Here is a 144,179-nt window from a genome sequence, read left to right on the forward strand (position 1 = left end):
ATAATATTGACATACTTTTTTTGACCGGTTGCACTGTTTGAAAATGTTCACTCCCCATCCTTACATGCGGATTAAAACATGATATTTAATATTTAAAAATAACTTTAGGTTCCCTCCTCATTTGATTGAAATTTGTAGAGCTCAGCAGGAGACAAAATGCTCATCCATAACAGCTTTTTTACATTATTTTGAATTATATAACTATGTCATTTTACATTTGTAATGGACATGCCTGTAAAGTGGCATAAAAAGGCATAATCCATGATTAGCATAGGTATAAACATGGATTAGGGTTCTTGTTACAGGTTATGAACTTGATTCTGATCTAATTTACACCCATTTGAACTGCATTGGACCACATCCTCGGCTGGTGTAAATCAGCATATCTACACTGACTTTGGCCCCTTGGCTCTCCTGGAATTAGTCCTGATTTAGTAACAGTTAATAGTTACTGATTAACATAGACTCGGACTCTATACATTTATTTTATAGGGAAGGGGCCCTGCTTAACACACACCCATATTCTGCTTGCATCTCTGCCTGGGAGCTGGTCATGAAACCTGATGGCAGCTAGCCATTCTTCGGTTTTGGAATGTCCTCTCTTTTCTCAGCACTGATCTGCTGGATTTCTTTGCCTGAAGTTCTTTTTGTTTGAAGTTCATTGGTGATATGACACCTAAATAAAAACCTCCTAAGAAATCCATCCAGAGAGAGCCTGAAGTCCAGGCCTAACGAACAGCGGGAGGCAGCTGTAAGTAGCAAGACTCCCACAACAGCTGTGCATTTTCTTTGTGCTCTGAAATAACCTCAGAGGAATCAGGTGCTGTAGCATTTTCTGAAGAAGTCTCATTAAAAACAATTTTACTGACCATAACTGCTATGGAAAAAAAGCTGAAGGCCAATTTTGATGCCTACAAGCAGCCAGGTTTTGAAACTGGAGACATCCACGCACTCAGTAGAGGAGAATTTCTAACCTGTGAGTAATTCACAAGAGGAATTAAAAGCTGAAATGGTTGCTTTCACACTGATTTAATCTACATTAACACACTGTTATCTAGGAAACTGGAGACTTCAGAGAACAGTTTACAATAAACTTCAGTAATTGGGCATTAAAGAAATAAATCCCGTACTAGAACCTATGGACAGTTGTGATGGGGTGTATAGACCCTCACGGATGAGGAAGTGCCAGACCCTTCCGGCCCTGTCAATCATGTATGATGAAGGAGGCCTTTAAAAGGGAGGAAGCTATAGTCGGGGCAGATGAGCAGGATTGCCCTAAGAAGCAGACTGCAGGAGTGACTCCTGAAGCTGCAGAGGGAAATCCCAGCCAGGACTTTCACCCCAATCCTGAGGAGAGTACAGCTGACTCCAGGGTAAGAGCTACAGACAGAGCCTGACTCACTATGCTGACACTAGACTATTGGCATCCTGTAGACTCATCGCCTCCTCCCCTTTCAGGGGCCACAGGGAGGGAATATTCTCAAACGCATTGGGGTTTGTGACTTTCATTTCAAATCCCAATCCAGAGAGACTTAAGAAGGCCCACAAAGTGCAGGGCCCCCTTGCAAGTAGTAAGGAAGTGGGGCCTGTGCTGGAACCCTCCAGTGTCGATAATTGGGCATGGTCAGGTTCTCCCACCCTTTGAGGGAGGAACCCCAGGGGACTCTGTTACCACAGTATTTTCAAATTATTATTAGAAATCAAAGTTTGATTCACCTCTGCAGCTATACAGTATATCCTTCCTCCCCAGGACAGTTTCACTGATGCTGTTGCAACTGCTTCTTGAGAGTGTTTTCCATGCTCTTAATTATGCTTCTCATGAACGTGCTGTTTCATGATGTCTACCAGAGAGTACTTCTGCTGGGAGTCAGAACAGGGTCCAGATTCAGTGGTGAATGTAATAACAATGGAAGAGCAGTCTGTGGAGAGAAATGGCAGGTAGAATGGTGCTGTTGGCCACAGTGATCAAGAAGGGAGGTGTGAGGAATGTTTGGAAGAAAGATTAAGAGCCATGTTTTAGCCACATTGAACTTGAACCCAACAGCTAAACATCCATACGGAGATGTCAGAGAGACCGGCTGAGATTTTAGTTTGGGCAGAAGGAGACAGAGTCAGAAGAAGAGAAGAGGACCAGTGACACATGTCTGTGGAATACCCACAAAAAGCTGGAGGGGGGAACAGAAGGATCCTCAGGAGGACACGCTAAAGGAGTGATTAGCGAGATAGGACAACCAGGGGAGGGCAGAGTCACAGAAGGCAAGGTGAGGAAAAGATTTCAAGAAGAGGTGCATGGTCAGCTGTGACAAAGACAGTTGACAGGTAAAGGAGGATGAGGATGGATTACTTGTTCTGAGGTTTGGGTAAGAAGTAGTCATTGGAGATTTTGGCAAGAGTGTTTTCAGATGAATGCAAGGGGCAGAAGTCAATAGAAGAGGGTCTAAGATGGAACTGGAGGAGAGGAACTCTAGACAGTGATTGTAAAAGTCATGTTCAATTAACTTAGACTCAGAGATTAAAGGGAAATTTATTGAATTGGAGAAGGAACTCATCATAAAAGTATTCCCCTGTCTGAATGGAAGAAAATGTTTTGGTTTTCAAATGCACTTCTAACTTAGGTTATGTCTACACTGGAGACCTTACAGCCGGAGGAGCTCTCACACTGACATAATTAAACCACCCCCAACAAGCGGTAGCACCTATGTCGGTGGGAGATGCTCTCCTGAAGACAAAGCACTGTGCACACTACCACTTATCCCGGCGAAACTTATGTCACCCAGGGGTGTGATTTTTTCACATCTCTGGGTGACGTAAGTTTTGCCGACATAAGTGGTAGTGTAGACATGGCATTAGATACCCAAGTCACCAGAGAGGTGTCTGCAGTTGTACAAAATTTGAAGCCTCTTGACTATCACTCTAATATGGACCATTCTATGAAGTCAATAAGTTTAGAGAAAGCTAAATTGTTATTTAGTTCCTGTGAGGAATGCTTGTAATACTGCCACTAAGCAATCAGCACCTACTGTATAATAAAAATGCCTTTCCAACCAGTTACTAGGCTAAATAATAGAAGTATTAGGAATAGACTTCAGTGTAAAAGGAACTAAACATATAATTTGAACAAGCTATTTATCAGGACATCTTTGAAAGAAAAGGTTTTACTCATCTCTTTAATGAGGAGCATTTGCTCTGTCGGAAAGACTCAGGTGTTTCAGAGGTGTTAAGGCCAGACAGAACCACAGGATAACCTAGCCTGATCCCCTGCATAACACAGGCCATAGAATTTCATCCATAATTCGCACACTGAATTCATCAATTTGTGGTTGAACTGGGCAGATGTTTCAAAAAGACGAGTCTTGATTTAAAGGCTTCCAGGTGATAAAAAAATTGACCACATCTCTGTGTAAATTGTGCCAATGGTTAATGAGCCTCACTGTTTTATTTCTGTGAATGGTTTTCCCCTAACTGTGGGCTTCCAGGTCTGTAGTTTGGCATTGCAGACGTATGCACAGTATATGGGATAAAAACTGGACTGGGCAAATATCAGGAATATTCATATTTAAGAGGATGGTTATTCTACTCTTGCCAGGAATCACAGCCTGCAGCAAAGCTAGTCTCATCAGTACAGCTGGCCTGCATCAGCTGCCTGATTAGCCACGCAACCTGCTTGGCTGCTGAGGCAAGCAGGCTGGCTCTTAAGCCAGCACAGGCAGCAGCAAGTTGGCTTCTCAGTGCTCATGCCCACCACTGTGCCTGCTCCTGCATTACCTTGTTCCTGCTGCTCCTGCCTTGCACCCAGTCTTGCCTCTGTCTGTTTCCTGCCTTGAGCGCCTCTTTCCCTGATATCCTGCTCACTCAAGTTCCTGACCTCTGGCTTTGACCTGTGGCTCTGGCTTTGGCTCCTGACTACAAACTCTGGCTCGACTGCCTGGCTCTAGTATCCAGTTCCTGACCTCCAGTTTTGACCCCTGGCTTTGGCAACTGACTACAGCTCTGACTCCGGCCATTAGGCCTGCTGCCCACTCCAGCCACTAGGCTAGACCGCCCTCATCCCGGTCGTCTGACAGCTATGGTGCTTGAGGATGTTACTTAGTTAAACAGGGATAATGGTCTCCAAGAACATTTTGTCAGAATTAAGGCAGAGGACAGATTATGGGACAGATCCCCACCAAGTGTAAATCTGCATAGCTCCATTCATTTCTGTTCACCTACATCAGCGAACATTATGGCCCTATGCGTATAAATGTTTTTCATATTTTCCAACACAAAATCAGGAATTGGAGACTTTCTACAATGTCAGAAACAATAAATCAGGAACTTTTGAGTAGGCAAAACACGTTAACATTTTTCCTTCTGTTTTGTCAAATTGGCTAGATGGGTCTACTTATCAGGGTTCTAAATTCAATTATATGTTGCATTTCATTACCAGATAAACACACTATCTTGGAATATTGCTGGTTTTGAGTTTTCTTTCTGAAGTCTTATGCCATAGACTTAGTCCTGAAAACTTGGATGATGTGATTACACATAGTAACTCAACTATTAAAAATAACTTTAAATGTGGGCCCTCAGGAAAAGGGAATAGCCATCTGTTGTGTATTGATTTGGATCTATATGTTAAGATGATTTCAGACACCCTAATATACATTATGAGCCAAAAATCCAAATAGTGGAGTTATATATTTTTGTTAATGCTAAAGCTGGAAGAAGAAAGTTGTCCCACATTTTATCTCACTTAGAAGTGGCTCGAGTTCATAATAATTTTCTGGTCTGTGAGATTCTGATTACCATAACAAGAAAAGAGATGACCAAGTCTGAGGACAGTCAAGGACTTTTTTGGACTGATACAACTTCTTCCTCTTTTCCTTCTTCTCAAAGCATCTTTGCAGACATGGGGAGAAATGCAGCATCACCATTTATTCCATGGCTTATCCATGGGTTGTTCGTCCATTAAACCCAGCCTGGTCATGTTCCAGCATACACTGTCCTGCCATCCAGTTTGTGGTCAGCCTCTAGGTCTGACTGACCTTCCTTCTGTTTGCATTATTTTCTTTGGCAACCTATCGTCTGTCTTCTAGAATGTCCCCACCATTGTAATATTTCGATTGCAGCCAATCCATACCCTGACTTTGCATACTACTCTCCTTCTAATTTCTTCATTTGTCTTAAAATCATTCTGCTTTACATCTGCTGTCTTCTGAAGAACTCTCATCTCTACTGCTTCCAGCCTTCTCATGTCAATTTCATTTGATACAGCTATTTCCAGACCATAGAGTAATACTGTTAGTACACTGGTTTGATAAATTTTCACATTGGCACCAAACATAATGTTTTTGATCAGCCCATAATTTCATTCGACAATTGACCACATCCACTCAGTTCGGCAGCTCATGGAAAAATGCAAGGAATACAAAGTACTATTGTGTATTTCATTTGTTGACTACAAAAAAGGCATTCAACTTGGTGGAGATTAATGCTGTACTCCATGCACTCAACAAAATCGGAATCGACCCAAGGTACGCTGACCTGCTGGAAGAAATTAACTGCAATTGTTCAACAGAGAACATTATTCAATGTCCTGTGCATTAATACTATACATAGAGGAGTCAGACAAGGCGACACAATCTCACTGAAGCTGTTTGCAGCAGTACTGGAGTCACTGTTTTCAAGAAATTGAACTGGGAAGAGGGAATCAGAATTTGCAGAGAACAGTTAATGCATATTCTCTTCGCCGATGACTGTGTAATATTGGCAAAGGACATAGCAGAACTGAAGAACAAATTGCAGCAACTGCAAACACTTTTGCAAGATATCGGGTTGGAAGTGAACATGTTGAAGACTAAGTGGATGCGGAATGAGCATTGTGCAGCAGGAATCATCACTGTAAATGTGAAAGTAATCAAGGAGGTTGACAAATATATTTATTTGGGTCAGCAGCTGAACAGAGACAACTTATTTGAAGGGGAATGCAGTAGGAGGAGAAAGGCAGGGTGGGCAAGTTTCAGCAAAATAAAGACATCTCTAATGGATGATGAACTGCCTATGAAGAAAAGGAAAGAACTTTTTAACTCCACTGTTCTGCCAGAAATGATATATGGAGTGGAAAGCTGGTCAGCAATGAAAGTGGAAGAAGAAAAATTCACTGTCACCCAGAGAGCAATGGAAAGGTGAATGTGCAAGATATCACCCAGTGATCATATACTGAATGAGAATATCAGAAGGCATACAGAGGTGACAGATGTAGTGCAGGCAATGTACGATGCAGAGATGGGCAGGCCGTCTAGTCCGCAGGCAAGAAAATAGGTGGACAACCCGCATCAGTGACTGGATCCCCAGAGACCCCAAGCGACCGCTGGGCAGACCGAAAATGCAATGGGCTGATCCCATGACAAAACTCTTTGGACATAAATGGAAAGAACATGCTTCCAACAAAACAGAATGGTGGGCATCAACTTGCGTTCATGGAGGGATGGACGAGGACAAGCAGGAAAAAGGTGATAATTTCAGTGCAACACTCGTAGCTAAAGTACAGCTCCTTTTAACCTTATCCTTGATGGAACCATCAATCTTCCTACGTACACATAAGATTTTACTTCTTCTACAAGTTCACCATTGTTGCATTTCAACACTTTATCTGTTGTCCCTTTTCAAAGATGCAAACACTTTGTCTTCTTGACATTTATTGTAAGTTCAAGTCGACTACACCAATTTTCCAAGATCATGAAGAGTACCATCATTAATTCAAACTTGTCTGCCAGTTGTACAATGCCATCTACATCAGCTAAAGAGCTTAACTTTAGATCACCCAATGTCACACTCTCCAACTCAATCTACCATTCTTAAAGTCCAATTTAAAAACATAATGAAAAGCTATGGTGATTCCATGCTCCTTCGTCTTACACCAGATTTTGACTTGCACCAGTTGCTTAATTTTCCACCAATTTTTACGGCACTCCAGGAGTCTTTGTAAATAAGTTTTATAATTGCAGTTATCTGGAACTCCATAGGATTTTATTACTTTCCATAATGCTTCCCTCCAAACTGAATCAAATGCCTTCATGAAGTTGATGAAAACAGCTAACATATTTAATAGTAATTCATTTACTCTGAAACCCATATTTAATCCCGATTCTTGCTTTTTTTCGTCAGCTGTTGGAGGTGAATATCTAACCAGTGCAACTTTGGCCTGGTCTGAAGCCGCACTTTCCCTCACCCACTACTTCCTCTAAATCTGTTGACAATTACTTTCATCATGATTTTTCCCCAGTACTGATAACACGCTATATCTCTATAATTATTCAGATTGGCTAAAGGCAACAGTTGTACCAATCCTGAAGAAAGGAGATTTTGCCAATCATCTTGTACCTCATCTTGACCCCATATCTTCTTATATATCTTTCCTAATGCTATGATAGCACTTACCTTGCCAGCTTTTCGCAGCTCAGCTGTTATATATTGTCTATTCCTGCAGCTTTCCCATTTTAACTGCTTCACCACTCTTTCTATTTCTTCTTCTGATGGTGGTTCAGTGCTGATACCTCATTCTGCCTTACAGGCTGCCCTGTCCATCTGCACATTTAGAGTGTTTGCATTTGGATAAATTACAGGTTCCAGCATTTTGTCAAAATGCTCTTTTCATACTTACAGCCCTTCTTTGGCATTTGTTGCTGGTTAATCTGTAGCCTTTCTTGCTGCTTACATTGTTATTCTGAATGTGCCATACAACTTAATCTTTTTGTGTTTTGTTTTGATATCTTGTTTTCTTGATGCCTCTTCTAGTTGTTCAACCTCTTCTATCCAGAACTTTTTCCTGGCCAGTCTTTGTGATCTCTTCAGTGCTTTGTGCAATACTTTTACTTTTTCAGCTTTCCCAGCAGTCTTGGCTTGTTTACACTTTACAAGAAAAGTTCTTGTTTCTTTCTTTGTCCGGCTTTTCCTTGTTTGCTTATGCCTTCCAATAACTTTCTTCACTGTATTTTGTATTATTTCTTTGAATATTTCTCAGCCAGTCTGTATTGAGATTTCTTCATCATTGCAAATTAATGGCCTGAAATGCCTGCCAAGAATCACTTTGTATTCCTCCATCACAGAGCTATCCTTTACTGAGATGAAATTTGGCTCCAGTTGCACTCATCTTTGTCATGGACCTTAACTTAATCTTCCCAATTAGTAGTTCATGACCAATGCCACACATGGCACTTCTATAGACTTGAACATCCAACAGTGACCTTCTGTGCCTTTTACTGATAATAATATGGTGAATCTGGTCTTTGGTTTGACACACTGGTGAACTTCAAGTAACTTTATGCATATCTTTGTGAGGAAACCAAGTACCACCAATAATCAGATTGTACATCTCACAGCAAGTTCTTAACTTTACCTCATTGTCGTTTGCTGCCCCAGTACAGTGTGGTCCAGCTCTATTCATTTGCCTACCATATTTGCTACCCACCTTTCCATTCATATTTCCAATTATCAAAATCATATCATGATAAGTAACTCTGTCTACAATGCTATCCAGCTGTTGATAAAGTCCATCCTTCTCTTCCTCTTTTGCTGCTTCTGATGGTGCATAATAGCAGATCACAGCTATGCATAATTTATTATAGGCAGTAGTAAATCTTGCTATGACAATCTGCTCAGACATTGGCTTCAAGCTCTTCATTGAAATAACTGTTCTCTTGTCCACAGCTAGAGCAACCCCATCTCTATGCCTCACTTGTCCATTTCAATATCTGGAATGAAGGAAAGTATAATTTTCAACTGTGAACTCTTCTATACTCAGCCAATGTGTCTCCTGTATAGCAGCAAAGGAAACTTGTAATTTCCTTAACTCCTCCGCTACTAGCTCAGTCTGACCTGGAGTAAATAGAGTTTACACGTATTGCAGCTCGCAATACGTGTAATATGTTCAGCCGTTATCTGAAAAGCATGACCAATTCCATTTGCTAGGCTTGATAGGGCTAAATCCACGTAAGTCAGTCTGGTTTGCTGTATTGTTTCTATATCAAGTTTTGGATATAATGACTCATTAGGCCAATCTACCCAATGCAGCTCATAACATAGTAGGCTGCTAGGAACAGGTATCAGCAGTTCCACCCTAGTCCACTTGCCTTCTAAGGCAAATGAGTTTGCACTGGTTGGACTCGAAATTAGTGTTTTCTTTCTCTTAAACAGACTTGCCTAAAGAGGCTAAGTGAGCCCTGTCTGCCCTGGCTTGAAATCTGAGTTTCCCTTCTAGATTCAGTTAGTTCATAGCATCTTATTCCATAATATTCAGTGCAACCCTTCTGGGACTCTTCAAGACAGAGTACTCTCATCAACCACACAGGAGATTTGCCCCTACAGTGTTGTATCCCACTGATACATCTACTATTTTTTAATTGATCTAGGTTGTTGCAATCGTGAAGTGTGCACTCTCTAAGAGTCCTGAATGTTATAACTGCCACTGACCAATGTGTTGACTACATTTTTCATTCTTTTGGACAAAACATTATTGATCATATCATAATTTAGCCACAGAATGGAGAGCGACAAAGTTCCAATAGTAACTTGTAGAACATTTAGTAAACAGCTGGTAAACAAAGCCCTGAAGCAGAATGTAGCTTCATGAGAAAGACCAATGCAAGATAATATAGAATCTAAAATGGGTGATCACAGTAAAAAAGACTTCCAGCATCCTGATCTCTTGAAAGTTAGGCCAGAAATATTAAATACTTCAGGTCAAGTTAATTCCTGATGAAACTCCACTGACTTCAGATTAAAGTTCTTTGTTATTCTAAGGGTCTGAATTTATCCTGTTGCTTCTTTGAGTATAACTTGAAAAAAATTAGTAGTTATAAATAGTTGAGAGCACAGCTTTCTAAGTCCAGCTCTTGGCAAAATCACAAAGATCAGAGTAAAGATAAAACTATGCAATCTGTAGGAGGAGCTTGAAGACTCTGTTACAAATAAGGGCACAAGCTTTTAAACGAGCCTTATTTGTTTTTCAAGGTCAAGCTGATTTCACAATCGTCATCTGCAAAGCTGGGTTCTTGGCCATAAGTATTTGCTTGCTGTTCACTTCAGTTCAAAATAGAGTCCTGGCCAGAACCCTAGGATTACCTCTTTCTACAACTAGAGCATTACTCAGACAGGGAACAAATTAAAAATATCAGCTTTGTTTAGCCTTTGTTCATTAAGATATTGGATAATATGTCTGAAGATATGCTGTCAGTAAAACATTATCAAAAAAAGTGTTATAGTTAAAACCTATAAATCACTCATTATTTTGATTTGATCTTAGGCAAATTTGGGAAGAACCTTTTTTTTAACAGTGTCAGTATCTAGGTCAAATCATTACCAAAACGTTCAGATATTTTGACAGACAAGAGGATTAAGCTAGGATTGGAGCATCCTTTTGTGTCCCTTATTTTCTATTTTCTTCCATCTAGAGAAAGCTATGAGTCAAATTCTATGATGTTTCAATTCCACTGAAGTGAAGGGATTCCAGAGGGGTATAAAAAGTGCAGGTTGGTCTGTTAATTAATTAAATGGCAGCAAGAGCAGAGCTCCTGTGGATTTCTTGCTGAATTTATTGGGGAGGCAGGAGGTTTGCACCCATTTTGTCTGATATTTAATGATCTATCTTACTTTTGCATTTATTACTGTAAATTGATATACAGTTATAACAAATGCAGGGGATGTTGCGAAGGCCAAAAGTATAACTGGGTTAAAAAGAGAATTAGAAAAGTTCATGGAGGATAGGTCCAGGATTGGCTATTAACCAAGATGGTCAAGGATGTAACCCCCATGCTCTGCGGGTCCCTAAGCCTCTGACTTTCAGAAGCTGAGATGACATCAGGGAATGGATCACTCAATAATTGCCCTATTATGTTCATTCCTTCTGAAGCATCTGGCACCAGCCATTGTTGTAAGACAGGATGCTGGGCTAGATGGACCATTGGTCTGACCCAGTATGGCCGTTCTTATGTTCTTATGATTATTTATGGTTATTTATGAAGTCAGTGAACAGGTACAACAGCATGTGACCGAATGACTGAAAAGGTATCACAACTCCTGCTGCACAAACTTTTTACCTTCTTTTACTGCAGAGAAAACACTGCAATCTAAAGACTGGATTCAAATCCCACTGAAGTCAATGGAAGTCTTTCCCTTGACTTGAGTGGACTTTGGATTAGGCCCAAATATGGAAGAACAAATTCAACATACATTTATACTGCCAAATTTAGATACCTTTATTCACAATGAAGACAATCCCATGGAGAGTTTTCTGAGTAGAGACTGAGTAAAAAAAGAAGACCTTATATTTTGGCCCATTGAGGCTTTCAAGTTGTTCCAAAATAAAGAGTTTAATAAAATGAGGTAGAAGCAAATGATGCGAAGTTGGGGTTCTCAGGTACACAATATTCCCAGTTGCCACTAAAGCCATAGGCAGAGGTTTGGTTCTTTAAAACACTACTTTCCTGAATAGGCACTGAGATCTAATGCTTTATATTGACACACTGCAGTGCATGGGTGGTATTTCTTGATGGAGTTTAATATTTGTACCTTTACATTAATGATGCTAAAAAAAATAAAATCAGAAGACAAACTGGCTGGCAGCAGATGAAATTAAGAGAAAACCGATTATTATGAAGACTGGGTTGTTAAAAACTATTTTTTGCCTAATTTTTATATTTGAATGTCTCTCTCCAATTATTGTTACAGCCTGCATTGGTAATGGCGGTACTCAGCTTTGCTCAAGTTAATGTAATTGTTCTAGTATGACAGAAATATGGACAATGTGAGATACATGGTCATAGTCCACTCCAAATTATTTCCTTTGCCTAGGGAATGTAAAAGTCTGCAAGCTGTTGCAAGGGACAAAAAAATGCATTAAAAATAAAAGTTCAGACTGTAAACAACCACCCGAGAGACTCAAGCCCAGCATACAGAAGGCAGTGGGTGGAGGCAAGTGGAGCAGTCTACTACCAAATATAGGCAAAGGGAGGGTACTGAGAAAGTCACAAAATGGCTTGAATTAGAGTGGTCCAAGTAAACCTGGACAGGGGGAGAACAATCAAATATCAGTATCCAGGCTGCAGCAGCTGTGAACCTATGGCCATGATTTGTGGACAGACTTTCTGCTAGTCCAGTGAGCAATGGTGCATCACAAGAATAGAGAAGAAGCCACAGTACAAATGCATTTTCATATAACTTTAGTCCCACAGTTACAGTTGAAGATGAAACCCAGGGAACACTGCCCTTCTGATTTAAGGTCCTTCTGATTTATTGCGAGCACCACACAGTAACTAGAAAGAGAAAGAGAGGGTGGCATTAAAAGTGATGTTAGATATAAAAGAAGGAAGGAACTTTGTAAGCTGATGTTGGTGTGGTGAGTTCACCCTCACTGATCATACACACAACAGAAAGCTGGAATACTTACACAAACCCAGACTGAAACCAGCATTCAGTTACAGACTCACGCACCACTGAACCCACAAAGAAACTGCAGAATCCCTTGTGTAACAGAGACCTGGACCAGCCATGTCGAAAGGACTCTCCACACAATCGAGGGTTAAGTGGATGAGAAGTGGTGGAATTTCATTTCAAAGATCGTTTTTCCGCTTCTGTTTTTTAACATAAATAACCAAAGGTTCTCTTGATTAAGTCTCCACGCTCTAGTGAGACATCAGGTAGCCATATTTTAGATTTTAGCTAATGCATGCTCTCCTTCGTAAGTCGTAGAAAACTGGCCTAAGAGAGATTTAAAATAAGTTTAAGCAATTGATTTTGATATTCTAAACTTGTCCCTTTGGGACCAATCCATTCAAGTAGCAGGGATAACACACTTAAAAGTGCCTTAAGGGCAAGTGCATCCTTTCAAGTGTGATAAATATATTAGATACTAAAGAATTGAGTCTCTCAGTCTCTGCCTGTGGCACATAATAGTCTAGTCTAGTCTCCTGCGGGCTGTAATACTTTAGCCTGATTGCAGTTGTTGGGTTTAGTGAGCAAGTGCTGAATGGTGTTGGAGGCATGTGATATGGAGGAGGTCAGACCTGATGATCTGGTGGTTCCATTCTCGCCTTATCACTAAGGTTTTATGGCTCTCTGACCATGAAGCTTCCAGACACAGTCACTACACACGTATGTGCATTCACTGATACAGCCGTAATGGGAACATGTACAAAATACCATGTGCGAGCAAGAGGAAAATACATTAGCCCTGCTACCATGCTGAGGAAGACAGGACAATAAAAAGTTGGGAAATACCTTCTCTTTCTACTTCCCCTGGTAAATGCAACTATGTGACACAGTCAATATGTGCACAATCACTGCAGTCTTCTCCAGACGTAGAGAGGTTCAAAAACACCAGCTGCCAATGCGGTGTGTGTTGTACAAGTGATCGTCACAGAATGCCCAGCCAACTACCCAACTGTGGTGCATGCATAGAAATACCCATCTAATTACTACTACCAGATACAGTCCTATACAAATGCCAACCAGCAGGGTAGACACAACATCAGCCTATTTAGAAGGAACTGACCTCAGAGAAAAATCATTCAGTGAGCTGTGCTGCTCATCATCAGGCCCAAATAAATTTGCTGGCTCTTCATAGCCATCCAGAGGTTAGGGTGCCCCTAACAGCAATGCCTCCTGGAGTGGAATGTTGCATAGCACTGCAACATTTTGTGTAATTCCAACAATGAGAGCACACAGTAGAAAAATTAATAAGCGGGGGGGGGCGGAATCTAAACTTGAGGGAGGTGAGTTTGCCACAAGAAGAGAAGATTAATTGACTCAGTAAATAACATTGCCATGGGAAGGGATCCCATCTGTAAATAGTTTAGAAGGCACAGTGCCTGTGATAGAGCTTTGTTCATTTTTAAAGCATAATAAGATCAATAGAATTTTTCGCTAATGTCTATCAACATAAGAGCCTGGCAGTTCTTCAAATTCTTACGCTTCCCTGTCGTTCTGTGTGGCCTATTTTGCATCTTTGTTCTACAGTGTTTGTTATACAATCAGTGTCTGCCATTGATCCTCGTATTGTGTAACACATAGTTGCTGCAATCATCATGGTATTTCTGTTAAACCCCAGATAATATGTATTTTCAAATCATTCATGTCCACAGCAAAGCAATTTTATTCAGTTAGCAGAGGGAATAGACCTTCACTTGAAAGCAGCTCTTAATGTGGGCTGAGAATGGGAAGGTTAATATTTATTTACACAGATTTTTTTCCCCATACACTTTAAAGACATTGATGTTATTGCTAAGCTTTTCATTTAGAATGAGTCATGGCTGTGGCTTGATATTACAGAAGGGATTCCTATCTGGACTCCTTACAAAGCAAACATTTTTTTATTTATATTTGAATCAGATGCAGGAAGAGCTTAGCAACTTCATTTCATTAACTGTAAACAACCCAGCTCCTCCCAAGCTGAAATTTAGTACAGATTTACAAATAACATTCTGTGGTTTGTTCTAAAGAATAAGGTAACTATTCCTGAAAAACAAACTGTTGATTCAGCACAGGGGATTATTACTGCAAAAGTCAAGAGGAAATCCCAGAAATGAGAATGAGTCTGTAATGACATGAAATAGGTCAAACAGGCAAAAGGTGCTGGGTGTGTTTAATTTTTCTTCTTTGGATACAAAGAAACAAATGTAAAGTCAACAGTACAGGCTTTGACTGGAATGAGCATCCCATTAAAAATAACATTTTGTAAAAATATTACCCTTTAAACTCTGTTCACTGCGCTCATACTTATAATAATCTGGAATAACACAGGTCAACAGAATGTTAATTGAATTTGCAGATGATACTAAACTGGGTGTGCTATGAGCACAGGGACCTAGAAAGAAAAGTGGGCAGGAAATGATTCAGTGTGGAATAATATAAACTAGTATAATGAGGGTGAAATTATCCAAGGGAGGAGAAATGTTTGGAAAGCAGAAGAGCTGAAAAAGACAAGGGGCTTGATCTTCTAATCTGGCTGAATGGCACTCAGCACAATACCTAGTTTTGGGAGCAAAGGTGGCTTTAAACCTTTTTTATGCTTATCTGATCATGGGACCAGCTGGTACCAATTTGATGTCCAGAATAATGTTGAGCAGCCTAACAGTCAACGACAGTTTTGGATGCCCAAGTCATGTAGAACAAGGCCCTTGTTAGGTGAGCCCCACTATTAAAAAGTGATCTTCTGAAACAGATGAGTGTTGTTGCTTGCATAGATGTTTTACTTAACGAAATGTTCACTTTAAATATGAACTTCTAGTGTTGTATAGATATTAAAGTAAAATCACAGATGCTTTGATCTTTTTTCCCTCTTAGTAAATCTCACAAAATACTGTAGTTATTCAAGGCCTGATTTTGATCTCACTGACAATGATGTAAATCAGCAGTGACTCCACTAAAGTCAACACCAATGTAAAACTTCTATAAATAAGATTAGAATAAGTCTGTTATAAGTTGTTCTCTGTAAAATATGTGTTTATCTGTGACAGCCAAGCAAGCATTGCTCATGAAACCAGTGAAGAGGAAAAAGAGATCTTCCAAAACAATTTTATTTGAAAAGGCTCCAAGTTATACATTCCAGCAGTTTAAACAAGGGTCCCTTAACCGGAATGGATTTATATGTCTCTGCATGATGGGCTCAACATTCAATTTCACTGAGTTTACCATTCAATCCTTCCTACTCTTTATGAACTTTTTTGTAAGCATCAATATTTACAATGCAGATATTGGGTTCATTTGACGTAGTGAAGGACTGGAACTAAAATAATGAAGGCCTTATTCAGCAAGTTGGGGAGGGTCATAGTGTGAAGACATTTGACAGGGATAATTCTCTAAATACACTTGGGGTTGAGGGCTGCCAGAAGGTCATGTTTTCCTTCTGGAGAATTTTAGATTATTTCCATCTTAGAAGAAAAAGGGGGTAAGGAAGGACGAGCTATTAATTAAGGGACTGGACTGGGGTTAAGGAAATCAGGGTCCAGTTCCTTGTTCTTCTGGAGACTTGTGTGACATATGGCATGTCTCTTAATTTCTCTGTGCCTCCATTCTCCCTCTGGGATATTTCCCTGCCTCATAGGGGTGTTACATTAAAGCTGGTGATGACCTCAGATACTGTGGTGAGGAAGATCAGAGAATTCCCAAATAGAAAATAACCTAAACTGTGTGCAGTATGTAGAAGTACCTCCAGTGGCCTTTGAGACTGTCTGAGGTCACTGGAAAAAATCATCCTTTGAAAAGTGTTGTTCCCGGAATCCCCTTCTGCCTCAGGGCTTTCCCTATCCCTATAGGCTTCCCCATCTCTTCCTCCTCATTACTGCTTCTGCTTCCTTCTCTCTCCCACTCAAAGCTGCTTCCCCTTCCTGTCCCCTTTTCTTCCTCCCATCAGGACTACTTCACTCCTTGCTTCTTCTCAGGGACTGACCTCTCTATCCCATGCAGCTCCCTATAACAGAGACACTCCAATTTCATTCTTCTAGCTGTGCACAGCTGCAAGGAGGCTGCAAGAGGCTGGAGCTGGCTGCTGCTTTGAAGAAAGAGGTGAGGCTTCAGAAGGCAAGGGAGGAAAGGACCGCTGGCAGAGTATGGAGCACCTCAGTTTTGAAAAGCTCTCTCTGATTTTCTTCTTTAAAATGTGTTATTTCCTTGAAGGTGTTGGTTGGAACATTCAGAATTAAGTAGCAAACTTTAGTGTTACAAAGCAGAAAGCATTGAGTCCTCAGATCTTCAAGGAGTTCTTACTTCTCATGTCTGCAAAGTAGAGCCACATGTCAGAAGCTCAGACAGTCCCAACATCCCAGCGATTTTAGCTTCACGTTGACCAAGTCCTTAGATCTGCACCTCTAGATGATACTGAAAGTGATTGCAGATGGGGTTATGTTGTTATCTCTAACCTTCAACATTTGCCCTGAGCTTCTCCAGCTGAACTGCCATTTTTTGCTCAGGCAATGGTTGAAACTTAAACTGAAGTGCTATGCTGCCTGGCTGCTTCATTTTTATAATTGGTATGGCCAATACTCTGAATATAATGTCTCAGAATATGGGAGGCATACAGAGTATATACTCGGGAAACAAATAATGCTAATTTATACATTCACATATAAATCTCTTGTTTGCAGGAGGCATGTATCACCAGCCGAGAGAACTGGAAGTTCAAACATGATTGATTCAGCTGCATTTTTTGTCTTTTTTAATTTCGGAGTGATCCTGCACTATTAAAGTCAAGGAGAGTTTTGCTATTGACCTCAATGAGAAGAGGTGTGAGCCCTTATCTCTCAGCTACAGTACCAATTTCTGTACACAAAGATCTTCCCTTTCATACTTACACCTTCTGTTTCTGACACTGATGTTTCGGTTATTCTTCACTGGAAATCACAAACCATATTCTCAGATTTTAAGTGAGCAAGATTTGCCTTATTGTCTTTTTTACATGAATTTTGCTTTGGTTTCAGGAGACTAATTTTTGTGCTACAATGAGGCGGTTTTAATTTTGTTTTTGCTCTGGATTCAAGTGAGTCTGGGAAGTCATTATAGCAGTTGCAGTATTGTGTTCTAAGTAGCCATTGCCCATGACTACCATGCCCATCTGAAAAGGACATATTTATCTAACATTCATCATACTTGTTTACATACTTACTCTGATTTTACAGTACCAGTTCAGTGTTTTTACTGTAAATATTTGGGTTATTCTGTTTAAAGAATATTTTGCGAAGTTCTATGTGTTTTATAGGTACCTTTGCTGACGCCGGATTCTTCCCCACCTCGCTGTGCACCCTGTTGTTTCAGAATAGCCTGTTTAAGGACACCCACATGAGTAGCAGAAATAGGTTTTAGATTCTGTTAATCATCTTGGTGTAAACATGGTGTTCTCTTGGGAGACGGCTAAACTTTTTCACATTCAGATGGCTCAAAGAATGCCAGACCTCCATTCCACCTATACCGTCCTTTTCCCACCTCCTTCTGGGGGGGCAGATTTTGTTTGTTTTTTATGGTTTTGTTCTACAAACAGAAAAAGGTTGATGGTAGAGTCCAGCCCAACTGGAACTTGAGCAGGAATAGATACTTGAAGACATCTCTGAAACAAAATGTTCAAAATTCTGCCATGCAAATGGAAGCTGACAAATCTGCCTACATTAATCGTATTCATCAATGAGTTGCTTGTGTGCACTATACTCATATTTGGAATGTATAAGCTTCGCATTGCTATGTTTATACTAGAGACCTTACAGGAGCACAGCCGTTGTAAGATCTCCTGTGTGGCCACTCTATGCCGACGGGAGAGAGCTCTCCTGCCAGCATAATTAAACCATCCCCAACAAGTGGCTGTAGCTATGTCAGTGAGAGAGCATCTCCTGCGGACATAGCGCTGTCCACACCGGCCCTTCTGTCAGTGTAACTTATGTTGCTCAAGGGTGTGGGTTTTTTCACACCTCTGAGCAACATAAATTGTACAGACAAAAGTGCCAGTGTAGACATAGCCTAAAGCAAAATTCTGCTAATTAAATCAAATGCAGAAGATGTTCCTTGCTCTACTGGTTGAGGAGTAAAGGGGGCATCTCACACAACCAACTTCTCTTTGACTATTTTAAACATATAATTTATATTTTAGAAGCTATTACAAGAATGATTCATTATTGACAAATAATTGGCAAAATACAAGTATGACTGAAAAATAAGATCAAAATAAAGGTAACATATACATTTGGATAAATAATGTTGAGAGGGCTCAAAGGATGCCAGATCTCCATTCCATTTACTCCTTCCTCTTTTTCCCTCCCTTCTGGTCTCTTGCTTCCCTCCTCTCCCTATTCATGTATGTCTTCTCCTATTTTATTGCTGGTTTCAGAGTAGCAGCCGTGTTAGTCTGTATCCGCAAAAAGAACAGGAGTACTTGTGGCACCTTAGAGACTAACACATTTATTTGAGCATAAGCTTTCATGAGCTACAGCCCACTTCATCCAATGCATAGAATGGAACATATAGTAAGAAAATATATATACACATACAGAGAAGGTGGAAGTTGCCATACAAACTGTAAGAGGCTAATTAATTAAGATGAGCTATTATCAGCAGGAGAAAAAAACTTTTGTAGTGATGATCAAGATGGCCCATTTAGACAGTTGACAAGAAGGTGTGAGGATACTTAACTTAGGGAAATATATTCAATATGTGTAATGACCCAGCCACTCCCAGTCTCTGTTCAGACCCAAGTCAATGGTAACTAGTTTGCATATTAATTCAAGCTCAGCAGTTTCTCATTGGAGTCTGTTTTTGAAGCTTTTCTGTTGCAAAATTTCTACCCTTAAATCTTTTACTGAGTGGCCAGAGAGGTTGAAGTGTTCTCCTACTGGTTTTTTAATGTTATGATTCCTTATGTCAGATTTGTGTCCATTTATTCTTTTGCATAGAGACTGTCCAGTTTGGCCAGTGTACATGTCAGAGGGACATTGCTGGCACATGATGGCATATATCACATTGGTAGATGTGCAGGTGAATGAGCCCTTGATGGCGTGGCTGATGTGATTAGGTCCCATGATGGTGTCACTTGAATAAATATGTGGACAGAGTTGGCATCGGGCTTTATTGCAAGGATAGGTTCCTGGGTTAGTGTTTTTGTTGTGTGGTGTGTGGTTGCTGGAGAGTATTTGCTTCAGGTTGGGGGGGCTGTCTGTAAGTGGGGACTGGGCTATCTCCCAAGATCTCTGAGAGCGAGGGATCATTTTTCAGGATAGGTTGTAAATCTGTGATGATGCACTAATATGTTATGTCTACGTAGCATTGGCTGGTCTTGTAACTTTGACAAGGTATAAAATTACCTAGTTGCATAGGAAACTGAAGTGTTTTAAGAATTCTACAAAAAATGTCAATAAAAAGACAACTATGGGTATGATTTTGCAAATGTTTAATCATATGTTTAACCATGTCCATAGTATTCATCCCAATGAATGAAATTTGAACTATTCACACGCATATAGTTAAGCATGTGCAGAACTAGGGCCTAAAAATGCATTCACACCACACTAACATATATTGTTTCATTGGTTAATAGGAGTAATACTGGAACCCATCCCCCATGAGTTTGTGCAGATTTTACTCTCAGTACTGTCTTTTTATTTACTTGTTAGTATCATTATTATTGTTGGGTTTTTTTCTATTATTTTCTATGGAATCCGGACCTTGACCTTGACCAAGAAATTTGACAAAAAAATAATGATTATCCCTGTCCTGGATCTTTTCAATCCAGGAAGGCACCTTGGGACACAATCTCCCATCTCATGAACTAGTTTTAGGATGGTGTAACTTTTAAATTTTACCTGTGTAAAACCAGTGCGAAGGAGTTAAGACTCAAGTGCTTTATTTACTGATAATCACTTAAATTCTGACCTCCCCATAGATTTTTTTTTTATCTGACTAAAAGTAGGTGGGGAGTTTAGCATGGAGTTTAACCTGGAGTTTACCAACATTCTAGATTAAAGACTACTCTTAGTTGCATAAGAACAAAAAAGATCATCGGGCAAGACATTCAAAAGCTAATTGGCCTTTAATGGTTATTGCCTTTTTTTAAAAGTAGTATTAAATCTCATTTGATATTAAATTTACAAGGTCAGTGAAAATGAAATAATTATTACCAGTAGTTTCCTTTTCCAGTGTTTATAACCTAGAAGCATGCAAACTCTTCTAAAGATTGTTATCATAGAATCATAGAATATCAGGGTTGGAAGGGACCTCAGGAGGTCATCTAGTCCAACCCCCTGCTCAAAGCAGGACCAATCCCCAACTAAATCATCCCAGCCAGGGCTTTGTCAAGCCTGACCTTAAAAATATATATCTTATTGCGCTGGGCTTTACAGATTGCCATATTTCATAACAAGCAAGTGATTAGACGTGTAGAGCACTGACTCACTGTTGCTGGTCTATTTCCCTCTGTAACGTAATAAAACATGTCTTAATGTGTTAGGACAGGGAACAGCCGAGAGAATGTGCTAGAAGCAAAGGACTTAATCCTGCACCAATGAAGTTGTTGGGTGTTTTGCTACTGATTTCACTGAGAGCAGGACTGGGATCAAGTTGAGTACGTTGGAACCTACATCTGTGAAATCCATTTGTTCATGCTCTGAAGCCATATAGCTCCCAGTAAGACTTTTTGTCCTTTATCCTTACCATAAAGTTTTGTTTAAGTCAACGGCCTATACTGATTTAGTGACGAGGCATGAATTGTGTACAGAACATTGAATTTTTAATAAATAAAACAGAATGAATTGTTCCCAATGAGTGATCTCTGATAAAATGTCTGCATGCTAGGGGCACTTTTATATTTGTGATTGGAAAGTATTCCTCTTTTCACAGCTGTTACCTGGCTAAAAAACAATACATTAGCACAGCCAAGAAGTGGGAGTTGAAAGGAGCTATTAATTTCCTTCGTATGAGACAAGGTGTTTTCAGGATTATGGACTATAAAGTTTCCTGTTTTTCAGACAGTTCTCAAAAGCAGACCTTGGGTGACCAAATTCAGCTTTCAGTTACACTGAACTGGGAATAACTCCCAATTAAGTTACTCCTGATTTACACCAATGTGACTCAGAGTCCTTTGTATTTTATGGATATATCTTGTTTTATGGATATATCTTCCTTAAATCTGAGCAAAAATCACTCATCTGTACTTCATCCTCTCCATGTTCTATTAATTAAATTAAATTAGTAATTATTAGTAATTATTATTTATTTATACTTCAGTAGCACTTTGGAGCCCAGTCATGGCCAGGACCCCATTGTGTTAGGCACTGTCTGAACAATTAATCAAAAGATGGTCCGTGCCCCAAAAAGTATACTGGGGCATGACACTGTATATTTCTTATTCCAGCACTCCGAATATTGAGAAAATGGAGACTCATTGCTTGCTGGAGTTGTTTACTTCATATAATAATCTAATCAAAACCTGCTGTTTTGGAAGGTAAATTTTAAATTTATATAGTGTGGGTTCTGGCCAAATATTCATTAGCTTCAGATCTTCCAAAATTCATTGGAACCACAAACAACAGCAGTGTCTTGCTACCATTTCCTACCCCTTCCACACTTTCAAAATTGCAGTAAACAGTGAAGCAGGTTAAATTAAACAATAAAAGATTAATAATGGTAAGTCAGATTCTAGTCTCATCAAAACTGGATAAGTCTCTTTCCTGTGAGCCTTACCGGTAGCTTTGTTTGGTTGTTTTGTTTGGAACATTGACAGTTGCCTTTTGTCTAAAAACCATTCAAAACAGTTTGTCTATGAAATAGATTAACATTTGCCCTGGAATGTAGATCAATTAAGGCCAAATAGAGTGCTCTATTAGTAGGTAATATTTTTAAAGAGAGAATGCAAATTAAAGATGATCAGGAAAGAAGAATGGGGTTGCTATTTTTTATTCTGGAAACCAGAAAAAATTAATTATTTGTTTCTGTATTAGATATTCAGGTTTTATCTACCCTGGAAGACCCTATGGTGACTGGAGAACTAGTAAAATTATGAGATGGCAAAAATCCAAAGAATAAAAGTAGACCAATTGACAGAAGACTAGATTTATAATCAGTCTGTTTAAAATGCTTTGGTTTTTTGCTTGTTTTTATTGATACCTGTTTAACTTCAATGTTCAATGAACATTTTGGGCAAATGATGTCTCTGTGAAAGGTTCACTTCTCCTACTTCATCAATTTAAAGAGTGGAAGTACACAATACACATCTCTGAGAACCCAATTATCAGAAGCAATGGCAGCCCAAGCTACATTCATGGCATAATGTATTTCTATAAGAAAATGGAATTATTTTAATGGAATCAGGTCAAGAGTTGTTTTATTTTCATATTACTATATCAAAGCTACAGTGAAAAATGACTCTACATTACATACACTGAGGAAATGATAGCACTTCCTGTTCTCTCACATCTGGAACATTAGCCATCTGAACCTCCAAAAAAATGAAGCTAAATAATTTACCACACTGTTTATTTCAAAGAGCTCCTTCCAGAATCAAAGGAAATCTACGTGCTTGTTTCTAAAGGCATTGTTCCTTCAGCCTGTGATGTTCATCATTATGTTTTGCTGCTTTTGTAACCTAAATATAGTTCAGTGGTTCAGAATTCCATGGTTATCCCAGTTGATTCCTTTCCTATTGTGTAAGGATGAACAATAGGAAGCAAAGAATAACTAATGACCATAAGGTGTTGGAAACAGGTAAAAATTTCTACATTCATATTTGCTTCTTTTTTGGAATCCAATAAATCCCTGTGATTAGATTGATTCTATATCTATCATGACTGGATATATATTGTGCTTTTTACATTGATCACATCCACATTTTTCTTTGTCTTGCCAATCTGTTATAGGATACCCTGTTGAAAGAATGTAAGGGAAGAAATAACCAACCAAAAATGGCAACAGAAGATTGAATGCAAAGGAAATCCCAAAAGACCCTGTGCCAAAGAATAAATTGTAATATATCACCATAATCTATTGAAATTCTGTTAAACCTGAGAGAATTCTGCAGTACACTTAGAATTTCAGTGAAATAAGCATTTAACAGATTCCATTATATAAACACTCCCTGTCAAAGGTGTCCCAGTTCAGGGCAACTGCAACAGTATTCTCCCTCTGGGGTCCACCCACTCTAAGCTTCTGGCTCTTCAGTCATCATATGTCTCTCTCCCTCTTGACTAGGGTATTTCCAAGCTCAGACTGCTCCATTCCCTTCCTATACTTTGAATTCCTCAGATTGCCTCGGCTGGCCTGTTTTGCCTTCTTAGAGGCTATAAACAATGTAACAAGTTACCACACAGCTCTTTCTAAGCCAGCAGATTTATTCTTAAGACAAAAGCATAACAGAAAAAACATATTAAAAACAATAAAAGAACATACACACATGCTAATAAACTTACCAGAGATTACCCCAATTCCAACAAGGGCTCTCGTAGGAGTCAGTCCTTCAAATCCCACCTATGCGTTCATAACAGCAGTTAGTTCCAAACAAACATCCCCATGAATGTTCAAGTCACTCCTTTATACAGTTTGGATCTCTGATCGTGTCCTCTTGTAACAGGTGACCAGCAGACAAAGCTTCAAAAAGCTGAGTCCTTGCATACCTTAAGGAGGTGCAATGGTTCAAATAGTCCTTTGAAGCTCAAAACACCAGAATTTACATAAGTCATGTTCTCCCCCTCCCTGAGACATTACATACAATCCCACAATAATACAAACACATTTGCGTTTGTACTACAATGATATTTAAACTTAATTCAAATAAGGTTTAACTTAATTGAACGAGATTTGTCCAGGATATTGCAGGAAATTGCCATATCTGTCACAAAAGGTTTATATAGCTAAAATTTAAAGTCTAGGAAGGTCTGTCTACAGGGCTTCAAAGTTGCCTCGTAGTGACCACATGGAGCTCTGGTGAAGTAATTGGTGCTCTGTGAAAAATCACATGGATCACCAGTGAGAGCTTTGCTACCAAATCCAGTGGGACCAGGTTTGCACTCTATCAGCTATTTCTAAATATATGTAACCATTGGAATTGTTTTGCCCCCAAGGGCCTCATCACCTCTGAAAATCAGATTCAGGAGATCTATAAGATCTTGACTTGTCACTGTTTTGTGCACCCTGAGAACTGCTGCCCAGAAGACAGTGTCTTTATCCAGAGACATGTGAGTGGAATCCACCTCAGAGACACATCACTCAATATTTGTCTCTAATGAGATTTTTTATTCCAATATCCCCACTCAAAATGATAGAAATGAAATGTAGTGGTCATTTGGTCTATAGTGCTCGAATAAGATGGAAATTCTGAGTTGCTGAATTATAACCTGCTCTTGATTACTGTCATGATAATAAAAAGAAAAGGAGTACTTGTGGCACCTTAGAGACTAACAAATTTATTTGAGCATAAGCTTTCATGAGCTACAGCTCACTTCGTCGGATGCTTATGCTCAAATAAATTTGTTAGTCTCTAAGGTGCCACAAGTACTCCTTTTCTTTTTGCAAATACAGACTAACATGGCTGCTACTCTGAAACCTGTCATGATAATGAAAATGAGTATATGTGTATTAGCAGGGGAGGGTGAAGATATTTAGGGAAAGTTTGGAAGATAGACGGGCAATTCTGAATTGGATTTAGGGCTGGCCAGAAGGCCAGTGAAAGTGACTGAGGATGAGAGTGGGAAGTTTCCGTTTCCTTGAGTAGGAAAGTGATTTAGCCTGTGTACTTTGGACACTTAAAAGCTGAGAGAGTAGGGCTTTAGGGGGATCATAAAAGAGGGAAATGGAACAGTCAAGATGGGATATGACCAAGTATGAACAATGTAAGGCTGGAAAGTGCTACTATATGGCACTGGGAAATAAAGATTACATTGTAAGTATCAAAGTGTCATATCTTTTTGCTACTGACTGAATTGGGCTCAGGGAAGGGTGTTCAGAAATGCACAATTACTGAAAATGAAATATTTGTCTTAACTAGTGGATAATGTTTGAGTAAGGTAATACTGCCTTATGCACCCCCTTGTGAATGCATAAGTGGTATAGGCAATCTTATGCAGCCATGCGTCAATATCACATACTTTATATAATCATATTAATTTATGCAAACAGATTTTCCCACTGCACAGTAGAGCTGTTGCCTAGGTGATGCATAAAAACCATGAGACACCACAGGGTCTTAGCAACATCACTTGAGATCAAAGAAATACATCAAAATTTTGCTAGCAGGACAGCAATACAAAATATATATATCCCAAGAGGAACTTTCTCAAGACTTTGTGCAATCCAAAACTTTGAGACACTTTTTGATTAGAGACTGAGCAATCTGTTGACCAACTGTCTTTCAAGGACATGCTGTTAGTAAATAAATCTGTACCAAAGGTACTGCAGATGTTCAGCAATGAAGCAAGTCAATTTCTGTTGCTCACTGAGGCAAAGGAGAAATTCCAGATGAAAGCAGAATTTAAGATTGGGCTTTCGAAAGAGCCTAAGGAAGTTAAACACCCAACTCCCACTGAATTTCCCAGCCTAAAACTATTTCTGACAAGCCATTACAAAAATTATCATAGATACATATTTATTAATAATGCTAAAATACTGTCAGCACTCAATAATTAATATTTTTCTAGTTAAAAGACTGAGATAAAGATATGATTGTAGGGAACATAAGTGAGGTGGTCCCTTCCACCATTCTCCAGAAGTCTGCAAAAACTTGTGTTTCACTCACCCACACAAAATTCAAAACCCCAAATAAATCACTTCCATTTTATCACAGTAACTTCATTTGGTTACGCAGCTCATCATGCTCTGGTGCCCATCAGTTCAATATTTCAACACCAAAGCCTGTCACTTAACTGTATATCTTGGTTCACTCAGGGCTCTTCCAGAAGCATTGTTGGTGGCTGTATTTAGCTATTTAGTCTTCTAAAGATCTGATACAATACTCTCTCTACCAGCAAGCTCCCCATTGTGAAAATGGAGAACATGCTCAGGAAGGATGATCTTTAAATGTATTAATGTGTCTGTGCATTGACTTGTCTGTACCAAACTCCATCTTGTGAGGACATCCTGGTCTTGGCTTTAACTTTAGCTTCAGGAGTAGTATTACTTGACAGCAAATCTATCTTTCATAGAAACAGTCTCTTCCAGCTAACTCCTAAATTCAACACTGGCACTTTCTTCTCTGCTAGCGGCAGATGGGGCAAGATCAGAGTTCATGTTTCTCCAGACCTGAATAGGGCTAGACTGTACCATTTAGGCATAGCAAGCGATGCAGAGACACCCCACCCAAGCAGCCACCTCTGGTCTGCCTTTGCCTATTTTGAGGGGTCATGATGAGCGTCCAGTGAAATAGCTAGGGAGCAGTCCTTGTGCTCATCTGAGCGCGAGGAATGTAATTCAACTCAGCCATTATGCAGACTGCACAAGGTGGCAGGGGAGCCGCCTTAGTTTCTCTCCCAACTATACACACCCAGTAAGGTCCAGACTGCATCTGGCTCATAAGGAATATGGGACTGGGCTTTTCTGTTCTGCTCCTGCTGTCACTGACCTGAATGGCAAAACTCCCCATGACTTCAGTGGTGCAGGATCTGGACCACAGTGGGTGGAGGAAAAAGAAAACCTGAATCAAAACATACTTTGCCATAAATCATTAAACATTCTCACATCATGCTCATGTTTGTCTGAGTGAGAATTAAGGAGGGTCAAGTGACCTAATCACAAATAACTATATGGTTGCTTGCTACATTCATGCATTGATTTTAACTGATAGGTGCATTTTGTTCAAAGGTGAAGTTGTTAGTTTAATACTGTACTACTAACAGAACTCTTAACCTGAATAAACAGGAATTTATGTTTAGATGATACAGAGACTTGTTGCAGAGAATTCTTATATTTAGAACAGTAAACCAAATCCAGTCTTCTTGGAGCCCAGAAGCCAAAGAAAAGCAGGTTGCTATCTTATCCTAGAGGACACAGCGTGGTTTAAAAAGCACCAACATGCCAGTGGTATTATAAACAAAAAACAGGAGAATGAAATCTAGTAACAATATTTAGCAAGTTTGAGACCTGGAAAGATCCTTTTGTTTTTCCATGATGCTGTTTCAGATTAAGAACATTTAAAAGCAGGGCCAGATTCAGTTTTAAAAACTGTCCTGATTATACCTTGGGACTACAAAATCCTATCCCAAAATTGCAGGCAAATTGGAAGGAAATGTGTACTGTTTCTTTATATCTGAAGCAGGAAATGAGGCAGGGAGGGGGCTGGAGAAAGTTCTAGGCAGAAGCTCTCCAGTGAAACAGAGAGTGCAATGTTAGGCACAATATCGGTTTTTCTCATTCTAATAAAGTGTTAAAAGTGAGCAATTCTTCCTGTGATTATTTATCCTTCTCACATGACATATGCCAAGTGTACTGGCTACAGATCTATTATACCAGATAGTAGGGAGTTTTGCCTGAATATGAGTGGCATGACTGGGCCCCTGAATTTAGAAGTCACAGTATTGCCAATCCCAGGTGTCCCAAATTTGTGTCTCAGACCCCAGGAAATCATGAGATTGGCTCACAAATAACAAGATGTTTCAAAAATTAATAAATTAGGCATTCTTTTTATCTGTGTTTTAGTTTCTGGTGTACTCAGATCATGCTTTCCAGTTTTTCTCTGCAACCATGAGTACTAGAAATCACCTTTTTTTTTAAAAAAAAGTGAAGGCTGAGATTCTCATTTAATCACAAGATTTCAGGAGTTGGGGCTTTAAGAAGAACACCAAATATCATGAGACAATAGAATTGTGAGACCTGACAACACTGGTTGTAGCACACACTGCAAAAGACTATCTTCTCACGTACACAGTGTAAGTATGGTACATTGAATAAAGATATGTCAGTCATATAATAATGGAGGTATTAGATGTTGATAAGAATTCCTTGTAATATCCTGAAATAACGGAAGATTCTGAATTATCTCATAATAGCGATCAGCAATTAATTTTAAAGGAAAGCATAAAATATGGAATATATGAAAAATAAATGTACATACAGTCAGCATCATCTCTGCATATGAATAGTTAATCATCAGCAAAAACTGCAGGGCATTGATCAGTGTTCACGTCACGGTCCCCGCCACTACCCAGCCCAAGCCAGGGAAGCTAATGATCCAATCAGTGGACCAAATTTGGTGATGAATCCTGGTCACATGTCACCTGAGGCACGTTGCACATACGCTAAGAAGAAGATCAGAAAAAAATGGATTTCTTTTGCAATATTTTAAACTTTTTCCCCAAGAGAGCAGATTTATAAACCCAGGGGGTAATCCAATTCACATTAGGAATCCCATTGAGCTCAATGGGACTATTCACGTATATAAGGGTTACCCTGTGAGTCAGAGTTGTGGGACCGGGCCAATAGACATGTAAAGTGATTTTCAAAGGCACTGTACTGAGGTATGCCCAGTACCTTTATGAATAGCTGTGAATCACTGAATATTATGCATGTGTTATAACATTTCTTTGATTGATGATCTGTTACAGCATGTGCTGTTCTTTCACCTAAACCACTTTTTCTGCTGTTTGTAGGTTTTGGAGGCTAATCTGAGATCGTGAATGCTCTAGAAAGGATGAATGTTTGCTGGGGAAAATGTAAAATAGAACAATAGAGCTGGTTGATAAATAGGGGCAAAATGTTGGCAAAAGTGTTTGCAAAAACTGAAACTGCAGAGTAATTTTTAAATGAAAGTGTGTGAGAACATGGGAAATTAAGACAGAGCAGGCAAACTATTAAAGGCTACTACACAGACTTGTGGTAAGTTTTACATAAATATAAGTGACTGCCCCTACCTTCCATTGCCTAAAAAGAAACTTTTGCCTCTCCACTCTCTGCTTCTGATTCTAAAAGGCAAACCAAGACAAAGAAACACCATCTGGTTTTATGCAAGCTCAGAGGAAGGCAGGAGCCCATGACAGAACTATTGCTACAGACGGTCATAAAGATACAGATTACATTAAAGCACTACAGTCTTGAAGGCTAATCTGGTGGATGAGAAAGATGGCCAGATATATTAAGAGCTGGCCCCTTCAAAATGCTCTGGAATTTTATTTGTGCTGGAGACAACTGATATATTTGTCCCAGGAAAGACAGAGGAAGATGGAGGAACGAGCCTAGCAAAGAATTTTCTCCAGCTCCTAAAGTTAGTGACAGCCCCTTTATTTACACAAGAATTTAGATTCATAGATTCATAAATATTAAGGTCAGAAGGGACCATTATGATCATCTAGTCTGACCTCCTGCACAATGCAGGCCACAGAATCTCACCCACCCACTCCTGCGATAAACTTCTCACCTATGTCTGAGCTATTCAAGTCCTCAAATCATAGTTTAAAGACTTCAAGGTGCAGAGAATCCTCCAGCAAGTGACCCATGCCCCATGCTACAGAGGAAGACGAAAAACCCCGAGGGCCTCTTCCAATCTGCCCTGGAGGAAAATTCCTTCCCAACCCCAAATATGGCGATCAGCTGAACACTGAGCATATGGGCAAGATTCACTAGCCAGATACCCAGGAAAGAATTCTCTGCAGTAACTCAGATCCCACCCCATCTAACATCCCATCACAGGCCATTGGGCCTACTTACCATGAATATTTAGAAATCAATTAATTGCCAAAATCATGTTATCCCATCATACCATCTCCTCCATAAACTTATCGAGTTTAATCATAAACCAGATAGGTCTTTTGCCCCCACTGCTTCCCTCGGAAGGCTGTTCCAGAACTTCATTTAGATATTATTGTTTAGTAGTAGTAGTAGTAGTAGTAGTAGTATTGATCCCAATCATTGATCAGGACCCCATTGTGCTAGGCGCTGTACAAACACAGAAAAACAGTTGGACTCTGTCCCAAAGAGCTTACAATCTAAGCAGAAAGAAATTAAGACATGAAAAGTGTATTTGTCATAGGCCAGAGATGTAGATCTCTCTTAGCATGACTGGAGATGCTATTTTTTGTCATTACATTAAACTTGTCCATCTGTTTCAGTAGGTGGATTATCCACCAGTGTTGCTGAAGCAGGCAGTATCATGGGAGTACTTTTTGTTTAATTTCATTTAAAAATATTATTTATTTAGGCCTGGGCCTATGAAGGGCTGAGCAGGATTAATGTCTCCAGTGATTGAGGTGCTGCCCTTTTATTTGGAAGCTAGTAGATCTCACTGACAAGAAATGTTTTAACTATCTCAATAAGCTGCCACGTACTGTATAGTAGGCTATCCCTCTAAGTAGAAGTTATGTGTATGTGCTTGACTAACTTGTGCCTTGTTCATTAATTAAATCCCAATTGTGTCTATGACAGTGTTAATACCATCAATGCCATCAGTGTAATGGAAATCCAACAAATGGGTCATAAGGCATGGATGAATTAGGCTTTTGTACTTGGTGTTCCAAATCTTGGACTGTGCTGGCAGCTGGGAAAAGGAATCCATCCACGAGCAGAGAAGATTCCTACAGTTCCACACCTACATTCCAGCCTCAGTGCTGAAGTAGCCTTTGCAGCACTTGCTCCCCTTTCACTGAAGAACTGGTCAGTATAGCTGTCTGTCTAGGTTTTTATATTGAACCCATCACCAGGGAATCTATGGAGCAGCTGATCTACTGTCTCCATTCTTGTCCCTCCTCTGTCACATCCCCAAATCCTTGCTGCATAGTGAGATGCAGAGAGGCCCCCCAGGGCTGAGTTCTCTGAATGCTGATCTCCATGTTAAATAGAACTGCACCAGTTCAACAGCCAGGACCCTCTTGGCCCACACAATAGGTAGAATGATTTGTCACATGTGAATACTATGCCTTTTCTGTGCCCTTCCCCCAACAAACCCCAATCCAATCATGATAATAGCTATTATTTCCAGTATCCTGTTTTAAAATTAATCTAATCTGAGGATTAATCTTCATGTTCTAACCATACGTCTGAGTCATTAAACATTACTCTAAAACTTTTAGAAACTCATTTCAACTAATCCTAAAACACCCTGCTCCCAAATCATCCATTTGTTGACTCCAATGAAGATACACCAGGGATGAATCCAGACAAATGATGACGTTAAGCGGGATAACAATACAAACAAACAATTTCCAGAACAATCACATTCGGCTTGATTTAATTTTTATCATAACTTCCTTGAAAGATTAGGAATATCTGACTCTCTGGTAGATTCAGTGTGATGCTTTGCTTAACACATGGCAAATATACTTATGATGAAGGGATGAATGGCAAATAGGACATTCTGCTACTGATTTATACCCTCTAATCTTGGAAGTTTATTTATTTAGTGGAGAGGAAGTTGTGTTTAAGATTGGATGAGTGACTTTTGGAGCAGAATTAGGCCAATGCTGAGTGCTTTGGAGAATCTCACCCTGACTGTGCGATTTGAGAGATTCCTTCCCTCATTCAATACTGAGATGTTGACTCCCTCCTCCAGTCAGCCCATGATGGAAGCCTCCATTGCTCACCTGTTAAATTTTCAAACAAGGACCTTTATGCTTTCTTCCAGGCTGCCCCTGATGGTTGGGAGGAGCTCCCAATAAACATCCACAAAGCTACCTCATTATCCACCTTCAAAACCCTCTACAAAATTCTCCTTTCTCATGATGCTTGTGAATAACTTGACAATGGCTATGCTGCTGGGGCGCAGAGACCACTGTCTATACTGCTGACAAATATTGTTTCCTTGTACACCCCATCTATCTGTCTCTATCCGTGTATCATCTCGTCTTAGACTGAAAGCCCGTTGGGGCAAGGATCATCTTTTTGTTGTGTGTTTGTACAGAGGCTAGCACAATGATAACTTGGGGCTTTTGGTGGTACGGTAAAACAAATAATAATATTAATATTCATAGGTATTCCAATAGCCACTAAATATTGGCAAAAATGTTCACAAACTACAGATGTTTCACAGCTTTTAGCATGATGGAGTCTATGGGTTAAGTTTAGAGACGAGAGCAACAAGGGTGGTGTTGTGGTGGGCGTCTGCTATAGACCAACAGACCAGGAGGATGAGGTAGATGAGGCTTTCTTTGGACAGCTAAGAGAAATTTCCAGATCACAGGCCCTGGTTCTCATGGGGGACTTCAATCACCCTGACATCTGCTGGGAAAGCAATACAGCAGTGCACAGACAATCCAGGAAGCTTTTGGAGAGTGTTGGGGACAACTTCCTGGTGCAAGTGCTGGAGGAACCAACTAGGCGCCATGCTCCTCTTGACCTGCTGCTTACAAACAGGGAAGAATTGGTAGGGAAAATAGAAGTGGGTGGCACCTGGACAGCAGCGTTCATAAGATGGTCGAGTTCAGGATCCTGACAAAAGGAAGAAAGGAGAGAAGCGGAATACAGAACCTGGACTTCAGAAAAGCAGACTTTGACTCCCTCAGGGAGCTGATGGGCAGGATCCCCTGGGAGGCTAATATGAGGGGGAAAGGCATGCAGGAGAGCGGGCTGTATTTTAAAGAAGCTTTATTGAGGGCGCAGGAACAAACCATCCTGATGTGCAGAAAGAATAGCAAATATGGCAGGTGGCCAGCTTGTCTTAACAGAGAAATCTTCGTTGAGCTTAAACACATAAAGGAAGCTTACAAGAAGTGGAAACTTGGACAGATGACTAGGGAGGAGTATTAAAATATTGCTCGAGCATGCAGGGGTGTAATGCAGGAAGGCCAAAGCACAACTGGAGTTGGAGTTGCAACTAGCAAGGGATGAGAAGGGTAACATGAGGAGTTTCTACAGGTATGTTAGCAACAAGAAGAAGGTCAGGGAAAGTGTGGGACCCTTACTGAATGCGGGAAGCAACCTAGTAATAGAAGATGTGGAAAAAGCTGAAGTACTCAATGCTTTTTTTGCCTTGGTCTTCACAGACGAGGTCAGGTCCCAGACTGCTGCACTGGGCAGCACAGTATGGGGAGGAGGTGAGCAGCCCTCAGTGGTCAAATAACAGGTTAAGCACTATTTAAAAAGCTGGGCATGTTCTAGTAGCCCATGAGGCCAGATGCAATGCATCTGCGTGTGCTGAGGGAGTTGGCTGATGTGATTGCAGAGCCATTGGCCATTATCTTTGAAAACTCGTGGTGATCAGGGGATGTCCCTGATGATTGGATAAAGGCAAATATAGTGCCCATCTTTTAAAAAAGGGAAAAAGGAGAAGCCAGGGTGGGCGTCAGACCGGTCAGCCTCACTTCAGTCCCCGGAAAAATCATGGAGCAGGTCCTCAAGGAATACATTTTGAAGCACTTGGAGGAGAGGAAGATGATCAGGAACAGCCAACATGGATTCACCAAGAGCAAGTCATGCCTGACTAACCTGATTACCTTCTATGATAAGATAACTGGCTCTGTAGATACAGGGAAAGCAGTGGACATGATATACCTTGACTTTAGCAAAGCTTTTGATATGGTCTCCACAATATTCTTGCCAGCAAGTTTTAAAAGTATGGATTGGATGAATGGACTATAAGGTAGATAGAAAACTGGCTAGATCGTTGGGCTCAACCGGCAGTGATCAACGGCTCCATGTCTAGTTGGCAGCTGGTACCAGAAGGAGTGCCCCAGGGGTCAGTCCTGGGGCCAGTTTTGTTCAACATCTTCATTAATGATTTGGATGATGGGATGGATTGCACCCTCAGTAAATTTGTGGATGACACTAAGCTGGGAGGAGAGGTAGATATGCTGGAGGGTAGGGAAGAGTCCAGAGTGACCTAGACAAATTGGAAGGTTGGGCCAAAAGAAATCTGATGAGGTTCAACAAGGACAAGTGCAGAGTCCTGCACTTAGGATGGAAGAATCCCATGCACCGCTACAGACTATGGACCGAATGGCTAGGCAGCAGTCCTGTAGAAAAGGACCTGGGGATTACAGTGGACAAGCAGATGGCTACGAGTCAACAGTGTGTCCTTGTTGCCAAGAAGCCCAATGACATATTGGGCTGCATTAGTAGGAGCATTGCCAGCAGATCGAGGGAAGTGATTTTTCCCCTCTATTCGGCACTGGTGAAGCCACATCTGGAATACTGTGTCCAATTCTGGGCCTCCCACTGCAGAAAGGATGTGGACAAATTGGAGAGAGTCCAGCGGAGGGCAACGAAAATGATTAGGGGGCTGGGGCACATGACTTATGAGGAGAGGCTGAGGGAACTGGGCTTATTTAGTCTGCAGAAGAAAAGAGTGAGGGGGGATTTGATAACAGCCTTTAACTACCTGAACGGGGGTTTCAAAGAGGATGGAGCTAGGCTGTTCTCAGTGCTGGCAGATGAGAGAACAAGGAGGAATGGTCTCCAGTTGCAGTGGGGGAGGTCTAAGTTGGATATTAGGAAAAACTATTTCACTGGGAGGATGGTAAAGCACTGGAATGTGTTACCTAGGGATGTGGCGGAATCTCCATCCTTAGAGGTTTTTAAGGCCCGTCTTGACAAAGCCCTGGCTGGGATGATTCAGTTGGGGTTAGTCCTGCTTTGAGCATGGGGTTGGCCTAGATGTTCTCCAGAGGTCTCTTCCAACCCTAATCTTCTATGTTTCTGTGATTCAGTCAGGGAAAAGAAACAGTACCATTTCTCTTTTATTGGCCAGGCATACAACAGTAAAGATAAAGAGTGAAGAGTTGAATCAAATTTTCATGTAAAAAGGGCTCATCTCCAAGACAAGTATAAAGAATGTACATTTTTTCAAGTGAAAATGGCTCTGTGTAGAAAATGAAAGCAGCAGCCTTTTACACCCTGTTACAGGGTACTCCACTCATTGCTGGGCTAGCGCCTTCTCCTGTCACTCTCGGGGTTAGCTCTCAAGGCCGATGCCCCCATCTGCGGTTTGCACACCATCACTCTGACTTTTTCTGGTCTGCAGCTCCTTTCACGCCAGGACTTCTTCATGATTTAGCCTTGGAGCTAAATCACTCAGCGTTCCTCCTTCAGGGGTAGTCTATCTTCCCATTCACTGCCTCAGTTCTATACTATGCCCTTGGTGGCTGGTAGGGGAACCCGGGCCCATCCTCTTCTCCAGTTTCCAGGGACTGGAAGTTCTGGACTTTCAGCAGTTCTGGACTTTCTTCTCTCTGTCCTCACTGCTCCTTCCCACCACTCTGATTTCCCTTCTCTCTCTGGATGTACCAGCTCCAAGAACCCTCCTTCCCCTTCCCAGGAAGTGACTGCTGCCTGCCTTCCTGCAGCCTTTCCCAGCAGCCCAGTCTGTAGCCCGCTACCTGGCTTTATAGGTCCTGCCTGTTCCTGCACAGGTGAGCCTCTCTCTAATTAGCAGCCTCCCGCCTAAATAGCTGATTGGGCCCAACTCAGCTCTTCCAGGGTTAGTGTGTGGAGCACATCCAATCACACACCCCAAAATGCACAAATTGTCCTTACTGTGAAAAAAGCCATTTTGTCAAAGCTTCACAGAAAGCAAAATTTGCAGTGGGGTGGGTCAATGTCACAAAATCCTGTGCGAAAAAAAGTTTTGAAGTTCTCATGAATTCCATCAAACTAAAATGGTACTTTGTCCATTATGGAGCCTACCCCACTGGGGGAAGTTAGAATAGGCCCCTTACTACTCTAGCTTCCACCATGGCTGAGCAATTGAGGATCAGGGAGCCACAACTGGCTCCCTGTGGGTGCCACTCTTGCTTGGGCATGGTAGAGAATCAGGGTTTAAAGCCACTGAAACCAATAAAGTTAATGCAGCTTTACAGAAGTGTTACAGAGCAAAACTTGGTCTACTTTAGTCAAACAGAATCTATAGGTTTTTCATCTGGTCATAAATGTAATACTTGCTATTTTCAGGCTTCAAAAGAATCTTGGTAAATAATGTATCTAAAAGTAATTATTAGTTTGGAATAACCACACACTGTGCATTGTTAAGGGCATAAAAGTGCTTCTATTATGTCATGGAATGTGTAGTGATACACAAAGTTGGTATTTGCAGACTGGCCTTTTCGGATTGTGAATCCAGAAGTCCCCAGAGTCTGGCGCAATGAATGGAATTTAAATATTTAAACAGCCACCAGGCAGATATTAGTGTGATTGTCATCAAACAAGAACTGTTTCTGGAGCTTTTTGAAAACAACAAAAGGAGTACTTGTAGCACCTTACAGACTAACCAATTTATTTGAGCATAAGCTTTCATGATGCATCCGATGAAGTGAGCTGCAGCTCACGAAAGCTTATGCTCAAATAAATTGGTTTGTCTCTAAGGTGCCACAAGTACTCCTTTTCTTTTTGCGAATACAGACTAACACGGCTGCTACTTTGAAAACAATGTGTATTCTTTTGAACAAGAAGAATTTCCTAAAGGTGAACTGGAGTTCAATAATTTATTAAATTACAAAGTTCAGTTGTCAGAGTAACAGCCGTGTTAGTCTGTATTCGCAAAAAGAAAAGGAGGACTTGTGGCACCTTAGAGACTAACCAATTTATTTGAGCATGAGCTTTCGTGAGCTACAGCTCACTTCATCAGATGCATGCCGTGGAAACTGCAGCAGACTTTATTTATACACAGAGAATATGAAAAAATACCTCCTCCCACCCCACTGTCCTGCTGGTAATAGCTTATCTAAAGTGATCATCAGGTGGGCCATTTCCAGCACAAATCCAGGTTTTCTCACCCTCCACCCCCCCACACACAAATTCACTCTCCTGCTGGTGATAGCCCATCCAAAGTGACAACTCTTTACACAATGTGCATGATAATAAAGTTGGGCCATTTCCTGCACAAATCCAGGTTCTCTCACCCCCTCACCCCTCTCCCAAAAACCACACACACAAACTCACTATCCTGCTGGTAATAGCTCATCCAAAGTGACCATTCTCCCTACAATGTGCATGATAATCAAGGTGGGCCATTTCCAGCACAAATCCAGGTTTTCTCACATCCCCCCCACCCCCATACACACACAAACTCACTCTCCTGCTGGTAATAGCTCATCCAAACTGACCACTCTCCAAGTTTAAATCCAAGTTAAACCAGAGCATCTGGCGGGGGGGTAGGAAAAAACAAGAGGAAATAGGCTACCTTGCATAATGACTTAGCCACTCCCAGTCTCTATTTAAGCCTAAATTAATAGTATCCAATTTGCAAATGAATTCCAATTCAGCAGTTCAGTTCAGTTGCTGGATCATTAACAGAATATGGGCAGACTTCAATGAATATACTGTAGAACAAAACGACTGAAAATCATTTCTCCCTTTATTTACCTGCCAAGACCTGAGTTCAGGGTTCAATATTTCCTTTGCAACAGTTGAGAACATCACTATACGTCCTGACGCTTCAAGGTCCTGAACACCCTCAGCTCAATGGTAGTTGAGCATGTTGAGCGCCTTGCAGGATCAGGCCGTTCTGATATTGTCAGTCATTACAAGTAAAATGCAGAACTTAGAGTTCAAAGCTTGGTAGGTAGGATGTTTGCTTTTAAATGTAAAAGCCTGAGGGAGTGAAAGAGTCTCACAATCTTCCTTCCTCCCTCTAGATTTCCTTCCCCTTCTCTCTCTTCTTCCTCTTCTATAAGAACAGACATTCTGGTACGCTGAGCACTTGCTTAGGTACCATAGTGGGAACTTCAGAAACTGTAGACATGCATTTCTGTTTAACATTATAGTCCCACTTTAGCTGGTTAGTGCCACCGGCATGGTGAGTAGCACAGAACTGCTTGAAGCATCTAGTGCACGTGATCAATATATTGATTCTATTACTACCATTGCTGGCCGCCCGCTACCCTCGTTTAAGTGAAAAGGAGGCCGAGTGCATACGTCCTCCCTGCTGGCACCTAGCCTTTCCACAGGCAAGACCCTTGCAGCGCCTCCTGAGTGGTACCAACCAGTAACTGAGTCCTTGCATGCCCAGGCAAATTCTGCAAGGGCTTGCAGAGCAGCATGGGCCCCAGAGGTAAAGTGAACAGGTCCACTGGTGTGTGGAAAAACACACTGACACTCACTATCCCATACCCCTAGCAGCCAGGTCGGTAGCGAAGACCTTAACAATTTCTATGGTGGGCATGAGTGTTACATTCTACAACAGCATTGCAAGCAAATGCAGGCATAGTAGCTGCCCAGAGGCGCCAACTTCCCCAATTCCCAGAGGGGGGGGCTCGACCCCTATGCCACCCCATGCCCTGCCCCCATTCCACCTCTTCCCCCAACCCTCACCCCCACCCCACCTCTTCCTGGCTCCACCCTGCCTCTTCACACCCCTGCCCTACCCCATCCTGTCTCTTCCTGCCCCTGCTCTGCCCCACTCTGCCTCTTTCCACCCTGTTCTACCCTCTCCCCCAAACACATCCCACCCTTGCTCCGTCCCCTCCCCTCCGCGCCTCCTGAACACCACTGAACAGCTGATTGCGGCGGGCAGGAGGCGCTGGGAGGCAGGGGAAGGAGCTGACTGGGGGGGCCCTCTGGCGGGTGGAAGGACTGGAGGGGAGAGGGAGGAGCTGATCCAAGGGGCTGCCTGTGGATTGAGCACCCACTATTTTTTTCCATGGATGCTCCAGCCCCGGAGCACCCACAGAGTCTGCACCTATGCAGCTGTCTACTAGTACCCGTATACAGGGTCTACTAGTACACAGGGTGCATGGAGAGATTCCACATAGATGGCCGCAGAATGTACCTTAACACCTGCCAGTTGTTTTGTTAACGCATGCCACTGGAGCACAGGTGAATGGGCGAGCGAGTGTGGATGGCGTGATGCAAACCATCATTGCTAAAACCAATTCAGGCATGGTGTTCTGATGATGGAGGAAAATTTTACAGAGAGGGGCGAGTGGGGAAATGATGGGTGTGGTGATGCTGGTGGTCATAACTGTAGATCTGCATGTAGGTGGCTCATGACATCAATTCCAGTAATTTAGTGGAATGTTAGAACTTCATGTGTCACCCCTACCACAAGCCAACCTGAGAGGCACAGCACTTGTTGCAAAAGAACGGGCCAGGTATAGGGTTGACATGGACTCACACAGTGAAACCAGACTCACTGCTGAAAGGCAGAGATTGGTGCAGGGTATGCATTCTACTGGCAAGGTCACCCATCCCCAGAGCCATGACAGTTGGGTGTTGGCTTTGACATGAGCAACTCCACTGCTTCCAAGCTTGAAAGTCTATCTAAGGGCACAAGTGAGCCTCTTATGATTCTATGGTTGCCATTGAAACATAAGCAGTATGTTACCATCATCAGCGCTTATGCTCTTACTGTGACAAATGCTGACAACGAGAAAGAAAAGTTCTGTGGTGACTTAGACAAACTCATCGTATCTACGTCAGTGTCAGATGAACTGGTTATCATGGGGGACTTTAATGCAAAGATTGGAAGTTATGTAGTAATCTGGTGGCCTGCCATTGGGAAGCATGGGAAAGAGAATAGTAATGGAACAAGGCTACCTAGTGAGTGTGTCAAGCAGCAATTAGCAATCTTGAATACCTTTTTCCACCTACCAGACAAAAAGAAGATGTCATGGATGCACCCAAGATCCACAAGACGGTATCTTATCAACAACAGCAGTGAGAGCTGCAGTATGTAATCATGCACAGGGCAGACTGCTAGACAGACCATTGCATGATCCGCTCCAAACTGATATTGGTAAATCAACCAGTGTGTCACAAGTCATCATCTAAACCAATCAGACAACTCAATGTAAAATGATTATAAGATAAAGCCATATGAACACAGTTCTGTAATAACATTACAGCAGCTTCGTCTGACCCTGCTGGCTTGTCTACTAGTGTTAATGTAAACAGTGGGTAGGTGACTTTTCGCAACATGGTATATCAAGCTGCTCTTGCCACCTTGGGTACAGAAAAATGATGTAATCAAGATTAGTTTGACAAGAATGGTCCAGAAATTCAACAGCTACTCACTAAAAAACATGAGAGGCATTGTCAAATTCTTGTATCCCAAATGCCTCTAGGCACAGTTATAACATACAGGAATCTGTGTTGTGACATCCAATTTAAGCTTAGAGACATGTGGGATCAATGGAGGAATGTCAGGCAGATGAAATCCAGGGCTATGCCGTCCGCCCTAAGACCAAAAACTTCTATGCTGCTTTGAAAGATGTATATGGTCCCACACATACTACTACAGTGCCTTTGAAGAGTGCAGACAGCCTAACACTGATCACCGATGAAGGAGAAATCTTTCAGAGGTGAGAGTATTTCAGTAATCTTTTGAACACACCATCCAGCATCACAGATGAGGCTTTAATAAAAGTAGATCAGCCAGTATGTAATGACAACATGGATGCAGCCCCATCCCTTGACAAAGTCAGCATGGCAATCAGTGCATGAAGAACGGCAGGGCTCCTGGATCTGACGGCATTCCTGCAGACATATTCAAGTATGGAGATGAGATCCTGCTGAGGTGACTGCATAGACTGCTTCTAAATAGATGGAGTACTGAAGACTGCAGGACTTCAAAGACAAAACCATCACTGTAACCATACACAAGAGGAAAAGTGAAAAGTCCAACTGTGATAACTATCACAGTATCTCGTTACTCTCCATTGCCAGACTGACTAGAGTACTCTTTGATCAGCTGCTACACAACATCACTACTTGTGCGCTACTGGAGTTGCAATGCAGAATTAGGCTAACGCAGGGAATGGCAGACTGGATATTTGTAGCATGTCAGATGCAGGAGAAATGCAGAGAATAGCAACAGGACCTTTATACTGTCTCTACTGACCTCGCTAAAGCATTTGACACTGTCAGTAGACCTGGGCTTTGGCAATTATTATGTAAGTTTGGTTGTCCAGAAAAATTCACCAACATTCTGAGACTATTTCATGATGGACTGTTTGGACAAGTCGGAGTAGATGGCCTTCTATCTGATCCATTTCCTATTACTAATGGTATTAAGCAAGGCTGAGTAATCGGTCCATTCTTGTTTAATCTTTTCTATGCAGCCATATCAATGATGCTACAAGAGACCTGAATGATGGTATCATGATATGTTTCCAATCTTCTGGAAAATTATTTAATCTGAACAAGCTGCAATCTTCCATGAAGGTCTTTAAGGCATTTGTTCATGAGCAGCTGTATGTCACTGCCTCCTCTAGAAGCACACAGTCTAAAACATATACAACTGATTTCAGACTGATTTGCAGAGTCTGCAGAAAGGGACGGGCTGACAATCAATCTGAAAAAGACAGAGGTCGTGTACCACATGCACCAGCAAAACCCTACACAAAACCAAAAGTCAACATTAGCAACACACAACTGAATGCTATTACAGACTTCTGCTATCTTGGTAGTACATTGTCAAATTATGTTACTATAGACAAGGAGTTGACAAGTCACATCAACAAGGGCAGTTCATCATTTGGCAGACTGTCAGGCAGAGTCAGCAGCAACATAGTATTAAGCTTCAAAAGTGGTCGCGCTGTCCAACTTGTTGTATAGCTGTTAGACCTGGATCTCTTACAGCATCACATTAAGCTTCTAGGTAAGTTCCATTTATGACATCTGCATGCCATACTCTTCATCAAATGGCAGGATATAGTTACCAATAATGAGGTTCTGGAACGTAGCCACTCCATGGGTATTGAAGCCATGCTTATTGCATTACAGTCATGTGGGGCTGTTCATGCGTTGAGGATGGACGACACCAGTATGGCAAACTGAACGTGGGGAACCGCATATGAGGCAGCCAGAAGAAACACTTCAAGGCACAGGTGCCGGCTTCTAATTTTCCCCAGGGGTGCTCAACTCCCCACTCCACCCCTTCCCACCCCCACCCCACCTCTTCCCGCCCTTGCCGCTTCCCCTCCTCTTTCTGCCCCCTCCCCTGAGCACACCCTATCCCCGCTCCTCCCCCAGCTGATCTGCGGTGCATGGGAGGCGCTGGGAGGGAGGGGGAGGAGTTGATCAGCAGAGGCTGCCCGTGGGCAGGAGTTGGGGGATGAGAGGGGAGGTGGGCTGTTGGTGGGTGCTAAGCATCTGCTAATTTTTTTCTGTGGGTGCTCCAGCCCTGGAACACCCATGGAGTCGGCGCCTATGCTTCAAGACCACATTGAAGCATAACTTGAAATAGTTGTGACATTGACGTTGACACATGGGAGTTGTCAGCAATGGATAGATCATGCTGGCAAGCAGTAATCAATGATGGGGTTACCCAGTTCGAGATTAACCACCATAAAGATCTTGAGGCACAGAGGCTGAGTTGTAAGCAGCAGCGGACTCAGTAGGCACCCTTCCTCTGCACTGAGCTACTGTGCACTTCACGCAGAAAGGACTGCCACACATCCATTTGTCTTTTTAGCCACAACTATAAGATGTAAAACCGTTCTCAAGGTCATGTTCGGTCACTAAGGACAACAGTAATATTCCCACAGACAGCCTTGATTCATATCCTTCTACTTTGGTCAAGCAAATTCTTTGGTCATGAATATGGCAACAAAAATAATTTTCATTATACACTCCCAGGAATTACTTAGTATGAGTTATAAATTACAGCGGTCTTATTCCAATGGGAGTCATTACAATATGAATTCCTAGTTTCCATTCCTTTCAGGCACCCATCACAGAAGAGCTCCAATTGCTATTGTTATTGCATAGCTCTTGTTCTCTGCTGGAGCCACTAACTGCAAAGTTAATAGTCTGTCTGACATAGTATACAGTGTAGGTAGGCGCTCTTGGCCTCTCAAACTCTACATGACTTTGAGGTGAATTAGTTGATACTTGGCAAACACTTAAGATGAAGGCCATTAATAACACAAATACACATTACACCCTCCACTCCACAGACTTTTTACATTTGGCGCAAGGTCCTCAGCTGGGGTAAATTGCCTTAGCGCTGTTCAAGTCAACAGAACTCCACTGATTTACACCAGCGGAGATTCTGGCTCATAAAGTTTGGTATGAGAGTAAATAAGTTCTCAGTGCTGAATCCAACTTTGCTTTGTCTGGGCTTGAGTCGGCTTAAAATATTTGGCCAAGTTCTACAGGGACTTCAAAGGCCAACCCTCTCCTCTCTTTGCCAGACATTCTTAGATAACAAACACAGATAAGATTTCTCATTCCATTAACTTGTATACTTGAAACAAAAACAAAACTTATGCACTATGCTTGCTTGCTTTGGGGACTTGCATGCTGGATTTGGTAGACACGGAACATAACATAGGGCAAAATTCACCTTTTCTGAGTCCTCCTACATGAAAGCACTTTATTCAGGCTACTAATGGAGATGAGAATAATTTCTAAAAGGACAAGTTAATTTTGCCATGCTATCTGTATCTTTGTCTTGTCCAGGCCCTTTGTTTTTTACACTGCTGATGCAGAATCTTGCTAAGTAGCTCAGGAAAGATCAGCCCTACCCAACTGTGATCCTGCAGTGGTATATAGCAGATATAAGGACACAAGTCCCCCACTCCCCTTGCTGTTGGTGTAGGTGATGTCATTACCAAAGGGACATGTGGCTTGACATGAGCACACTATGCTACGCTGTTCCTGGGTTAGTGCTTTGTGGATGTTGCAGGCCGACGTCACTCAGAGCATGCCACACAGCACATGGTTGGAACCATGAAGAGAAGCATCAGGACTAGGGCAACGTACCTGGGAGCCCTATGCCAGCTTTGCTCACTACCCAACTGAGTTCCCTTCTATGTATTTTGTGAGAGCCAGGGGACTTGGGCCATCACTTTGCTCTGAGGAATTCTTGATAACTAGAAAATGTGCTTTCTGTTAAACATACAGACAAAAGCCCTGGCCCTGCTTTTCTAATTACATTTCTACTCTTTGTCCATGTCCGAAAGCATCCATCTCTGCTCTTTGTGAATTCTGAGTAAAATGTTCACATTGCCGGCCATGAGTTTTTCTCGACACTGGTTGATTTTTGAACAATTGGCTGAACAAACATGCCTTTACTGGATGGGAACAATGATGCAGTTATGAGATGGGATAGAGTTTATATGGTACCTTCCTTCAGAAATGATTGCTGCAAGCAACGATTTGTCAGAAACACTTATTTTAATGTTTCTGTAAAGACAAGTTGTATCATGCCACAACTGCCCGTGGATAACGTTTCCTAACCATAAAACAAAAACCCAACTGGTGTTCACTCCCAGGTCTCAGCCTTTATTAAAGCACTATGTATAAACCACTAAAAGGACAGACTGAAGCATGTCCTGTGTGACTGACTTCTCATTCCAAGGTGAGTCCTGACTATCTGAATTCTACCTCCCAGTCCTCTGACACCCATTATATGGGAGGTCGGATTGCTCAGCTCATGTTTTCTGTTGCAACCACGGATTCGTTTCTTGAAAACTCAGATATCAATCTTTATTTAGAAGAACATTATCAGCAAAGCCATTGGCAGTAGGAGTGCCCAAGTTGTACGGGTCACAGCCGCGCACTCTGAAATGTATTTCTTTCTGCCTGAAGAATTCATTACACTGAGCTGCATATTTATAAAATAAACTATACGTTGGTTGGAATGCATTTCAGTGGGCACAGATATAAGGTGAGCCTGTGACTGTCCCTGTGCACTCATAACATGGGAGCAAGGGAGCATGAAATGACCCTTTACTTCCCTGCTGGCCTCCCTGTATTGGCTGGGCTCATCACAGGTTACAGCACTGAAGGGAAAACACCACTGCTCTTCCTTCCATGAGGATGGACTGGGAATGGGCAGACAAGGGAGTGGGTGGTATCTTCACTCTAACCTCACCTACATGCTGGCCAGCACAGCTGAGAATATGCAGAGGGAAAAGTAATGTGCACCACATAAAGAACTGTCACAGATTATACCCTCTCTGGAGCAAGGGTGGAGTCATGGATAAGACTCTGGTGGTGCCCCTTACTCAGGGCTAGTGGTAACTCCACAACTGAGCCCTTAGTGTATTTTCAAAGTTACTGTTGTGTACATTAACTTGCATTCTCCATTCATTTCCCCACATACAACGTGTATCTTACTCTATTTGAAACAATTTTCACATTCCTGATGTGACAATTTCCAAAACTCTGAACAGTACATTACCTTCATTACAACATATTTAAAGAATCACAGCACTGGGGTGTCATAATAGGGTGCAATTCAAGTGACTATAATGGGATTTAATGTATTGTTGCTGGAGGCCAAGGTAGCTGTACAATGGCATAAGGGAGTGTACTGGAAGATTGAGACATAAGATAAAAGTGGATTGCCACAGTATTTTCATTTTCATGACACAGCCTGATAATTACAGTAACTATACAAACCAGGATGTATTATATACAGGATAGGTTACACAAAGAGCTGTTAAACCAAGTAGGCACCAAACCGAGGCAGACGCAAAAGTACAAAAAAAATCCTAATTATGTATTGCAAGGAATGTTTGTTTAATAAAATACCATGTTTTGTTTTTCATTTAATGAATGGGGAAGCTGCAGCACAAAGAGGTCAGGTGACTTGCCCAATGTAAGGCAGAGGCAGGAATAAAATTCAGGTGTCATGAGTCCCTAGTTTAGTGCCCTGTGCACTGGCCCATTCGTACATTACTCACGTTCATGTGATGGGGTCCTCAAAGCTTGCATGCCTTCTGCCTTTTGCCTCACTTTTACTAACAAATCTGAAGCAGAACAGAAAGCTCACAATGAAGAGAGCTTTAAAATAATCTCAAAAAACTGAGTTATGGTGCCCCAGCAAAATTAAAACTGCTCTATCTAGCCAGAGTTGCCGCTGAAATGGAAAATACCATAGGTGAGAACTCAAGACACACCTCAGGATTCCACTGCCTTTTGGTATAAGATTGTATTATTAACTAATGCTCCTGTTTCAAAATGCTCATGGTCTCCAAGGTATTTTTTTTAAAAGTCATCTACATTGGAAAGCAATGTGGAATGGGAACACTAGCGTATATGCCATCGTGTGCCAGCAATGCCCCTCTGCCATGTACATTGGCCAAACTGGACAGTCTCTACGTAAAAGAATAAATGGACACAAATCAGACGTCAAGAATTATAACATTCAAAAACCAGTTGGAGAACACTTCAATCTCTTTTGTCACTTGATTACAGACCTAAAAGTAGCAATTCTTCAACAAAAAACTTCAAAAACAGACTCCAACGAGAGACTGCTGAATTGGAATAAATTTGCAAACTGGATACAATTAACTTAGGCTTGAATAAAGACTGGGAGTGGATGGGTCATTACACAAAGTAAAACTATTTCCCCTTGTTTATTTCCCCTCCTACTGTTCTTGTAAAGTGCTGAAAATGGCCCACCTTGATTATCACTACAAAAGGTCCCCCACCCCGCTCTCCTGCTGGTAATAGCTCACCTTTCCTGATCATTCTTGTTACAGTCTGTATGGTAACACCCATTTTTTCATGTTCTCTGTGTATATAAAATCCCCCCACTATATTTTCCACTGTATGCATCCAATGAAGTGAGCTATAGCTCACGAAAGTTTATGCTGTAATAAATTTGTTAGTCTCGAAGGTGCCACAAGTACTCTTTTTCTTTTTATGGATACAGACTAACACGGCTGCTACTCTGAAACCTGGATGTAATTTGTGTCTAGTGTGTCCAGTGTGTGCATCAGTGACACAGACAGAGTAGTACTGAGAACTCAACAGCCTTTCAGCCTTTGATCTTGCAACTCGTATACACTGTGCTGCACTCCAGCACAAAGGTGAGAGGAGGTACACGTGAGCACAAGCAAGGCTAAGCTATCTGCCTAGGCACTCTAAGTATTAGCCTGTTTGCACCCACTCCCTTACTCCCAAGGGTTCAGTTAGAAAAGGGGCAAGGTGTGGTGGAGAAAAAGCTTAAATCAGGACTTAAATTTGAGAGAAAGGATCTAGATTATGATCTGTGCAGTCTGGAGGGAGAAATCCAAGGAGCAACCAAGCCTGCATTCAAACTGAATTTTATGTTACTGTGTTTATTTCTGTGCTAATAAAACTAAACCCCATTGAAGGGGTGAATTGGACTCTATCTCATGTGTGTCCTGTGTTTGAGGGTAGGTTGGAAAGACACCTGTTTACACCCCATTGCTTGAAACTTTTAAATGTAAACTGAACAAAAGCATGCACAAATATATATGGCATGGAACGATCCTGCGTAAGCAGGCAACAGTGGAGACCGGTTACATCTGATAGTGAGTAGGCAGAACTGACACACAAAAATGTGATCCAAGCCAATGTACAAGAGTGAGGAGAAATTAGGTGGTATATGAATCAAAACAGGGCACGCAAAACCTCACCTGCCTATCCTGAAGAATATTCAAAGGGGGACTCAATGACCGAACAGGTTTTTTCCTTCTCTAATTCATTTGAATCCATATATTTCAGAATGGAGGGAACATTCAAGAGATCTCCAACCAATTCAGAACAATGACTACAGTTGAATTCTAACATATATACTATTCATATGCATCAACACAGCTTTGACTGGATTTTTTTCATTGCTGAGTATCATTTTCTTTTGACCATACCACTTGGCTTTTTGTACCCTGCTCCTTCATAATCTTGCAGGAGTTTTCAAACCTAGCAATTTGAGTTATATGCCCTTTAGACAATTTGCATTCTGCAATTCTACTATTTCCAAATAAAGTAGCATCCTGTTTTATCAACACGAGATTCTTTTACTGCTAATATTATTTGATGACTTGTTTATCCCAAGAACCCAAATGTCAACCAACGGCACCAGTTTTCCACATCTTCCACTCAAAAAACATAAACCAAAAATATGCATTAGTGAGTGTGATTGCTTTGAGAAGACACAGCTGTGCAAGTAACGGTTTGCAATTATTAGCACTATTATAAACTCTAAACGTATGGGCTATCCAATGCTATGAAAAGGAAAAACTGATTATTCTGTACATTGCTGCACAATAATTATTTCTGACTTTCTGGTTAAGTCAATGTAAAACTAGAATCCTGCAATACAAATGTGGATGTTCGAGAAATGTTTGTACATTTTAATGAAACGTTTTGTTGTTTCTCGTGGGTTGGGATTACTAAACTCAGAATGTCCTCAGTTCTGGGGCAGATTTCTGATTCATTAACACACTGCAAACATGCTCCAAATTTGCTGTTCAGATAAGCAAAGTTTATCAGATTGTTTAGTGTCTTTGGTGAGGCAGTAGATGTGCACAAGTGAATGACCTCATTCAGGCACAGCATGCTCAGCATTTCCCTTTCACATCCAGAGTGCGGAAGGAGCAGCAAGGTGTGGAAAGATCAGAGAAACAGACACAGGAAGTCATTAAATAGTAAATTGCAAGGATCCTTGGAAAACCTTTGTGATAATAAACCACAGAAGTGTGGATACAAAATATGGGCTAAATCCATCTCACCTAAATCACATGATTAGTTCCATTAAAGTCAGATTTCAGGGAGACAATGTGCATGAGTAGGGCAGACCAGGACTTGACCCAGTTGTTGAACAGAGTAGAAAACCCCAGCTAGTGAGTCAAAGAATGTGCTTGCAACTTGAGAGAGGAGCCAGAGCATCCATGTTTATTTAATTTACATAGCACCTATGGCTATGGCAGCTTCAGTGTTAATGACATTTTTAAAAGACTTTAATTCCATGTAAAGTAAATAACCCTCAAATGATAGCACTCATGCTGGCACTCTTCTAACCACCACCTGCCTGCCTCAGGACCCTAAGGCTAGTCCCAAAGAACCCAACATTGTTGATCAAAAGAAACATAAAATAAGCACGGAGACAGTCATAACTAATTAAAAACATACAGCAACTGCTGAAAGAATCATCAACCCCCAGCAGCCTGAGATGAAGAACACACCCCTGCCCCACAGCAGAAAGCCCCCAGTATGCTTGAAAATCCACTGCCATGCTTACATTATGCACCACTGAGGGACGTATAGCTGCCAACCACAGTTACTCCTGCTTGTGATATTTCCCATCGTAATTTATCATTTATTTCCAGGATAATCATGCACAATACCTTGGCTTTACCTGACCCTTCTCACCCACAGACCACACCCCCTACTAATGTTGTTGGCAAATGAACTGTGCAATAACATTTTTGTATTTTAATTAATGGGCCATATTCCAACTGGGAATTTTTGACCAGTGCTCAGGATTTGTGGTATATTAAACTATTACACTTTTCTTCACTCAACGGGATGACACTAAGGCTACATCTGCACTATGAGCTAGCGGTGTGTTTCCCTGGCTCACGGACACATTCTGACATTTACAACACACACTTTGCTTCTCTACAAAAGAAAAAAGACACTAAACTTTCTAAACAACTACATGCCACAAGGGGCCACAGCAATGGTTCCCTCAACCCACCCAGCAATATTGTTAACCTATCCAACTATACTCTTAGCCCAGCAGAAGCAGCTGTCCTATCTCGGGGCCTCTCCTTCTGCCCCTCCACCCCCACGAACATGATACAGTTCTGTGGTGACCTAGAATCCTATTTTTGACGTCTCTGACTCAAGGAATATTTCCAACACACCTCTGAACAACATACTAATCCACAGAGACCTACCTACCAACACTACAAAAAGAAGGATTCTAGGTGGACTCCTCCTGAAGGTCGAGACAGCAGACTGGACTTCTACATAGAGTGCTTCTGCCGACGTGCGCAGGCTGAAATTGTGGAAAAGCAACATCACTTGCCCCATAACCTCAGCCGTGCAGAACACAATGCCATCCACAGCCTCAGAAACAACTCTGATATCATAATCAAAAAGGCTGACAAAGGAGGTGCTGTTGTCATCATGAATAGGTCGGAATATGAACAAGAGGCTGCTCGGCAGCTCTCCAACACGAGTTTCTACAAGCCATTACCCTCTGATCCCACTGAGAGTTACCAAAAGAAACTACAGCATTTGCTCAAGAAACTCCCTGAAAAAGCACAAGATCAAATCCGCACAGACACACCCCTGGAACCCCGACCTGGGATATTCTATCTACTACCCAAGATCCATAAACCTGGAAATCCTGGGCGCCCCATCATCTGAGGCATTGGCACCCTGACAGCAGGATTGTCTGGCTATGTAGACTCCCTCCTCAGGCTCTACACTACCAGCACTCCCAGCTACCTTCGAGACACCACTGACTTTCTGAGGAAACTACAATCCATCGGTGATCTTCCTGATAACACCATCCTGGCCACTATGGATGTAGAAGCCCTCTACACCAACATTCCACACAAAGATGGACTACAAGCCGTCAAGAACACTATCCCCGATAATGTCACGGCTAACCTGGTGGTTGAACTTTGTGACTTTGTCCTTACCCATAACTATTTTACATTTGGGAACAACGTATACCTTCAAATCAGCGGCACTGCTATGGGTACCCATATGGCCCCACAGTATGCCAACATTTTTATGGCTGACTTAGAACAACGCTTCCTCAGCTCTCGTCCCCCAATGCCCCTACTCTACTCGCGCTATATTGATGACATCTTCATCATCTGGACCCATGGAAAAGAAGGCCTTGAGGAATTCCACCATGATTTCAACAATTTCCATCCCACCACCAACCTCAGCCTGGTCCAGTTCACACAAGAGATCCACTTCCTGGACACTACAGTGCTAATAAACAATGGTCACATAAACACCACCCTATACCGGAAACCTACTGACCGCTATTCCTACCTGCATGCCTCCAGCTTTCACCCTGACCACACCACACGATCCATCGTCTACAGTCAAGCTCTGCGATACAACCGCATTTGCTCCAACCCCTCAGACAGAGACAAACACCTACAAGATCTCTGTCAAGCTTTCTTACAACTACAATACCCACCTGCAGAAGTAAAGAAACAGATTGATAGAGCCAGAAGAGTTCCCAGAAGTTACCTACTACAGGACAGACCTAACAAAGAAAATAACAGAACGCCACTAGCCGTCACCTTCAGCCCCAACTAAAACCCCTCCAACGCATTATTAAGGATCTACAACCTATCCTAAAGGATGACCCAACACTCTCACAAATCTTGGGAGACAGGCCAGTCCTTGCCTACAGACAGCCCCGCAACCTGAAGCAAATACTCACCAACAACCACATACCACACAACAGAACCACTAACCCAGGAACTTATCCTTGCAACAAAGCCCATTGCCAATTGTGCCCACATATCTATTCAGGGGACACCATCACAGGGCCTAATAACATCAGCCACACTATCAGAGGCTCGTTCACCTGCACATCCACCAATGTGATATATGCCATCATGTGCCAGCAATGCCCCTCTGCCATGTACATTGGTCAAACTGGACAGTCTCTACGTAAAAGAATAAATGGACACAAATCAGATGTCAAGAATTATAACATTCATAAACCAGTCGGAGAACACTTCAATCTCCCTGGTCACACAATCACAGACATGAAGGTCGCTATCTTAAAACAAAAAAACTTCAAATCCAGACTCCAGCGAGAAACTGCTGAATTGGAATTCATTTGCAAATTGGATACTATTAATTTAGGCTTAAATAGAGACTGGGAGTGGCTAAGTCATTATGCAAGGTAGCCTGTTTCCTCTTGTTTTTTCCTACCCCCCCCCCCTCAGATGTTCTGGTTTAACTTGGATTTAAACTTGAAGAGTGGTCAGTTTGGATGAGCTATTACCAGCAGGAGAGTGAGTTTGTGTGTGTATGGGGGTGGGGGGATGTGAGAAAACCTGGATTTGTGCAGGAAATAGCCCAAGTTGATTGTCATGCACACTGTGTAAAGAGTTGTCACTTTGGATGGGCTATCACCAGCAGGAGAGTGAATTTGTGGGGGGGGGTGGAGGGTGAGAAAACCTGGATTTGTGCTGGAAATGGCCCACCTGATGATCACTTTAGATAAGCTATTACCAGCAAGACAGTGGGGTGGGAGGAGGTATTGTTTCATATTCTCTGTGTATATATAAAGTCTGCTGCAGTTTCCACGATATGCATCTGATGAAGTGAGCTGTAGCTCACGAAAGCTTATGCTCTAATAAATTGGTTAGTCTCTAAGGTGCCACAAGTCCTCCTTTTCTTATTGTAAGGAAAGTCATCACTTTAGATAAGCTATCACCAACAGGAGAGTGAGTTTGTGTGTGTGTTGGGGGTGGGTGGGGAGAAAACCTGGATTTGTTCTGGAAATGGCCCACCTTGGTTATCATACACATTGTAAGGAGAGTGATCACTTTACATAAGCTATTACCAGCAGGAGAGTGGGGTGGGGGGAGAGAAAACCTTTTGTAGTGATAATCACCCAATTTTTTCATGGTTTGTGTGTATAAAAAGATCTTCTGTACTTTCCACAGTATGCATCCGATGAAGTGAGCTGTAGCTCACGAAAGCTTATGCTCAAATAAATTGGTTAGTCTCTAAGGTGCCACAAGTACTCCTTTTCTTTTTGCAAAGACAGACTAACACGGCTGTTACTCTGAAACCTGATTCTGACATTAGCGTTCATCCAGGAGTGGGAGTATAAATAGCAGTGTAGATGAGGCATGGCTTAGCCATGTCAAATACATACTCCCCGATTTCAGGCAGGTACTTACTCAGCACAGTTAAGCAGAGCCTGTGCTGCCAGTACGCATGCTACTGCAATTACACTGCTAGTTATACTCAATGAGAGCTAGCGTGAGTATATGTTCAAAAGCAGGGGAATCACACCTGTAACCTGTAGCCTAGATGTAGCCTTAGTTTCTTTTCTTATACTTCATAGCCTGCAGCCATCTAACTTGAACAGCATCTATCCATCCCAGCCATCCCACTTACACAGCATCTGTCCATCACAGGTTGTTATCCAGCTTCCATTACTATAGTGTCTGAGCACCCTGCAATCGTTAAAGTATTCACCCTCACAGGAAAATATGATTATCCCCATTTTACAGATGTGGAACTGAAGCGCAGATCACAGATGAAGCTGTGGAGGAACAGAGAATTGTACCCCCACCTCCTAAATCCGAGGCTAATACCCTAGCCACTGTATCATCCTTCTTCTTGTGGGTCAAATCCAAGTCCCAGTGAAGTCACTGGGAGTTTTACACCACTGAGCTATCATGCCAGGTTGATAGTAACTATGCCGATACTACCTATGTACTGCAGTTCAACATACACAATAAATAGACAAATGTGGAAACATGTTGGAAACTTTTCCCAAATTTTTACTGAAAGAAAAAAAATAACAACCTAAAAATACCTCAACCCAACCCCTTGGCTACTACCCAAGCTCTCCATGTGTTCAGTGGGAACTGGATTCCCAACGCTAGTATTTAACAGCAAACTCTCCCACCCCCACACTTGATAGATGACTTGAGTGTTGAACTGGTGGACCACCAAAATAGTAATTTAGAAGGCACCCAGAGGATTCATTCTTTCTCCCTTTCTCATCTCCGAATTCAGAGACTAAACTGAAAGCTGCTACAAATAGCTCGATTATTTTTGTCACGGTTCTGTGGAAAGGGAGCCAGACGCTCCTTAATTCTAATCCCAGCTCTGCCACTGATTTGAATCCTAGCCTTAGGCAGGTATTTAACCTCTCTGAGTCAAATTCAGCCTCCATAAATAAATGTAGTTTCCACAGAAGTCTCTCGTTCAAATCCAACAATGCCACAAATAGTGATATAAATTACACATTGAGGGCAAGCTGGTCAGAAAAGGGGTGTAAATGGGAAAGTGGAGTTGCCAGCCTTTGCATTCATAGATTCATAGATTCATATATATTAAGGTCAGAAGGGACCATTATGATCATCTAGTCTGACCTCCTGCACAACGCAGGCCACAGAATCTCACCCACCCACTCCTGTGATAAACCTCTCATAGAATCATAGAATATCAGGGTTGGAAGAGACCTCAGGAGGTCATCTAGTCCAACCCCCTGCTCAAAGCAGGACCAATCCCCAACTAAATCATCCCAGCCAGGGCTTTGTCAAGCCTGACCTTAAAAACTTCTAAGGAAGGAGATTTCACCACCTCCCTAGGTAACCCATTCCAGTGTTTCACCACCCTCCTAGTGAAAAAGTTTTTCCTAATATCCAACCTAAATCTCCCCCACTGCAACTTGAGACCATTACTCCTTGTTCTGCCATCTGCTACCACTGAGAACAGCCTAGAACCTCTTTGGAACCCCCTTTCAGGTAGTTGAAAGCAGCTATCAAACCCACCCTCATTCTTCTCTTCTGTAGACTACACATCCCCAGTTCCCTCAGCCTCTCCTCATAACTCATGTGTTTCAGTCCCCTAATCATTTTTGTTGCCCTCCGCTGGACTCTTTCCAATTTTTCCACATCCTTCTTGTAGTGTGGGGCCCAAAACTGGACACACTACTCCAGATGAGGCCTCACCAGTGTCGAATAGAGGGGAATGATCACGTCCCTCGATCTGCTGGCAATACCCCTACTTATACATCCCAAAATGCCATTGGCCTTCTTGGCAACAAGGGCACACTGTTGACTCATATCCAGTTTCTCGTTCACTGTAACCCCTAGGTCCTTTTCTGCAGAACTGCTGCCGAGCCATTCGGTCCCTAGTCTGTAGCGGTACATGGGATTTTTCCATCCTAAGTTCAGGACTCTGCACTTGTCCTTGTTGAACCTCATCAGATTTCTTTTGGCCCAATCCTCGAATTTGTCTAGGTCCCTCTGTATCCTATCCCTCACTGATCAGGTACAATAGTGTAACTTAGGCCTGGTTTTCACTTAAAATTTAGATGGATATAGTTATGTTGCTCAGAGGAGTAAAATATTCACACGCCTGAGCACCATAGCTATGCTGACCTAACCCTGAGTGTAGATGCGACTAGAATGCTTCTGTCAGCCTAATTACTGCTGCTTGGGGAGGCAGATTATCTACAGTGATGAAAACACTTCCCATCACTGTAGGAAGTGTCTACATTATGGTGATACATCAACATAGCTACAGCGTTTGAGCTGTGCCACTGTACTGCCCATAGTGTAGACGTGGCCTTACACTCAGAATGGCAGAAGGGAAGTTAGTGTAGCAGGAAAAAGCACCTGACAGGACAAGAGTGTCAGATAAAAGCAGGGCCAATCAGAGTGGGGGGCCAGGAGGGCCATTTAGCCTGGGCCTCAAGCTCAAAGGGGGCCTCAAATTTACACACTTGTTAATTTTTTGGCATTTGATAAGTTTCGCAACTAGTTTTTATGAGCATCCCTATCAGACCAAAATGTGACACACTCTTTGATCTTAGAGCTGCAATTAAGAGAAATATTCAGATTATGTCTCACTCTTTTTTGGGTGCCTTATTTTATTTTCATGTGTCGTCATTTTTTATTTTTAATATGGCTAGGGATCTCAAAAGATGGAAGTGGCCTGGGCCTCTCTGGATCTCTGAAAGGGCCTGGATAAAAGAAAGACCTAACCCCTTCACACACAAAAATAGAATGTGATTCTCCTTTTCCCTTACATTAATACAATCAGAAATCAATGGAGTTAAATTGGTGTAAAACAGGTGCACATGCTTTTTCCTATATCCTCTCATAAGTAGCTTTTCTTGCTACCACTGCAGCAAGTAAGTTACATTTGTTTATATGGATGTGGCTGAACCAAAACAATAGATCTGGGTTTGCAGCTCAAATCTGTCTGTATATATAATGTGCCAAATCTGAACTCCAAATCTAGTCACCCTGAACACTGGGAAAGTTTAGATTCAGATCCAGAACTTGACTCTCCAAATTCAGGAGTGCTCAATTCTGGAGTGATTTCCTTTTTTTGTCTTAAAATGTTTTGTATATCCATTGAATGCCATGAGGGTGAAAGTTGCACTATTTTACACCCATTTACACTTGTTTTCTTTAGTTCAACTTACACCAAATTTGTAATTACACCATCAATCACATCAACTCTGGTATTCTGTGTCTCAGTATTCCATCTGTAAAAGGGAAATAATTAAACTTACCCAGCTACACAAAGTGGGAGTATGAGGCTTCTTTCAGTAAGTGACCAAGAGTGACCTGGCCCCACTGAAATCAATGGGAGGTTTTCCCATTAACTTCCAGGAAGCAAGGATTTTACCTCAACTGCATATCTGGTGCAATTCCAATGAAGACAGTGGAGTTACACATAGAATTAATATGGCCCATTGTTTATTAAGCTGTTTGAAAATATAAAGTGCTATGCAAACAGTAAGTGTTATTATTTTAGATGTAGGATAAAAGGAGTTTTGTTTGTTTGTTTTCATTTTTAAATAATAGAAGGAAAACACTGAAAACTTTACCGAAACAGATAGATACTCACGTGGATAATAACCACGGTCCCAATGCAGAGATTGAAGAGGTCTTTCTTCTCAAAACAAAGTTTAATTTAAAAAATTGTGCCAGCAGAGATCCAACTGGCATCCTTTTCATGTTCAGGAAAGATAGCTGCTATTTGTATATAAAGTATTACAACAATCAATGTGATGCTCAAAGATTAAACAGGAACATCCTTTACTTATAGAACAAAGGACAAACTGACTTACGTTGTTTAAAGTTGGAGTGGAACTGACCTGCCCATTCTTTGCCTCTAATGAATTCCAAAATTTAATCAAAAATAACTTTAATTTTAAAAGGTACAGTAACTAACAGTATATTTACCTATTACACCATTCACAAACCTAAGAATTTAAAAGCAAGGAAAGGATTAATTAAGAACACCATAAATCTTACATATCTGGCCAGGCATACTCCCTTTTAAGTCCCCTTTACACTGATAGAGTGGCATAGAGCAACTGTAGTGCAAATAGAAATTTGGCCCATCATGCTTATCAAGTACAAATAAATTCATAGTTTTTCATCACAATATAACCTGAGCTCTCATTTAAATGGAATATTTTTGTTCTCTTGATCTCAGTATCTAAATGCTTTCTTTTAAAGGATACTGTTAAATGGAAAATATTTTCAGTTAACGTACCCGTCAAGAGTGGAAATTTCGGTAAATGATGTATATCTAGTCAGTGTGATATGTCCCAGAGATAACTACATTTATCTATCTATTGTACATAAGTTAGGCCACATGTAAGAAAAACAAATGTCTCTGTGACAAGCAATACAGATCCAGCGGGCCCCCAACATAAGGTATAGCAGTCCTGAATCTCTTGATACAACCCTTGCCCAGTTTCTCTAATAAAAGGAAGCAACATCAGCCTAGACATTAGGTCAGTAGGACTCCAGGGGAATCTAGCCACCAGAAGATTTCCTCGTGTAGCTCTGGAGAGTTGAGAAAAGGACATCTGACCCTTTATGAGCTTGATTAAATAAAGGTGAGTGTGTTGCATTCCTAACAGAGGGACTTATAAAGAGAGGAAATTCTCCAGGGAGGGTCAGCTAAAGAAACCTGCTTCCATTTCCCTCAGGAAGCTTAGGGAGTCTAGTTGTGTAGACTTGAGTATTAAGCCCTGGTTTGTTTATCTGTTGTCTATGCTTTGGTTTGTTTAAGCAGCCAGTCCAGAAGCACTGCACAGGACTTCTGAGGCTTACTGCCTTTTGTTTTTTGTATTGTCTAAACCCAATAAATGAGGCCAGTCTGAGAATGGAGTTTTCTTTCGTTTAAGCACAAGAGCCTCCAGTGGTTTGTGATGGGGCTTGGGAACAGGGTCTTGGACATAGTGCGTATTAGAGGATTTTATTAAGAAACTTAGGGGGAAAGGACACCTTTTGCAAATGCTGTTTTACTCTTGATTGACTTCGGTTTTTGTTATATCTATTGTCACTAGTAATGCAAGAGAAGGGGTAAAATAAGCTAAGAGTGGGAAGAAATATATTAGTAGATCATCAGCAAACATATAATTCATCTTTGATTTTTCAGGACAAAATCTTAAACAGATCTTATTCATCATCAGAACGTCTACATACAAGTTTAGTGAACCACAGTACGTACTTGAGATATCACTAACCAACAGCTAATCTGGGCCACATCATTTTTTCTTGATACAAATTACAACATTATTGCAGCAAAATATGCATAGATGTTTTCCCCCCTACTTCTGAATACAGAGATCTGCCCCTCTCCAAAAGTCTGTTTACTGGAACTGGTAGATGCTTTTTCTTGTGCTGCCTCTCAAGCTGGGAAGGACAGCCCCATAAACATAAGCAAAGGTGCCTCCTCCTTATCCTTCTTACAGTCCATCCTTTAAACTCTCTTTTGCTATGATTCCTACAAAAAAACAGTGCACTGAGACCACTGACTATCATGCTGACCAATATTGCCTCATTCTTTCCTTATACGTCCCCATCCATCTATCTATAACCATCTATTTTCTCTTGGCTTGTGTTTTGGGTTTGTACAGCACCTATCAGAGAGGCATAAGGCATGGGCCTACCAAGTCAAAGATCAGGACAGGAGAGAAAGCAAGTTTCTATTTAGACTCTGCCATCAGCAACTACTTTGTTCATTCATGTTCAAATTCTTTCCAAAATGACTGCCAGGATTACTCAGAATGGCATTGTCAAATGGACACATGACCATTATATCTGAAAACATGCCCTGGCTTTCATTCATTTGTATGTTGGCTTTTGATGTCAAATATCTCTTCGAAGCAAAACAAAAGCTATAAGGGAATATGATTGCATTCTACAAACACCAGGGAGGGAACTGAGTTATTTAAGCAAAAGGACAATGTGGGCACAAGAACAAATGGGAATAAACTGGCCATGAATAAATTTAGTCTGGAAATCAGAAGATATCTAACAATCATAGGAGTGAGGTTCTGGAACAGGCTTTCAACAGGTGTAGTGGGGGCAAGAAACCTAACTGATTTTAAGACGGAGCTTGATAAGTTTATGACCACTATATGGTGGGGTTGCCTGTGATAGCAGGTCTGTGCACTCAAAGAAACAGGAGGTCCCTTCCAATCCTATGTTTATAGTTGAATTACCACTCTACTGCCTATCATCCTCAAAGAAAGAGATCATAAAAGGAAATGTGGGCAAGCTCTGCATTATACATATCGCTTTCTCAACAGACATCAGAAGTTTGAAAAAAGCAAAATAAAACTAATCTGCAATTTGATATTAGTGAAGGATATTACTGGAATTATGCCTAATTCAGAAGCACATGAGTTATCAAATTGTGCTCTAACAATTTTTTTAAATTGACGGAGGTTAACATAAAAGATTATTAGAGTTTTTTGTTTACTTTATTTTATTGGACTGCATTGTGACTTGGACTACATGTCTCTACATAGGCTATCCAGAATTTAGTTCTGGGTAGGTGTGGCTACATACCCACTGTTCCTAAGGCAGAGTTGATTGGTGAGGAGAGCTGGGGAAATAGGCTTTACTCCCTCCTCTCTCACATGCCAATGAACACACACATTTTGCTGGCTAGTTCACCTGAGCCAGGCCAGCATGGAGGAAGGGAAGGAGTAGTTTAATGTTGGTACAGGCCAGCAACAAATCACAATTTCACACACTCAAGCAAGAGGAATCAGGAAGAGGAACTGTTGCTCAGAAGAGTGGCTTGAGGCACACTGTTTTCTCCAAACTCACAATCTAGCACATTGTAAACTTGTATTTGGGATCCAGTACTATATGGTAATTGATCAACAGCTAAATCACTGTATTGAAAGACATATACAAGAAAATCATCAACTTACAGCCTTTACTGCCATTATCTGAGGATGAAGAACAGCAATCAAAATGATTTGCTTTATGTGTGAAGTTTCCATGAAATAACTTAGTAATGTCATACTATTCCATTATTATGTTCCATTCATTATCTCCTTTAAGACCAGAAAGGTAATATTTGACCCACCACAAAAATGAAAAATAAAAAAGCTGTATACATGGATTGGAAATAAGGGAATAAAGTGGAGGTTTTCTGCCCACCTAACCATACAACTAACATCAAACTAAAGTCATTGTTTTAGGCGACATTTTATCTAAACCCGATATTACTATGAATGTCAGAACTGTTCAAGGCTTCCAGCTATTGCTCATTCGATGCAGCTGGAAGGGGTCACCTCATGAAATTAATAGGCGGGGAGTTTAAAACAAACAAAAGGAAGTATTCACACAACACACAGCCAACCTGTGGAACTCGCTGCCAGGGGATGTTGTGCAGGCCAAAACTATAACTGGGTTCAAAAAAGAATGAGATAAATTAATGGAGAATAGGTCCAGCAATAGCTATTAGTGAGGACTGTCAAGGAATGCATCCCCATGTTCTAGGGGTCCCAAAACCGCTGACTGTCAGATGCTGTGACTGGAAGGCAAGGGATGGATCACTCAACAGTTACCCTGTTCTTCTGGCATCAGCCTCTGTCAGAAGACAGGATACTGACTAGATCAGTGGTGGGCAACCTGGATAATGCGCTGGCAGACCGCCAGACTGTTTACACTTGCACAGCCGCCTACAGCCCGCGTGGCGGCGCTTCGCTGTTCCCGGCCAATGGGAGCTTCAGGAAGCGGCGGCTGCCGCCACTTCTCGCAGCTCCCATGGGCCAGGAACGGCGAACCGCGGCCACCGGGAGCTGCGGATGTAACCGGACTGTCTGGCGGCCCACTAGTGGATTACCCTCATGGGCCAAGGGCTGCCCCCCACTGGGCTAGGCGGACTGTTGGTCTGAGCCAGGCTGGCAATTCATTTTTATGTTCTTAAATGCTGAGGCTCCAATGACGGCTCCCACGGGGATGTACACTGTATCGGCGGCGGGACCATCTCCCCCCTTCAGGCGGCACCTGCCGAGGTCGGGCGCACAAGGAGACGGGCCGCCGATCTGGCTCTGGACCGAAGCGCAGGACGCTCCTGCTGCCCCAGAAGCCTGTCCCGGCACCGAACACGTGCCGGGGCCCGGGCAGATAGCGCGGGAACCCAGCCCCGCCCGCCCCGCCTCGCCTCGCGTTCCCCTCCTTCTCCCCCGGGCTCGGCGGGGCTCGCTCGCGGGGCGGGGCGTGCGCGGGAGCGAGAGGGCAGCCCCCGGCGGGCGCGGCGCGGCGCTCTCCGGGGCGGGGCTCCACCCAAGCCCAGGCGGCGCGGAGCCCAGCCGGAGGCAGCCACCGGCGGGGCCCCGGAGGCAGCGCATCAGCGGAGCCGCCATGGGGCTGGAGAAGGAGACGGGAGACACGAAGATCTTCATGGCCGAGGACAGCTTCGGGCGCTCCGGCGGCCCCGCGCCAGCCGGCCCGGAGAAGCGGGCGGAGAACGGCCCGTGCAGAGACCCGCGCGGGCTGAACACCCACCTGAAGGTGAGGGGGGGTTGGGGCCCCATTGGCGGCCTCCTGCGCTCCGCTCTCTGCTCGCCTCCTGGCCGCTGGCTCCTTGCAAAGCAGGGGGCTGCGTTCCCCCTGAGCCGCCGCTCTGCAGCCCCCGTGGCCGGCCTCGGGCATCTCCCTCCCTCCCTACCCCAAGAGCCCGGGCCGTTCTGGGCGCCTGACCATATGTTTTAACACACGCGCTGTTGTTTGAAACTGGGCAATACAAAAATCGCGGGGTCTCTCTGCCCGATCCCCCGGCCTGCCCGGACACCTGTGCCAGTCAGGCTGAACTGAATTGTCACCGTCCGAGCTTCCCTGGTGTTCTGCAGGGGCCTCTAGCCAAAAGTCACTCTGCGCTGTAAAGCCTGGGGACAGGGGTATTTAACAAATCCGAGTGCAACGCATCAGCAGCCAAAGCTCCAGTGTAGTTCCCTCTTCATCCCCAGCGTTGTATCATTGCCATTGCCCTTGGAGACAGAAGCTGATTTGGCGGTGGGGGTGTTTTCTTTGTCATTCTAGCTGGGGTTTGAGGATGTCATAGCAGAGCCTGCATCATCTCACTCCTTTGACAAAGTTTGGATCTGCAGCCACGCTCTCTTTGAGCTCAGCAAATACGTGCTGTACAAGCTCCTGACTCTATTCCTTGCCATCCCACTGGCTCTGGTTGCAGGAATTGTCTTTGCAGTACTTAGCTGTCTGCATATCTGGTGAGTAAATTTATTGCCTTCCACTTCAGTTGTCTTCCTCCTGAAACATGAATATCCATATACAGTAAAGAAGTGCCACTATAAATTCAGTCTCTGTGCACAAGGGAGAGTGAACAATTCTTATGATGTTGCCATAGATCCTAACTAGCGATAGGCCCTTCTACAGCTAGTAAATTCAGGCCGATTTGAGTATTTGCTGTGTTTTTAAAGGGACGACAATGAGCTTTCTGTGCCTGGGTTCCTCATCTGTAAAATTTCTTCTACCCTGGATCTGTCTTGTTTATTTAGTTTGTAAGCTCCTTGGGACAGGGACTTTTTCTTACTTTGGATTTGTGCAGTGCTTAGCACAATTGGGCCCCAATCTTGGGTAGGGCCTCTAGATGCTACTGTGATATAAATAATAATGATGATGATTTAGTTTATTGGACTATGCAGATTGCTTAATCGTGTGTATTTAATATAAGGGCTTGGCAGAGGTATAGTGCCAGCTGGCTAGGAGGGCCATGTTTCCTTCCCTCCCTCCCATTGCAACTTTTTCTCATCAGTTTGACACCCAGTCCCCTACCTACTCAGTCTTCCTCAATTGAGCCAGCTACTCCTCCTTTCCCATGCCATCTTTGCTATTGCCACTAAAGCTGCTGCCTCTGCCTTTGAACGTGAGGCATGGTCATAACAATGTGCAATGCAATGTACCCTGGGCACCTCCAGGACAGGGACCCCCTGCTGAGCGCAGACTGATCCTGGCCACATGCCAAGTTCCACAGGAGGACACAGTAGCTCTAGAAGCTCACAAGGAAGCTGATGTACTTTGTTACATTTTTGGCAATGGTTTGGAGAATCTTCAGAACAGAGAGGCAGCTAGATTGTGGAGATGAATGGGGGCTGGAGATGAAAGGGCTACATAAGGGGAAGCTGGGAATCCATCTGGCTGCCAAGGTAGGTAAAAGGGGTAGGATGACCACGTGCCCAGGACCATGCCCACAAACCAAGATTTTCTTTAAGTACTAGTTTTAGACAAGATTTTCATTGTCAGAACTTGCTTTCAGGAATGGATAGCTGGAGTTTTAACAGTCAGACCTTTCGAGCTCTTTAAACATCTAAAGATGTTGCAGTCTAATTTAATAAGCCCCAATTCATTAAGACTGTTCTAGGCTTCTGTGCCACAGAAGCACCTCTTGTATAGATTTCCATGCAACAGAATGCAGACATGAATTAGGTCTCTGAAAATCAGTTACAGTGCCAAATCCAACTCATGTGAGTAATCCCCATTGACTTTAACAGGAGCTGCAGTGGCTCAGCACTTCTGAGATAGAGGTGTCCAACCATAAGCACCCAATTTTGAGGATTTTGGCCTCAGTCTGTCTCTGGGCCTAATTATTTCCCCGACTAAAAAAGTACAGAGGAGAACTTTCATTCTGATCTCCTGTGATGCCCTGAGTGAGGTGTAAAAGAGTTAGCTACCTCTGGCTCCATCCCTACCCTAGTCAGGATCCAATTCTAGTAGGTGACAAAGACCAGCGAAATCCAATTTTCCCACACTAACTTCAATGCAAAGTTAGTGAAGCTTGAGTCTTTGTTAACTTCTGTGCAGCACTGTCTGCCCATTCCACATTCCCTGGGACCATGGATTTGAACAGAGCTGTGCTTCTAGGATCTGGTAATGGGACAAGAGACCCCAGAGCTGGCATGGAGTGGAGGCATAGGGTTTCCAAACAGATAGTACTGGCTTCTTTTGGAATCCCACTGGGCTTAGGACCATACCTGCTGCTTGTTTTGTGGGTGGGAGGAGGGGAATTCCAGGAAAACTCCACTAACAGATTGTGAGTTCTCCCTCCCATGTAACTGGCAGCAGGAGGGGCTATCAGAGCCTCTGTGCCTCAGTTTCTTTATCTATGAAACTGAGCCTGTTATACTGAGAGGTCTTTTCTGAGGCTAAATTCCATGCTGTTTGCAAAACACTTTGAAGTCCTCAGATAGAAAGTACTATAAACATGCAAAGTACTGTTGTTGTAACTATATTGGCATGCTAAAAATCCACATAGGCCTGGCCTGACCTGGCATTCCTCACTCACCTAGAACTCCCCAGGATTTCAGCAGCAGTTGTGCACCCCAGATCTGAGAGCAGATTTTAGTTCTCAGTAGCTGGGATAACTTTAAAGAAAGACGCAGCATATTATACATTATGTAATGGGAGTGGGAAGGAGAAAGAAAATTAAATGAGAAAAATACCAACATTGTGATTTGATTTACACTTACTTTTTAATAGGAAAATAAATGAAACCCATTCTGGACGCACCCCCCCCCCCCCCCATCCTGGCTGCCTTAAGCCAGTCTCCATAGTTACGCTATCTGGTAAGAATGAGACAATCTGAAACTGGGCCAATGCCAGCCAACAGTTTAGTGACCTGTATAGGAGCTCCTTGGAGCAAGGTTACTTCTCTGCATTCCTTTGCCTGTAGTGATTTATTTCTCTCATGCTACAGACTGTGAATTGTGGAAAAACTTGTCACACCAACTGTTAGAAGCTCCCTGTGAATATCCTGAATAAACTTTAAAAAATATCCTTAAACTGGCGCTGGAATTTTTTATTGAAGTGGTTTGCTTTATGGTTAGGTTGTGCTGTTTCAATACCAGCGTTCCAAGTGATAAACTCAGAATTCTGACCCTTGCTGTAGATCAGGGATGAAATATTGTTCCGAGTTACATGTGTGCAACCACTTTGAAGTGTAACTCATGTGTAACTCATGGCAGAATTTGGCCCTATGCTTTTTTTCTAAAAATGTCCCGGTGTTTGTTCATTAAGGTCTTAACCCTGAGAAAAGCTGAGGACTTGCAACTCCTTTGAGGAACCTCCATGCTAGTGTAGCATGCACGGATTTCCTCTCCCAGGTTGCAAAGCAAAGTTCCCCTCTGCCCGTGTAGAGATTTCCAAGACCCAGCAAGCTTCATGCCTTGACCTCATTTGGAGCTGCAGGTGCTTGGCATTATTCTGTTTCACAGCCTCATGGCCTGAATTTCCATCCATCACTTGCTATGGTGTACAGTCAATGATCAAGATGCAAAGAAGTGGACATCTGTCACCTTTAACATTTCTCTTTTATGGCTTATAGCTGTGGTACTCAACCTTGATAACCACAAAATCATAAGCGCTGAAAAGCCACATCCTCACTGAATGAATGGAATCAGAGAGCCACTGAACAACTGTCCTGACATTGTGTTGTCTCAATGTGAGAGTTGTCTGTCCTCCCTCACGCCGTCTACCCACTTCTTGGCTGCAGGGAACGAAAAGGAAGAGATGTTGTTTCTCTTTTTGCCTTCCCCACCCCACCAACCTGTTTGTAGGGAGTGGATCGTTGAGGTTCTAGTCTGTTGGTTCACATATTACGTTCCCCATTGGGCAGCAGGGAGTATTCTTGTGACTCCCTGCTAAGTCTCATCAACACCTCTGTTATGAGTCTTCACTATCACCTTGATTATATTCTAAGCCGATGGGTTTGATTTACTGCAGGGAACTATGGCTGTGTGTTCCCACGAGGCATGTCTACACTGCATCTCGGAGCAAACTCTTACTTGCGGGGCTCATGCTAGCATTGTAAAAATAACTGGGTAGATGTTGCAGCTTTGGCTGGAGGGGGCTTGGGAGCCCAAGCTCCTCCCCAAGCCATAACATTTGATGCACCATCTGCACAGCAATTTTGAGAGCACAAGTGCAAGTCTGTGGACCCAGACTGGGAGACTTCCTCTCAGATGCAATGTGGACATATCCACTGCTCTGAGTGGAGTTTGAGGGGCTCAAACTACCTGCAGCCTACTCCACTGTAGAGCCTGGAGCAATCCTGTGTGCCCCAGAAAATAGGAGCGGTCAGCCAAGAAGAGGATTCTTCCAGAATACCTGTGGGGGGCAGTTGTAAGAAATCTCCCCAAAGGACAGATTCTGTTACTATTACTGCTGCCCTTACCAGTGGTTCTTCCCAACGATTGCAGCTTTTCCACTACCTGTCCATTAGGGGTGATTTCCTCCTCCCCCTACCCCACTCCTGATGCCGCTTCCCCCATAGGGTTTGGGGTGGAGGTTTAAATTGCACTAGATTATTCAGCAAATAATGTCATCAGATAATAATGTAGAGAAAATCATTAGCTACTCACGGAAAATTAGTGAACAGAAGAGGAGGCACAGTTTATCTATCAAATGACATGCAGCACACTATATGCTATAGTCATAATAAATTGTATACACAGTTGAACTGTACATAACCATAGCCCCACTTTTGAGTGTAGCATACCCTCTTATACTACATGCATATTATTCCAGTAGCATTCACAGTTCTATATGGTATCTACGTTACATGCTGTTTCAGCAGAGACAAAGAAAGGGAAGGTTTTAGAAGAACTATTCTTGTTCAAATCCAGCTGGGTTAGCTGAGAGTGCAACATAGACATATTAGCATACTGTTTGCATTGTTGGACTTGATTTGATAATGGCTGAGAACCCAAGCAGACAAACATTTAGTATTGCTCTATGGCACAGCCTTTTAGAAAACCACTTTAAAATCACAGGTCAACGTTACATAAATCATTTCTATGTTTGTTTTTTATCTACACTGAACACCCTTTTAAATGACTTCTCGCTTACTGAAATGCCTGGATAAATGAAGCTAGGTCACATCCCTTTTGCAGAGTGTACGTCATATGTTGCTTCACAACATAGCCAAATTCTATTTTTCTGAAGGTTTTAAATGTCTCTGAAACCTTTTTGGTTAAATAAGATTCCGTTGTCGTTAATAAACGTAACCAAGGATTGACTGGCAAATCCATTGTTCTATAGTAGTAGTAATCCTCAAATCTTCTCCTTTCTAGGATTGTGATGCCTTTTGTAAAGACCTGCCTCATGGTCTTGCCTTCAGTGGAGACTGTATGGAAGAGTGTGACGGATGTTCTTATTGCACCGTTATTTCAGAGCCTAGGTCGATGCTTTGCTACAGTCAATATACGCCTGGACCAAGAGTAAACATCAGAGATACAATTCTGCTGTAGTCTTAGATGGTGGTATACCTCTTTGCTAATGTAACTTAGATGCACTTATCATTCATTCCAAAACTGTTAGGATTAAAATAGCTGGTTTAAAGTGGGGACACATTATTTAAAAAAAAATCATTTACTTTCAGGGGATAAATTTAAGATAAACTAGACTATTTTCATATCTAACTATTTTAAACAATGTGGGGTATTTTGGCAACACTTTATTTTAATGGTACACTGATTACCAGAATGAAGAAAAATTCTTGTGGAGGTATATGTGACCACCACAATAGTATCATAGAAAATTGCTATGGCTGGTGGTGTTACTCTGAATACTAGTGAAATTAGCAGTGATGTGACACACTGGGTCAAACTCACTTCTAGAGTTTCAGAGATGGGTCTGGCCCACTATTCAGCATTATCCTTGGAAGGTTGTATGCTCAATTCTCATTGTCAGCAGGAGTTGTGCATGCAACAGTATGGGGAGGGGAATTCTTTTCTACTGATGTGTATGGGTAATATTCACTCAGCTCCCATTACTGCTTTGTAAATCTTCCATATATCAGTGGAGAAAAGTTCCCCAAAGTTTACCCTTTAAAATAAGATGTTAGCTAATGGTTTGAGACAATCAGCTAATCTATATATTTTATTTAATGAGATTTTAACTTTGCTGTATATTTTGTATTTATGTAAATGTTTATCAGTTTTCCTTGAAGCATTATTTCTACAGCATTTGTATACTTGCGGAATTATTATGCTGAAGAAGTTTGACACTGCAGAAGATTAAATGAGATTGGTGAGATTTTACTGACTAGATTACACAGATCTTTGGAAATGCTGCTGTGCAATTCAAGTATACCAAGTATATATTTTTTTCATAATTGAATGTAAGAGCAGTGCACACAAATGTTTTCATACAAGATTATGCAAAAAAGTTTGAAATACATGTTTGAGAATTGTTCATTTCTTTAATTAAAAACAGGCTGTAATGAATGCAGCCTTGCCTATCTCTGTGTATTATCAGCAACATTGTGATATTTAAAATAATATACACTATTCTGGCACTTTGATTAAGTGGAAAGCATTCTCTCTTATTTCAAGCAAGTACACATATTTAATATACTTGTCCAGTTCTCTCCACACATTTAATTGACTCTGGTAAATGCTTTATTTATTACTTTTAAAGTCTAACTATAAAGGATAGTTTTCCCTCCTGCACTTAATACAGCTTTATAAACCAGAATGGCGTGTATACAAAGGTACATGAAAATTATATTGATCTTTTGATGCGGTACATGCTACTGATTTATATAAATACAGATGAACAAGTTACAACTGTAAAATGTTTATAATGTGGTGCAATATTCTGAAGCAATGTTATGCATTATTCAATTTTTGGTAGCCCAGTTTACTAAATCATCTTTTCTTGTCTTGGGTAGATAGATGACAAATATGTAAATCATTTTAAAAAACTTTTTTTTTAAAATGAATGTAGGATACTTATGCAACTTTACAGTAACATATGGTAGGAAAAAGATGGTGTAAATGGACACAGCTCCACTGATCTTGGTGATGTTTCACCCATTTACAATCGTAGCGAATTTGTCTCCCTATGTAAGTTTTAGAACCACTCATAAGTTCAAACTTAGTAAGTAAGACAGAAAACTTTCATCTAAAATCATGTTAATATTCTCTAAAATAGATTCCCATTGAGGTACTTTGGCTACATGCCAAATGATTTTTGGGGAAAAAAATTAGGACACAAATTTCATAGCATATGAAACAGAGCTTTATTTTCTAATGAGCTGCAAAACATTCTCATTCGCCACCCAGTAGTAAATGAACTAGTACACATTATGTAGTCTTTGTACTTCAAAAACACACTTTTTTTTCCGTAGGTAGCAATTGGAGATGGGCTCAAACCAAAGTTCTAGAACTGCACACTTTCACATTCAAATCTGGATCTTAATACACATAGCTGGTCCCTATTGCGCTAGTCAGAAATTCCCACCCTCTCCCAATTAACAATTTCAATGAAAATATGTTTTTCAAAAATTTTCAGATTTTTGTCAAACAGAAAGTTTTGGCTTTTTGACCATCAAAAACCAAAATATTTCACCTTTTGTTTTTTCAGTGACTACCTTCACATTTTTGACATGCATGTTTTCCCCCCCAAAAAAGTTCATTTTGTAGAAAAAGCTATTTTGCATCAAAAAGGTTTTGACAGAAAATTGGTAACCGGCTGTCGCCCTTATCTCTGAAATGTGCTGAACCAGTACCCCATCAATGAATAGCACTAAGCTTTGAGGAGGTTCAGCTCTGGATCCAAACTTTATGATTGAGGCCTAGTGACAACTGATTTTCTCTTGGTCACATGCTAATGGATATGTGCATTCTTAAAAATAGCTTGCTGAAGTCAGCAGGGCTCTAAACTACCAAAGAGAATCTAGAAGACTGATCTGGGTTGTTCTTACTTAGTTTTTGGCCAGTCTGTACTTTATTCATCACTAATTGATTTTTTCACCATTACTGTAACTATAACACAAGACAAAAGCAAGTTTGTAATGAAGAACATCTCATTTAGGAAAGTATATATAGTTATAAGCTGTCTTGTTTCTTTTATATTTTAGGACCAATAACTTCCTCTGGAGCAGGTATACCTCTGCTTATAAAAGCGTTGCTTCCATCCTTAAGAAACCTGTTAATATTTTACATGACCAAAAAAAAAAAAAATCCGAAGAGAAGTATTATGAAAAAGGAGGAAAGAATCATAGAAATGTAGGACCTAAGTTCCCTCTAAGGCGCACACCTGTGCGGCCACGCAGGAGGCTACCAAGGGCCATGCACCTAATTCCCGCAGCCCCAGGGCTGCAGCGCAGCAAGGGGAGACACCTCTCCCTCCAAGCTCCGGGGCTGTGGTGGAGAGAGACGCCTCCCCCAGCCCAGGGGCTGTGGGGGGAGAGGTGCCTTTCCCCCAGCCCTGGAACCACAGTGGCGGGGAGAGGCGCCTCATCCCCCAGCCCCAGCCCTGGAGCTGCTGTGGTGGGGAAAGGTGCCTCTCTCGCAGCCCAGGTGCTGCTGCGGCATGGAGAGACGTTCTCCCCCAGCCTAGGTGCTGCTGCACGGAAAGAGAGCTTGGGGGAGTCCTCTCTCTCCCTGCCGCAGCCCCAGGGCAGCCTGCACCCCCAGCCAGAGCTCTCATCCCCCCACACACCACAATCCTCTGCCCCAGCCCTGAGCCCCCTCCTGCACCCTGAAACCCTCATCCCTGGCCCTACCCCAGAGCCTGCACCCGCAACCAGACCCCTCACCTCCTGCACCCCAACACTCTGCCCTAGCCCTGAACCCCCTCCCACACTCCAAACCCCTCATCCCCACCCCTGCCACGCATCACCTCCATATTGGTGCACATAGCGAAATTCATTCCACACATGGATGGGAAAAATTAGAGGGAACATTGTGTAGAACTGGAAGGGACCTCAATAGGCCATGTAGCTCAGTCCCCAACAGTGAGGCAGGACTAAGTATTATCTAGACCATCCCTGACAGGTGTTTGTCTAACCTGTTCTTAAAAACCTCCAATGACAGAGATTCCACAGCCTCCCTAATTAATTTGTTCAAGTGCTTAACTACCCTTACAGTTAGGAAGTTTTTCCTAATGTCTAACATAAATCTCCCATGCTGCAATTTAAGCCCATTACTTCTTGTCCTGTCCTCAGTGGTTAATGAGAACAATTTGTCACCTTCTTTATAGCAACCTTTTACATACCTGAAAACTGTTATCATGTCTCCTCACAGTCTTTTCTTCTCGAGACTAAACAAACACGCTTTTTTCAATCTTTCTTCATAGGTCATGTTTTCTAGAGCTTTAATCATTTTTGTTGCTCTCCTCTAGACTTTCTCCAATTTGTCCACGTCTTTCCGAAAGTGTGGCTCCCAGAACTGGACACGATACTTCAGCTGAGGGCTTATTGGTGCCGAGTAGAATGGAAGAATTATTTCTCTTACCTTGCTTACAACATTCCAACTAGTACATCCCAAAATGATCTTTGCTTTGTTTGCAACAATATTACACTGTTGACTCATATTTAATCTGTGATCCATTATAAGCCCCAAATCCTTTTCTGCAATACTCCTCCTAGGCAGTCATTTCCCATGTTGTATTTGTGCAATTGATTATCTCTTCCTAAGTGTCGTGCTGTGCAATTATCATTGAATTTCATCCTACTTATTTCATACATTTTTTCCAGTTTGTCAAGATCAAGTTCTAATCCTGTCCTGAATAAAATCAGGCCCAGGACTGATCATTGTGGGACCTCACTTGATATGCCCTTCCAAATTTGATTGCAAACTATTGGTAACTGCTCTCTGAGTATGCTTTTCCAACCAGTTGTGCACGCACCTTATAGTAGGTTCACCCAGGCTATATTTCTCTAGTTTGTTTATGATAAGGTCATATGAGACCGTATCAAAAACTTTACTAAAGTTAAGATATATCTCCTCTACTGCTTCCCCCCATTCACAAGGCTTCTTATCCTGTCAAAGAAGGATTTTAGGTCAGTTTGACATGATTTGTTCTTGATAAATCTGTGTTAACTTTTACTTACCACCTTATTTTCTTCTAGATGCTTATACATTTATTTTTTGATTATTTGCTCAATTATCTTTCCAGATATGCAAGTTAAACTGACAATCTATAATTCCCTACATTGTCCTTGTTTTCCTTTGTGTAGATAGGTACTATATTTTCCCTTTTTGCAGTCCTCTGGGATCTCTCCCATCCTCCACATGTTCTCAGTGATGATTGCAAATGACTCGAAATCTCTTCAGCCATTTCCTTACGTATTCTAGGATGTATATCAGGCCCTGCAGACTTAAAGGCATCCAACTTGTCTAAGTTGTTCGTTTCCTATTTTAGCCTCAGAGCCTACCCCATTTACATTGATGTTTGTTATGTTAGACGTCCAATTACTGCTAACTTTTTTAGCAAAAACTGAAACAATGAATGCCACTTTGGCCATTGCTGCATTTTCTGTTACTGTCTTTCCTTCCTCATTGAGTAACGGGCCTACCCTGCCCTTGGTCTTCCTCTTGCTTCTCACTTATTTGTAAAATGTTTTCTTGTTACCATTTATGTCCCTAGCTAGTTTAATCTCTTTTTTTTCTTTGCCTTGGCCTTTCTAATTTTGCCTCAACAGTGGGGTTTTTTTTTTATATTCTTCCTTTGTAATTTGACCGAGTTTCCACTTTTTTGTAGGACTCTTTTTTGGGCTTCAGATCATTGAAGATTTGCTTAAGCCAAGGTGGTCTCTTACCATACTTCCTGTCTTTCCTATGCATTGGAATAGTTTGCTCTTCTTCCCTCACTAGTGTCTCTTTAAAAAAAAACCTGCCAACTCTCCTGAATTCGTTTTTCCCTTAGACTTGCTTCCCATGGATCTTACCTCCCATCTCCCTGAGTTCGCTTATGTCTGCTTTCTTTAAATCCACTCTCTTTATTCTGCTGTTTCCCCCCCATCATTCCTTAGAATCATGAACTTTTATCATTTCATGATCATTTTCACCCCAGCTGCCTTCCACCTTCAAATTCTCAACCAGTTTCTCCCTGTTTGTCAGAATTAAATCTAAAAGAGCCTCTCCCCTAGTTGATTTCTCCACCTTCTGCAATAAAAAGTTGTCTCCAGTGCATTCCAAGAACTTGCTGGATAATCTGTGCCCGGATCTATTATTTTTCCAATAGACAGCTGGGTAGTTGAAGTCCCCCATCACCACCAAATCCTGTGCTTTGGATGATTTTGTTCATTGTTTAAAAAAAGCCTCCTTCACCTCTTCTTCCTGGTTAGGCGGTCTATAGTAGACTCCTAACATGTTATCACCCTTTTTACCCCTTTTGCCCTTACCCAGAGACTTTCAACAGTTCTGGCTCCCTTTTCTATCTCCACCTCAGTGCAAGTGTACATATCGTGGATATACAAGGCAACACCTCTTCTCTTGTTTCCCTGCCTGTCCTTCCTGAACAAGCTGTATCCTTCTATACCAATATTCCAGTCATGTGAATTATCCCACCCAGTCTCTGTGATGCCAATTATGTAGTAATTGTGATTATTCACTACTATTTCTAGTTCTTCCTGTTTATTCCCCATACTTCTTGTATTAGTATTCAGACATCTAAGATCATCCCCCTCTATATTCCCACATGTCTTTCCTTTGTCCCTGCTGTGATTGCCCATGTTCTCCTCAGATTACGACCCTTTGCCCAGATCTCCATGTTTTGGACTTACCTGTGGGCTTCTGTCTCTCCTGCCCCCATCGAACCTGGTTTAAATCCCCACCTCACTAGGTTAGCCAGTCTGCATCCAGAAATACTTTTCCCCTTCCTTGATAGGTGGACCCCGTCTCTGCTCAGCAGTCTTCAGAACAGCATCCCATGGCTGAGGAAGTCAAAGCCTTCCTGGTGACACCATTCATGTAGCCAACCATGTAAACTGGTGAAAAGATAGAGACCACTCAATACCTGGTTACTGAGGTGAATCTACCCCAGGCCAGTTATTCTTCCATTATGCCTTGCACATATTAGGCCAAAATCTGCTCTCAGATACACAAGTATAAATTCAGAGAGATGTCATTGACTTCAGTGGAGTTGTTACAAATTTATAGCTATATACCTAAGAGGAAGGGTTGTCCAGTGATTAGAGAACTAGCCTGGACCTAAGAAGACCTGGATTTAAGCCTTCACAGGCTTCCTGTTTTCAGCATGTCATACCAGATCCTCAGCTGTCAATTGTTCTAGCTCTATTTGACAGATACGAAGCCAGGCAGCAAAAGTAAAAGGCTATGGATGCACATCTCAGAGAATCATAGAAGTGTCAGAAGGGACCGCAAGAAGTCATCTAGTCCAGTCCCCTGCACTCAAGGCAGGTTTCCTCCGCTAGCACAAGTATAAACAGCAGGGTAGCTGTGCTAACATGGCTAGTGGCTGCTGAGGTGCAGCTTAACGGTATCCGTGGGGTTCCGGTGGGTTTGTACTCACGCAGGCCTGTGCTGCTGTGGCTCTATGACTCTTTATACTTGTCTCGCTCCTTGAGAGCTAGCACAAGTATGTGTATGCGAGCAGGGGTGTTGTGCCCCCAGCTCATAGTGTAGACGTAGCTTAAAGGGATGGATCCTCTGCCCCGTTGACTTCAGCTGATCTGTGGCCATTTATATCCGCTGAGGGCTTCCACTTAGGTTTTCTGTGCCTCGCTTCCCATCTGTAGAATGGAGATAATAGTACTTCCCTTGCTCACAAGTGTGTTGTGAGGATAAAGACATTAAAGATTATTGAAATTACAAACAAGTACTTTAGATTTATATTTATGAACTGTCAGTTTAGCTCTGCTAGGGAAATCATTTCAAAACCATGTTTTACATGCAGAAGCTATTCTTATTTAAAAAGCATAACTAACCTTAGATTTGTCTCATTCTATATTTGTCCTTTAATATATAAAGGGCTTTAACCAACCCCCTCATATGAGTTGTTTAACACAGTCCTTTGCATCTGATTTATTGTAAAACAAATATTTTACTGTTGCATGTAGAAAGAGGTTGTTACATTTCTATCTTCCCTCCCACCCAATGTGTTCTTTAATAAAACTGAGTTTGAAAGAAATCCTAACAGGAATGTTGATTTATGACTAAATGAAAACCCCTTTCCCACCCACCTAATGAATATACTTAGGCACACACGGTTTTTTTCAGAGATAGCTGAACAGTTCAGGACACTGCTGCAGTTCTGGCACATTGGACCACACACTTTATATCTGGTAGAAGCCAAAAAATAACACCATTGTTTGTACTGGGTGTGATCTTCCCCCACTTGCAGGGATAAACTGTTGCTGTAAAGTCACATGAATGCTCTTTTTTAAAATTACATGTTGAAAAAGAACAGTCTTTAAGAAAAACAAGTAGAACAAGGTCAAACACTGGACACTTCCACCACTATTGTACATGAACAGAGTGAGCATAAGAAAGTTGGAGCTAACTGCAAGAAGCTACAGTAAATGCACTCAACCTGTAATTATAAAAGAGATGGCAAGTGAGGTGCTGTAGATGCACATTATGTTCTAGACAGCTAAATCACCACAGCAAATGCCTATGTATTGATTTCAAACCCAGCAATTGGCAGGCCACCTACTCTTCAGCTGAATGAAATGAATATGGTTATGCCACAAATGTTTTAATACAAGAATAGCTTCCCCTGGAGATGCTTGTAGTTAAATAAGTCTTAAGTGACTACTGCAAGGATTTAATTGATTATTACTCTGACCTTGAACAACACAGACTAATCACTTGGCTAGAGATACGTATAAAATACAGATTCCCTTTATGCAACATATCCTCCTCCCATTGAAGTCAATGGGACTTTTGCCACTATCTTCAGTGGAAATGGGAACTTCCCTGTCTGTATTCATTACTTTGGACCTGATGCAAGACAACATGGTATTTCTAGCTATTAAAAAAAAAAGAGAGAACTCTGCAGCAAACCTCACAAAAATATCCCTACATTTTGGCCTGCTTGTGAGAGTGCCTAGAAAATGTACATTTTTCCTTGGAGAGATTTCTCCATCAAAAACAAAAACCTTTCTGCTTACCAGAATAATTGTGTGTTCCAGTCGAGGTGATGCTGATGGTCATCAGTGAAATACAGCTTATTTTGTCACTTTGACCTCAATCTGAATACTATCAATACCAAGTATTCACTTTGTAAACCAGCAAAGGCTTGATGATATAGTGCAAGCACTGAATGAAGTGTTGAAGAAAGCTATAAGACCAATGGGGATTAGCCAGTTGCATTATATAATTCATGCTACAGCAACTGTATCATAGAATCATAGAATATCAGGGTTGGAAGGACCCCAGAAGGTCATCTAGTCCAACCCCCTGCTCAAAGCAGGACCAATCCCCAATTAAATCATCCCAGCCAGGGCTTTGTCAAGCCTGACCTTAAAAACTTCTAAGGAAGGAGATTCTACCACCTCCCTAGGTAACGCATTCCAGTGTTTCACCACCCTCCTAGTGAAAAAGTTTTTCCTAATATCCCACCTAAACCTCCCCCACTGTAGCAGCTCATCAGTTGATCATCAAGCCAGCAGAGGATGTGAACCAACAGAAAACTTGCTATATTTAAAAACCTCCATGGAAATGAAGGTTAAACAAGAAGATTAAGCTGTCACATCACAATATCAGCCTATTGGATGAACTGGGGAAAAAAACATTTAAAAATAAAACAGAAGCAAACAGCACTGGAGATGAAATATGAATGAAAGGGATGTGAGAGTTGTGAAGGAACAACATAAACAAAAACTGACCATACTGAGTCACAGACTTGAAAAATATTCAGCACGAAGCTGTCAATGTCAAGAGAACAGACACTCCATGAGATACCACAGAGATTCTTTGATCAGATCAACATTAAAAGCAGAATAGGAAAATGTAGAGAGACAATCAATAATGAGAGTTTCAGGGCTACTGGAAGGAACTCTGGTCAAAGACTGTACAACATAATCAAAAAATGTAGAAAATACACGATAAAGGAACACAGAAATATCGACGAAAGAAATAGATGAGATATTGAGAGGAATTAAAAACTGGAAAGCACCTGAACCAGATGGGGTGGATGGATTCTGGCTGAAATGCCTTCCAACTCTCCATGATTGTTTACCTGAACAACTTAACAAATGTTTGAAGAACAGATATCCAAGATGGATGGTGATGGGAAGAAATATATATATATATATATATATATATATATATATATATATATATATATATATATATATGAAAGAAGGCCACAGTGATCCTATGGATTATAGACTGATCACATGTTTACCAACTATGTGGAAACTTGTAATGGCTATTCTGTCCAAGAAGATTTGAATAGTTCTAGCTCTCTATGGAATGCTGCCTCCTGAGCAAAAAGGCTGCACAGTAAATATGAAAGGTACAAAAGACGACCTCAGACTGAACAGAAGGATCACAGAAGAGGCAAAATGAAAAAATGTAGAGGTGGGGTGAATAGACTACCAAAAAGCATATGACAGCATCCCACATTCGTGGATAAGTGAGACTCTGAAAATGGACAAAGATGATTTCCTTTCTGCAGCAAGATAACTGGAACACTCAACTCATCCTGGAAAGTCCAAACTAAAAGAGGACTCTTTCAAGGGGATTATTTATCTCTAATGTTGTTCATGGCAGCAATGCTGGTGCTGCCATGGATGCTCCATGAGATAAATTGTTGTTATATCAGGTAGGAGCAACTGCCAGTTAACCATTTGTTATACACAGATGATCTGAAACTATATGCATGGTCATAAAAGGAGATAGAGATTGATGACTTGTAGAAAAGTTTGGTGAAGATATAAAGCTATGGATTGACTTGGTGAAATGTGTGTTTGCATCTGAAGAAGGATAGGCAAATAATGTGGGCGAAGTCAAGCGACAACAATTAAGATGTTTGCACACCAATGCAAGGAGTGTGGGTAACAAAATAGAGGAACTAGAACTACTGTGCAGGAAGTGAAACCAGATATTATAGGGATAAAAGAAACATGGTGAAATAGTAGTCGTGACTGACTGGAGTACAGGCATTGAAGGGTTTGTGCTGTTCAGGAAAGACAGAAATAAAGGCAAAGGTGGTTGAGTAGCATTATATATTAATGATGAGGTAGACAGTAAAGAAATTAGAAGTGATGGAATGGATAAGACAGAGTCTGTTTGGGCCAAAATCACTTTGGGGAAGGAAGCTACTAGAGGTTCCCTTGGGCTAGTGCTTAGGGCATGCTACAGACCTCCAGGATCCAATTTGGATATGGATAGAGACCACTGTAATATTTTTAATGAAATAAATACTACTGGGAATTGTGTGATTATAGGAGACTTTAACTTCCCAGATATAGATTGGAAGACAAGTGCTACTAATAATAGTAGGGCTCAGATTTTCCTGGATGTGAAAGCTGACAGAATTCTTCACCAAATAGTCACTGAACCAACAAGAGGTTGATGCCATTTTAGATTTGGTTTTGGTGAGTAGTGAGGACCTCATAGAAGAATTGGCTGTAGGGGACAACCTTGGTTTGAGTGATCATGAGCTAATTCAGTTTAAACATAATGAAAGCATAAACAAAAATAGATCTACAACTAGGGTCTTTGCTTTCAAAGGGGCTAACTTTAAAAAATTAAGGGAGTTAGTTAGGGAAGTGGACTGGACCAAAGAACTCCTCTGAATGTGGAGGAGGTTTGGAATTACTTTAAGTCAAAGTTGCAGAAACTATCTGAAGCCTGTATCCCAAGCAAGGGAAAAAAATGTGTAGGGAAAGGTTGCAGACCTACCTGGATGAACAAGCATCTCAAACAGGTGATTAAGAGAAATCAGAAAGCCTACAAGGAATGGAAGATGGGATGGATCAGCAAGGAAAGCTACCTCTTGGAGATCAGAAAGTGTAAGGATAAAATGAGAACTGCCAAAAGCGAAGCAGAGTTGGACCTTGCAAAAGGAATTAAAACCAAAAGAAAAAGGTTTTATAGCTATATAAAAAAGAAAACAAGAAAAGAAGTGGGACCACTGAGGATGGGGTGGAGATTAAAGATAATCAAGGCATGGCCCAACAGCTAAACACATACTTTGCCTCCGTTTTAATAAGGATAATGAGAGCTTAGAGCTAGTAGCAGGGTGGCTAATTGGAACGAGGACATGGAGGTAGGAATTACCACATCTGAGGTGGAAGTCAAATGCCAACAGCTTAATGGGACTAAATCAGAGGGCCCAGATGATCTCTGTCCAAGAATATTAGAATAACTGGCACATAGAATTGTAAGCCGAATGTAAGGATTTTTTAAAGAATCTGTAAATTCGAGGATCATACCTTATGACTGGAGAATTGCTAATATAGTACCTATTTTTAAGAAAGGGGAAAAGTGATCTGGGAAACTACAGGCCTGTTAGTTTGACCTCAATTGTAGGCAAGGTATTGGAACAAATTTTAAAAGGGAAAGTAGTTAAGGACATAAAGATAATTGGGATAAAATACAACATGGTTTTACAAAAGGTAGATCATGCCAGTCCAACCTGATCTCCTACTTTGAGAAGATAACTGATTTTTTAGACAAAGGAAGTGCAGTAGGCCTAATCTACCTGAATTTCAGTAAGGCATTTGATACAGTTCCACATGGGAAATTATTAGTTAAATTGGAGAAGATGGGTGTTAATATGAGAATTGAGAGGTGGATAAAGAACTGGTTAAAGGGGAGACTGCAACGGGTCATACCAAAAGGTGAACTGTCAGGCTGAAGGGTGGTTACTAGTGGAGTTCCTCAGGGATCAGTCTTGGGACCTATCTTATTTAACATTTTTATTACTGGCATTGGCACAAAAAGTAGGAGTCCGCTAATAAAATTTGTGGATGACACAAAGTTGGAAGATATTGCTAGTATGGAGGAGGATCAGAATATCCTACAAGATGATCTAGACGACCTGGTAAACTGGAGTAATAGAAATGGGATGAAATTTAATAGTGTAAAGTGAAAGGTCATGCATTTAGGGACTAACAAGAAGAATTTTTGCTATAAGCTGGGGGCAAGCTATAAGCTTGGAAGAAGCAGAGGAGAAAAAAGACCTGTCTGTATTGGTTGGTCAAAGGATAACTATGAGCCGCCAATGTGATGCAGCTGTGAAAAAGGCTAATGCAGTCCTAGGATGCATCAGGCGAGGTATTTCCAACAGAGAAAGGAAAGTGTTAGTACCATTACACAAAGCACTGGTAAGACCTCATCTGGAATACTGTGTGCAATTCTGGTCTCCCGTCTTTAAAAAAGATAAATTCAAACTGGAACAGGTGCAGCAAATGGCTACTAGGATGAGCCAAGGAATGGAAAACTTACCTTATGAGAGGAGACTCAAAGAGCTTGGCTTGTTTAGCCTCACCAAAAGAAGGCTGAAGGGAGATATGATTGCTCTCTATACATATGTCAGAGGGATAAATACCAGGGAGGGAGAGGAGTTTTTTAAGTTAAGCTCCAATGTGAACACAAGAACAAATGGATATAAACTGGCCATCAACATTAGAAGGTGGGATTCACAAAAATATTTCACTCACGGGTGAGTTCGGCACCTTTGTGAATCCCACCCTAAATTACTTAAGTGATCTTCTTATGAACCCTCTCCAAAGTGTTCGACTTTTTTTAGTACTGCTGCTGCACATGCTGAGGGTTGCTTATGGATAGACACTGTTTTAGAAATAAAATAAACCGGCTGGCTTCTGTAGAAAATAAATTTAAAAGAAATGCATTGCCAGCGGTTGATTCTAATCTCAAGTACACCAGAATATATTAGGAATAGTGCAGATGATGTCATTGGAATTACACAGGTGTAAAATAGGTGTAAATGAGATCAGAATCAGTCTCCTAGTGGGCAGTTATACACTTGTAGTTAACTGTTATATCTCAGTCTCAGACATTGCTGCGTGGAGAGTATTTTACAGCTCTGATACCTATTTGGTGGAGTAGGAAATCATGCTGGGTATTAATCTGGAAGCATATAACACAAGTGCCAAAAAACCTTCAGCTTCTAAAAATGAGAAGTGCTGACGGTGCTCAGAAAGTATTTTGTTCAATTCTACACTTAACTTTCAATCTTTCGAAAAGTTCCATCATGGTTTTATATCTATATATATATATATATATATATCTTCAGATAGTTTTTCAACAACAGATTGTTCCATCTGATGAACAATATAAACCATGCTGGTTTTTCTTTTGCTCAGTCATGTTGCATCTTTGGATCTACATTTGTGTTGGCTGGTTTGTTTGATTTATTGATTCTTATGAAGGTAATGGTCTTATTGGAAATGGACACATTCCTTTGACCCTACCCATCCCTACAGATATGCCTCACACTCAGAAGTTGATAGCATCAGTGTAATTTTTGCTTTGTGATTTATTTTCTCTTGGCATTTAACTTTAAGCAGTAACTTGTATTCTCACCAGATACCATAGTTCATTTCAACCCTATGAAATGTCTACACTACGAAATTAGGTCGAATTTATAGAAGACAATTTTGTAGAAAGCGTTTTTATACAGTTGATTGTGTGTGTCCCCACACAAATGCTCTAAGTGCATTTAGTCAGCGGAGTGCATCCACGGTACCGAGGCAACCATCAACTTCCGGAGCATTGCACTGTGGGTAACTATCCTACAGTTCCTGCAGTCTCCACCGCCCATTTGAATTCTGGGTAGAAATCCCAATGCCTGATGGGGCAAAAACGTTGTTGCGGGTGGTTCTGGGTACATATCATCAGGCACCCCCTTCCCTCCCTCCCTCCGTGAAAGCAACAGCAGACAATCGTTTCATGCCTTTTTTCCTGGGTTACCCGTGCAGTCACCATACCACGGCAAGCATGAAGCCCACTCAGCTCACCATCGCCGTACGTCTCCTGGGTGCTGGCAGACGCGGTACTGCATTGCTACACAGTAGCAGCTCATTGCCTTTTGGCAGCAGACAATGCAGTATGACTGGTAGCCATCGTTGCCGTATTCCAGGGTGCTCTTTTAGCCGACCTCGGTGAGGTTGGTCGGGGCACCTGGGCAAACATGGGCGTGACTCAGCCAGGTCATTTCCCTTTTAAGTTTCATCTCATGGCGATTCAGTCCTGCCAGCAGTCCTACTGCACTGTCTTCTAATTCTAGGAGACGAGAATGGCAAGCAGCCAGGAGACGACGATGGCCAGCAGTCATACTGCACTGTCTTCTGCCGAGCACCCAGGAGATGACAATGGCCAGCAGTCGTACTGCACCGTCTGCTGCCAGCAAGATGTATAAAGATAGATGAAGTGGATCAAAACAAGAAATAGACCAGATTTGTTTTTTATTCATTTTCTCCTCCCTTCCTCCCGCCCTCCATGAAATCAACAGCCTGCTAAACCCAGGGTTTTGAGTTCTATCCTTGAGGGGGCCATTCTGTTTCTCCTTGATGCAAAGCCACCCCCTTTGTTGACTTTAATTCCCTGTAAGCCAACCCTGTAAGCCATGTTGTCAGTCTCCCCTCCCTCCATCAGAGCAACAGCAGACAATCATTTTGCGCCTTTTTTCAGTGCAGACGCCATAGCACTGGGAACATGGAGCCCACTCAGATCACCACTGCAATTATAAGCACTATAAACACCATGCGTGTTATCCAGCAGGATATGCAGAACCATAACCTGCAAGAAAAGCGAAACCAGGTGACGAAGAGGCAACTGTAGTGCGGTGACGAGAGTGATGAGGACATGGACATAGACTTCTCACAAAGTACGGGCCCCTGCAATGTGCACATCATGGTGTCAATTGGGCAGGTTCATGGCGTGGAAAGCCGATTCTGGGCCCAGGAAACAAGCACAGAGTGGTGGGACTGCATAGTGTTGCAGGTCTGGGACAATTCCCAGTGGCTGTGAAACTTTCGCATGCGTAAGGGCACTTTCATGGAACTTTGTGACTTGCTTTCCCCTGCCCTGAAGCACCAGAATACCAAGATGAGAGCAGCCCTCACAATTGAGAAGCAAGTGGCGATAGCTCTGTGGAAGCTTGCAATGCCAGACAGCTACCGGTCAGTTGGGAATCAATTTGGAGTGGGCAAATCTACTGTGGGGGCTGCTGTGATGCAAGTAGCCAACGTAGTCAAAGATCTGCTGATATCAAGGGTAGTGACTCTGGGAAATGTGCAGGTCATAGTGGATGGCTTTGCTGCAATGGGATTCCCTAACTGTGGTGGGGCGATAGACGGAAACCATATCCCTATCTTGGCACCAGAGCACCAAAGCAGCGAGTACATAAACCGCAAGGGGTACTTTTCAATGGTGCTGCAAGCTCTGGTGGATCACAAGGGATGTTTCACCAACATCAACGTGGGATGGCTGGGAAAGGTACATGATGCTCACATCTTCAGGAATTCTGGTTTGTTTCAACTGCTGCAGCAAGGGACTTACTTTCCAGACCAGAAAATAACCGTTGGGGATGTTGAAATGCCTATAGTTCTCCTTGGGAACCCAGCCTACCCCTTAATGCCGTGGCTCATGAAGCCATACACAGGCACCCTGGACAGTAGTCAGGAGCTGTTCAACTACAAGCTGAGCAAGTGTAGAATGGTGGTAGAATGTGCATTTGGGTGTTTAAAGGCGCGCTGGCGCAGTTTACTGACTCGGTTAGACCTCAGCGAAATCAATATTCCCATTGTTATTACTGCTTGCTGTGCACTCCACAATATCTGTGAGAGTAAGGGTGAGACGTTTATGGCGGGGTGGGAGGTTGAGGCAAATCGCCCGGCCACTGATTACATGCAGCCAGACACCAGGGCGGTTAGAAGAGCACAGGAGTGTGTGGTGCACATCAGAGAAGCTTTGAAAACCAGTTTCAGGAATGGCCAGGCTACGGTGTGAAAGTTCTGTTTGTTTCTCCATGATGAAACCCACCGCCCCTTGGTTCACTCTACTTTCCTGTAAGCTAAGCACCCTCCCCTCCCCTCTTCGATCACCGCTTGCAGATGCAATAAAGTCATTGTTGCTTCACATTCATGCATTCTTTATTTATTCATCACACAAATAGGGGGATAACTGCCAAGGTAGCCCAGGAGGGGTGGTGGAGAAGGGAAGCACCAAGTAGGGTGGTGGAGGAGGGAAGGACAAGGACACACAGCACTTTAAAACTTATTGAATGCCAGCCTTCTGTTGCTTGGGCAATCCTCTGGGGTGGAGTGGCTGGGTGGCTGGGTGGCCGGAGGCCCCTCCACCACGTTCTTGGGCGTCTGGGTGAGGAGGCTATGGAACTTGGGGAGAAGGGCGGTTGATTACACAGGGGCTGTAGTGGTGCTCTGTGCTCCTGCTGCCTTTCCTGCAGCTCAGCCATATGCTGGAGCATATTAGTTTGATCCTCCAGCAGCCTGAGCATTGACTCCTGCCTTCTTTCAGCAAGCTGACGCCACCTACCATTTTCAGCCCACCACCTCTCCTCGTGGTCATATTGTGTTTTCCTGCTCTCTGAGATTGTCTGCCTCCACGTATTTTGCTGTGCTCTGTCAGTGTGGGAGGACAGCATGAGGTCAGAGAACATTTCATCACGAGTGCGTTTTTTTCGCCTTCTAATCTTCGCTAGCCTCTGGGAAGGAGAAACGTGCAGCTAGTGGAGAGGGAAAACAGGGAGAGTGGTAGTTAAAAAGACACATTTTATAGAACAATGGGTACACTCTTTCACGGTAAACCTTGCTGTTAACATTACATAGCACAGGCTTTGGGAGTACATCCAGGAGAGCTTTATGGAGATGTCCCTGGAGGATTTCCACTCAATCCCCAGACACGTTAACAGACTTTTCCAGTAGCTGTAAGGGCCGCGAATGCCAGGGCAAATTAATCATTAAACATGCTTGCTTTTAAACCATGTATAATATTTAAAAAGGTACTCTCATGAGAGGTCCCTTCTCTGCCTTCAGGGTCCAGGAGCCTGCCTTGGGTGGGTTCAGGGGGGTACTGGCTCCAGGTCCAGGGTGATAAACAGATCCTGTCTGTTGGGGAAACCAGTTTCTCCACTTCCTTGCTGTGAGCTATCTACAACCTCCTCCTCATCATCATCTTCCTCACCCTCAAAACCCACTTCTATGTTGCCTCCCACTCCTTGGACAGAGTCAAAGCACAGGGTTGGGGTAGTGGTGGCTGCACCCCCTAGAATGGCATGTAGCTCATCATAGAAGTGGCATGTCTGGGGCTGTGAACCAGAGCAGCCATTTGCCTCTCTGGTTTTTTGGTAGGCTTGCTTGAGCTCCTTAATTTTCACACGGCACTGCTGCATGTCCCTGTTACAGCTTCTGTCCTTCATGCCACTGGAGATTTTTTCAAATATTTTGGCATTTCGTCTTTTCGAACAGAGTTCTGCCAGCACGGATTCATCTCCCCATACAGTGATGAGATCCCGTACCTCCCGTTTGGTCCATGCTGGAGCTCTTCGCCAATTCTGGGACTGCATGGTCTCCTGTGATGATGAGCTCTGCATGGTGACCTGTGCAGGTGAGCTTGTCACGCTGGCCAAACAGGAAATGAGATTCAAAAGTTCGCAGGCCTTTTCCTGTCTCCCTGGCCAGTGCATCTGAATTGAGAGCACTGTCCAGAACGGTCACAACTGAGCACTCTGGGATAGCTCCCGGAGGCCAATACCATCAAATTGCATCCACAGTACCCCAAATTCGACCCGGCAAGGCCGATTTCAGCACTAATCCCCTCGTGGAGATTAAAGAAAGTAAAGAAGTGGAGTAAAGAAATCGATTTTAAGAGCCCTTTAAGTCGAAAAAAAGGCCTCTGTCATGTGGATGGGTTCAGGGTTAATAACGCTGCTAAATTCGACCTAAACTCGTAGTGTAGACCAGCCCCAAGTTCCTTGATCTGGAATTCATCTTGCAATGTGTATAAACTCTGCCAACTTTGAAAATTTTTTGTACTATAGTGGTGCTGCAGTCCTACCTGACTTCTTAGAAGCTTCCTAGAAACAGGTTTCTTCTGCAGAATGTAAGAACTCTGGATCCATGTAGACTTCGGAGTTAACAAATGTATCTTTAATTTCGTCATCCTTAAGGCATGCAACAATGCAGCATAATGCTTCTGATGCACATGTGTGAAACTAACTAATTTAAACATTCCTAACTTTTAAAACAATGACATGTTCTTCAAATGCAGATTGGTTTTAAAAAATAGTTTAGGCCAAGTTTCTAGCCCAACCAATTTTACAAAACAAAAAACAATTAACAAGATCCTATTGGAAATGAGAGCCAACCTGAAGCATGGAAAATATTCGCCCTGAAGGGAATTTGTTTGATAAAGTTCTGAGCACTTGAAAAAAAAGGGGGGTGAAAGGAGGGCTAATTTACCATTTTAACTGATGACCCCTCTCCCACTTAGGAACATCACGATAATATGTTTGAACTCTATTTTCATTTTTAGGTGATGAACTTTATGGGCTATTTTACTGCATTAGACCAAAGTTTACATCTAGTTTTCTTGGTGCAATACTCTGCTAAGGGACATGTTTTGAAAAGGTCAGATTATCTCTGCAAACGTTTAACAAGGGCCTCCAGGAAATAACTGATCTTTCCAACACGGCAAAATCTTATATAGCAAAACAACGAATTAGTTCCTAGCAGTGCAGTGCCTTTGTAACGGTAAGCAAAGGCACTTCGGACCCATAGAGTGCTAAGCATTGTTCTTATTTATTATTAATAAAACCGAATCCCTCTGAGTTAGCCTGGGGTTTAGATGATAAAGAAACCCCATGCTGAAAACATTGCAGCGTTTGCCTCAATACCTCGTCTTTAAAAATCCCGGAAGATAATATGCATGGCAAACATGCTACAACATGTTGGCATGGATCATTCTCCTCCCAGAAAAAAAAAAAAAAACGGTAAAAGCGCGGACTTGTTAAATATTTGCATAGCTGTGAAATGAATCACTGGAACAATCTCCCTCTTGCAATCTCCCTCCCTCCCCAAAAGGAACCCCATTTGCCACAGTTGTTCTTACATGTAAACTATTGTCAAAGAAAAATACAAACTCCTCACTTTGGTAGGGATGTGAAATACAACTACTCTCATTGCTTTCCGCTCTGAAACATCAATGCCACCGCTTTCGTACACGCTATCTGGTGCTCTGCAAGAGGATTTATGAAGGAAACTGGAGGCTTCTGACTGCGACCAGAGAACACAGAGACAGCTCCGAAGAGCTTGTCATCTGAGGGCTAAAATTTGGTGCCTTTCCAGCACCACCGCCCTCGCAACATGCCGACGTGCTGCAAAGTGAATACATCGATTTTCCTTTTCGGAGCAAGCAGCAGCCTCCCTTGGATCGCTGTGTGGAGTGGTTGGCAAGGCAACCTCTCCCCCCCCCCCCCCCCAAGGTTTCAAAATCTGCACAGGCAGAACAAAGTTGGGAAAGTCCAGTTGCAGGATTATTGTTTCCCCTTTCCACCCCCTGCTGCTCCCAGAGCTTTGGGGATGTGCCTAGACCCACCATTGCTGTCATCCCAGCCAAAAGCAAGCAGAACAACCTCTGGCCGGCGGCCAGCTGTCTCACTTATAGCTACCTCCCCCTCGCTTGCTTTTTACAATACAGGATCTTCCTTTCTCAGCGCGTCTAAATTATAGCGCAGTGACACCGCAGTCCGACTCTCCATCAAGCCCAGGACAGCATGTCTGGTAGCCAATACGTAGACTCAGAGGTAGGATTTGCCTTGGGATCCTTTCAAAAGTCAGTTTCAGGTCAGGTACTTCTCGTTCCTGCTTCTTCCTGGCTCCAAGTACCTGCTTCAGCTATCGCTGGCTTGGCTTCTCTGGGCATTCTTGGCACTTTACTGATCTTGCTCTTGACCGTGACCCCTTCCAGCAAAGGAGATGGGGAGGGATGCTTAGAGATAAGGGGGGTTGTTTGTCCATGTTGCTGGCTCTCCAAGGAAATTCGATCTATTATTTGGCACCTTTGGGAAAGTTCCTCTCCCCATCCAGAGCCGACCGCTTTCCCTGCGTCCGGCTCTTTAGCTTGGATTTGTAAACACATCTCTGTAGGGAACCGCGTCGCTCCGCAAAGCGACCGGGTCAGGGGAAGCGCCGACAGTTTATTTCGCGGGCTGTTCATGAAGCCGCAGGGTGTTTGCAGCCAGCACTGGTGGCATGTTGCACAACGAGCAAAAGGCACCGCCAGCCCCACCTGAGCGGGCTGTTCGGCCCGCTGCAGCCCCGTCGGGAAGGGGGTCTGCTCTGCCCCGGCAGCGACTCTCCTCGGCAGCCCCGGGGAGGAGCATCTGACAAGGGCCCAGGGCGCCCCGTGCCGGGGGCTCTGGGCTGACGGCATGTGGGGGCTGAGGGGTGAGATCAGGGACTCGGAGCCGCAGCTGGCTGGGCTGGAGATGGGAACCAAGTGAGGGACCCGGCGCAGAGATCGGGGCCGGGCACGCTACAGCCCGAGGCTGGAGAAGGATGGCTGAAATGAGGAGGCTGGAGATCGGCCTGAGACAGGGGGACAGACCTGAGATCCCCTGGGGGGGGGGGGGGCGCCGGGGAGGGGGGTAGGGACTGAGACAAGCCCCGGGGCCTGGACATGGCCCAGCTCGGAGATCTGGCGCTGCCGGGATGGGGGTGGGTGGGGGGCAGCGGGGTGCAGCCCGGCACTGGGCGGCGGTGGCTGGGGCACGGAGCGGGCGCGGGTTCAGCGGGGCTGGGCACATTCTCCTCGGGGGCGAGGGCGCGGCGGGGCGGGCTGGGCGCCGGGGACCCCTGGCGGCGGGAGTCGGTGCGCTGCCCGGGACGGCGCGCGCGAGGGGTGTGGTGTGGGCTGCTTTTATCCGGTTAAAAAGCCAGCCGGGGGGCAGGCTCGGCGCTGAAGGGTCCCCGGCTCCGCGCGCGCCGCAGCCCAGCCGCTGGATGAGCTGGTGACGCTCCCCGCCAGCGCCCAGCCCCGGGCAGCGCCTCATCTCTGCCCCGCTCCCGTCCCGTGCCCAGGGGCTCCTGTACACCGCGCCCGTCCGGGAGCACGGGAACATCTACAAACCCCACAACAAGAGCATGGCCGAGGAGCTGAACGAGAAGGCGATGCACGACGTGCACACCAAGGAGATCGACCTGGTCAACCGGGACCCCAACGGGCTCAACGACGACGTGGTCAAGGTAAGGATTAAAAGCCAGGAGACGCGGGAGATCCGGGGGGGGGGGGGGGCAGAGAAGCTGGAGCCGTTTTGTTGTTATGGGGGGATTTTTTTTTTCCCCGACAGCAGCTCCAAGTGCCGGCGGCACGGTGTTTGCAGAGGTGCCAGGGACGGAGCTGACAACATTTGAGACAGTTCATTGCTTCCCTCCACCACCTGCTGTCCCGGCAAACTATTTAAAAGGGGGGGGGCACTCTACTGCATCGGCTTAAATAGCCTCCTGTGAGTCAATACATTAATGGTGACTAGCTGGGAAGCTGGAGACCCGTGGGACCGCAACAGAATGGGGGGGCCGGGGGGACACACACCCGCTAAGTGAATGAACCTGCGCTACGTGTTCCAGACCCATGGAAGCTGTTGCGGGAGCGCAGGGGAAACGGGGGATTCGGCAGCGTCCGCACAGCCTGCTCCTCTGAAACGTGTTTTCTGGGCATCTCTAACCGGTAACCAACCAGCTACTGGAGCTTTCACGCCAGTAGTGCAAGCTGAACAAAATGCAGCTATAACTGTGCGAACTGTCCTTCTGTTGCAGTCCCGCTGGCTGCAAATGCTTGTTGGTGGGGTGAGACATGGAACGAACATTACCATATTTAACCCAGGAAGGGAGATTTTACTGGCCAGCAATGATTCCTATAAATGCCTTATAAAGGAATGGCCAAAAAAAAAAAAAGCAAAAATCAGGTGGAACTCAGATTACACTGTTAAGGATATTGACCGTGATTTCTCTCAACTACTTTCCTGTGGAACAGCTTTTTCCTGATCCAGATGCACACAGCTCACTTTTCCTAAGCCAAATGTTTGCAAAACCATAGCCCCTGGTTATTTTTTCCCCGCCAATAGTGAAATGATAAAAGCAGGCAATAAACAAGCAAAAACTCACTGTGACTAGATCTCTGGTCAGATTTTTAATTCCAATTTTGATCATTTCAGCAAATCTGGGTCAATGGACATTGTTGCCTGGGCCCATCTGGGTCAGAGAAACCCTGGAGTTGATCCCTCATTAGCAGAGGAATTTTATACTACACATGTGAAGGCCAAGGACAATGTCCTTCAAATTTGTTGGAATCTGCGGAAACATCAGATATGCACTCAATGCTAACCTGTTTCAGATCCAGCAGTCACTTAGTGCAATCCTAGTCCATCCTGCCTCTGGGATGGGAGGCAAAGCCTGTCTATTCAGGTACTTTCAGGGAAATGTTTCATTCTCTTTGTATCAGAACAATTTCACTTTTGTTGATTTTTAAGGCAGGTTGGTGAAATGATTTAGACCTCTAGGTCCTAATCCAGAAAGGTACAGAGCAGTCTTAAATCTCATTGACTGCAACAAGATTTGAAGGCAGTCATCACAGCAGAGGCTCTCTGCCTTGCTGGATCAAGCCCTAAAAGTTTTTGCAGGCAGATGGAATGCTCATAGAGCTATTTCCATGACTTTGGCTTTACAATCTAGAAACAAAAGAAGTTAAATTCTGTACACACTGAAAAATGGTCTACAAAAAGATACAGAATGGTGCAAATCTCAATTTACAAACCAACAACTTGTATTTATAAATCGAGAATTTTGTTTTCCTTTTGGTTGTGGAAGAGGAGATGTAGGGGGAGAGCTATGTGAGAGTTCAGAGAGGAGCATGCTAGTGCTCATGTAACCCACATATCTCCTGGGTGTGGTGTTCTATCCCATCTAGTGGCACCCAGCCCACTTAGACAGAAAAATTAATGTGTCTACTCTACCGTGTCAGCTAAGGGCCAAATGGCTTTTAGCTTATTGTAGCAGAGGCTCATGCATTTAGCTCCAGAGGTCCCAGGTGCGATCCTGCCCACTAGTGACCTGGGACAGTTGGTGTTACACTCACTGTATGCTGCAGCAGTGGTAGTAGAAGTCCCCATTGCAACTAAAACTTCTGAGTATGAGTCATAGCCCCCAGGCAGGCTGGAATCTGGATAGCCACAGAACAGAACTAAACAGAGAAAGAAAGATCCTACTGGGAAAAGAAGCAGATCGCAGATGGGGGGAAAAACATAGCTGTCTTAAAGGAAACTGAAATTTACAAAGCACATCCCTTCCACCTGCCCACAGCGACAAGTCCTGCAGATGGTTGTTTGTTACTCCCAGTGACCCAAAAGAAAGTTAAAAAGTAAGAACTATAGGAATTTAAAAAAAACCCAAACCTTTGATCTCTCTCTGAAACAATCTGGATCCCTCTTATCCACAAATGTGCCACTTGCAAACACTCTAAAAATCCCCACCAACCAACCAGTCAGAAAACTCATATTGCTTCCAAGGTATGCCCATCCCAGTGAGTGAGTGACAGGGAATGTCAGTATCATATCAAGACAGTGTTCAGATCCCCACTTTCAGTAAAGCTTAGAGAGATAGGGTGGGTGAGGTAATATCTTTTATTGGACCAACTTCTGTTGGCAAGAGAGACAAGCTTTCACGCTACACAGGGTATCCAACTTTTGTTTTTTTACTAACAGCAACATTTGCAAAATTCGTAGGGCAATTGGAAAAACAACATTTTCCCGCCTAGTTACCAGATAGTCAATCATTTCTTTTGCTGTTTATACTTTATTTCACAGATACTTCCAATTTGCAAACTTTAGATCCAAATTTCCGGGTTCTTTGGCTACTGCTTTTAAGTTCAGCTCTTTAAGTGGCAAACATAAAGTTCATATCCAGTTTATGATCCATATCAGAGCTTTCTGAAAGCTTCTGGAAAGGCAGTGTAGTCTAGTGGACAGGACTTGACTGGGTGTCAGGTAATCTGGGTTCTGCTCCTGTCTCAACCACTAGCTGGCTGTGTTCCTTGAGCAGGCAATTTTGCTTCTATTCCCCCCTGCCATTTGTCCATCTCATCTACTTAGACAGTAAGTTGTTCAGGGCAGAGAATGTGTTTGTACAGTACCTAGCACAATAGGGCCCCAGTCTCAGCTGGGGTTTTTAGGTGCTACCATACAAGTAATATTACAATACAAGTAATAAACAAATAGTACAAGTTCAGGGGTGTATGGAGTCAGAGTAGTGATTCAGCCCTATTTCTACTTTGTTTAAAATATTTGTGTTTCACCAGATTCAGAACTTTCAGCCTTTTACTCGGCATCCATGCATTTCTTGCCACTATGCTATGAGAGTCAGACGGTAACATGGGGGCAAGTAAATCAACCATGAAAAGTAAATGATTAGACAGAGAACAAGGAATCTGCTCTGTAAGCAGCTCTTTAAAAGGCCTCAGTGCTGCCTGCATTCAAAAAAATCTCATAACAAGTTTTAAAAATAACCCGAGATTGTGAGAAGCAGGGGATGCGTTCCCCTGATGTACATCACGCTGAGCCACACAGTTCACTGCATTTGCACAGTGTCCTCTGCACCAGATAAATAAGCTATATGGAGCACAGCAGTAAAGTAAGGTGATGTCAGCTAGGTAGGAATCAAGAAAAGGGCTTACACCTGCTCCTGATCTGTACTGACACTGGGGGACTGGAGGAGCTTGACTCTAAAGCTAAAGATATTGGTGACCTAAGCTTCAGTCACAATGTGACTTTAAAAGGTCTGTGAAATGGAAGCTAAGTGCCACACTAATTCCTGAAAAGCTGACTAAATGGCCCCATTTATTTTAGCATTGGGGTGTATATTACAACTCCCAGTACCTAAGGCCCTCTCTGTTAAGGTGAAAAGGCAGCATGATGTGGGATTCTACGTGGGAGGAAGGATGGTGTAGTGGTTGGGGTAGGCCAGGCCAGGCCTTAGAAATTGTAGGGTCAATTCCCTATCCTGCCACAGTGCTTGCTCCTTGGCAAGTCATTTAGTCTTTCTGGGCCTCAGTTCCCCTTCTAATAGATAATAATAGTGCTTCCTTATCTCACAGGTATATGCCAAAGATAAATACTTTAAAGCCACAGTAGGCACCAAGTCCAAAATTTAGGCACAAGTGAGATCCTCAAAAGCCTTACTGAGCTGCCACCTAACCCTGAAGACTCCTAAAATCTCCTGACATCGACATTTTCACTGTAAAAGTCCCCAGGTTACCCAAGTTTCTGCTGCTGGGCATATGCACAACACCTCACTCTAGATGCCTGGGCCCCAGATGACCCTCAAGCTAGATGAAGATTGGCTTATGCCCTGCCTATCTCACCTGTGGGCCAGATCCGGTAGGCATTTTCAAAGCACACCCAACACCAAGCAAAACAGCTGGAGGAGCAGAGGAGGCATTGAAATGCCTCAGATTTGAGCTTCAGATCGTACAGTAATGTCCCCCTTATAAGTACCTTCAATAGTTAGTTTTACCCCTGTCCAATCTCTGACTGTGGGGTGGGAGTGGGGGGAGAAAGAATCTTTCAACATCTGGCATTTCCTCATGCTCACGTAAGGCCGCATTCTACAAGATGCCAAGTGCCCCTGACTGGGCAACATGGTGCAGGATGAGGTTCTAAATTAATTGATATGCTCAAATCTCTTCATGTGTGTACAACATTGTGTATTCATGAGGCTGTGTGAGAGAAAAACAACTTGCTTTAAGCAGTACCATGTGTTGGGCTGTTTGGACTGAACTACCACAGGGTGAATACGGCAAAACTTTTCCAGGGGTATTCTCAGTGTTGTCAATGAATTAGCTTCAGCCACGGGCTCAGCTCTCATGTCAGCTTGCAGTGAACATTCATGTGATCAAATGTTATTGGCATGAATGTTCATGGGACATGAATTTCATAGTTCCATGCATGAGTATTTTCCAAATTGAATTTGAAAACTGACATGCAGAAGTACTGGTGTGCTTCCACACTTGCCCAATCAGGGAAGAGAAACAATACCACATGTCTTATTTCATAGACTCATAGACTTTAAGGCTAGAAGGGCCTTTAAGGACTGTCCAATCCCCACTAACCAACAGAGCTCAACTAGTGTGTATACTCACACGCAGCTGTTTGATGTCTATGGAGTGAAAAAAATTGCCAAAAATTAATAAAATATTTTTAAAGAACAAATAAATCTAAGAAAACTGCAACATTTGGGGACATTTCATGAGCAGAAAAATATCTGCTACATTTATCAAATATATTTTTGTTCCAAACTTTTTACTCAGCTCCAAATTGAACATTGTTGTCTCGTGTTAGTCTTTGACGTAACAGTCCTTTATAAATAAAACAGCAGCACCTCTGCAATTTTATTTTTCTTATGCACTCAGATACTCTGGTGATGGAGGCCATATAAGTTTGTAAAGAGGGACAAAATAAAAGTAATTGTGTTTGCTTACCACTGAGTGCCATATTTTCCTGTTTTATTTGCTGTACGGTCTACATTACCAAAAATGACCACTAATTTTGTGTCCAGCCCCTGGGTACCCAACTTGAGACCTGCTGGGTCTAATTTATGAGTGCTGAGCACCTGCACCTCCTATTTGAAGTTGTGGGTTCTCAATGTCTCAGACGAACATGCCTTCATGTCTCAGGTTGGACACCAAAATTGAGGCACCAAAAACTGGTTCTTTTCAAAATGTAGGCCTTCAGTAGTATCTATATTAAGTTCTTCTTTCATCATGCAGATATGTTACAATTTATTCTAAAGTTACAATTTTCCTGAGAGGATGTTTTTCATCCACTTAGAAAAAAATGGGGTAAAACGCTTAGTTACATGTGTGCAACCCCACTGAAGTCAATGGAGTCGCATACATGGAGGAGAACAGAATTTGGCTTGTCTTTGTTTATGCTTTCTTTTAAAAACTTAGCTCAATTTGCATAATGAATTTAAAAGTGAGTGTTGGTGCAACATTTTGATATAAAGAGAGAGGTATGAAGACATGCTGGAATCTCATGAGTATGTAAAGATTCTCTGCTTATCAGAATCTAGGTCATTTTCAGTCGAAGCCAGACTTTACATCTACAAGAAGGCACTTTCTGAGGGTTAAGGCCTACATTAATTTCTCCAGTCAGAAATCATTTGGGGTAGAGGTATAGGAAGGAGGGGTAGAGTGTAACCTCAACTCCCTTGTGAGACCCACATAAGTCCAGGCAAATTTGTAGTACTAGCACTCAGCAGGAGGACAGAGAATGCTCCCTCTCTTTTTCCTCTGGGATGAGGGGGAGCGAGCTAGAAGATGGGGTAATGGCTCCATCTACCTGACAGTGGAATTGGCCAGCCAGCTGGAAGGTAGTAATGGGTTCTAGCAGCAGGTGTACTGCCTTTGCACCTGCGAGATCCTAGGGCCATTCTGTAGTACATAGAACAGCCTTACAGCTATATAGCTCATATACCACAATTGACTCTGAGCTGTACTCTGCACTTTCTATGCCACGTTCTTCACCTCTGTGAGAGGCGACACAACCGTTAGTGTCTTTATCACAACAATGACGTTTATCACAAACCCCTTATTGTTCTCATCTGCCTTTTATCATTCCCCAAGGGAGCCAATATTCACCTGTGGCTGGCTGAGGAGGAGGGGGTGCTTTCTTCATGAGGACTTTATCACTCTCTGCACTTCCTAAAATTGTGCCCCACAACACACTTTGATTTTTTTTCCATCGTAGGGCCAAATTATGGTCCTGAAACCCTCTGTAGTGTGGCCTGGGGAACACTTTGAGTGCTCCCGCAGTGGTGGAGGAAGACATTCTGCCTGCATAAGGCATAACAACTTCACTGGTTCTGGGAAAAGCACAGCGAGGAGCAGGTTTCTTTGCACCTTAAAAAATATGTAGCCTATCCTCCTCCAGCAATTCCTTGTGTCTTACCCAAGCTGGGTGGGCTATGTCCAGCCTCCCAGCCCACTCAGCCGTGCCGCCTCAGCACCAGTAGGGACTACCAGTGATGATACAGCTACAGTATTTGGTTCCCACTCCTTGGTCATGAGCATAGCCAGCCAGATAATGACTGTCTCCTTCAAGGGTGTGTTGGATAGGAAATGTCCATTGCACCCTCTGGAAAACCCATGCAAGGCCATCCACAATTTGGTTCTTATTTTGTTTTTAAAAAGCAATGACCACCAACTACTTACTGCTTGAGAGACCCTTCTTTTGGCAGACATCTTCTGATTTACTACAGATACAAACTACAGCTACAAATTCAGGGGAGGGATAGCTCAGTGGTTTGAGCTTTGGCCTATTAAACCCAGGGTTGTGAGTTCAATCCTTGAGGGGGGCCATTTAGGGATCTGGGGCAAAAATTTGGGGTTGGTCCTGCTTTGAGCAGGGGGTTGCACTAGATGAGGTCCTTTCCAACCCTGAGATTCTATGAAACAACAAGGAGTTTTTGCACCTAGTTTAATTTGCAAAAGCTTTTATCATTGTTGCTCAAGTACAATTAAGTATTCAGTCCTTCCACTACAACAGTTTATTCAGCTTGATGCAGTTCAGCTCACTACAGGATCAAACATATTCCAGAAACTTTGATCAGATGTGAACAAACATCACATACACCATTTACACTGGTATTAGGGAGGGCACTACTATTCAGTCTGTCCAATGAGCCATGCTGGCTTGGCACGCCCCCTTCATGTATCTTAAAACAAGACTTAGCAGAATTTGATTTTTTTAATATAATTTTGATAGATAATATCACTGTTTATTTGTAAGCATTTTTTCTATTTTTATTTATTTAAAATTTCATGGTTGTGGGAAATTATGCAGGGAGGGGTATCAGACAACAGGATGGGTCAGACAATAATCATTTAATGACCACAGACATTGATTTTTAAAAGTTAAAGCTTTATAACCATTAAAATAGAAATTGTCAACATCACGTCAAAATATACAGAGTAAATATCCTTAAATCAAACTCTACTAAGTTCTAGCTCAGCATTTTTCTTACTTTGCCTATCTGTACATTTCCGTTATTATCAATGAAAATATTTTTCATCGGTTTGTGTGTATGCGGTGAAATTGACATTTTACCCACATTTACAGATAAAAATCTAATCCTTCCAAGCCTACTTAAAAACATTTATGACTCCCATCAATGGCTAAAAAGAGAAAGTCAGTGCCAAAGGCAATATTAACTCAAATTAATCACCTCATCTAATACTTTGCACCTAGGCAGTCAGACACCTGTGTGTGGAGTGCAGCATAAATACAGAGATAGATGTCTAGCCAGACAGAGCATTTTCCATCTAATGAATGAAGGAATAGCTTAGTGCACAAACCTTCTGTGAGGAAAGTCAGGTTTGTCATCCATGTTTTACAGATGGAAGTGCTAAGGCACAGAAAGATTGTGGCTTGTCCAGAGTCAGTGGCAGAGCCAGGAATAGAATCCAGGGGTCGAACTAGATGAAATAAGAGAAAATCCAGAGCTCAGCCAGAACTTTTCTTCCACCAGGAATGGATGAGATTTAATAAACAGTCCCTTTCCTTTGTTTCTGCACAGTGCCGATAGTTTCTTAATGTCAAATATTAACTTGCAAGTGTTTATTTGGCTCCTTAATTGTACATAGTCCCAGAAGTTTGGACAAACTTTGCCTACCCATACACTCTGGTGGCCTTGTTCAAATAACTCTTCCAGCTCTGGATTCAGGGGTTAGGGGATTGATTCACCATTGCAATACTCCAGTGTTATATCAGGGTACACTGGTTTGGAACTGGAGTAATGTAGATAGGGAATTGAGGCAGAGCACAGCTCTTTCAAAGCATCAGTCATACTTTACATGGAAGGCAAGGAAGTATTGGGTACTCTTTTGCAGGTCTCGGAAGATTAATCATTCATAGGGATTGCAGTGGTTAACCAGTAATTGTATTTATTCTGATCAAAGCCTCTTTTTAAAATATTTTGTTTATATTTAAGCTCTCACCATAATTAAACCCTTATGCATTGGCTTCTTGTTTAACACCAATGAATATGATTCATAATGTTTATTTGTTTGCTATGGTGACATAATTAACTATTCAGTACTGATGCTTATTGTATTATTATTTTTACACTGCCCCAAATTATACCAGGTGCTTCACAGAAGGCAAATGTTATAGCCAACATAATTTGACAGATTGCATGTAACACACAAACTTTAAAAAGACTTTGACAAGTTAGAATTATCAGTGGGTAAATGTCATTTTGGGGCAGAATTTCCTGTATGATGCATAGTGTTGAACTCTTTATCTCACAATTCTTCATTAACAAAACTGGGAGTTCTGTGACATGAACATGTAAGGAGTATGCAATAGAGAGCGCTGCACATTAGGTCCAAAAAGAGTATTTTACACTTTGACACTTTTCAAGCAATAAGAAGCAATACATCATACTAAACTGGCTTGGATGAAGCTATAGAACTAGGGGCACCTGCTAACTGAAGAGAAAATCCATGTCAATTAAAAAGAAAAGGAGTACTTGTGGCACCTTGGAGACTAACAAATTTATTTGAGCATAAGCTTTCGTGAGCTACAGCTCATTAAATTGGTTAGTCTCTAAGGTGCCACAAGTCCTCCTTGTCTTTTTGTGGATACAGACTAACACGGCTGCTACTCTGAAACCTGTCAATTAAATTAATCTCAGTATTTCTCTGTACCCTCCAATGGCCAGCCTCTTAATAACTTTAAATGGTAGCCCTTATTATAGGCAATTTCATCCACAGTGTAACTCTCTGACTTCAGGGGAATTGTATGTGGGATGAGTTTGGTCTGTAGTCTTATGCTTATCTGGCACACATGCTATGTTTTTAGACAAGTGGGAACTGATAAATTCAGCTTCTCAAATAGTAAGCGAGAAGATACCATCACAGCTTAAGGTGAAAGCATCACATTCCCTATTCAGACTGCTGCTGTGCTCAGTATAAACTGGGATTTTCAAAAGACTCATAGACTTTAAAGTCAGAAGGGGCCATTATGATCATCTAGTCTGACCTCCTGCACAACGCAGGCCACAGAATCTCATCCACCCACTTCTGTAATAAACCCCTAACCTATGTCTGACTTACTGAAGTCCTCAAATCATGGTTTAAAGACTTCAAGGTGCAGAGAATCTTCCAGCAAGTGATCCGTGCCCCACGCTGCAGAGGAAGGCGAAAAACCCCGAGGGCCTCTTCCAATCTGCCCTGGAGGAAAATCCCTTCCTGACCCCAAATATGGTGATCAGCTAAACCCTGAGCATCTGGGCAAGACTCACCAGCCAGACACCCAGGAAAGAATTCTCTGTAGTAACTCAGATCCCACCCCATCTAACATCCCATCACAGGCCATTGGGCATATTTATTGCTAATAGTCAAAGATCAATTAATTGCCAAAATTAGGCTATCCCATCATACCATCCCCTCCATAAACTTATCAAGCTTAGTCTTGAAGCCAGATATGTTTTTTTCCCCACTACTCCCCTGGGAAGGCTGTTCCAGTATTTCACTCCTCTGATGGTTAGAAACCTTCATCTAATTTCAAGACTAAACTTCCTGATGGCCAGTTTATAACCATTTGTTCTTGTGCCCACATTGGTACTGAACTCAAATAATTCCTCTCCCTCCCTGGTATATATCCCTCTGATATATTTATAGAGAGCAATCATATCTCCCCTCAGCCTTCTTTTGGTTAGGGTAAACAAGCCAAGCTCTTTGAGTCTCCTTTCATAAAACAGGTTTTCCATTCCTCGGATCATTCTAGTAGTCCTTCTCCGTACCTGTTCCAGTTTGAATTCATCCTTCTTAAACATGGGAGACCAGAACTGCACACAGTATTCAAGGTGAGGTCTCACCAGTGCCTTGTATAACGGTACTAACACCTCCTTATCTCCACTGGAAATACCTCGCCTGATGCATCCCAAGACCGCATTAGCTTTTTTCACGCCAATATCGCATTGGCGGCTCATAGTCATCCTGTGATCAACCAATACTCCGAGTTCCTTCTCCTTCTCTGTTACTTCCAACTGATGCGTCCCCAGCTTATAACAAAAATTCTTGTTATTAATCCCTAAATGCAGGACCTTGCACTTTTCACTATTAAATTTCATCCTATTACTATTACTCCAGTTTACAAGGTCATCCAGATCTTCCTGTATGATATCCCGGTCCTTCTCTGTAGTGGCAATACCTCCCAGCTTCGTGTCATCCACAAACTTTATTAGCACAAGGGAGCATCAGTGGGGTTTGGACACCTACTTCCCACAGGCGCCTTCAAAATCCCTGCCGTCACTCCCAAAAAATAACAAGAAGCACACTCCATTTGCACACTACACACAGTTACTATTTCCTATCGGCCCCATTTCTCTGCTCCCAATCCTTTTATGAGTTCCACACAGACAGATCTCTGTTCCTGTGCAGACTTCATTGCAGGAGCAAGGCCCTAGACTCACAGTGTCATCTATAGAAATTATAGCAATATTTAAAATTAAATAGTTTTAACACTGTTACTTGAGGATCTGTAATTTAAGGCCTTCCATAAAAAAATTCTAACAGAGGACATGCAGAGACAAATATTTTGAAAAGGCTCAGAAAAGTTAATTAGACTTTAAACAGCTTTATGCACCTTGTATTAATGCTACCTTCAGTTCTAGGCATGGCAGGTAAAAAACGGGGTGGGCGGGAGGCACGTGAGGGGAAGAAGAGAGAGAAAATTGTTACATATCATTATGGCAATCAAAGGGAAAGTGTTTATTTCAGTTGATGTAGTGTGCCTACCCAGTGGAAACTGGGTGTTGGGAAATTATACTTCTCATCCCAGTGACGTGTTGGTGCCTCTACACAAATTCGCATTAAATTTGTTTAATAAAATCTTTGTTATTAAGGAGCTTGTGTTTGTAAGTGGGGAGGTTTAGGTGAATGAGAGAGAGGCTAGCGGCACAGTATAAAGTGGTACTGGAGCACAAACATGTGAGCTAGAACCTGATCCAAAGGCCGTTATAGCTAATGGAAATATTAACAGCATCAGGGCCCAAAAAAGAAGACATTTTGTTTTAAAGAGTGGTGGAGTCTTTTAAAAATCTGTTTACCAAAATCTTTATTTCTCATAAAGAAATCCTAGGGTGAAATCCTGATATCAATGGCAGATTTCTCCTTGACTTCAGAGTTGCCTGAATTTTACCTCGAAACTATATTTTTTCTGAGTAGGAAACATTTTCAGATATCCCTGGTGTAGGTGGTTGAATCAGATGTATCAAATTGTGGCTTGTGAAACAAAGTGATACAAAAAAGTTAAACGTAGTTGAGAAAAGTTTCAGTATGGGGAAAATGTAGTGACCTAACCTAGCTTTCAGAACACCAGTTTCCAGGGAGGGAAACAGCAACTTTGTTTCCTCTATGACAAATTTACTTTGGCAACATCAAAGTAATTTTCCTCGGGAATTGGCTGGTAGGAATACACCACCTGCACAGGACATATAGCAGTACTTCAGATAGATTCAGATGACTCCTTGGATGGATAGTTCATCAAATCTCTCAAGCTATATTGAGGCAGACCAGGTGAGAACTTGGATAAAGGCCCTCTAAAGAATGCCTAGTTGTTGCAAGAAATTATGTTGGTAAAAGCAGGTGGAATTGTCTCTGCATTCACATGCATAACTTTGCTCTCACAAGTAGTTACAGTGACTTCAGTGGGACCGCTCAACCGATCAAGTTAAGCATGTGCTAAGAAATGTATGCAGGCCTTGGTTGGTACTGAATCAATAACCCCACATAGTGTCAGGGAACCAGACGCTGTCTTCTTGGCAGGACATAAAACTGGAGCTGGGTGAATGAAAAGCAAATAATTTATCTGAAATGCGCACAAGCAAATCATGATTTTCTCAGAATTATTCATTATTCAAAATTATTTACTGAATGTATCTGTGGATTGTTTACAAGCAGCCCATTGGAATGATTTGATATTCAGAACTGAATATTTGAACCATATTGGTTAGTTTTGATTGAACACTTGCAATATTTCTCTTTGCTGATTGGAGGAGTGTCAGCCTTATAATCAGGATTCTTATTTATGAATTCAGCATTTGCTTTCTGTTAATATTTTCAAGTACTCGCCAAAGATTCGTTATTTCCATGAATATTCTTGCCAGGAAACGAATTTACTAGAATATTGTAGTTCAAGTGAACACAAAAAGGGGAGGAAACACAATCAAAGCAAACTCACTTAAAAGTTTGAGCACATATTTGTGGGATATTTTTATTTATTTATTTGCAGCATTGAGCCAGTTCTATATAAAACCAAGGTTCTGATTATTTGTGGTCCTAGTGTTTCTTTTTTCTGACTATTTGTGGTCCTAGTGTGTTTTTTTGTTTTTTGTTGTTTTTTTTTTGTTTGTTTGTTTTTGGTGCTAAAAAAGTGTCATCCCTGGGGGACCTGGCGGGCTTCTATGAAGGAAGTGTGCTCTGATGGACTGATTTCAGGGCTGGAAGCCAAAGTCTAATCTTGACTTTTGTATTCATTGGTTGTGTGGTCAAAGGCAAGTTACCTCTTTGTCTCATGTGCTGGAAGAGACTCTTGATACATTTCTTCCACCAGATTACAAGTCAAGGTGATTTCCCTGTTTCTGATCAAAATTATACCATCTCTGGATACTGCTAGAGATTCCTAATCTCTAAACATCTTTGTCAAACCATGAGGATCTATACTTTTGAATAGTAAGAATTTTGCCTTTGTCAGGTACCAGATTTCACCAAATGGCCAGTATTTAAAAGGGTTATTAGTGGGAAGCAGGACACCTGGGCATGAGCATGCTGTGCGTTTTCAGGGACAAAATATAAACATCCCAGAAATGCAGGTGAATATGTTTGTTTGCCAGATGGTGCTGCCTCCGTCCTCGGTTCTGGTCTGAGAGAGAGTTTTTGTTTAAAATGGAAAACAAGTGAAGAAAATCCACAGTTCCTCCCCCGCCCCCACCCAGGCAAGTGCAACCCAGGGCAGGGGGGTGTATTACAGGTCAAGGAGTGAAATATCTGTTGGAGTTTCTTGTAAGATGGACAGCAGCTCACCATGCCTGTTTCCTTTTCATAAAGGCTTTGAAGCTCTGAAGTGCTACGTAATGTCAGTGCTCTAGTTTATTATAAAATCAAAATCAGTAAAATCACATGGTTGCTAGGAGCCCAGGCAAAAGAGGAAAGGAGCAGCTCAATGACATATAACCCTACTCCCTCTGCTTCAACCCCAAATCAACCCCATATCCCTCTCCTAGTCTTCTCCTCTCCGCACATTCTGCGGGGATGACCTAATGTGCTTTTCCAACTTCTCGGTTCCTATGATACATCAGAAGGACTGTCAGGAAGACAGTTGGTTCTGTGTGTGGAAGCATGTATTTTGCAAAGGAAGTGGGAATGTTTGAGTCAGAGAAGCATTTAAAAGTTTGGATGCATTTTATCTGCAACTATTGGGCACTTCTTGCATAACTTTTACCTAGTTCCAACCACCCAACAATGTTCTCCAGATTTTGTAACTGCACATTTTCAATATCCAAAAAGTAAGTGGAAGCATAAATAGCTAAGAACAAAATCCTCTGGGCCTCCCATTATTTAATAACATATTCACCAGTCTTAACCACCTCTGGAAGAATTGCATCTGTCCTGGAGCTTCTCTCCTCTCCCAGATGTGACTCATAATACAGTGCGGCTATGGTCATTTTGAGACTATAGGCATCTTTGCTTGAACTGAATTGTTTTTAAAGGAAGTTGAGTAAATGGAAAAATTTAAATGATAAGCTGAGCACAATAGGGAAAGATCTTATCTGCTTCCTGCTATATGCTTGTTACTAGTCTTGTAAGGACACGATATAATCTAGCAAAAATATTGGGTTTTATTTAATGTGAGGAAAAATTTGCCGTAAAACAGCACAGTGCTGGCATTAAAATCAGCCTCAACATTTCACATTAGACATGTTTTAAAAATATAAATAACCCCTTTTTATGGCTATATAGAAATATATTCATGCATGTACATTGCTCATTAAGCACCTGGCTTTTGATCAGGCCCCGCAGCCCAGAAGAGCATTTAAGCCCATGATTTCAGTGGGCCCATTCATGTGCTTGAAGTGAAGCACATACTTAAGTGCTTTGTTAGATCTGGGGCTTAAGGGTTCAATTCTGAAAGGGGCTGAGTGCTTCCATAAGGAGCTGAACACCCTCCCACTGACTTCAGTGGAAACTGAGGGCTTTTAGCACTTCATCGTGGCGCTCAGCACCTTGCTAGTTCACGCTGAAACTGAGCATCAGTGGTGTATGTAAATTGGATCGTTTGTGACCACACGCAGTAGTGCTCCAAAAACATGGCAGTGTTTTTTTGGGCATGCATCATCATACCTGCAGAAATGTTGGCTGGATTGAAACCTCTGGGAAAATGTGGCCTTTAGGTATCCTTCGTTATCTTCCCAGGCAACACAACATGGTAAAGTTTGCTTTGCAATAGGTGATGTCTCAAAGAACAAACTTTCAAAAGGGGCAGCAATGATAGCTGGAGGTTTGGGATTGGAATTTGTAGGAAACACCCCACAACTCCACAGCTTTTGATATATAACTCACTCTTGCACCCATCTCTCTTTTCTCATATAAAGAGTGCACATTTCTTCGTTGAGCAGGCTGCTCCTTCGGAACAATAACTCTTATCTCAGACACTGTAATTAATAGAGGTTTTCTTTAAACAAACCTTGAAAGAGTAGACAAGTTCTTCATATCATTTGCCTCCTTGCAAATAAATCTCTGTTCAAACGGACTTAACTCACTGATAAACTAGTTTAAAAAACACCTCCAGGGCAAATGAAACTGCAGTATTTTTCATAGCAAAACCTAACAAAAGCTACAAGCAATGCAACAACTAGCTTTACCAAACTGAATAGTAGGAAACAAAGAACCGCTGAGGTCAGGAAATGTATTGTAGACATAGAACAGAAGTTGGTAATGTTTAAAAATCTTTGGCCTAAACAGAAGGTTATTTTGAGTTATTAGCATCCTTTAATTGGTCAAAGCCCATTTCCTTACCTTGTGTCCATAATTTAACATGCCTGTATTTTCATTAGCATTGCAGACGTGTCATGGCCATGTCACAATACACCCTAGAGGCTGCAGAATAACTAGTTCCCTGGTGTACATGTACTGCAGTGAGGGAGGCCTCTGCCTAAATCTGTGCCTGACTGCGTGGAGCTGCAACAAGGTCTTTACAGGCTAACCTTCGTTTGGTATATTTGACAAAAGTGGAACCCAAGTAAAGTTTATCTTATCCTCATGAGCCAGTGAGTTTCCCCACTAAAAGCTAATGGGAACCTTTGCTGTATCTCTCTGCCCTAATTTCCATATTTCTGGCCACTTCACTCCTATTTTTACACGGCTTGGTTCACTTTGGCTCTTGTTATCAGTCTGATGACACTCAGCATTGCAGAGTGTTACTGAACTGATAACCAGAGGGGAAAGCTAAGAGACATGAACATGCTGTGGGAGAGGCAGGAAGAGTGATGTAGTCAGAACAATGGAAATGACAATAGAACCTAGAAATGAGGATAACAAAATGCATAGGTTGCGTAGTGCATATTCTGCTTGTACAGGGTTGATCCCTATGCTAGGGGCAGAATCTGCTCCTCAGAGGAGGCATCAGGGTGATTGTTATGACTAAGGCTCCGTGTTAGTCTTGGCAGTCAGGTCACAGATTTTGAGACTTTCCATGACCACCTGAGCAGCTCGGGCAGCCCCCAGGCCAGGCGCACCAACTTTTGCTGGGGCTGTCTCGGGCTCCCTGCGCTCCCCCTACCCCGCCCACAGCAGGTGTTTGGGTGTGGGGGGGGCGGGCTCAGGGCTGGGGATTGGGGTGCCGGGCGGTGCTTACCTGGGGCAGGGAGGCTCCCCAGAAGGGCAACAGGAACTCCCCTCCCTCAGCTCCTAGCTCCAAGTGCTGGCTCCGCCCGCAGGCACTGCCCCTGCAGTTCCCATTGGCCACGGTTGCCAGCCAACGGGAGCTGCAGAACCCAGCACCCACAACACCCCCCCCCCACCCTGGGCCATGCTCCTCCCCTCCCCAACTACCCGTGGCACCCCCCAGGCTGTCCCCGACCTAGCACCCACAGTGCCCCCAGGGCCGCTCCCCTGAGCCGCCCCTCCACCCCCCAAGTTTTAGTCAGGGGTATACAGTAAAAGTCCTGGACAGGTCACAGGCTGTGATTTTTTTTTATTGCCCATGATCTGTCCATGACTTGTATTAAAAATACCCATGACTGAAATGTAGCCTTAGTTATGATCCACTCCCTGATCCTTTGGGCTGATCTGTGCTGGCTGCACTGTGAGGTAGAGCACCCTTGGGGCTGCTTTATCTTATGCCAGCTGGCATAACTCCTAAATGAACATATAGCAGCTGAGAATTGGTGGAGTCCAGCTGTGCTCCCTTAATAATAATACTTCCTTTCTCCTACACTTTGCCTGTCTTGTCTATTTAGACCATAACCTGCAAGAACTGTCTCATCCTATGTGATTGTACAGCACTTAACACACTAAAGCTCCAGTCTTAGCTGAGACCTTCTAATCACTTATGTAATTTCACTGTGTTTGCGCCATGAACAGACTGATCGCTACATTTATGAATACTTTACATGACTGAAAGTCTCCTAATTTGCCATGCTGCTCATTGGTCTTTTCACTCTCAGGAGTCAGGTTAACATCACTACTTAATCACTGTGGAGCAGCTTGGGACTTGTGGCCAGTAGAAAAGTGAAAAGGGAAGATGTGGCAATGGGACATTGACTGCAATTCATATGAGATGGTGTATTCAGTATTGTGCAATATAATCTAAAATTGATATAAAAGTTCCCACGTTTGTTAAAGTTAGTCTAGAACAGTAATCCCTCCCTGATTGTTGGTGGCATGAACTAATAATTGTTTAGCCTCTCACACACATAACGGTTCCTCTGTACTTTTAGGACATTTGTGTGTGACTTGAGCTGTACCACCGTGGCATAGCAAGTACCATGATTCCGTGACATCATCTTCATCTCTTACACTTGGAAAAGGAATGTCTGCCAAGAAAAGAAATATGGCCTGATTCTCCTCTCCTCAGGAGTCACTCCACAGAAGTCTGTACAGTTAGGCTAGTGTTGTAAGATGAGCAGTTACCGAGACTCAGGCCTAGAGAGAACATTCACTCGACTTTTCAGCCTGAAAAGCAACGAGATTGCTTTGGAGTCATATTTTTAAAATAAATATTTCACCATTGTAATGAATTATATATAAATACACCTGAGCACATGGGTGATTCTAATCATTTACTTTAACAGCTCTGTGAGTTCCATGTAAACATATAGTTTCTTTTTTTGGGTGCCAAAAAGATAGTCTGTTGTTAACAAAAACGACCGGTAAGTTAAAGATGCAGCCTCAGAAGGGCTTCAATGCAAAGTTAGTTTCCCAGTAAGATTTAATGTTTCTACTATGAGCCAGTTGAAAAAAAATAAATTCTCCTGTAAAACAGCCAGCCTGTGCAAACTCAATCCTGCGGTCCTTCTGGATGCGTGAAAAGACTTTTGGCCTAATCCTAAAAACCCTTTATGCAAAGGATGAGCACTGAACTAATTTGAGGAGCAATTTGGCTCATTGCGGAAGCAAATAAATCTATGTTGCTGAATACATTTTATGTTTCACCAACGTTAGCATAATGTGATACAAAAGTGAATGTTGATGACAGTTTTCATGTGCTTAACTAGAAAAATCCTTGTATAGTTTGGGGAAAGAGTTACTATAACCTAAAGCTTGTTATCTTAACTATTGCAGAAATGTCTTTTTTTAACAACATGTTTTTATGTTCATGAATGAGGCAATATACACACTGCATAGATTCACACTCATATGTTCCACGCCCGGTTAGGAAGGTTGGCTCTAGAAATCAGTGTTGCAGGTCTTAGAATCATCTAAATTCCAGCACATGGATCATTAAACTCCAAGCTTTCTACTGAAACAGAAATATAATATCCAGACCCTGTCCTAATGAAAATGAGGCTTTTTTTCACTTCTGCATGTATACATTTTTTTGTAATGTATTTGACTGGATTCAACACCACCTGACAGTTCATTTTACCAAACAATGTCACAACACATCAAGCAAGGATTACTTTTCTTAACATATGTTACTAGATTTTGGTTAACTTGTACTTGCAAATTCACAGATTTATTTTATAGGCCAACGTGCTGCACAAAAGTATTCAGCATCATTTATAAAAGTCCAAAAGTATAAACCATTCAATCCTAACAAAGCCTTAATGGAAATACAGAGAAATTGGAGTATATTTATTTCTTTGAAGTCACTCACAAGATTGCCAGCATAGCAATATGTTTCATTCATTACAGTAAAAAAATTTCCATTTTTCTATCTTTGCTCATTGATGGTATTGAGCTTGGATGACTGTAGAACTTTACAGGAGAAAAGCCCCTAGTTTTCTAAACTGATTTCACAGGGAGTTATTTTCTAATATGAAAAACATTTTAATGCATTTATATGAGCTACAAAACCATACACTGTTTCTAATTCTTATTTGAAGAAAAGACATTTGCCAATCCTAGCTTTTAAAGTTGATTTTTTTTATTATTATATTTTAAATTAGGTTGAGTTATATTGTACAAACTCCTTATACATTTCTGGCTCTGCACAGCTCCTATAAAAAATACAGAGTTGTGTCTCCATTGCACGTATAACACGTTTTCCTAATGGAAGATTGATTCCATGGATGAAACCTTGGCCTCTTTGAAGTCAGGAGGAGTTTTGCCATGGACATCAATGAGGCCAGACTGTCACCCTATATGCTGTTGTATTGGTTAGAAAACTTGTTTTCATTTGGTGAAATCATTCTTTTAGAGAAGTACCAAAAATCACTTTTGTGCTATTAGAGCCTTCTTCAGAGTGGCAGATGATCAAACAAGTATCATTATAGCTTGCTATTTGCAGAACCAGGGAGAAGAATTAGCCTGGGAATGGAAACCTGCAAGTAGCCCGGGCTGGGGAGAAGTCTTAGGCTTAGTAACACACCAAATTAAGCTAAAATATTATCCATCCTTAACTGACACTACACCAGGAAGTTGTATCCATTTAAACAAATTGATTTAGAAACTGATTTAAACTATTGGAATTTCAGAGTGAAACCCTGACTCCGCTCAAATGAATGGCAAAACTCACATTGATTTCAGTGGGGACAGGATTTCACCATCTGTGTGTAGACCAGCTGTTGGTTTGAGGATTAGACAGTGTTATTTTGGAATTTTTGAATAAAATGAGATCCTCCATGGTGGTGACATGGCAACTAATGACTCTACAGCGAGTGTGTGACTTGTGTCTGGAGCTGGGTGGAGACTGCACAAATTTACAGGGATTTACATCCAGTGTCAGAAATCAGAGCTATGCACTTTCAAGCCAAACACATTCCCAATATTGCAATAAGAGGTGGTCTCCATGGAAATACAATTTTAGCTGCTTATCCATTTATGTACATGATTTGTCATCTTTACAGGTATTACAGAAGAGGTTAATGATTACATTCCCTATCCCATAAGGTGTTAAAAGTATCTGACTCCATAAACATAGGGTAGAGTAGGATGCTGCTGAGAATTGTGTAATTAACAAATGTGCTGTGCCTTAGAAAAGCACATTAAAGAACCATTGCTGTGTGTGTGGCATATTGAGCCTGATCCAGTAAACCCATACTCTTGGCAGCAGTCTCATTTGTATCAGCTCCTATGAGTGTATTGTTCTTTCCACCAATATATATAATTGCTTTAATTTCTTGCCGTGGAATACTATTGTGATGTTCATTTTTCCTGTTGACCTACTCTGCTTGGTTATGTTGGCCACGCTAAATATCCTGTGCAGTGGATTATATCAAACACATGTTTAGCTTGTGTGACATGGGGCTGAACTATTATGTCTCAACATGTTTCTGTTAATATTGTAATGGAAATGTTATGACAATTAAGCTTCCTGGATATTTTGGCATTTCAACAGAGACCTGTAAAATATGCACCCTTTATTGTAGCACTTCCTTCAGGTGAGTTTTTGCACAGGTTGGCTATAATAGTCAAAACTATGAAATGTGTACGAAAGGGTATTTCTTCTAAATATTAATATATGAGCCTGGCCAGGTATCTTACCAACAGAGTGTCAACCCATGATCCGTATGTGCAAGAACCAGACTACAATGTAAAGATGTTCCTAATGATTAACTCAAACTGAGAACCCCCTGACACTTCCAGAATTAAAGAGATGCATCATCGGGTGCTGTTATAAATATGGTATATTAACAACTATTTATGTTTGGTTTTAAAGCACAAGTTTAAAGAACTGTCATCCCCACACACTGACTGTAAAAATTCAATAAGTGTTCTAAGGGTGGTATTAGAAAATTCAGTCAAGAGTGCTTGTCTTTAAGTTAGATGACTGCATGATGTGGCACGAATGGATGTAATCACTATAGATGGCTACATACTTATTTTTTTAGGCGAGCTCCCAGAAGGTTGTGTTGGGCACTCAACACATTGAAGATGCCATACTATGTCTCACAATTTTCCCCTCTCAGATACTTTGAATATGAGGGGGCTAAGATTGAAACCTGTGGCACTCCACACCAATAGGTCCTTGGGAGTAAGGAGCAGCTCTATGTCTCCTTTTCATCAGGCCCAGACAGACAGAATCATTTTCCTGCTATCCTAGGTTCTGATCCAGCTCCTACTGATTTCACTCCCTTAGAATCTGGTGGAGAGACAGGTAAATCTGAATGAAAGCCAGATAGATCTCTTAGGCTCACTTTGGGTAAGATAAATGTGATGCATGTTGGAGCAGGAAACGTTTTGTAGAATTTGCATAGACCGTGGCTGCTATTTTTATTGAAGGCATCTGTCCACCTATTGTCACAATGCTTTTGCCATCTCAGGACCTTTAGTAGATTCCTCTACTCCCAGAAGGTCAGAAAAATCATTGTCTTCCTCAACTGACAAACACTTCATCCTTTCCCTTGAGATGCAAACCTCACTATAATCGTCCATGTCTTTATCATTTTAAGATTGGATTGTTGTATTACACTTTATCAGGGAACAGTCAGAAGGCCCATTAAAAGGTTCTACTCCTCTAAAATGTGGTTTCCGATCTTCAGAGCAGAGCAGACTAGCGAGAGCATATTGCATCTGTGGTCCATCATATCCACTAGCTGCCAGTTTTCTGCTGGGTGAAATGTAAGATGCTGGTTACTACCTTTGACTACACATAAAGCCCTAAAAGTTCTAGAACCCTGTTATCACAAAGGCCAGCTGTCCCTCTGTTCCCCATCACAATGCCAACATTTAACAGAAATTCTTTCCCTGCCTATCAAGGGTGAATGGGCTCTGGAACTAAATGTTCCCAGCAGATGTTCCTCATTTCTAGAATTCACTCCTATCAGAAGTGAGCTGGAGCCTGGCCTCTTTCAGAACATGATGTAAGCTGCATCTCATTAATCACGTCCTCCACAAATTGCAGGTTCTGAAATCCCAAGATATATGGTTTTCCAGTTGGTCTTCCCCACCTTTCAAGAAGTTGGCTTGGTTACCAGAGGGGTGATTAGGTGTGTGCTTCACATGACTGGGGAAATATTGTTTGCTCTTGATTTAAGCTACATAAAATGTGTCTAGATTCTGAATACCTCAAATACATCTAATAAAATAATAATTTATATCTAGGGTTTCTAGTTTTCAATTTACATTGAGCTGTCAAAATTTTACAAACTATTAAATTGCTGTCACCTTGGAATGTGAAAATGACTTCTGGTTCATTTGAATCAGACAGAAGTCCCTGTTGCACTGTTGAAGTCTGGAGCTTGGTTTCATGGTAACATATATGTCACAGTGTGAAGTGGCTGGAATTTAAGGGTCCAGTCATTCAAGAGGCAGAACATGCAACATGAACCTGTTGATTACAGTAGGAATTGAAGACAATCAGCACCTTTCAGGTTAAACCCTTACATGATCAGGAGGTATGAAAATGTTGGGTTGATATTTAATGGCTTAAATTTGTTTTTCCTCAATATTTGCTCCTCTATAATTGATTTTATAGGAAATAAATGAGGGAAAGATGCACTTTAATTTGAAAAGCTTTTATTGGGATTTTTAACCTCATTCTATTAAATTAAAATAGATTTTCTGAATGCACTAAAATTGTCTAAATAAATGACTTGTAATAATTTCACATAGCCACATAATACTCCACTCAAAGTGCTTTAGGAAAGCAACTATTTTCTTACAAAAATTTAGACTTTTAAATTCATAGTATTCAATTTTTCATTGTAAGAAAATTTTCTTCTTTAACAACCAGATAAGCCCAGTGTCAAAAGAGCTGTTTCTCATTAGAATTCAAAGAAAATTACACAAAACGTATCATAACTCTTTAACATCAATACTTTGTCACTTTCATGAACCCAACAATAACTTGTTTCACTATTAAGAGGGGCCTCAAGAGACAGGACAGAAATTCACTGTTTAGTGTGAGTAAGTCTAAAATTATTTACATATTCTAAATGCTTTTGCAAAATGGGAGGGTTTGCATGGAAATCTTTACTACTGTTTATAAGCCATTCATTCTACCGTATTGCATATTGTGATTTTGCAATGCAGAACTGCTGCTCCTCTTTTTAATACTAGTTTTCTCTTCCAGAGCATTGCATATTTACGTTAGAATATATGGAGCCTAATCTTGATCTCACTTCCCTGATCATATAAATTAGGAGAAACCCCAGATACGGCTCTGAAGTTTCACTGTTGTAAGTGGAAAGCAGATGCTTGTCTGCTGTATCTTCTTGTGTCCTTCAAGGATTGGTTCACAGTCAGATAGCAGCATTTCTCTACAGTGCAATTCTCCTTATATCCTTTGGAGGCCTGAAAATGGTGTCCCCATTTGTTCTTCTTTTTTGCTACTTCCTTTGGGGTCCATGACCCAATTACCCTGTGTCCAGCATGGAAGGAAACTCCAGGCCAGGAATCTGAGCTTCCATTCCAGTTACATGAACAGATCTGCTAGCCACAATTAGCAGAGGCTCGTTTTATATTTTAGACACACTTACATGCAGATGCTTCACACAGTCCACAAAACTGTTCCATGCAATTCGGAGACTAAAGTCCTGATTCAGCAAATTACTTAAGCAGGTGCTTGACTTTAATGACATGAGTAACCCTATCTTTAGTCAGCAAAAACGTAAGTACATGCTTAATGTACATATGTGCTTAAGTGTCTAAATCTATGGGACTTGCATGCTCAAAGTTAAACACATGCTTAAATGTTTTGTTGAATCAAGGCCATAATGAGTAGATCACTGTTAAGACAAAGGGTATTTGGAATCCACACATCTGTGTCAGTTTTGAATATCTGTCTAACCTGTTTTTGTGTCCTCTTTGCCTTCAGATTGATTTTGAAGGTGTCATTGCTGAACCTGATGGAACACACAGTTTTGATGGGATTTGGAAGGCCAGCTTCACCACCTTCACTGTGACAAAATACTGGTTTTATCGCTTACTGTCGGCAATCTTTGGCATTCCTCTGGCTCTCATCTGGGGTATTTACTTTGCCATTTTGTCATTCTTACACATCTGGGCAGTGGTGCCATGCATAAGAAGCTACTTGATTGAGATCCAATGCATCAGCCGGGTCTATTCTATCTGCATCCACACGTTCTGCGACCGATTATTCGAGGCCATCGGCAAAATGTTCAGCACTATCCGGGCAACAATACGAAAAGAAATATAAGTGATGCTTCAAGGACAGCTCTCTGTCTGGAGAGTCTTTTTTGTGTGCCAATTTCAAGGCTCCTAAATCAATCTGCAGCAACCGCTGGTGAATATACTGGCCCAAAACAAAGAATCATGTGTTCGGTTTTCATTACTAATATTTATCCCTACTGGATTTTTTTTCACTCTGCATTTTTCAAAATGATCTTGAATTGCTACTCTCCCATTCCAGCCGCATATCATTTTGCTGACCATTTGATAAACATATTGATGTGCTTCTGTTGGGGGATTTTTTAGCCTTCCATTCATTCCTTGCAAGATACATTCACAATGATATAATAAAGAACTGCAAAAATGCTTTCCAACACTGTCATGCCATTCATTTTATTGTGGGCAAACAGTATAAAGCTATTGCAGCAGAATGAACCTGACAAGTTGGCAGGTTTTAAAAGAATGTTCTTTTTTCAATTGTATTGTCAGTTGACTACAGCCATTTACTGTAATGGTCAGATATGAAAAGACAGATATAAACAAATTACTTAACTAATATATGTTCTGAAAATCTAATGCCTTATCAGGTCAGAGACTTTGACACATAAAACTTGCCATGTCTGAATGCTGAATGTCCATAAAAAGCTACAGTTAATGCCTTCTTGTGTCATAGTAGCTATCCTGAAAGTTTGCTGCCAACTGTTTGTCAGCCCTTCACTATAATTACAGAAGCAAACTGAAGATCAAAATTAAAAAATATTGTTTTTAAAATGTTTTTCTGGCAGTGACTTATGATATGTCTCTTAGCTAATATGTAGGTGTTCATCACACCAGTAAACATCACAAATGTGTCTGAGATGACACTGGCTTAAAAAATGAATAATCCAGGTGCGCCAAACTCATGCTGTATCATACCAACTATGAGCTGTCTCTGAGAGAAGCCAGCTTTAAAAAACCTTCCTGTCAGCCGAGGTCAGCATGCTGTTAGCTCACAGATTAGTTTCAGGAGAATTCACGCTTTGCTGAGTCCAAACTAATCCATCACAAGAGATGCTTTAGAAACTCCACATTGTGTTCCACTTTTTTAGCTGAGCTGCAGCCATCAGGAAGTCTTAATGGAGGGTACTGTGTGAAACTGTCAAATGTTGCAAAGCACTAGCCCTTGAAAATAAAGCATTTGCAACACAGCATTTGCTGTGACCCATGGGAGCCTTTGACCTTACAGTGATGTTACTGAGTTCAGAGGACATCCTCATAAGGTTTGCATGAAGCATTAGAACCCTTAAAACCTGAAATGCACATAAAGTTGTCTGGTATTGTCAAAGCTTTCTGCCTAATACTTCATATGAATCAGTGGTGCCTTCCACTCTATTTCTGCCACAAGTGCATTTAAATCTGTTTGGAGGATGCAGCTGCTGCTTCTCTCTCTCTCTCTCTTTTATAGGCACATGCATTGCAAACCTATTCACTACTTTTGTTTTGCATTTAAAACAGACCCTGGTATGGGTAGAGTTTTATGGTTTTCCTATATACAGAACTGAGAGTGTACTATTATAGAGATTTTGCAGTACTAAAAACAAGCAAGATTGTAAACAAGAAATATTTTATCTTGATATGAAGAAAATCACTTTGAAAAGGCCTCCTTGATTTATCATGTAAACTGTGTATCCTGAAAGATGTCTGTTCACTTAGACTTATTAGTCCCTAATCCAAATACATTGCTGATCCGAGACATTTACATTGCTATTATATGCTTACAGATTTAACTGCCACCTTTTTTTAATTTTGCATGTACTGCAAAGCCTACAATCTACGCAATAAAAAATGTTTAATGGTAGCTCCTGTCTGAATTATTCTTTACCTAAAAAGCCATTTTCACAAATCTCACATCCGATGAAGTGGGATGTAGCTCACGAAAGCTTATGCTCAAATAAATGTGTTAGTCTCTCAGGTGCCTCAAGTACTCCTGTTCGTTTTGCGGATACAGACTAACACAGCTGCTACTCTGAAACCTGTCCGTAAGAAGCAAGACCAAACATCTCCTGAGTAAAAGTCAAATAAATCATGGAATGATTCTTGAGAAAGACCCTGTGAATAAACCTGGGGTGGTGACTCGGTGTTTGCTAGGAGTAGGTTTTCACAACAGTAAATTCTGTTTCCCTCACTGTTATACATTGACATTATTTAGCTAGTCAATAGTACACAGCACTGGGACTTGGGAGATGTGGCTTCTAGTCCCAGCTCTGCTACTGGGTGAGCTTAGGTAATTCACTTCACCTTCCCATTCCTCAGGCATTGGGGTAACGATACCTGTAAAGTGCTTTGGAGCTGTTCTCATGAAAAGCGCTAGGTCAGAGCTAAGTATTATTGTATATTTCATTTGGCATAAAAGACATTGTGCCTGATCCTGCCACACTTGAGCTCCTTGGGAGTTCTGTCATTGACTTCAATGGGAACAATATTGGTCTTAACCAATACCACTGTTTATCGTAACCATTTTTTGTATTGTAGATACTGTACTATGTACTGCATCTCTCATCCAGTCCTGAACTGACATAACATGACAGGCTAATTCTTTCCTTCAGGTTTATTACTTGGTATCTGCCATCCTCTTACCATAATACAAACACGTGCTACAAATTAGGATATCACATTTTGAGCCCATAAATCTATTAGCTATGCTTTAAAGCACAAATTGCAAACATTAGCACGAGGTAAGTTCTCCTACATTCTGCACTCACAGGACAGTGTGTTCAGTGATAATATAGTAAGCAATGCATTTAATTTCCCTGCAGTGTGAATGAAGAGAGCTTCTAAAACAGAGAACATTTTAAAATAAATTAAAGAATGAAATGTGGACCTGGAGCGGATGAATATATGGATGGTTTGTGCAGAAAACAGGATAGCAATATTTAAAATGCCTGAAATGCTGTGTTATTTTTCCTTTGAAAGGGGCTTGATATACCTGGGACAAAAACATCCGTCCAACTTGTCCACCTGACAATGGCACATCAGCAAGAGGCTCCGGGGAACATGGGGATCTGACTTTCTTTTTCATCCTCTGTAGCAACTCACTAGATGGAGTTTATATCAGGGAGAACTAGATGGGTATTACACTGCCGTGGCAGATTAGGCTCTTGCTGCAGAACAGGTTTCCAGCCATGCTGTTCAATAATGGCAGGGAACAGTCATGATAATTTTTAGCCTGGTTATAAAACATGGTTAAGGTCCACGCTAAACTACAAATTGGAACCATATTTATAACCATGGTGTAAGAAGATTGCCTGCCACAGGTATATTTGTAGTGTAGACAAGGCCTTACATTGCTAGGTTGGTACATTACTAAAGGGTCAGACTGCCCTATAGACTCAGATCCCAGATCCTCTGGTCCAAAAAGCTATGCTCAACTGGGATGAGGATAAAGGTGGCTTTAGGTTACCTTCATGTTCCCTGATCCCACAGCTTCTGGATGCAGGCCCAGTCCCCAGCATAAAACAAAGCAGACTGAAAGCTGCTCTATTTCATACAAACTGCCAACTGCCCTCAGGCCCTATTCTGGCAGCAGGGACCAGCGAGGTACAGGACTGCCACAGCCAGTAACTTTCTTCCTGGTCATATCCCTTAACCAGGAGTGGGGGCAGCCCTTCACCAGCTCTATTCAAGAAGAACTCTTCTCTGGACAGTTAAATCAGGTGTAAGGCCACTGTACATGCAAGGAGCAGCACAACGCAGCCTGAATGAACCAAAAGGTGGTGGGGGGGGGGGGGCGTGTAAAACTTTCTGGCAATTGGCAGAATATAGACTATCACATATCAAAACACCCATCTCCCCCACTTCCAGCAACCAGAGCTCCAGGTGCACACATTGCCAGAATTCCTGCTGGCAGGAAACCACAGATGAAAACAAGGTTCAGCAACTAAATGTAAAAAGAGTTAGCCCAGAAAATCAAAACCAAATGGTACGTTGCACAGGACGGACGTATTCTAAAGAGAGACTGAAGAATCAGTATGTAACTTAAAGGAAAGTCATAAACCGCAATAGAATTATACTGGGGGGGAAACGGTTCAAAACTTGTCAAGCCAACCACAAACCAAAGCATGCAAAAGCTGAATATAATGTGGGACAGTCTGAACAGCAGCTAGCCAGCCAAAGAAAGAGGCTGCAAACATAAAGACTGGTCCATTTGAGGGAGTAGACAACAACCAATAGTCCAGGAGTCAGGGGTGTGCACAAGGGAGGGGCAAGCAGGCGCTCCCAATAATGGTCGGGGGCACAGAACTTCTCCAGCCCCAAGGCTGCGGAGGCAGGGAAGAGCAAGCTCCTGCCAGGACCGGTGCAGGAGGGAGGGTAGAGCGAGCTCCTGCCGGGGCCGGATGGGGAGGCAGGAGAGCAAACTCCTTGTGGGGGCACAGCATGTGCCCCTCCAAAAGGGGTCAAATTTAAATCCCTCTGCACACCCCTGCCAGGAGTCAAATTTGGGGCCAATGCAATGTTACTCAATTCAAGCACTGTATACAGCCGCAGCCCCACCACTTGTCTCCAAATAGCTGGATTGTCACAGGACAGCACTGACTATTTCAAAAGAAAGAGACCAGTGCACCTGTGACTGGTTAGCTGCCTCCCAACTGAGGTTAAGGGAAGGCACCTGGGCCACATAAATGGGGAGAGACTGAGACAGTGGGATCAACCAGGAAAAGGGGCAGGTGAGAGCTGCCTGACAACAGCTGAAGAGAGTCAGAAGATGGACAGGTGAGTGCTTCCTGAGACCAGGAGAGTCAGGAAGGAGCAGCAGAGAATTACCTGAGGGAAAGAGTTGGAAGGAGGGCAGAAACCATGAGCTGCTGGTGAGGAGTTTGGAAGAAGGCTGTTGGTGACAACTGTCCAGTGCTGGGGACCTCTGATGAGCAGAAGGCTAGTGCAGTCGAGCTTGGTCATGCAAAGCTGAGCAGGAAGCAATAGGGTTGTTGTAGGAGGGTGGATCTCTGAGCAGGGGCAGCATCCCAAGAGGGGGAGTAGAACATTGCTGGAAGGGGAGCTCTTGTACTGCAGACCTGAGTGGAGGGTTGTAGGAAGACTGGTCTCTCTCTGGCAGGGAGGTCTGGAGACTGGGGCCCTGCGTCAGGGGAAAAAGGGAGGGGCTTACACTGAGTGGAGGAAAGGGGAAACTAAGTTAGGTGCACCTGTTGTGCTGTGGTCTGCTGTAGGAGGCAGCCCCAGCCAGGAGCCAACTTGTGACATGGATAAATGTACTCAAATGATCAGCTGCAAAACAGGTCACAATGATGATATTTAAATTATTATAATTAAACTTCAGAATCAACATCCCACTGAAACGACTGCTGTCTCACACCTCTCCTGCTGCTGGCATTTCAGTCAGTCCCAGCATTCATTGATTACATCCAGTCAACATTTGGAAGGGTTTTTTTGCTAGCGTAACACCATACAGAAAGTGTACTTTGCAGAAACTGATGGGACCCCCAGAGAAGCTCCCAGTATGTCATCTCTACCATACACTCCTTAGAAGTTTCCCTTTCTGTTGGAAACAATGATGGACAATTCACTGAAATTTCCAAGCAAAGATCCTTCCCAACAACTGGTACTGATCATGGATATAGCTAAAACAATAGATAAAAATATCAGTACCAACATGTTGCACAGAATCTTCCAACTCTCACTGTATCAGGTTATTGCAAAGATGATATCTGACTGCAAGACCTCCAGGGTGGGGACCATCTTTTTGTTCTGTGTTTGTACAGCACCTACCACAATGAGTCCTGGTTCAATGAATGTGGTTTCTATGGGCTATGGTTTCTAAGGGCTATGGTAAACTCATATCCAGTTTCTTGTCCACTGTAATCCCTAGGTCCTTTTCTGCAGAAATGCTGCCTAGCCATTCGGCCCCCAGTCTGTAGCGGTGCATGGGATTCTTCCGTCCTAAGTGCAGGACTCTACACTTGTCCTTGTTGAACCTCATCAGATTTCTTTTGACTCAATCCTCTAATTTGTCTAGGTCCCTCTGTATCCTATCCCTATCCTCCAGTGTACCTACCTCTCCTCCCAGATTAGTGTCATCTGCAAACTTGCTGAGGGTGCAATCCACACCATCCTCCAGATTATTAATGAAGATATTGAACAAAACTGGCCCCAGGACCAACCCTTGGGGCACTCCACTTGATACCAGCTGCCAACTAGACATGGAGCCATTGATCACTACCCATTGAGCCCGACAACCTAGCCAGCTTTCTATCCGCCTTATAGTCCATTCATCCAGCCCATACTTCTTTAACTTGCTGCAAGAATACTGTGGGAGACTGTGTCAAAAGCTTTCCTAAAGTCAAGGAATAACATGTCCACTGCTTTCTCCTCATTCACAGAGCCAGTTATCTCATCATAGAAGGCAATTAGATTAGTCAGGGGGTGAGTGGCTGAGTGATAACAGCACCTGGAGGGGTTTGCCATTTTTCAAGGGCAAAGCATCATGAAAGTCAGCCCAGGCTGGAAAGCTAAGGTGCACAGCACTCCACAGTTCTAGGTTGTACGCTCAGGATCACTAAAATGGGTGTCTTGTTTTTTGTATTTAAGAGCACAGAGGATTGACTTTGGAGGATTCATCTCACAGGCTATGCCACACGTCCAATAAGATGGGTATATATGAATCTATAACAATATGACGCTCATCATTACAGCTGCTTGGAAATTTTCTTACCAAAAGTTTTTCCTTCAGAAAATGCAATTTTTTCCCCCAAAACTATATTTTGTGGAAACGTGTTGATATCAACCAAATCTTACAGAAAAAGATTTAAAAGCCTTTCAAAAAGGCCGAAACTCTCCTTTTCAGCCTGGAATGTTTTGAGTTTCCATTTTCAAATGATTTTTCCATTTTTAATTTTATACGCTGTAAAACTTTTGGAAAGTCAAAATCAGAATGAAATGTTTCAATTTTATCCAAACAAAACATTTCAACTGACTGGATTTTTTTTTTATTTTGCTTCATGGGATTACTTGTGGCTCCATTCATGACAATGGAGTCAAAGGCATACCCTTTGCCTTTGAACTGATCCAGTATACATTCTGAACTGATCCCAACAACTCATTTGATGCTGCACGACCTCTGGTGCAACCTCAGAGAGTCTGACTTTGTACCAGTGGAGTCAATGGGAGTGTTGCTATTGGCTTAAAATGGGAGCAGGTGCAGGGCCATGTACAATCTATTTTGAACATGTGTAAATACAAGAATATTGTCTGAAGCAGAATCTATACCCTGCGGGAGTTGTACATTAGAACTAGTTGTGTAACCAAGACTGGTAAAAAATGTACTCTCCATACTTAAGTCCAGATAAAGAACATGACTGTTGCAGGGAATTAGTCCACATCTTGTTTTTAATACATCTTAAAGTGGATTGGATATTCCTGAAAAATGGTAGATGGAAAGCTCACTGGGAATAAGTCCTCTGTTTCCAGAACAAGCATGGTACAAGTGAGGCAGCAGAGATGCAATCTTCCCCATACTGCCCTGCAAACATGTCTAATTTCTGTCCTGGAGAAAACAGCCTTAAGGGCAAGAAGATAATTCCATGGACATGGAGTTTTTGGCTCTGCTGGAACTGACAACTAGGAAGCTAATGCAAGTTCATTGTGTCGGTGGTTTCTGTGATGTCTGGAGGTCTGGTCACTAAAAACTACTAGACTGAGACCACAAATCCATTTCAGATAGGCATGTCAAGATTCCTTCCCCACTCTGAACTCTAGGGTAAAAATGTGGGGACCTGCATGAAAGACTCCCTAAGCTTATTCTTACCAGCTTAGGTTAAACGCTGCCACCACCAAAGTGTTACACAAAGAACAGAGGACGTGCCCACTTGGAAATGTCTCCCCCCAGAAATATCCCCCCAAGCACTACATCCCCTTTCCTGGGGAAGGCTTGATAAAAATCCTCACCAATTTGCATAGGTGAACACAGACCCAAATCCTTGGATCTTAAGAACAAGGAAAAGCAATCAGGTTCTTAAAAGAAGAATTTTAATTAAAGAAAAAGTAAAAGAATCACCTCTGTAAAATCAGGATGGTAAATACCTTACAGGGTAATCAGATTCAAAACATAGAGAATCCCTCTAGGCCAACCCGTAAGTTACAAAAAGATACAAAAACAGAAATATACATTCCATTCAACACAACTTATTTTATCAGCCATTTAAACAAAACAGAATCTAACGCATATCTAACTAGATTGCTTACTGACTTTTTACAGGAGTTCTGACCTGCATTCCTGCTCTGGTCCCAGCAAAAGTATCACACAGACAGAGAGGACCCTTTGTTCCCCCACCCCTTCCAGCTTTGAAAGTATCTTGTCTCCTCATTGATCATTTTGGTCAGGTGCCAGCGAGGTTATCTTAGCTTCTTAACCCTTTACAGGTGAAAGGGTTTTTCCTCTGGCCAGGAGGGATTTAAAGGTGTTTACCCTTCCCTTTATATTTATGACGCCTCCCAAATCACAGATAGGGTGAAACGCTGCCTGTGATTTCTTCCTGGAGCTCTAGGAGAAAACAGAGTTAATAAGACACATGCACCTCTAAATATACTAAGTATATAAAGACGAACAATATTTTCCACATCTCAAGGACAATTTTAACCAGTTGATTCTAGGAAACTTTCACGGGAGAGTGCATCAGCCACTTTATTAGAAGCTCCTGAGATGTGTTGGATGTCGAAATCAAAATCTTGGAGAGCTAAACTCCACCAAATAAGTTTTTTTTTTTTTTAATTTCCCATGGTGGTATGAAGCCACTGTAGCGCAGCATGGTCTGTTTGCAGGTGGAAACGCTGTCCCCAAACGTATGGGAGTAGCTTTTCCAAAGCATAGACAATAGCGTAACATTCTTTTTCACTGACCAACCAGTTGCTTTCCCTCTCAGACAGCTTCTTGCTGAGAAACACTACACGATGGAATTCTTGATCTAGTCCTTCCTGCATTAAAACTGCTCCCACACCACGCTCGGATGCATCGGTGGTTACTAGGAACAGTTTGTCAAAGTCTGGGGCCCTTAGCACAGGGTCAGACATGAGTGTCGCTTTAAGCTGGTTAAAGGCCTTCTGACACTCTTCAGTCCACTGAACGACATTTGGCTGTTTCTTTTTGGTTAGGTCTGTCGGGGCGGCGATTTGGCTGTATTGCAGTACAAATCACCTGTAATATCCAGCCAAGCCTAAGAAGGATTGGATCTGTTTCTTTGACTTTGGGACAGGGCGCTTTTGGATAGCATCCACTTTGGCCTGTAGGGGGTTGATAGTTCCTTGATCCACCTGGTGTCCAAGGTAAGTCACACTGTTTAGGCCTATGACATTTCTTAGTCTTAACAGTTAGTCCTGCCTCCCTTATGTGCTCAAAAACTTTTTGTTGATGTTCCAGGTGTTCTGCCCAGGAATCCAAAAATATGGCCACATTGTCAAGGTAGGCGACTGTATATTCTCCCAGTCCTGCTAGGAGACCATCTACAAGTCTTTGGAAGGTGGCGGGTGCATTCCGCAGCCCGAAAGGGAGTACATTAAATTCATACAGCCCGACATGTGTGGTGAAGGCTGACCTTTCCTTGGCGGATTCATCTAGTGGTACCTGCCAGTACCCCTTGGTTAAGTCCAAGGTAGAGATGAACCGGGCCTGTCCCAGTTTCTCTAATAGTTCATCTGTGCGTGGCATTGGATAGTTGTCTGGGCGAGTTACAGCATTTAGCTTACTGTAGTCCATGCAAAAACGTATCTCCCCATCTGGTTTGGGAACTAGAACCACTGGAGATGCCCATGCACCGCCAGAGGGGCGGATTACCCCCATCTGTAGCATATCCTGGATCTCCCATTCTATAGCAGTTTTAGCTTGAGGAGACACCCAGTAAGGTTGGGCTTTACTTGGGTGAGCATTACTTGTGTCAATGGAGTGGTATACCTGTTCAGTCAGTCCTGGGGTGGCTGAGAATGTCAGCACGTAGCTAGTGCACAGCTCCTTGATCTGCTGTCACTGCATATGCCCAAGGGTCATGGAGAGGTTCATCTCTTCCACGACACCATCACTTTTCCCTTCTTGGTAGACACCTTCAGGCCACTCAGCATCATCTCCTCCCTGGGCTGTAAACTGACAAATCTTTAATTCTCTGGAATAAAAGGCTTTAGAGAATTAATATGGTACACCTTAAGCTTTTGGTTGGAGGTGGGGAATGCTATGAGATAATTAACAGCTCCCAGGTGCTCTTGGACCGTGAATGGCCCTTCCCATAATGCTTCCATTTTATGGGCCTGGAGCGCCTTTAAGACCATGATCTGGTCCCCTACTTTGAAGGAACGCTCTCTGACATGTTTATCATACCAGGCTTTTTGCTCTTTTTGAGCATACTGTAGGTTTTCTTTAGCAAGGGCTAAAGAGGTTCGGAGGGTGTTTTGTAGGTTGGTTACAAGGTCCAGAATGTTAGTTCCTGGAGAATGTGTAAACCCCTCCCATTGCTGCTTCACCAACTGTAATGACCCCTTAACCTCGCGGCCATATACAAGTTCAAATGGTGAAAACCCTAAACTGTGATGTGGTACAGCTCTGTAGGCAAATAGCAACTGCTGAAACACTAGGTCCCAATCTTTGGAGTGCTCATTTACGAATTTATGTATCATGGCCCCTAAAGTCCCACTAAATTTCTCCACCAGGCCATTTGTTTGATGATGGTAAGGTGTGGCAACCAAGTGATTCACCCCATGAGCTTCCCAAAGGCTTTCCATAATTCCTGCCACGAGATTAGTTCCTGCATCTGTGAGGATGTCAGAGGTCCAACCTTCCCTGGCAAAAATGTCTGTTAGTGCCTGGCACACACTTTTAGCCCTGGTGTTGCTTAGAGCTACTGCTTCCGGCCACTGGGTGACAAAATCCATGAAAGTCAGTATGTACTGCTTTCCTCTGGGTGTCTTTTTCAGAAAAGGATCCAGAATATCCACAGCTACTCGCTGAAATGGAACGTCAATGACGGGGAGTGGCTGGAGAGGGACTCTGACCAGGTCTTGTGAGGTATGCCAAAGAGTGGGGAAAACCCCAAGACTGGACATAGGTAAAAACATCCTTGCCCATTCCCTCCCAGTGGAATGACCTCCCCAAATGGTCTTTGGTCCTGTTCACCCCAGCGTGGCCACTAGGATGATCGTGGGTTAAGCTCAAAAGCTTGACCCAGTACTTAGTTGGAAATCCCAACTCTCTCTGAGGATGCCAGTCTTCCTAATAAGCGACGGTCACATAAACACCACCCTATACCGGAAACCTACTGACCGCTATTCCTACCTACATGCCTCCAGCTTTCACCCAGACCACACCACACGATCCATTGTCTACAGCCAAGCTCTATGATACAACCACATTTGCTCCAACCCCTCAGAAAGAGACAAAACACCTACAAGATCTCTATCAAGCATTCTTACAACTACAATACCCACCTGCTGAAGTGAAGAAACAGATTGACAGAGCCAGAAGAGTACCCAGAAGTCACCTACAGGACAGGCCCAACAAAGATAATAACAGAACTCCACTAGCCATCACCTTCAGCCCCCAACTAAAACTTCTCCAACACATCATCAAGGATCTACAACCTATCCTGAAGGATGACCCCATCACTCTCACAGATCTTGGGAGACAGGCCAGTCTTTGCCTACAGACAGCCCCGCCAACCTGAAGCAAATACTCACCAGCAACCACACAACAAAAACACTAACCCAGGAACCTATCCTTGCAACAAAGCCCATTGCCAACTGTGTCCACATATCTATTCAGGGGACACCATCATAGGGCCTAATCACATCAGCCACACTATCAAAGGCTCGTTCACCTGCGCATCTACCAATGTGATATATGCCATCATGTGCCAGCAGTGCCCCTCTGCCATGTACATTGGTCAAACTGGACAGTCTCTATGTAAAAGAATAAATGGACACAAATCAGATGTCAAGAATTATAATATTCATAAACCAGTCGGAGAACACTTCAATCTCTCTGGTCACTCAATTTCAGACCTAAAGGTGGTAATATTAGAACAAAAAGACTTCAAAAACAGACTCCAACGAGAGACTGCTGAATTGGAATTAATTTGCAAACTAGATACAATTAACTTAAATTTGAATAGAGACTGGGAGTGGATGTGTCATTACACAAAGTAAAACTATTTCCCCATGTTTATTTCCCCCACTCCCCACTGCTCCTCGGACGTTCCTGTTAACTGCTAGAAATGGCCCACCTTGATTATCACTACAAAAGGTTCTCTCTCCCCCCGCCCCCAACTCTCTTGCTGGTAATAGCTCAACTTAAGTGATCACTCTCCTTACAGTGTGTATGATAACACCCATTTTTTCATATTCTGTGTGTATATAAATCTCCTCACTGTATTTTCCACTGAATGCATCCGATGAAGTGAGCTGTAGCTCACGAAAGCTTATGCTCAAATAAATTGGTTAGTCTCTAAGGTGCCACTAGTACTACTTTTCTTTTAGTGAATATAGACTAACATGGCTGCTACTCTGAAACCAGTCTTCCTGGTGTCCACCAGAAAGAGTTTCCTTGTATAAAAGGCCTCTTTCTACAACAAACCTGGATCGATTAGAAGGGCTGAGAGGCGGTGGGTTGCTCCGTGCCACTGTCCAAGCTCTTTGGAGGCTTCCAGACCAAACAGGAAGCAGATGAAACTCTTCCCTTGATGCTGGAGACATGAGTTCCTCATTGGATTGTGGACCTAGGCTTGGTCCCTCTGGAAGTGATGTAGGGGATGGGGCTGTTTCCGTTGACTGTGAACCGCTCTCCGCTGGTGCACTATGTTGGGGTTCAGGCTCCGGCTGAGCCTCTTGTGTAGGGTTATCGGCTGCTGCCATTTCAGGGTCGGTGGGGCCCTCTGGTGTTGAGGTTGCAAGTACTGGATTCAATGCTGACAATGGGTCTGGTGCTCATTGTTCCACCGGTTCCAGTTCTGGGACTTGCTCTGTCTGAGTCTTTGGGACTGGATCCACTACTGCTGTTGCAGACGTTGGCATGGGGTCCGGTTCCATCATCTCTGACCTGGTCCTGGTAGAAGTTTCTGGAACAGAGCTAGGTGTGACAGCTTGCTTAGCCTTGCTGCAGGTGACCATTCCCACCCTCTTGGCTAGCTTCACATGATTGGCCAAGTGTTCTCCCAACAGCATGGGGATGGGATAATCATCATAGACTGCAAAAGTCCACATTCCTGACCAGCCCTTGTACTGGACAGGCAACTTGGCGGTAGGCAAATTGAAAGAGTTGGACTTGAAGGGTTGAATCGTCACTTGGATCTCAGGGTCGATTAAATTGGGGTCCACTAAGGAAGCATGGATAGCCAACACTTGTGCTCCGGTGTCCCTCCATGGTGTGACCTTCTTCCCGCCCACACTCACAGTTTCCTTCCGCTCAGAGGGCATCTGGGAGGCATCTGGGCCTGAGGACTCTGGTGTGATTCCGGTACAATGAACTGTAATCTGTTGGGGTTCTTGTAGCAGTTGACCTTTACATGTCCTGGCTCATTACATTTAAAACATCATCCAGCTGACGGGTCACTGGGGTGAGGTGGGTTGCTGGAGAACCGTGTGGCAGGACAATAAGGTGGCTGGAGAATTCCTTGGGGGGTAGGTGGGGCCTTGGGCTGCCCCCGGTCATAGGGTGTGGTCTGAGGATGTCCCTTCTGGTATCTGCTCCAACTGCGACCAGTTTTTTTCTTTTCTGCCACTTCCACCCATTTGGCTCCAATCTCCCCCACCTCGATTACAGTTTTGGGCTTCCCATCTAGGATGTATCTTTCTATTTCCTCAAGAACACCCTCTAAGAACTGTTCCATTTGCATTAGGAAGGGCAACTCTTCTGGAGATTTAACACTTGCTCCTGATATCCTGGCATCCCAATGTTTCGCAGTGTGCTAGGCATGTCGGGTAAATGACACATCTGGTTTCCACCTTAGGGCTCTGAACCACTGACAGGAATGCTCAGGTATTAGCCCATTCTGACTCTTGCCTGGGTTTTAAACAGTTCATACTTGTTCATGTGTTCATTAGGCATTTCAGCTGCCACCTCGGCTAAGGGTCCACTGAGCTGCAGCCTCAGCTCTACCATGTATTGCTCTGTAGAGATGCTGTACGCAAGGCAGACCCTTTGGAAGTTTTCTAAGAAGGCCTCAGTATCATCGCCTGCCTTGTAGGTGGGGAACTTCCTGGGATGTGAGGTAAAGTGGTACCTGGAGAACGATTGTTATTATGCTGAGCCTTTGCCTTCTCCATGTCCAGGGCATGCTTCTTCTCTTTTTCTCCTCTGCATACTTCCTCTCTTTTTTCTTCTCCTCCATTTCTTCTTCCCTTGCCTCCATAGCTCTCCTGTGGGCAGCCTCTTGGTTTTTTTCTACCTCCATAGCTCTCCTGTGGGCAGTCTCTTGGTTTTTTTCTGCCTTGGTTTCTGTCATGTTTGCCTCTCTCTTTTTAACTAACTTTACACCCGAGAGTTAGAAATAAAACAAAACAAACAAAAGAACTTGGCTTGTCAAAAAAATAGGTTGTGCTGTAACTGGATACCTGTGTTCTCTGACAGTGATTGTCAGCCTACAGAAAAAGTCCTTTTAAAAAAAAAAACTAACACCTTTGTCTCCAGGCAAATAGACAGAAAAACCCTCTAGTTGCTCTTAGCTAAAAAAAAACTTCAGGTCTGTGAAGACTTGTGAATTTCCCTGCAGGAGGTTAACTACCCTGCCTTTAGGTAGAGAAACTCCAGCTCACAAAAGACAAATCCCTTTTGTTATGTTTGTTGCTTTGTCCCCTTTTACAAAACCCTTTAAAATCTTTTAAAATCCTTCTGTGCTTCTGGTTTAAAAAAAAAATCTCAAAATGATTTCAAATAAATCCCACCACTCTGCCACCATGTCAAGGTTCCTTCCCCACTATGAACTCTAGGGTACAGATGTGGGGACCTGCATGAAAGACCCCCCTAAGCTTATCCTACCAGCTTAGGTTAAACGCTGCCACCACCAAAGTGTTACACAAAGAACAGGGGAAGTGCCCACTTGGAAATGTCTCTCCCCCAAAAAATATTCCCCCCCCCCCCAAGCAATACACTCCCTTTCCTGGGGAAGGCTTGATAAAAATCCTCACCAATTTGCATAGGTGAACACAGACCCAAATCCTTGGATCTTAAGAACAAGGAAAAGCAATCAGGTTCTTAAAAGAAGAATTTTAATTAAAGAAAAAGTAAAAGAATCACCTCTGTAAAATCAGGATGGTAAATACCTTACAGGGTAATCAGATTCAAAACATAGAGAATCCCTCTAGGCCAACCCTTAAGTTACAAAAAGATACAAAAACAGAAATATACATTCCATTCAGCACAACTTATTTTATCAGCCATTTAAACAAAACAGAATCTAACGCATATCTAACTAGATTGCTTACTGACTTTTTACAGGAGTTCTGACCTGCATTCCTGCTCTGGTACCAGCAAAAGCATCACACAGACAGAGAGAACCCTTTGTTTCCGCTCCCCTCCCCCAGCTTTGAAAGTATCTTGTCTCCTCATTGGTCATTTTGGTCAGGTGCCAGCGAGGTTATCTTAGCTTCTTAACCCTTTACAGGTGAAAGGGTTTTTCCTCTGGCCAGAAGGGATTTAAAGGTGTTTCCCCTTCCCTTTATATTTATGACAAGGCCATTAAACAGTGATTAGACAGTAATGTCTTTTGTTCCTCATGAATCTGGCATAGATTTAAATCAGGTACCTAAAAGTAGAATTTTGCATAGACAGAAAACTTTTTAAAAATGAAACATTTTCAATTTGGCGCTTTTGAAAATGGAAATAGTTTTGGTTTTTAGGGCCAAATTTTCTGCAAAAAAAATTTTGTTTTGCAAAAGAGGTTTTTGTTTTTTTTTACTAAAAAGTGTTCAACTAAAAAATCTGGAACAGCTGTATCTAATACCAATTTACTAAGCCATCTAAGTCAATTTTTTTTATAAGAGTAACTCCTGTTCTTGGTATCTTATAGAAATCCTCTGTTGCCACAAATTCGCTCAGAAATTCTAAAGTGCAAAGAGATAACTATCAGGTATCCAACTATTTCCCCACCAATATATTGATTCAGCAAAGTACTTAAGAACATGTCCTACTTTAAGTACATGAGTAGTCTCATTGAGTTCACTGGGATTATACACTTGCTTGAATTTATGCATCTGTGCACTCAAGTCCTATCAACCATTGGTTCCTGTATGTTAATGGTATCATACTTAATTCTGAATGAAAGTTGAAAGCGGAATGCCCATTAAAGTAAATGTTGCATCTACACAGATGAATGTCTTATGAACAGTGCTGCTACAGGACATGTTTTAAATACATTTAAAACACATACTGAACACAGTGTTATTAAGACAAATAGGGGCTATTCCAAAGTATTGAATCAGGCCCCACCTGCATCCTTTGGTCCATTTAGTCATCTGACCAAGTCCCTTTGTAAAATGTGGTATCATTAGATGATGTAGGTTTCTTGCTCTCATGAGAACTTGTGCTTTCTGTACTTTTTTATAATTATAAAATTTTCCTTCTGAGACTTCTTGTTGCTGAAAAGATACAGCCTGATATAACAAGAATATGTTTCATTTGTGTTGTTATCCTATATTTGGCAGATTATAATATGAAAACAAAGGCAATCCATACAACTGGAAGTCAGTGCTGTAATATGGAGCCTTATAAGTGAGCCTAGCATGTAATATCCCTCTCATTTTTAATACTGGTTCTTTTTAATACACTTTTCAACTTCACTGTTAGGAAAGAAGGTAGACACCGAAATATACTCTTTGTGGATAAATGGAGCTCTCTGAGATTTAATTAAAACTGCTTTATCTTTAAACATGGAGTAAATTCTGTCTGGAATGAGATCTACAACAGTAGAAACAGAAGAGGTAGATGATACATGCCATGCTGTAGTCTGAGTAATGGGCAAAAAATTGGAGTGTAACCCTATAACCATATTTAGTTTTGACATCTAAATCTTTGCTGACCTAAACCCATCCCACATGGCCTGTGAGCTGGACATTTTTCAAACTGCATACGATCAGAGCCCTGAGTCTCACAGACAAAAATGTAGGAAGACTAAGACTAAAGAGTACAAGGTTTTCTTTCTTGAGGGAAACATTTTTCTTTCTCAAATAGAGACACTTCCAGTCATAACTCAGCTTAGTGTGTGATTTTTGTCAATTCACAACAACGATAACAAAAATACAAGAGTTGAAGTAACCATTATAATTTCTGAAGTTCAACTGTACAAAATCAAAAAGCTTTCCTATTTTTAAGACAGTGAGCCTAATTCATCAGCAGTGTCAGATGCTTGAAGACATTGGAGCTGCATTAGGGAGACATTTGGCCCTTATAAACATTGTACCTTGTATTTTCCAACCTGCCAAAGCACAAATGTCTGACAAAGTCACAAAATGAGGGACACAAAGAGTATTCATGCTGTGGGATTCACTCCTTTATTGTAAACAGCACTGTCTACAACCCCTCTTTCATGATTCTCTATTTCTGATGTAAATCATTTTCAGTATCAAAAGTGATGGGAGAACATAAGGAACTTCGGGACTCAAATTAATGATGTCCCTCAAAGTAAGAAATATTTCAGAGGCATCTGTATCTTGTATATCTATGGTGGGAATTTCAAAGTGCTACAATTGGCCTGACTCTTCTCCCACTGAAGTCAAAAGAGTTTTACTATTGACCATGGAAAATCAGATCCCAAAACTAGTAATTGAACCAAATCTTGCTCACTTTACTGTGTCAGTTGAGTCATTGAAAGGAGTTACTGGCTTGAGTAAGGCAAGCAGGATTTGCTGCACTATTTCTCCTCTGATTTGCACCACTGGCCCTGTTCTTCTGAGATTCAAGAGTTACACCAGCTAAAGATCTCACGCTTAATGTCCAAAAATGAGAACATAAATGAAACCTGTCACATCATTTTTATTCCAGTGTGATTCCACTGACTAAAATGGAGTAACTCCTGATTTACTGGAACAAAATCAGGCTCATGCAGTTTAATTGGTTTCATAGAATCATAGAATATCAGGGTTGGAAGGGACCTCAGGATGTCATCTAGTCCAATCCCCTGCTCAAAGCAGGACCGATCCCCAATTAAATCATCCCAGCCAGGGCTTTGTCAAGCCTGACCATAAAAACTTCTAAGGAAGAAGATTCCACCACCTCCCTAGGTAACGCATTCCAGTGTTTCACCACCCTCATAGTGAAAAAGTTTTCCCTAATATCCAACCTAAATCTCCCCCACTGCAACTTGAGACCGTTACTCCTCGTTCTGTCATCTGCTACCACTGAGAACAGTCTAGAGCCATCCTCTTTGGAACCCCCTTTCCGGTAGTTGAAAGCAGCTATCAAATCCCCCCTCATTCTTCTCTTCCATAGACTAAACATCCCCAGTTCCCTCAGCCTCTCCTCATAACTCATGTGTTCCAGTCCCCTAATCATTTTTGTTGCCCTCTGCTGGACTCTTTCCAATTTTTCCACATCCTTCTTGTAGTGGGGGGCCCAAAACTGGACACAGTACTCCAGATAAGGCCTCACCAGAGTCGAATAGAGGGAAACGATCACGTCCCTCGATCTGCTGGCAATGCCCCTACTTATACATCCCAAAATGTATAAGCAATCAGTTTGTTTTTTCCCTTGTGGTCTGAAATGAGGTTTGAGGAAATCACCCTCTGGAATTCTGAAGCTCACAGCTAGTGGTGACAGAATGATAGATCACCTTATATAATATAGCGCTTTCAATTTTTTTTTCCTGAAATTCATTATAGTAAATGTTCTACAATAGAAAAATAATGATCGATTTTATTTTAATGTTCTGTAGTGTAAAAATAAAGGTCTTTTAGCAAAATTGCTATTGAAAGGGAGATTCCAATACATCTAGGACTCTGTTAAATGAACTGTAGCTGTGATATTCCAGGAGCTGACAAAACAAAATTCTAAAGCTGTTTTTTTTTAAAAGGCTCCTATTGAATTATAATGCTCCGACTGCCATCTACTGGCTGCCTACAAACCAAATAACAATAACGCTCCCTGCAGATCAAGTGGTTAGACATAGAGAACAACTAAACTCTTGAGTTAGATCTAAAAATGAATGTGTATTGATAAATTTTTTGTAACATTTACAGCAGTGGCTCTGAACCTTTCTAGACTACTGTACCCCTTTTAATATGTTCATATATGTACCAATACAGGAAATTACTTACATTCTAGCTCCATTGATTTCAGTGGGACTTAAGCAAGCACTTTAAGATATGCACATGCTTACCTGATTTCCTGAATTAAGGACAGTTATGAACAGACACATATTGACTGTCAGAAAACAGCCAGCTTCACAAGAGGGTTTGCATTTCATCTAGTGAAACAAATGTTTGTGAGCCACTCTACCAATGGAAGTGTGCCCTCTGCTTTCATCCTAATAAAAGGTTTTTAGAAAGTCTTCTTTTACTGTCCGTGGGAAGAGGAGGCAAATCTAATCTAACTCTCCCCAGAGTACAGCGAAAATGGATATACTGGCATTCTGCTTTGAGTGGAATGCATCCGTACACAGAGCCTGCACACTAGGAAAAGGCACCCAGCAAGAAAATAAAGCATGAAATACACATAGAAAAGCAGAGCTCCTATCTGCACAATTGTTGATTGGGTAGAGAAGCCAAGCAAGGCAATATTACCCTGGACAGGAGATATTTCCTGCCAGTTTTTTTTTAAATCCCATGTTGGACCAGGCTCACTGACGAGCTCTGGACATGCAAAGCAGCTGTAAAGCAATCAGAACTGAATGGTTAACCCGTAACTGAATTGCTTTGGATCACTGGAGTACTCTGATGAAAGTGGTGTTAAGGGAGTTGTAATGAATGATCCAAAAATAAAAGATTGTTTTTCTTGTAATAATTTTTTTTAATTCCTGATACTCTAAGAGATTAGCTTTGTTTGGGAAGCCCTGTCTTTTGAACAAGAACCTTAAATAATGGTACTGAGGACAAAAATCCCTAGACAGTTCAACCTGGAAGGGGAGTGAGAAGGGGAGACTTTGAGCCAAGTTCTCTGGTAGGTAGCTTCTGGCTGTTTTGTGCTTCTCTAGTGTTGCAAATCAGCCATAAACACAGTTTACCCAGCCAGTTATACAGTCTACAGTTGCTTGACATTTTAAGAGCAGCACAAAGCTGCAGGAGCAGATTGGTGCTTAATATTTATAAATAAATAAAAATAGTGCTTTGAATTTGTATAGGATTTTTCATTTGCAAATCTCATACAGATTGCCAAAGGAGGGTAAGCATTATTTTCCTCATTATACAGAGAGGGAAACAGGTCATATGATATGTCAACAGTAGGGGCAGGAACAGAGCCCTGGCCCCATGCTTAGACAACAATTACCCTCCTTGATTAGGTACCACACTCCAGCAAATCCACACTATCCAAAGGAATGAGGTGCTGACCAAAAACACAAAGCCCTTTAGCCTGATGATCAAGAGCAATGCTCAAAACCCACCCTCATTATCTCATTGTTTATCGTGGAAATAAACAAAACATACTTTCTGCATTTTTTTTTCCAGAACCAAAACCAACCATTGACATTTTGAGGTCAAAACATTTGCAGTTTCCCACTTTGTGTTTAATTTGCATTTTCATTGCTTTTCAACACAGAGTTGCAAAATAGTCCTTATCTTTGTTGATCATGTGTTCAAATTTACTAATCTGATATATGAAGTGTGTGTTTTCATTGAGATATGCCCCTTTTTTAGAAAGTATTAAATCTGAACATTTAACTAGTGACATTGTATGGATATACTTCAGGCTTAATCTTTTCTAGATGCCTTCACAACTACTAAAAACACAGCCTAAATGATAACAAGGAAGTGATGGACTGCATATGTAACCCTTCTGCCCGTCAGAGTTGGCAGCAACAAGGGCCGGGTTCAATATCTAGGGGATCCATTCCAATAACACAATGCAAACCAGCTCGAGCCCCCACCCAGTGACCTGGGACAAATATATACCACCCCCGCTGGGCGCCTCCAAGAGGCAATACTTCCCCTCTCGCAAGCACATAGTCTGAGTGTAGCAAAAAGCCTTTTAATAACAGAGAGAAACAATGTGGCATTGTGTTGGGGAAACACCACCAACAGGATTCATAACACAACCGATGAGCAAAAACCCATCTGAAGTAAATTTGGGGCATGCAAACCTTTCCCTTTGGTTCTTGAGTCCAGCAACCCCAAATCACCCAAAGTCCCAAAAGTCCAATGACCCAAAAGTCTCTGTCCCTGGTCAGGGCAGACCCAGAGTTCGAAAGTTTATCTGCAGAGCTTTACTTCCCAACCTGGGTCGAGATGGGGGGGGGAAGAGAGGTAAGGGGGACCTTACATAATCTGAAGCTGACCGCCCCACAGCTCCATAGGCCTTTGCTCCACTCCACTCCACCAGCCGCCCCACAAACTGCTTTGCTCGGCTCCGCTCTGCGGCCCACAAGCAGCTCCCGCCATCTCATGAACTGCTCCAGCAGCCTGTCCACAAGGCACTCCAGCCATCCCGCAAACTGCTCCACAATATATCTTCAGGCTCCCCCACTACTTAACACAACGCTCAGTGATTTCAGCTCTTAGTCAGTTCAGCTCTTTGGTGAATTCAGCTTGTAGCAGGGGAGCCTCAGTGCTAGCACACCATTAGCCCAAAGCAAGCTCAGCAGCCTGTAACTAGACTCCTAATAGAATCAAAATTAGCTCTGATATTCCACAGCAGAGACAGAAGGCAGTGCAATTAGCATGTATGGGCCTCACCAAGGGGCCCATGCCACTAAGTATTAACACTTGTCCCCAGCCTCTCTCAATTCACAGAGTTTTGGAACCCATGACCCTTGCCTAGCGAGTGCTACTTAGTTGATGGTGAGTCCCTCCAGCATAACAAAAGGCCAAGTACAGTTCCAAGCACAGTTCCCATAATCAGGGTAATAACAATTTATTCTTCCTGCCCCAATAACAGAGACACTGGGGATCCCACAGCAGCTAAAGTGACAATTTGGGCAGCTATGGCCTTATTCTAGGCGGGGTGGGTGTGCCTATGCAAATGAGATCGGCCCCTGAAGTTCTTTTCCACAACTTGCCACACCTCACCACAAGATGTCAGGGTGGAGCTCATCCTGACACTGCTTACACATGTATAATGACAGGTTTCAGAGTAGCAGCCATGTTAGTCTGTATCCGCAAACAGGAAAGGAGTACTTGTGGCACCTTAGAGACTAACAAACGTATTTGAACATAAGCTACAGCTCACGAAAACTTATGCTCAAATAAATTTGTTAGTCTCTAAGGTGCCACAAGTACTCCTGTTCTTTTTGCGTGTATAATATGGTTCATATACAAGGTCTGAAATGGTAGCCAACAGCAGTTCTATGCGAGTCTGGTCACTGTATGTTCAACTATAAACTCAATGAATGTATCACAGCTTTTTCAGCTTCTAAATCTAATACATGAAGTTAGTGTCTTGCTAGAATCTCTCTGCAAAATGTTTAGTGAATTGAAATTCTTCAATACATACAATAGCATGTCCTTTTGGCATGCTTGCATTGTATTCACTGTGTTTTTCTAAATGCAAAATATGGTGATATGCACATTTAAATTAGAATTATTATGTTTTTATCCTCAAAGGGAGGAACACGTTTTCAATGTATGCATGCAACTTCTCATGTTAGAGAATGTTACACACACACACAAAGTAGGTAGGCCTTTTATTATTCAATATTGAATAATTATTCAATATTGACATTCATTACCCGTGACGTTACACTCCATATTCTTTATGAAAATATGCTTATGATATAGACATGACATAATTGAGATATACTTTATGCAAGATGGCTCATGTAAGATATGTGATACAGCATGGCCAGCAGGCAGCAGGAGTGTGATACCACACAGACTATGCTGACAGCTTGTGCCACGTGCTCACAAAGAAACTGCAGAACCACCTGATCAACATCCTCTACAGCAAACAGGGAAAGATTAAGAATGAGCTCTCAAAACTGGATACTCTCATAAAAAAACAACCTTCCACACAAACTTCCTCATGGCTGGACTTTACAAAAACTAGACAAGCCATTTACAACACACACTTTGCTTCTCTACAAAAGAAAAAGGACACTAAACTATCTAAACTACTACATGCCACAAGGGGCCACAACAGTGGTTCCCTTAACCCACCCAGCAATATTGTTAATCTATCCAGCTATACTCTTAGCCCAGCAGAAGAATCTGTCCTATCTCGGGGCCTCTCCTTCTGCCCCTCCAGCCCCACGAACATGACATAGTTCTGTGGTGACCTAGAATCCTATTTTCGACGTCTCCGACTCAAGGAATATTTCCAGCACACCTCTGAACAGCATACTAACCCACAGAGACCTTCCTACCAAGACTACAAAAAGAAGGATTCTGGGTGGACTCCTCCTGGAGGTCAAAACAACAGACTGGACTTCCACATAAAGTGCTTCCACTGACGTGCACAGGCTGAAATTGTGGAAAAGCAGCATCACTTGCCCCATAACCTCAGCCGTGCAGAACACAATGCCATCCACAGCCTCAGAAACAACTTTGACATCATAATCAAAAAGGCTGACAAAGGAGGTGCTGTCGTCATCATGAATAGGTCGGAATATGAACAACAGGCTGCTAGGCAGCTCTCCAACACCACTTTCTACAAGCCATTACCCTCTGATCCCACTGGGGGTTACCAAAACAAACTACACCATTTGCTCAAGAAACTCCCTGAAAAAAGCACAAGAACAAATCCGCACAGACACACCCCTGGAATTCCAACCTGGGGTATTCTATCTGCTACCCATAAACCTGGAAATCCTGGACGCCCCATCATCTCAGGCATTGGCACCCTGGCAGCAGGGTTGTCTGGCTATGTGGACTCTCTCCTAAGGCCCTACGCTACCAGCACTCCCAGCTATCTTCGAGACACCACTGACTTCCTGAGGAAAGTATAACCCATCGGTGATCTTCCTGAAAACACCATCCGGGCCACTGTGGATGTAGAAGCCTTCTACACCAACATTCCACACAAAAATGGACAACAAGCCGTCAGGAACAGTATCCCCGATAATGTCACGGCAAACCTGGTGGCTGAACTTTGTGACTTTGTCCTCATCCATAACTATTTCACATTTGGTATACCTTCAAATCAGTATACCTTCAAATCAGCGGCACTGCTATGGGTACCCGCATGGCCCCACAGTATGCCAACATTTTTATAGCTGACTTAGAACAACGCTTCCTCAGCTCTCGTCCCCTAATGCCCCTACTCTACTTGCGCTACATTGATGACATCTTCATCATCTGGACCCATGAAAAAGAAGCTCTTGAGGAATTCCACTGTGATTTCAACAATTTCCATCCCACCATCAACCTCAGCCTGGTCCAGTCCACACAAAAGAATCACTTCCTGGACACTACAGTGCTAACAAGCGATGGTCACATAAACACCACCCTATACTGGAAACCTACTGACAGCTATGCTTACCTACATGCCTCCAGCTTTCATCCAGACCACACCACACGATCCATTGTCTACAGCCAAGCTCTATGATACAGCCACATTTGCTCCAACCCCTCAGACAGAGACAAACACCTACAAGATCTCTATCAAGCGTTCTTACAACTACAAAACCCACCTGCTGAAGTGAAGAAACAGATTGACAGAGCCAGAAGAGTACCCATAAGTTACCGACTACAGGACAGGCCCAACAAAGAAAATAACAGAACTCCACTAGCCATCACCTTCAGCCCCCAACTAAAACCTCTCCAACACATCATCAAGGATCTACAACCTTTCCTTAAGGATGACCAATCACTCTCACAGATCTTGGGAGACAGGCCAGTCCTTGCTCACAGACAGCCCCCCAACCTGAAGCAAATACTCACCAGCAACCACACACCACACAACAGAACCACTAACCCAGGAACCTATTCTTGCAACAAAGCCCGTTGCCAACTGTGTCCACATATCTATTCAGGGGACACCATCATAGGGCCTAATCACAACAGCCACACTATCGGAGGCTCGTTCACCTGCGCATCTACCAATGTGATATATGCCATCATGTGCCAGCAATTCCCCTCTGCCATGTACATTGGCCAAACTAGACAGTCTCTATGTAAAAGAATAAATGGACACAAATCAGACATCAAGAACTATAACATTCAAAAACCAGTCGGAGAATACTTCAATCTCTTTGGACACTCGATTACAGACCTAAAAGTGGCAATTCTTCAACAAAAAAACTTCAAAAACAGACTCCAATGAGAGACTGCTGAATTGGAATTAATTTGCAAGTTCGATACAATTAATTTAGGCTTGAATAAAGACTGGGAGTGGATGGGTCATTACACAAAGTAAAACTATTTCCCCATGTTTATTCCCCCACCCTTCCTCACCCGTTCTTGTCAACTGCTGGAAATGGCCCACCTTGATTATCACGACAAAAGTTCCTCCCCCCCGCTCTCCTGCTGATAATAGCTCACCTTACCTGATCACTCTTGTTACAGTGTGTATGGTAACACCCACTGTTTCATGTTCTCTGTGTACATAAATCTCCCCACTGTATTTTCCACTGAATGCATCCAATGAAGTGAGCTGTAGCTCACGAAAGCTTATGCTCAAATAAATTTGTTAGTCTCTAAGGTGCCACAAGTACTCCTTTTCTTTTTGTGGATGCAAACTAACACAGCTGCTACTCTGAAATAGGAGAAATATGTAAGTCCCAGGATGAGGAGAAGCCTTATTCCCTATAGAGGGAAGAAAGGTTTCTATAGATTAATTAAAAGCACCTAAAGCTAATTAGAGAACCTGAAGCTAGTCACCTGATAAAAACCCCCTGCTTAGATCAGCCAGGGGAAGGAGTTGGAGCAGAGTGGTTTGGAGTTGGAGCAGAGAGCAGTTTGAAGGAGTTGGAGCAGAGTGCAGTTTGGAGGAGTTGAAGTAGAGGAGAGTTTGGAGACGTGCCGTGGCTGGCTAGAAGACCAAGACCCTAGGTAAAGAGACCCAGCTTGTGCAGAGAAAGAAGGCAGGAAGCCCCACAAACTGAAGAGCAGGAGAGGGAAGTAGCCCAGGGGAAGGAAGCACTAGTTCAAGTGTTTTACCACTATCCCTGGGGCCTGGGTCCCTCCCTCTCCACTACCCTTCTCTGGGTTACTAGTGGGACAGTAGGTGCCCTGAACCTTCCGCAAGAAGAGGAAGTGTGGGACCCATTATAATCGTACCAGCAATTTGCCACATGTGATGTTGAAAGTGGGATCTCCGCGCTGGGGACTTAAACCAGGGTTAACCAAAACCATCCTGTCGCCAAGATGGACGACGTGGTCAAGGCTCTAATACAAGCCACTGCAGCAGGAGGCTACCCAAATCCAAGCAACCGCCCAACAGGAGGCAACTCGGGTGCAGCAGGAGACTAATTGGCTGTTGATGAATCAGGCTGCCCAGGACCGAGCTCTGCTACAGAAGCTAGCAAACCAGATGAAGGCCCTTATGGAGCGGAACCACAATTGTGACGGAACCCGGACTATACGGGCCAGCCACTGCCTACAGAAAATGACACAGAAGGATGATGTGGAGGCGTACCTCCTGGCATTTGAGAGAACAGCCTTGCAGGAGGCCTGGCCCTGAGATCAGTGGTCTGGTATCCTCACCCCATTCCAGTGTGGAGAGGCCCAGAAGGTCGACTACGATATGGCTGCAGAGACTGCGGAGGATTTCCCGCAGCTGAAGGCAGAGATCCTGGCCAAATCCGGAGTAACCATGGAGTTGCGAGCCCAGAGGTTTCATGAATGGCAGTATACAGAGGACAAGACACCCCGATCACAATTGTTTGACCTGATCCACCTGACCCGGAAATGGCTGCGCCTTGAGGCCCTCAGCTCTGAAAAAATGTTGGAGCTCCTGGTACTGGACTGGTATATGAGGGGGCTACCACCAGGCCTTTGGGCTTGGGTTGGCCAGAATGACCCCTCTACCTACGATGAGTTGGTCTTCCTCGTGGAAAGACAGCTGGCAGCCCGCTAACTGTTCCAGACCCCAGGGGATGAGACACAGCAAACCAGGAAGACAGCCCCAAACCCAAGGCCCTGGATTGTCGAGAACTACAGAAGAACCATAACTGGGAGGAAAGACACTGAGAAATGGCCTGAGGCCAAGAAGGGACCTGGGGGTTTGGGATGAGAGGGCTGGGGGGGGGCAACCAAATAGCCCCAGGCAGAGGGCGGCAACTGGGATAAGGGTCGGTGTTATGAGTGTAGGGAATTGGGACATATAGCAGCCCAATGCCCCAACAGGGAAGAGCCTATGCAGTGCAATCTAGGGGATCCTGGGGAACAATGTGGCCTAATCGGCCTGGTAGGGGTTGCAATGACCTCACATGGGTATACAAGGTCAGTAAAGATGAATGGTATTGTGACCATAGAATTAGTAGATTCAGGGAGTGCTGTCACACTGTGGGGAGGGATAGTGCAGTGGTTTGAGCATTGGCCTGCTAAACCCAGGGTTGTGAGTTCAATCCTTGAGGGGGCCATTTAGGGATCTGGGGCAAAAATTGGGGATTGGTCCTGCTTTGAGCAGGGGGTTGGACTAAATGACCTCCTGAGGTCCCTTCCAACCCTGATATTCTATGATTCTATGACTGGTCTCAGGGAAGTTGGTGGGGCAAGACCAACTAACCTGGGCCAAAACCACAGGGGTAACGTGCATTCATGGCACTGTAAATTTGTACCCCACAATCCCAGTATGGATTGAGATTCAGGGAAACACTACCAGAATAACTGCAGGAGTGGTCCCTAGGCTCCCCTACCTGATCTTAATTGATAGGGACTTCCCTGGGTTTGAGAACTTACTCCCCTCAGTAGAGCCAGGGGAGGGTAGCAACTCCAAGGCTGAGACGGAGGCACCTACCAATAGCCTCACCCCAATTTTTGCCAGATTTTCCCCAGAGCTATTTTCATCCCCCGGGAAACCCCAAAAGTCTAGGAGGGAAAAGAGGGCAGATAAAAGGCTAGGGACCAGGATTCTAGCAGAGAACCAGAAAGCCTCCCTTGTTGGTAAGCGAATCCGTTCAGGAGGCCAGGAGACAATTCAGGCCAGTGAGGACTCATAAGCGGTTCCTAGCCCAAGTAGGGGCAACCCAAGGGGCGGAGAAGAAATAGGTCCCATTGAGTTAGGTCAGTTCGGTACCGCACATGAGAATTTCGGGCAGGACCAAGCCAATGACCCGCTATATGCAAATATGAGGGAAGAAGTGGTGGAAGTAAATGGCGTACCCATGGAAGGAAAGACCAAAGGCCCAAGGCCATATTATGTGATCATATGTGATCTGTTGTACCGAATAGTGCAGATTCAAGGGGAAGAAGTAGAGCAGCTCTTAGTCCCATGGAAACACACAAGGGAAGTACTAGAGTTAGCTCACAGTCACTTATTTGGGGGACATCTAGGAATAGACAAGACACTTGATAGAGTCCTAAGAAGATTTTATTGGCCAGGAATATGCACGGAGGTCCAACGCTATTGTACCTCCTGCCCGGAATGCCAGTTGCATAGCCCCCGACCTCACTTGCGGGCCCCATTAGTACCTTTGCCTATTATTGAAGTCCCTTTCAAAAGGATAGCCATGGACCTAGTGGGCTCGCTGGAAAGATCAGCACAGGGCCACCAAAACATATTAGTCATCCTTGACTGCACCACACAGTATCCAGAAGCCATTCCTTTAAGAAACCCCACATCCAAAGCAATAGCAAAAGAACTACTTCAGGTTTTTGCCAGAGTGGGCATCCCTAAGGAGATCCTGACTGACCAAGGAACCCCTTTCATGTCGAAATTAATGAAGGACTTATGTACCCTGCTCCACATCCATGCCATATGGATCTCAGTCTACCTCCACAAACAGAAGGACTGGTAGAGCGGTTTAACCTCACCCTTAAAGGTATGATCTGGAAGGGGTAGCACAAGACGGAAAAGACTGGGATACCCTTCTACTACACCTAACGTTTGCAAGACAGGAAGTCCCCCAGGCGTCCACCGGTTTCTCTCCCTTTGAGCTACTATACGGACACCACCCAAGCAGGATATTAGATATCGCCAAGGAGGACTGGGAAGAACAACCCAACCCAACCCAACCCAGGAAAGAATGTCATTGACCATGTGACACAGATGAGAGAGCGAATAGCTTGAGTAACCCCTATAGTACAAGAACATTTGGAAAAAGCATAAGAGACCCAGTGGACATATTATAACCACCGGGCAAAAGTACGAAAATTTCAGCTGGGAGAACAGGCGATGGTGCTAGTGCCGACAGCGGAAAGCACACTCCTGGCCAGCTGGCATGGGCCATATGAGATAGTGGAAGCCATTGGGGAGGTGGACTATAAGGTCAGACAACCAGACCGCCGAAGACCAGAGCAGATCTACCACATAAACTTACTGAAGCCCTGGCGTGACTGAGAGACATGCTTGGTCATTTGGAGAGCTCCACCTCAGATGGACGACCCTCAGGAGCAGGTGAGGATATCCCCCAAGTTAGCCCCAGAACAATGAACAGAGGTCACTGATATGATCCAACGTAACCAAGATGTGTACTGCCCGGCTGTGTACAGAACAACACTGGTCCAACATCATATTGTCACCAGGCCTGGAATAAGGGTGACGATAAGACCGCACCGGATACCAGAAGCTAAAAGAGAGGAAATTAGGACAGAAGTGAAGAAGATGTTGGAACTTGGGATTATTGAAGAATCCCACAGCCAGTGATCCAGCCTTATTGTTCTAGTACCCAAGCCTGACAGCATCCTGAGGTTTTGCAATGACTTCTGGAAGTTGAATGAAGTATCCCAATTCGATGCCTATCCGATACCAAGTGTCAACAAGCTAGTTGATCAGTTAGGCAAGGTCCAATACCTAACCACTCTGGACCTGACCAAAGGATATTGGCAAATTCCCCTGGCCAAGAACGCCAAGGAGAAGACTGCTTTCTCTACACCTGATGGCCTGTTCCAATAAACTGTCCTCCCTTTTGGACTCCATGGGGCCCCTGCAACATTCCAATGACTTATGGATAAATTGCTGTGACCCCATGCCGGCTATGCCGCCGCCTATTTAGACGATATAGTCATCCATAGCCCTGAGTGGGAAACGCGCCTAGGGAAAGTAGAAGTGGTACTAGACACCCTGTGGAAGGCCGGCCCCACTGCCAACCCTCTCAAGTGCGTGATAGGACTAGCTGAGGCCAGATACCTTGGGTATATAGTAGGGAGAGGCTTGATAAAACCCCAATGGAACAAAGTGGAGGCAATACGAGATTGGCCTCGGCCAGTCCGTAAAATGCAGGTCAGAGCATTTCTCAGGTTAGTAGGGTATTATTGGAGATTCATCCCTCACTTCGCCACAAGAGCAGGGCCATTGACGGACCTGATAAAGGCTCAGGGCCCAGAGATAGTAAAATGGTCTGATGCAGCAGAAGAAGCATTC

At 42.6% G+C, this 144,179-nt stretch overlaps 2 protein-coding genes across 3 annotated transcripts; both read left to right on the top strand.

Annotated features, from left to right (window-relative positions):
* The first annotated feature begins 61,303 nt into the window (after positions 1-61,303).
* CAV2 (caveolin 2) lies at positions 61,304-74,960 on the top strand. The gene is made up of 3 exons (XM_073328142.1): positions 61,304-61,571; positions 62,100-62,287; positions 67,145-74,960. Exons 1-3 carry the CDS (start codon positions 61,422-61,424, stop codon positions 67,293-67,295), a joined length of 489 nt encoding a protein of 162 aa, XP_073184243.1. The 5' UTR covers positions 61,304-61,421; the 3' UTR covers positions 67,296-74,960.
* Positions 74,961-87,459: 12,499 nt separating this feature from the next.
* On the top strand, positions 87,460-115,441 carry CAV1 (caveolin 1). 2 transcript variants are annotated; one of them, XM_073328143.1, is made up of 3 exons: positions 87,460-87,566; positions 88,843-89,007; positions 113,298-115,441. In XM_073328143.1, the coding sequence occupies exons 1-3, from the start codon at positions 87,537-87,539 to the stop codon at positions 113,637-113,639; spliced, it is 537 nt and encodes a 178-aa protein (XP_073184244.1). In that variant the 5' UTR covers positions 87,460-87,536; the 3' UTR covers positions 113,640-115,441. The 2 variants fall into 2 exon arrangements, with proteins under 2 accessions (XP_073184244.1, XP_073184245.1); XM_073328144.1 differs by lacking the exon at positions 87,460-87,566 and adding an exon at positions 87,981-88,209.
* The last annotated feature ends 28,738 nt before the right edge of the window (positions 115,442-144,179 follow it).

This window comes from Lepidochelys kempii, chromosome 1 (genome assembly GCF_965140265.1).
Source record: "Lepidochelys kempii isolate rLepKem1 chromosome 1, rLepKem1.hap2, whole genome shotgun sequence".
Lineage (NCBI taxonomy): Eukaryota > Metazoa > Chordata > Testudines > Cheloniidae > Lepidochelys > Lepidochelys kempii.

What these genes read in the sequence shown, in the direction of transcription:
- CAV2 (XM_073328142.1), top strand. Translation starts at nt 61,422, where the DNA reads ATGGGGCTGGAGAAGGAGACGGGAGACACGAAGATCTTCATGGCCGAG. An exon ending in GGCTGAACACCCACCTGAAG is followed by an intron (nt 61,572 to 62,099) that starts GTGAGGGGGGGT and finishes TTGTCATTCTAG; the next exon opens with CTGGGGTTTGAGGATGTCAT. An exon ending in CTTAGCTGTCTGCATATCTG is followed by an intron (nt 62,288 to 67,144) that starts GTGAGTAAATTT and finishes TCTCCTTTCTAG; the next exon opens with GATTGTGATGCCTTTTGTAA.
- CAV1 (XM_073328143.1), top strand. Translation starts at nt 87,537, where the DNA reads ATGTCTGGTAGCCAATACGTAGACTCAGAG. An exon ending in GCCAATACGTAGACTCAGAG is followed by an intron (nt 87,567 to 88,842) that starts GTAGGATTTGCC and finishes TCCCGTGCCCAG; the next exon opens with GGGCTCCTGTACACCGCGCC. An exon ending in TCAACGACGACGTGGTCAAG is followed by an intron (nt 89,008 to 113,297) that starts GTAAGGATTAAA and finishes CTTTGCCTTCAG; the next exon opens with ATTGATTTTGAAGGTGTCAT.